This window comes from Tursiops truncatus, chromosome 1, assembly GCF_011762595.2.
Source record: "Tursiops truncatus isolate mTurTru1 chromosome 1, mTurTru1.mat.Y, whole genome shotgun sequence".
Taxonomy (NCBI): domain Eukaryota; kingdom Metazoa; phylum Chordata; class Mammalia; order Artiodactyla; family Delphinidae; genus Tursiops; species Tursiops truncatus.
In genome coordinates, this window is record NC_047034.1 from 183574090 (window position 1) to 183707675 (window position 133586).

Here is a 133586-nt window from a genome sequence, read left to right on the forward strand (position 1 = left end):
AGCACCCTCTCCTGGTCCCCCCACCGTGGGGGTCTCTTCTCCCCTCACTCAGCCGAGCCCACCCTCCCTCACGTGCCCGGCCTCAGCCCAGCTTCCCCTCTGCTTGGTAGCCCACGGCCTCCTGGACTCCACTCAGGCGGCCTCAGCCCCTCAACCCAGCCACTCCAGACGCAGCAGGGGGCCTGCCCAGGTGCCCCTGCTCCTCAGTCAGTGCCTCCCCCTCCCTGTGTCCAGCCCACACCGGCCCACCAGGGTCCCCTTCCCTCAGGCCTCACCTCCACCCCATCCTGGCTCCCCCAGAGGCCCTCCTTGCCCTTAGTACCGCCAGCCCGCTCTCCTCGCAGCCCCTCTTCCCATCCTGTGCTCACAGACACCCGGACGTAGGCTGATACATGTGCAGACGCATACACACATGCACACGTGGCGGGGGCTGCAGCCTGCCCACAAGGCCCGCCATCCCTAAGGAGGCGACCTGGGGTGCAGGCCTCACGGGCCCACCCGGCCAGCCCCTTGCACAACAGTGTGCGCACTCGCCGCTCAGGGTCTCCTCGCCAAAAGCAGCCCCCACCCCAGCACAGGACCCCCTCCTCCATCCAGAGCCACCTAAGAGAGCCTGAAGCCTGCATGCCACCATGAAGCTCAGCGAGGAGCTCCCGGGACAGGAACTGGCCGGGTGGGCGAGCGCAGGGCCAGGCGGGGTTGAGCGCTGTGGTGTTGGTGTGGACAGACGCAAGCACCTCTTGCAAGTGTTCAGACTTTATTTCACGGTGATTGACACAAACACAAATTGGAGTTAGTAACAGAACTTCTGAGGCTCCTGCAGCCTCTGAGCCTGACAGCCTGGCTGGGCTGGGGGAGGGGCTGGGGGAGGGGCTGCCACCCCCGCCAGGACAGGTGAGGGCGGCTGGGGGGACGGGACCAGATGAGACCTAACATTGCAGTTTAAGGCGTCTCTGGCTTTGCAGCCGTCTCTGCCACCCCGCACCTGCCCCTTGGTGTTGCCTAGACGCCCAGCCCGCGCCCGGTCACTCCTGGATAAGGACAACCCCTCCTCACACCACAACTGGACAGCTTTGCTGTGCGGCGTCCTCAGCTGCCCTCGGGCCAGGACAGGAAAGACAACAGCCCTGCCACCCCAGCTGTCAAATAAAATCAGTACATAAAGACTCTGCGGTTGGTGGCCAGGCCTGGACGTGCATCCTCAGGAGGGGATGCTGGCCCCCCCCGGCAGGCAGGCAGTGATGTCCACCACATCACAAGTGGCCCCACGCCCTCTCAGGGCTCCTCGTGGGGCCTTGGGGGGAGGAGGGGGGACACAGCCATGTCCAGGGTGGCTGGGTGGATGGGCAGGGCCAGCTGCGGGCCAGGGTGCCCTGAACAGGCCTGCGCCCGGCCTCTGCTCTCCAGTGCCCTGGGACAGGTGGACTCAGCTGGAGGGAGGGGCACAGCATGGCGTCAACAGTGACATTGTTTCACAGGACTGGCACAGGAGGCCTGGGCTCGGCGGGCCCTGGTGAGGCTGGTCCCGCCCAGCATAGGCAGGGAGGAGGGGCGGCTCAGATGGGAACCCAGAGAGGCCCCGTGGGGCTTGCACAGAGGAAGGGCACCCTAAACCCTACAGTGCCTACCTGCTCTGGGGACACAGGCCTCGCCAGATGGAACATGGGCAATGTATGTATGCGGGGCCTCCGACAGGCTGGGGAACACAGGGGCCAGCACGAGTGGATACTTGGGGAAGGCACAGCCTGAGAGGCCAGGACACGGTGTCCCAAGGCAGAGGGGCACGTCCCAAGGCTGCTGAGTGCGCCAAGCCCTCCATGTGCAGCATTCCTCCCCCAACCCCTTGGAGTCCCTTGGCACCAAGTCTGTCTCTGCAGCGCGCCTGCCTGGACGGGAGGGAGGCCGGGCCAGCAGTCCCTCCGGCTGACACATAGGCAAGAAAATCATATCAAAAAAGCAACAAGTTTACAAAAATAGAAAATAATTACAGCAGGGTGGGTCGTGGCTGCATTGTGGCTCACGGGGCAGGACAGGGCCGAAGGTCCGGCTTGGTGACGGCATCCTCCAGCAGGTTCAGCGGGCGCCGACCCACCACCACATCCCGCAGGCAGCCCACGAAGCCCGTGCCGTAGGCCTTGGGCAGGGCCTGGCCCACAGGCAGCTTCTCTAGGCCACCTGCAGGAAGACAGAGGAAAGGTCACCGGGCTCAGTGACAGGCAGGCCGGACACTGGCGGGCAGAGGGCCCCACTGCATCTGAATGACCAGGTGAGTTACCTGCAGCCCGCCAGTGCCCGGGGGTGACCAGGGGACCAGCAGGCGAGCTCCAGCCTCCTGGCCCCACACCACCCAGGGCACAGCAGGGGCTAAGACAGGAGGGGAGAGGGCCCCACCCCAGCCAGCCCATCTGCTGTCCTGGATAGCACTGACACGGGTGCCACTCTTCGTTGTCAGCTCCAGGGGATGGGACCTGTCCCTCAGAGACCCTTCGCTGTCCCTCCCCTGGCTTCCCCCCCACCAATCACTCACCCAACCACAGGGCTCCATCTGTGTCCAGCTGCGTGGCACCCAGTGGGGAGGAACCAGTCACAGGGGCCTCATTGCCCACCTGAAGGGAGCCTTCCCTCTGTTCCCTGGGGGCGTGGTGGGTGGGGTGAGGCCATCAGGTGGCTCCAGGTCCTGGTCCCTCCATCCCTTTCGCCCCAACACCACACCCTGGGGACCGTCACCAAGTGTCACCCCTGGGGGCCAGGATGGAGTGGCACTGACCCCAGGAGAGCACGAGATGGCCAAGGGCAGGGGGACCTCCTGTGGGTCAAGCTTTGCTGGAGGGGACGGCCAAGGCTCAGACCAGAGGGACATGTCCCCAGCCGGCGTCTGGGTAGAGCGGGGAAACCCCTTTCAGATCAGGGGTTCCCTGGCCATCACTGCTTCTCCTGTACCCTCTCATCCCTCCTCCCGCGCTGGCAGTGACCTCAGGTCGGGCCACCAGCCCTCCTCGCCCTCCTCCCCCTAACAAACTCCTACCCTAGCCACGAGTGGCCAGGCATGCCCTGGCCGGGCAAGTCCAGGCAGCGCCCGCTGCTATTCTCGGTGGCCCCAGGCTCCCTGCTGACCTGTGTGCCCTGACCCGCAACCAGCGGTTGGTGCTGACTGGTACGGTGGAGCGCAGCACCATGGGCTGGGAGCCCAGGTCGTAAGCCAGTTGCAGGCGCCCGTCCACGATGGCCAGTGCGATGTAGTCGGCCCGCTCTGTGGCTTTGCCACTCCACAGCACCAACCCCTGCGTGGCCTCGGTGCGCAGGCTCAGCTCAAAGTAGTTGCTCTGTAGCGCCTTCTCGCTGGTGGGCAGAGGGCTGGTCAGGACCTCTTGGGAGGGTGGTGGGGACGGGGTAGGGGTGGTAGGAAGGTGAGGGGCATGACTACAGAGGCCATGAGGGCTAGTGGTGCCACCGGGGCAGCTGGATGGGCAGCTGGTGGACACCACCAGTGGGACAGATGGGCCGAGAGATGGATGGTGGGAGGTGGGGCCAGACGGGCAATCAGAGGAGTGAGGTGGACAGACACAGGAACAGCTCGGCAGAGAGATGCTCAGAGAGATGGGAAGGCAACAGGCAGACGGCAGGGGCCAGGGGCCGCTGCTCACCTGGGAAGGGCCCTGGAATCCGGAGTTTCAGGGCTTAGATGCAGGAAGAGAGGGAGGCAGGTGAGCAGGGGCACAGACAGGCTGTAGTGTGGGGTGGGGCGGGACCCAGCAGCAGCCCCTCCCCACACCCCGTCTCCACCAGTGGAAGGCAGGCGAAGCAAGCATCCACGGAAGACACACAGGACCCTGGGGTGTCGGCTCCACCCACCACAGAGCCCTGGCCATGACACATGCAACACACATGGGCAGACACAGAGCTGGTAGGCACGGCCCAGGCCAGGTGCAGAGGAAACAGCTGGGGCACGGGCGACACGGAACGAAGACCGAGGGCCCCTGGTCGGGAGAGACCCCCGGATGGCCCCCCGTACACGTGGGTGTGCGCACACATGGGAGCACATGGACTCGTGTGCACACTGAGACACACGTGCTCGTGTATGCACACAGACACGTGGGCACGAATGTGCACGTTTGCAAGTGTGCGCACGCGCGCACGCTGTGCCGGTGCCACGCGGCGAGGGGAGTAGTTGCAGGGGGCATTCCACGCATCTGGGAAGGGGCGGCTCCCCACTTTCAAGCGGGGAAACGGAGCCCCGGCAGCACCAACAGCTCCCCCGAAGCCCCGTCCTCCTCCACTGGGGATGGAAAATTCTGCCCTCGCCCACCCTTGGGGTGTGCTGCCCGGTGGGTGGGGAGCAGAGGATGGTGACAGTGAGGGTGGAGGCGGAGCTACTTACGCTGGGATCTCATTGGTCAGTTCGCTTGGAATCAAAGAGACAGAGACAGTGAGAAGGAAGGAGGGCGGAGGAGGGGCGGAGGTGGGCACAGAGCCGGGGGCCGGAGTGGAGGGTCCCGCAGCTAGCCCTGTGCAGCTGCGCAGACAGGACCAGAGAGCGGAGGGCGGAGGGGCGCCTGGCTCCGGAGGGCACACTACCTCTCCGCCACGGCGTTGAGGTACTCGATGTAGGTCCGTCCGTCAAAGGCCAGCGTGTCCAAGTCCCCGGCCGACTTCTCAATCAGGCCTGAGAGACAGCGGGGTGAGTGCGGTCTCGGGCAGGCTCCCCCCGCCCCGTCCAGCCTTGGCCCTGTGCCAGAAGCGCTCACCCTTCTCGCAGTGCAGCCCTGAGAAGCCCCCAGGACACAGGCACTCGTAGGAGGCCTCCCGAGGGAGACAGGAGGCCCCGTTGAGGCAAGGGTGACCCCCGGCCTGGGTACAAGGGTGGTCTGCAAAGGACGAGACACCCACCGCCCGCACCACGTGCTCCCGGGTCAGCAGCTGGCGGCCGTTCAGGGAGACCTGGGGACGGGAGCGAGAGCCTCTGTCCAGCCTGCCCGGGCGGCCCCCATCCCAGGAGGACAGAAGCCCCTCTGGGATGGGCCCTTCCTCGAGACTGTGCCAGGGCGCCGCCCCCGCCCCACGCACCAGCTGGATAGCACCATCCAGGCCAGAGGACACGGCGGCTGCCCGGGCCAGCTTGCTGAAGTCAGGGGCCCCCCCCACGTAGAGCGGCTCCTTCAGGTTGAGGACGGTGTGCGGCACCTGGGGGGAGGTGCAGCGGGCTGAGGGGTGTGGAGCCCACCCACCGGGCAGGAACAGCTCGAGCCCCAGACCAGGGCCCGCCCGCGGTGATGACCCACCCCGCGCCCTCCAGCCTGCTGGAAGCAGCGTTCATCACAGACACGGCCACACGGGCTTAGTGGGGGCGGAGCTACGCTAGGGGCGGAGGCGGCAGAAGAGGAAGGAGGCAGGATGAGAGGAGACGGTACCTTGCGGGATTTCTGGCATCCGAAGAGCGGAGAGCGGAGAGCGGAGAGCGGAGAGCGGAGAGCGAGCGGGGTGGGGTTGCAGAGCGAGGGCCAGGGAGCAGTGAGAGCAGAGAGGAGACACAGACAGAGGCCCAGGGCAGAGGAGAGAAAACAGTCCAGTGAGCTCAGGCTATGGGGCGGGGCCGCGCGCCTCCCGGGAGGGGGAGGGCGGCGGCGAGCAGGGGGGCAGCCCTGGAGACACTCGCTCAGCTCACCGGGGACTCCCCCAGCACACGGGGCCCATCGTTGACCCGCATGGCTCCTTTGCGTCCGTTTCGCTCCAGAGAGACCCTGGTCCAGGCGCCCAGGGCCACTGGCTCCTTGCTCCTGGAGGGGGGTTGGGGCGCCGTGAGCGCACTGGGCTTCTGCCGGCCTGCCCGGCAGGGGCCTGAGGCCAGCCCCCTGCACCCCGCGCGGCCCACCTGATGACCGCTGCCCCCTTGCCCAAGTCGTAGCGGAACTCCAGGACACGGTCGTGAAGTGCCAGCGACACGAAGTCGCCCTTGCCGTCTGTCTTCTGCCCGTTGTAGAGGAGCAGGCCGCTGGGACCCCGGGCCAGGAACACCACCTCCAGCGCCATCTTCTCCCTGGGGTCACATGAGGGCAGGCAGGGGTGTCTCGATGCCCCCTCACCCCATGGCTGGATGGGGTTGGGGGCCGCTTCCCCTCATCGACCCCTCTGCCCAACTGACCCCAGGTCCCGCTCAAAGGTGTGCAGGCCTTTCAGCTCCAGGTAGGAGAAGCTGCTGAAGTCGGCCAGGAAAGGCTGGCTGTTCTCGCGCTCTGAGACTGCGAGGACAGGAGACGGTCACACAGGGTGCCGGGCCCTGACCCCAGAGCCCCAGAGCCCCCACCGCCCTCCCTGCCCTGAGCACCGCTGTCCCCACCTGTCTGGCAGAGGCTGCCCTCCCGGCCCCGAGGGCACTCGCACTTGGCCTCGCCCCGGGGCAGCACGCGGCAGGGGGCTGCCCCATGGCAGGGGTTCGGCTGACAAGGGTCCTTCTCGTCAGCACAGGTCGGGCCTGGAGGGAGGCATGTTGGGGTCCCGGGAGGCCTGAGTCCCAAGCACAGACACACAAGTCCCCCCAGCACCCGGCCCAGGGCCCGCCCTCACCAAAGCGGCCGGGTAGGCACCGACAGTGGAACATGCCGGCCTCCAGGGCCTGGCACGGGGCCCCGCCAAGGCAGGGGTTAGGCACACAGGGGTGGTCCCCGCACTCGCCCACTCCAGAGCTTCGGGTCGCAGACCCCTGCCAGTCACTCAGCTCCAGCTGCTGGTTGTTGACGTCCAGCAAGCGGATGCAGCCCCTAAGCCCGACACCGACAGAGGTCCGCTCGAGCACCCTGCCACCGAGATGAGAGGGTCAGGGGCCACAGGCCAGAGACCAGAGCTGTCTGTCCTCTCTCACAACCAGCTGTGCCACTGGCGTCCCTCAGTCAGCCGGGGTCGTGAGTCAGGGCTGCTACCCGTCCCCGACCCCTCTTTTGGTCCTCACAAGATGGACAGTCAACCCACAGAATCAGGAGGCGGGTTGGGCTGAGTCAAGGGTCGGGACTGAGGGTCAGGGCCAGCCCAGCCCCTCCCTGGTGATGACACGGCAGCTTGGTCCTCAGCATCAGGACAGAATCAGGATCACGGTCAAGGGCTGGGGCTGAGGCCAGCGTCACAGCCGTGGTCCACACCCACACTTCCAACCCCTTTGCTATCCACAGGGAGCTTGGACCTCCTGGATGCCACCCCAAGAGTCAGGGATCAGGGCCAAGGTCGGGGGTCTGCGGTCGGGGCCACACCACCCTCCTCCATGCTCACACGGAAGCCTGGTCCTCCGGGACGCCACCCACAAAAAGGTCCATGTCCAGGTTGAGACCGTCAGTGCCACTGGGGCTCTGGCCCAGGACAGGGGTCTCACCGTCCACCGAGAGAGTGCCCTGGCGCCAGTGCCGAGACAGCTCCAGGTGATGCCACCGGCCGGGCTGCACGGGCACTGAGCTGGTCAGCACCGCGGGCCCCGAACCTGTGTCGAACCTGGGGGGCGGGAACAGGCGCTTGGGACAGCCAAACGGAGCCAGGACCACGGGCTGGCCCTGCCCTCCAACCCCCACCCTCATCCCTGACCCCCCCAACCGCCCGCCACCCACCTGAGCTGCACGCGGCCCCCCAGCAGCGCCAGTGCCAGGAAGTCCTTGCCCCGGGCATTGCCGTTATACAGCAGCAGACCCTGGGGCTCCAGCGCCCGGAATTCAAGCGCCAGACGCAGGGTGTGGTAGGCACGGAGGGTGGGGAAGGCCAGGAAGGAGTGGCCCCCGAAGGCCGGCACGGAGGGGCGTGGTGCTGCAGGAGACGGAGGGGCAGTGGAGGGCACAGAGGACCCGGCTGCCCGGGCTCTGACTGCCGGTCCGAAACCCCCAACCCTGTCCCCAGCGCTGGGCCAGGGAGTCCAACCGGCCGCTCACCCCAGCCTGGCCCCCCTGCCCGGCCCCCCACTCCCGGCGGCCCGGCCATCCCCAACCTGGCCCCCTCTGCCTCCCTGCCCCTCCCCCGCGTGGATGACCTTACCCTGCTCGCAGACAGCGCCCCCCCTGCCCGCTGTGCAGCGGCAGGTGAAGTCTCCACCTGAGCCCTGGTCCTGGCAGGTCCCCCCGTGGAGGCAGGGCTGGGAGTCACAGGGCCTTGGGGGCTGCAGGATGCCTGGCGGCGAGGGCCGGTGTGCAGGCATACGGCTAGGGGCAGGGGTGGAGGGTTGGCGCGCGGTGAAGGGCACTGTGATCCTGCTGACGGGCCGGCTTGTGTGACTGGGATAGAGGGCCCGAGGGGTCACAGCTGAAGGTGGCAGGTGGGCCACAGTGGTGGCTCTGGCCGTGGCTGCAGCAGGGGTGGCTCCCGTGAAGAACGCAGGAAACCAGTCTGGGGGTAGGGGAAGCTGTCAGGATCCGCAAGGAGCAGGGATCCCAAGCGCAGTGCGCGGCGTGGGGGACGGAGGGTGGGGACAAGCTGTGGCTGGCGGCCGGACCAGGCTCTCACCGAAGTCCATGAACCGCACGTGTTCCTGCAGAGGCCGCCTCACGCCCAGTGACCGGCGCCTGGATGCCTGGATCTGCCGGACCAGGGCCTGGCACACATCGGGTGCCCTGAAGGCTGTGGCTGGTGGAGGAGGGACCCTGAGCATGGTGGAGGCCAGGGCAGCCCCCCACTTCCCGGAGGGCCTGGGGTGGGGGCTCACTGGGGTCGAAGTGCACATCCACGATGGCTCGGACGGAGTCGCCGGGCCCCAAGTCCCGCAGGCGGACACTTCGAAAGTCCTTCTTAAGGTCCGAGTTCCGGAAGAGATCATCCAGCTGCGGGTGGAGAGTGAGTTAGGGCTCCGGGAAGCTGCCCAGGCTGGACTGTTGGGCCCTCCTTCCGCCCCCACAGCGCTTCTCTGGGTCTGTCCTGGGAAAAAGGCCAGTGGCTGGGTAGGGGCTGCCACCCTGGCCACGGCCCCACACTTACCGCGCTCTCGATGCTCCTGGCCGTCTCCCCAAACAGCTCGGACTTGGGGTCGGCCATCTCCGGCGTGTAGAACAGCTCCTGCCCCTCGACCCCCTCGAGCTCCAGCACACCCTGGAACACCTTGGTGGCTGCGGGGGAGGGAGCAGTGAGGTCCTGCCCGGCACCTGCCTGGCCTCTGGGCCAGCCGTGGGCACAGGCCCCAGCAGTGAGCCACGCGGGGTGCAGGGCGGGTGGCGGTTAGTCAGATGGTCATGAGGTTAGTGCGGACCCCGGGGCAGGGCTGGCATCGGTTACCAGACAGACTCCTCGGAGCAGTGCCCCAGGCCGGCTTGCACAGGAAAAACAGGTTAGCCACGGGGTCCTGGGCACCCACGCGTGTGCGGGGGCCGAGAACACACGTTACGTGTGCATGTACTGAACCCCCAAGACCGCTTGCACATGTGTGCTCAAATCAGATCACAAAGCCTGGGTGCCCACCTGCTGGACAGGCCTGCGGCCGGGAGGAGAGACAGCATCTCTGGATGTGTCCAGGCCATTCCACACGCTCCACCCAGGCCCCCGGCCACCCACTCACCAGGACAGTTGGAGCCCTCTGCGTCCAGTGAGGGTGTCTTGCCATCTGAGCAGCAGCCCATAGGCGAGTTGTAGCAGGACGCCCTCTCCATGGGTGGCCCGGGGGTCCCAGCGCTGTCTCTCTCAGGGGGCTCGAGTCCTGGGGAGGTGCCGTCTGAGCCCAGCCCCAGATGCAGCCCTCCTGGGCCCTGCCCCCACGTCCCGGAGCCTGTGCTCACCTCCTGAGCCAGCCGCACTGGCCTCCAAGTCACCACTCAGCTCCTCGTCGCCGCTCCCATCGGCGCTGCCAGATTCGCCAAAGGCAGATGTGGCGAGGCTGGCTGCCGGGGAGGGGGCCGTGGGAGGCATGGTCAGCACAGGCCTTGCAGCGGTCCTGGGGACGCTGGCAGTGGTCCAAGGTTGCGATGCGGGTCGAGCGGTGCTGCTGGGAGCCGGGGGGAGGGCGCCGGGTGGAGGCAGCAGCACCTTGCTCAGGTCAAGCCCTGAGGGGGCCACAGAGGCAGATGTCGGACGGGGGCCGGAAGTGATGTCTTCTGTAAGGAGAGGAGATTCCAGGTGGCGGGGCCGGTGGTCAGAGCAGGGTCAGGCCTTCCTGGTCAGTCTGGGGCAGTGGGTGAGGCCTTACCCTGGCAAGGGCCGAGGCTCTGGATAGAGATGTCCAAGCCCTGGCGGCAGGCGATGGTCCTCAGCTGGCACTCGTCGCCGTAGGTGACTCCATCTGACCCACAGACCTGGGGCACAGGACACGGATGCTGGGGGGAGGCCCCTCCGCACCCCTCCACCCTCCACACTACCCATCCCTCACCTTGGTAGCATTGGCCCCTGGACAGGCGGGTGTTGGGCATACGCAGTGGGCGGAGCCAGCCTCCTCCACGCAGGACGCCCCGAACTCACAAGGCATCTCAGCACAGGTCTTGGGTGCCGGGGAGTCTGGGGCACAGACACGGGAGAGCCCACTGGCTCAGGAAACCCCGTCCCTATGACGGCCTCATCCCCAGCACAGGGGGCCAGGGGCAGTGCCAGGTCTGGCCCTCACCTGTCTCACAGCCAGCAGGGCCCAGGGCACGGCCGTCTGGACACTGCCCGCACCTGGGTCCGGCCACCCCGGGCTTACAGGAACACAGCCCGGTCATCTGTTCACAGTCGTCCCGCACGGCCCCCTGGGGGTCACAGCTGCAGGCTGGGAGGCAGGAGAAGAGGCTGAGACCTGTGTCCGGCTTCCCCGCGGGCTCCAGGGCCTGGCCCAGCCCCTGCCAGGGGGGATGAGGAAAGCAGGGACAGGGTGGGCAGGCAGCAGTGCTCAGCTGGGGACCGATCGTGGGCCCCGTCACTCACGGGTACAGCCACTCCGGCCATCGGTGACAATGCCACGGAAGTTCCAGAAGCCGGGCTCGCAGCGGTCACACTTGAGGCCCCCCACGCCCGGGCGGCAGGAGCACTGGCCTGTGGCCGGTTCACAGGTGCCACCGTAGGAACCGTGGGGGTTGCACTGGCACGAGCCTGCAAGGCCAGGGCAAGGCAGGGTCACCGCAGCTGCGTGGCTCTGCCTGGCTGCGGGTCAGGGCCAGGCTCGGGTACTCACTAGGGCAGCCGGCCAGGCCCACGCCCCGGGCAGCAGTGATGTTGTCCAGGCAGCAGCCGTAGGGGCTCTGAGCGCAGTGCAGGGGAACCGCAGGCAGCAGCGGGGCCAAGGTGGGGGCTGCAGGGAGGGGCAGGGGTTGAGATGCCAGGCAGGGCCAGACGCTCCACCTGGGCACGGCCCCTCTGCCTCAACCGCCCCCGCCCTCACCACTCAGCCCTCCAGATGCCGGCTCCCACCAGGGCCCATGGGTCTGCAGCTCGGGTCACAGGCGGGAACCCCATACCGCACATGAGAACAATGACGTGTCTGCACACCGAGTACCAGCAACATGTGAAACGCCCACAGATCGTGGACGTGAAGCCCCGTGCACACACGTACAACCAGAGCCACACGCTCGGATTAGCAGGCCTCTGCAAGGTGGCACGCACACGTACACCACATTCCCCCGCGCACAGACGCACACAGGAGCGCTTGCGCGCGCACAAAGATACGACGATTGCCGGCCACCATCAGTCTCCTCCCAGAAGAAAGAGTGCCCGGAGGGTGGGCCTCGCTGGTTCCCTGATGCCCCTTGCACACAGTAGGTGCTCAGTGCACACTTGCTGCCTGGCAGGTACACACGTCCACGCACCACAGCTGCACAAACGCGGATATACGCTGACAGCACACACTGCAAACACGATACACGTGTTCACACACGCCCACCACAGCATACACGCAACAACTTCGAACAAGACATGGAGCCCCACAGGCCTCACACCCGTGGGCACACGTACCTTTGAACAGGCACATGTGTGCCCACACACAGCCGGACACGCCCGCACGCCCACTCACCACTGCAGGCTCCCTGGGCCACGACGTACAGCTCTGGCCGCGATTCACACCTGGCCTTCTTCAGCTCACACTCGGTGCGGTAGGTGACCCCGTCCGAGCCGCACACCTGCAGGAAGGGTGTCAGGGCAGGTGTGGGCGGTCACGGCTCCTGCCTCACTGCCCAGTGGGAGTCAGGGGAGGGGGGGCCTCACCGGGCTCCTCAGGACGCTCTGGCAGCTGAAGTCGCAGACGCACGGCCCGTCCTCTGAGTCCTCATCCCAGATGCCGCCTCGCTGCCGGCACAGCTCCTGCCCACACTCACCGTGCTCTCCAGAGCCCGAGCCTCCCGAGCCGCACTCGGCTGTGGGGAGGAGGCCAGGTCATCTCGGGGTCCCGGCCGAGGCTGGCGCCCAGCAGCCCACACCAGCTGGCCCCGAACCTACCCTGCTCACACGGCCCCGCCCGGGCCTCCTCTATCTGCATCTGCTGCTGGCAGGCCGCCTCGCGGAGCTCGCAGGAACTGCGGTAGGTCACGCCGTCGCTGCCACACACGGGGCCGGGCGGAGGGCGCTCGCACCGGGGACACACGCACCGCCCCGCCGAGCACACGGCCCCGAAGGCGCACACTGTGTCTCCGCAGGTCTCTGCAGAAGGCGGGGCCGGGCGGGGGTCAGCTGATACTGGGTGGAGGAGGCACGGGACCACAGCCCGCCGGGCGCCCCCAGCCCCACTCACGGCAGGGTCCAGCCAAGGCCACGGGACCACAGCCCGCCAGGCGCCCCCAGCCCCACTCACGGCAGGGTCCAGCCGAGGCCACGTGCAGGCTGATCTGGCGTGTGCAGGCGTGCACGTGCAGCTCACACTCGCTGGCATACGTGCGCCCGTCAGAGCCACACACGGGCTGGGCCGAGGCCACGCACTCGGAGGGGCACACGCAGCGCCCGGTCTCAGCCTCACACAGGGCTCCAAAGCGGCACTGCCCACAGCGGTCTGGGGAGGACGCTCCATCACCACAGTGGCGAGGGCGGTCACCCCCCAGCTAGACCCACTCACCCACCACTGACCACAGGGTCCTCGGCGAGCCACCCGGATCTCCCGCCCAAGGGCGCAGGCCGTAGCCTCCAGCTCGCACGTGCTGCCGTACGTGACGCCGTCGCTGCCACACACAGGATCGTAGATGCCTGAACACGCTCGCTGACACGCACACTCGGCTTCCCCATTCTTCACAGCACACATCGCCCCGAATGGACACTGCACCCCGCGGCACGGGGACGGGGGCTGGTCTGGGGAGAATGTGGGCACTCAGCAGGGTCCCCACCTGCTCTCCCAGGCGACGCGCAAAGCCCCCAGCCCCACGCAGCAGACCCTTTCCCAGGGTGGGGATGGTGTGGGAAGAGTGGACCAGGAGGAGGGCGGGATGCGCAGGACACAGCAGAGAAAGGGACAGACGCGGACACACGTGGGCAGGGACACAGACTCAGACGGCCCCAGGTCCCGGCGTGAGTGTGGGGTGGGGCTGCCCTCTAGACGCAGGAGCGTCTGGACTGGTCTCAGGGGCTGGTGGGAGGGCCAGCTTTACCAGCCCACCCAGGCCACTGACCCTTGACCACCAGCAGCCCTAGGACACCCATGCGTGGGGGCGGGGGTGCTCTCTCTGTGGGGGGAGGAGTCTGCAACCCAGAGCCACACCCAGGGCCACACGGGGGAGGAGGTGTCTGTCCACTTGCTCTGAGGACCGCAAGGCCAGGCAGCAGCGAGCCACCCCCCCCTGCCGCGCGGGGGGCAGACCTCGGGCTGTGGGCTCCTGGCGGCAGGCGCGGTACCTCATCCTGCCAGCAGGTCAGGCTGGAAGACACAAGAGGTGGACCCAAGAGGGAAGGGAGAGCAGAGGAGAGGAAACAGACGCAGAAAGAGAGACCGGAAAGATGGGCAGACCGGCCGACGGGGACGGAGGTAGAGGTGGGCAGAGCCCCAGTCCACTCAGGACGCGCTGTCTCTGCCCATTCCTGGTCCCTCGAAGCCCGACTGAGACGCTGCCTCTAAGGGGGCTGTGTGTCCCAAGAGTGTGGCACCCGGAGGACTTGAGGGCTGTCGGGCAGGTCCCAGGGAGCCTGCCCACGGACCCCTGCCTCTGCCGCACATCCTCCCAGGTGCTGCAGGCACGTCCCTGACAGATGCCACCTCCCCAGAGCCCGCTGACGGGCAACAGCCCTGCCAAGGCTCCCCAGAGTGACCAGCTGTCGCCCACAAGCCCAGGGAGGAGAAGCATGACTCAGGATGGAGATGGCATGTGATGACAGGCAGCGGGGACTGCCGGCCCAGCCTGCTCGCAGCACGGAGCCCACCCACGGTGCTCACCACACGGGCCCTGGCGTTTGGCGGGGATGCTGCGCTGCTGCTGACACTCGGCCTGCTGGCGCCAGCAGTCATTGTCATATGTGTGCCCGTCGTGGGCGCACACGGGTTTGTAGGCCCCATCGCAGATGACACGGTCGCAGGAACAGCGGGGGCGGCCTCGGCGGGACAGGCACACGGCACTGAACTTGCACGCCTCTGGGCACTGGTCTGGGGGCGCAAGGAGATCAGAAGAGCCAGAGTACCACGCCAGCCCCCACGCTGGGATGTGCAGGGGACCCACGGGCACACGAGGTGATGAGTGGGGACCCATGAGGCATGCAGGGGAGGGTGGGCACAGGCGGGGCCCTGGGTCATGCAGCGTGCCAGGACGGGGCCCTCCCCCAGGAGCCGCCCACCTCGAGGCTGGCACTGGCCAGAGCGCACTTTCTGGAGGAGGAGGCCTCGGGTGGCCCCGGTTCGGCCCATGATGCAGTCGTTACCGTAGGTAACCCCATCATCCCCACACACGGGCGCCTGCCTCGGAGGGCAGCTCTCTGGCCGCGGGAGCATCTCGGGGCGCCGCGTGCGTGGGTCCACACGGCAGATGAGGCTCAGGTCGTTGAGGGCGCCCTGGCAGGGGTCTGGGGGCGGGAAGGCGGAGGTCAGGGCACTGCCGCAGTGTGCACACACTGACTGAGGTCATGCTACACGCGCAGGGGTAGCGCTCACCGCAAGGGCCGTCGAACTTCTTGAACACGTTTTCCTGGTGGGCGCAGGCTTGGCGCAAGAGCTGGCACTCGCTGGGGTAGTCAGTGCCGTCGCTGCCACACACGGGGCCCTCGGGGGCCCCGAGGCACGTGGCAGGGCACAGGCACGTGGCTGTCAGTCCATCTGCGGAGCGCGCACAGGTGCTGCCAAAGCTGCAGGTTACATTGGAGCAGGGGTCCCTGGTCCCTGTGGGCGGAGCAGGGTGGGGTCACACTGGCCGGCGGCCGGCCCTCCGCGCACCCCCTCACCGCAGGCCCCGCCCTCCTCATCCCTCCTCACTCAGGCCCGCTCCAGCCCCGCCCCCGCGCCCCCCCAACTGCAGGCCCCACCCCCGTCACCACAGTCCCCGCCCCTCTGCATCCCCCTCACCAAGGCCCCGCCCCGCACTCACCGCAGGGCCCCCGGCGCAGCAGGCGGATGCGCCTCTGCTGGCTGCACTGCGCCCGCTGCAGCTCGCACTCGTTGCTGTAGGTGGAGGCATCCGAGCCGCACACGGGCGCCACCACGCTGGGGCAGGCGCTCTTCTTGCACACGCAGGAGGCTCGGCCCGGCTCCTCCGCGCTGGGCTCGCAGACGGCGCCGAAGCCACACAGCATTCCTCGGCACGCTGCGGGTGGGGCGGAAGACGCGACGGGGTGGGTAGGGGCCCGGCCCCTGCCGCCTCCAGGCCCACGGTCATCATGCACACAGTCCAACGTCCGCACACCTGCCAGGATCTTGCACGGACGGTCACACATGCACATGCGTGCCCACCCATGTTCGTACTGGCGCTCACAGGAACCCCGGGTGCGCCCATCACAGCCAGGGCCTCGTGCCCTCCCCCTCTCAACAACCTCCCTCCCCCCGCAGAGCCTTCTCTGCCCCCGCCCCCCTCAGCCCCGCAACTGTGGAAGGGGCATTGCATCTGCTCCTGACCCACTCCCCACACAGAGGACAGACAGACAGCCCCCAGGCCGACTCTATCACAGGGAATCAGCATCCCCACCTCAAAATCAAAGCCCCTCTTCCGACTGTGACCTACTCCTCAGAACCCCGGACCGCCCCGCCCCCTCCCTGGGAGCTGCTCCAGTGTCCCCGCCCACACCTGGCCCCTGCCACCTCCCCAGGGACCAGCTCCTCTGCCTTTCATGGACCGGCCTGAGGTCATACAGCTGCAGGACAGGGGGTGGGGTTATCTGAGGTCAGGTCACATGCTCCACCCTCGGCCCAGAACCCAGTGCCCTGCCGGCCCCCACCCCTCTCTTTTCACTTCTTCCCCTTCCTGCTTCTCTGGAGGCCTCCCCTCTCCTCAGGCCTGTCCCCACTTGGGTTCTTGTCTGCCCACTCCCCCACCTTCCACGTCCCCACAGCCAGCCTCCCCCAGGTCCGTGCTCTGCTGTGGCTCGTGGCCTCCCAGCTGCAATCTCTCGCTAGGGCCCCGCGGGTACCCACACACCTCATCCTTCCTCACCTATCCTCCTGGGCCCCCACCTCAGGAAATGTCGCCACCCCCACCCCCTCCCCAGGCCCTGCTGCCCCACCTCACACTCAGCATGACCTCCTCAGGGACCCTAGCACACCGGGCCCTGCGGACCCGACTGTTTTCTTCTTTAAACATTGTAGTTCTCAACTTTGCAGTGTCGCCAGCGCACACGCGCTCACTGAGTTGCAGAGCCGTCAGGACAGGCCCTCCTGGGCACAGTGTCAGGGCAGCGGGCAGGCTGACTCCTCAGGACTCCCACCCAGGGTGACACCCCCATAGGCGGGGCAGGCCCATTACCGGCTGCGGCTGTCTGGATGCAATAAATGTTTAATTGGGTCCACTTATCATTAATAAGTTATGGGGGTCGGGGGGCGCCCCCCATCACCTCCCAGCAGGCTCAGGCAGGGGGGCAGGAGGAAGCAGCCTCAACTCCGAGGGGTCTGGAGCAGCACAGGCAGCTGGCGCTGTCACCATAGCAACAGCCCACCCCAGGCTCCCGCGAGTCTGTCTGGGAATCCCTGCCCCCACCCCCCACGGGCTGAGTGAACGGGGGCTGGAGGCAAGGGCGGGGCCAGCATGGATACCCCAGGCTGAACTCCCTGCAGGACCCCCCCCCCGTCCTCCCCCCACCTCATCTGGGCACCCACGCAGATGCTTCATCAGATCCTGGAGCCAGGCTGCCCCACCTGCATTCACCCGCCAAGTGACGGTGGGCAAGTTACAGCCTCGCCCTACCTCAGCATCTCCTCCAGTGAATGGGGACAATAGAACCTACCCTCCAGGGTTGTTGTGAGGCTAAATGGGCCAATACCTGCAAAGGCTTGGAGAGGCCCAGCACTCCACTCTGGGCCGGGTGGGGGGTCAGCCACTGCGATGACTAGAGCAGTAAGAACTGCTAGCATATGGGGCATCCCTTGTCCTGGTTCAACACTTTGTCTACTCATAGCCCCTCTCCTCACTTTCCGTCTCCCGCGGTCTCCTTCTCTCTCCCCTTAGCACTTCCTCTCACTTTCAGCCCTCACTTGCCCAAGGCCCTGGGGACCCCCAGGCCAAACCCAGGGGCACTTGCCCCGTCTGGCTGGCTGCTCTATCTGGCTTCAATTGGACCTGCTGATCAAGGTCTTTCCCAGGGTCCTGACCCCATGGCCGAGGACCTGGTCACTGCACTGCCCCTCGGGCTCAAGCCTCTCTCTCCCTCTGGTCACCCTGGTCCAGCCGGACACCACCCAAGGTCCTGACCCCTGGGCCAAGGACACCTACTCCTCTATGACCAGTAGGTTCCTCGTCCTCCAAGACTTGCACCCTCATCATGCAGGCTGCCCCTCCTTAGCGCAGGTGGAGCGCCCAGAGACCTGCAAGCTTCCCGGCCCTTGAGCGTCACCTCTGGGGCCCTGCCATGCTTGCCCTCCTGAAGGAGCCTCACTCCTTCCTTGCCCAAGGCTCCCTCACAGTGTGCGATGCCGGAGGCGGTGGTGGCTTTTTATAGCCTCCGCCGGTTGGAGTGGGTATATTTAACTCTCTCCCCAGACCTGGGTAGGTTGGAGGATGGAGCGCGTGCCCTGAGCCCTGCCTGTGACCAAGAATGTGCTGTGTGTGCGCCTGGGAGGGATGACGATGGTCATGTGGGGTAGCTGTCCCGAAATGTGTGATGGGATCCGAGGGCAGGTGCGGGGCCCGTGTGGAAGGCTGTGGGGCGCGCCAATGCATGTGTGAAGGAAAAGAGACACAGCAGGCCTTGGGGCTTGAGGAGAGAAGGCTGAGGACGCTGGGAGAGAGGAAGGTGTTTAAACCCAGCCAGCTCCAGGCCTCTTGTCCACAGCCTATGAGAGGCTCAGTCCTGGGCCCAAACCCCCAGCCCAGTGCAGACCTGCGCCCTCCCATGGCCCATCCCATGTATGGACAGCCCTCTGTGTACTTCTAGGGACCTGGGCCGTGCCTGCCCAGCAGGGGGCCCAGGCACTGAAAGCAGACCTGGGAGCAGCCCCCTCTCCCAAGAGGACCCCAGGCCACCCCTTTCCCCTGCCCTCCGGAGGCACTGACAGCTTCCTCTCTTCCCCGCTCACATTAGCTTAATTACAGCAGCCCCCCAGGGAGGCCGGGCCCCAGCCCACAGAGCAGGTCAAGGAGGCCAGGCCCAGCCTGCTCAGTCCAGGAACAGACCCGCCCATCCCTCCTCAGACAGCTGCTGCTGGTCCTGCTGAGGCCCTCTCCCCGAGCCCCTGGCCCCCCACGCCCTCTGTACACATCTTCTGACCCATCTCTCAACCCGTGGGCTCCAGCACTAAGTCAGTCCCAACTTTGAGGCCAAGGTGGGGCCAGGCCCAGGGACTGCGGACCCCAGGTTCCCTTTGCTGTCCACCACTGTGGACTCCCCAGGAAGGATCCAGGTTCCCTCATCCAGCCTCCTCCTGCTCCAGACACAGCTACATGTCTGATGTACATGCCCCAAGAATGACCCCCTGACCACCAAGAGTGCCACCGCCCCTCCAGGCACAGATTGCCAGGCTCAGTCTGTCACCAATTGAGCCCTCACTCACCATCCGGAGGCGTTGGGGGCACTGGCGTGAAGTGGGTCCCAGGTTTGTCTGGAAAAAAACAAATCTCCAAGTCAGGCAACCCCCGCCCCCACTCCCCAGCCCAAGCCAGTCCTTCCATAGCCTGTCCCATTGTCCAGCCTGGAGGGGTCACCCCTGCCTGCACACATCCCTTCCCTGGCTTTCCTCTGCCCCTCTGGCTGTATCATCATGGTCTGACACCTGTCAGGGAGGCCCAGTGGCAGGGGTGTGGGCAGCCACCTATTCCCGAGATGAGCCCCAGGTCCTGCCAAAGCCCCCATTCCCAGCGTAGCCAGCTGCCCCCAACCCCCCCCCCCAACGAAAGTTGTCTCTGCAGCTCAGGATGTGGGCCGGCCCCTGCCCCCCCCCCAGCCCACAGACAGCCTTCGGGGGGCCCAGGCATCCAGAGAACGACCCAGGTGTTCCCAGAAGATGCAGCGGCCCATCTGAGCCACGTCACAGCTGGTGGCCTCTCTGTGACCCTGCCTGTCCCCTAATCTTTGGTGGCTGAGGCAGGGGACCTCAGCGAGCAGACAGGCAGGGTCACCTGGGCCCAGGAGGCTGCCACACCCACAGACGTACAGTTGTTCAGGAAGAGTAGCACCGCGAAGCCGAGCGTGGCGGTGGCCAGGAGGATCAGGCAGACGTTACAGGGGATCATGAAATATCGCACCAGCAGGGAGAACCCGCGCCGCTGCCGGGGGTCCCGCTCCAGCGGCAGTGGAGGCATGGCCCGGGATCCTCAGCCCCCACTCTTGAGGCGTGCGGGTCCTCACGGGGTGCCCTTGGGCCTCTTCGGTGCCACTCGCCCCATTCTTGGACCCCTGGGCCAGTTGACAGCAGCTATATTCTCAAAGTTCAGCTCCAGTCACAGCTGGGGAGTGGGGGGGCGCCAGGCCCCCTCCACAGCCCTTGAGGCTCATAAAGGGAGGTGTGCAGAATTCTCCCGGAGTAGAAATCCCAAGTTTGGGCTCGGAGGGAGGTGGACGAGGAACCGAGAGCCAGCACCACCCCTGCCGTCCACACCGGCCAGGGCCTGGGCCGGAGGCGCCAGCAGCTCTCCGCGGGGCTCGGGCTTCCCGGAGCCAGCCTCGGGGAGTCCCGCAGCCCCGGATCGTGCCCGCGCGGCCGCCCAGGAGAAGTCGGTCCGAGTGGGAAGGGCGGCGAGCGGCCCCTCGCCCGGGACTCGGCGGGTCCCGGCTGCTCGGTCCCCGGCAGAGGCGGGAGCGGCGACGGCTGCGAGCGGGAGGGGCGAGCGCGCCTCCGGAGAGAGAGAAGAAAGAGCCGGCCGCGGAGGGCCGCGCCCGCTCCCCGCGCCCAGGCCGGGGCCGAGGCGGTGAGTGAGGGGCGAGGGGCGCCGCGGAGGGAGGGCGGGGAGCTGAGACAAAGGAAGACGCCTCCGGGGACCCCAGCGTCCGCTGGGAGTCGCGGCTCGCGCCGCAAGGAGCATCGGGCGGATGAGGACGGGAGGGCGACGGCACAAAAGACAACGCAGAGGCTGCGGGCGCTGGGGGTCGGCTGGGGGCACCGGGGCTGGAAGGGCGCGGCGGCCGGGGAGGGCGCAGAGGTGGGGCGCTGGGGCTGCGGAGGGTGCAGGTCGGGATGGGGGCTGGGGTCGGGGCCGGAGATGAGGGGGAGCGGAGGCTGGCGCTGGAGAGAAGGCACGTGTGAGGTCGGGGTGGGGGGCTGCGGAGTGGGGTCGAGTAGGTGGGCGGGACAGGGTCCCCTCCCGCTCCCACCCGGCTGGGCTGGGCTGGGCTGTGCGTGTGAGCGGCGGCGCGGCGGAGTGTCCGAGGGTCTGTCTGTGTCCCCGCAGGGGGGATCGACCTGCACGAAGGACCCGGTTTCTGGGCTGCGGTCTGCGTGCTACCGCGTGTGCGTGTCAATGTCTCTGCCCCCGCTGGCGCGACCCCGGCACTGTGGGGGTAGCGTCTCCAGGTACATACACACAGATGGGGAGTAGGCTGGGCTCAATTCAGAGGGTGCGCCACCCCTCCCTAGGACCTGACAGCAGCACCTCAAACCATCCGCACACCCCCAACTCGCGTCCGCGAGGTGACAGGATCATGCAAATGAGTCCCATGTAAATGAGCGTTATGCAAATAGTCGCGGGGCTCCAGGTCCAGACCGCAAGCCTGGAGCGCCCCCCAGAGGCCTTCCGGGAACGTCGAGACCCTGACGTCACAGCGGGCCAGGGCGCGCGGCCCACCTGGGACTCCCGTCCTCCCCATCACGTGTGCAGCTGCCTCACAAACATGTCCCTGGAGTCCTCCCACACACACCTCGCTCACTCCCTGCTCGTCAAGCACCTGCCAGCCAGCACCCAGTTCTTCAGGTCCATCTCCTTGGACTCCTTTCAGTCCTGCGCCCAGACACACTAGTACCAAATCCTAACAGGGTCAGCCCACCCTGTCCGGTCCCCAATCATCCACAGCAGGGGTCTTCAAACCTCTTGGAGCCCTGGAACCTGAGGGTCTACTGAAACGTTGCAGGAAAAGTCAATACACAAAGTGGTCCCCCCCACCCCGGGCCGCGATGGACACAGAGTAGCAATCTGTCAGCCCACCTGGAGACCCTGCCCCTGGCTGGCCTCACTGTCTCCTCAGGGGAGCCTCCCACCCCCTCACCTCACCTCACCACACCCTGGCACTGCCCACACCACACTGAGAGTGGCAATGCCCCGGACTTGGAGCACCCAGGGCAGGGTCTGACTTTTTATCTCCTCCGGGCAGAGCTTGGCCCACAGCCCAGAACTTGGTGTGGTGAGCCCAGGCAGTGACACATTTCCCATTTACTTCTCACTGCAGCCCCCAGGACTGCAGTTGGAATCCCTCCACTCAGGGAGGGGCCCACAGACAGTGCCAGGGTTTAAACCACAGACGTACGCACTGAGCACACACCCGCACAGGAGCCCTGTCTGCTGCTGCCACTGCAGCTTGGGACATCATGGGTGGGCCCTGCTGGAGGAGGGGAGGCAAGGGGACCAGAGTGTGGGAGGGGCAAGCCCTGGGATCAGGGGGAGCCCGTGCTGGCAGGGCAGGCCTCCCCCAGGCAGAGACCCTGGACTCTGCCAGCAAATGGGCTGGACTTAGGGCTCACGTGGTGGTGGTGGCGGTGCGCAAGGCCTGTCAGGTCTGGCCTGGGGAAAGGGGACCCGCATGCAGCCCGGTCCCTCCCAGCCTCAGCCCGAGCCTGAGCCCCCACAGGGCTTGGATGCCTTCAGAGAGACAAAGGGCCATTGAGGCCTCAGAGCCAGCTGGGGGAGGGGAGCTCAGGCTACCCGGGCTATTTTGGGATCTTCAGACTCAAAATCATTCAGCCCTGACCAGGCCACGCAGGCTCAGACCCCAGGAACAGAGGGTGCTCCGAGCCAAGAATCGGCCCCCCTCTGGGTTTACACACAGCAACATGCTACTGCTCACATGTGTACACACGCACTCGATGTCCCAGGTCTCACGTACGCAGATACATGTACACCCACTCACTCAAGTCTGCACAGGCACTGGGTGTCACACACTCACCTGCGTGCATACACACTGCACGCCCTCATGCAATGCAAAACTTGCCCCTCAGTCACACAGCACACACTGGGCGTGCCCCCAAGTACACGGTGTGGTTGCGCCCCTCCAGGTGCTTCCCTGAGAAGGAAGATGGGGAATAGAGTCTAGAGAGGATGGGAAGTCCTACCTACTGGCCCCCCGCCGACCCCTTTCTTACGCAGATGACCCCTCCCTCACTCCGGAGGGGCCGGGCCCAGCTCCCCCGGAAAGGAGGGGGTGGGGGTGGGGCGGCACCGCCCTCCCGGCGGCGAGCACACACCGCGCGTGCGCACACACCTTTAATGTCGGGCCTCGCGGCCGGCGGCGCCTCGGCTGGTCCCGCGCAGCGCGCGGTCCGCCTGTCCCCACCGCCGGGACCTCAAGGGTATCCCGCTTGTGTGTGAAGCGCATCGAACAGTCGAGCGCTGGCCGCCAGGCGGCCCGGAGTCACAGGTGTCTGGCCGCCCCGGTGGGGGAGGGGAAGAGGACGGGGCAGGGCGGCCCCTTCCCCCAGCCCCGGCCTCCTGGTGTCTGGTCTCAGGCTACGGCCGTCCCCTCCCCCTCGGCCTCAGCAGACAATGGGCGTTTCACGGCGGGACGTCGCTGCTGGACCCGGGCCCGCCGCTGGGAAGGAGGCGGCGTCCAGCCCGGGCCCCGATCGCCGCCTCAGGTGAGGCCGAGGCCGGGAGGCGCCCAGGTTTGAGTCCGCTGGCTGTGTGCCCACCCACCAGCCCCGCGGGCAGGGCCCACACTCTGCCGGTTAGCCGGCGCCGCCGGGCGGTGGGATTGAGTGAGAGTTTGGGGACGGGGCTCAGCAGGGCCAGCTCGTAGGGTGGCGACCGCTGGCGGCTTGGACGGCAGCTGCGGCCGCTGACCCCTGGCTTCCCTCCTCCCTCATTACTCAGCCTTCACCCTGCCCGGGGCCCAGCCTCCCTCAGCAGCCCGTCTGAGCTCCTCCGGGGGTAGGCGCAGTGCAGGAGGTGTGTCCCGAGTCGGGTCGGATTTCTGCACCCTGGGGGGTTACCCTGTGACAGAGAGAGCACTAGAGGTCGGAGGGTCGGGGGGTGGGGGTGGGGGGGTTATCTGTACAGAGACCCGAAGGATGGGGAGAGGGGTTTGCACCTCCGGACAGAGGCAACTACAGAGGCCCAGGGGAGAACGGGCTCAGGAGGCTGCAGGAGGCCAGGAGGGGCCAGGCTGGTGAGGCCTTAGGGCGACAGGGGCCATGGGCAGGTCCTCCGGCCTGGGGAACGCTGGGAGGAGGGAGCCCAGTCCACGGCCTGGACACCTGCCAAGACATAGACTGAAGCCACCAGGGGGCGCCAGACGAACAGAGGAGGGGGGCGGTAGGCACCTGCAGAAAAGGGGGCCGCGGTGGAGCTGATCCATGCCTTCGGTCCCTCCCCTCCAGGACAGCCCCAAATCCACCTCTTTTGGCCAGGCCCTGCCCATCTCCGGGAGGAAAGAGAAAGCTGGAAGAGCCAGGGTGGCACCCACGTGTGGTCAGTGCCTGGTGAGTGGAGACCCTGTGTCCTGCTGAGGGCCACGCCAGGCAGTGAGGGATGCACAGTCCAGCACAACGGTCTGAGTTGGCGGACGGTGCTTCCTGGAGGTACTGACCGGCTGGATGTCAAGATGAAGAGGAGTGACAGACAGACACACCTACTGGAACCAGAAAGTCAGGGGACAAAGGGGCAGAGAGACCGGCCAGACAGGAGAGAGCCGCAAAGGCGGAAGACCAGGAGATTGCAGACGCAGCCAGGGTGCAGGCGGAGTTTCTCCCGTGGGGGAGGGTGACCGGGACCAGCAGCCAAGGCGCAGCGTCAGGTGGGAAGGCTCCTGCTCAGAGAGGAGGGTCCCCCTCTTCCAGCCCGTGGGCTGTAGCTCTCTGGCCCGCACCACGCCCACAGCTGCCTTGTCCCACCCCGCAGCCAAGCCACAGGGACTGCCTGCTGTTCCCTGCATCTCAGACCTTGTTGTGCTGCCCTTCCTGCCCGGAATACCCTTCCCCCTTGGCCTTCGCTCCTCAACACACAGCCACACCTGGCCTCCTTGGAAAGCCCGTCCAGAACCTCGAAGGGCCCTGTGCAGGTGGCAGCGGCAGCCCTTCCAGCGGCCCTGTGAGGATCTGCTGCTGGGCCGTGGTGGACGGGTGGCTGAGGAAGGAACCCACGGATGGATTCTCAAATGGACCCTAGCGACCCTCACCGCCTCCCCTCCAGGGAGAGAAGTGGACGTACATTGCTCCCCACTGGTGGGTCAGGGACAGGCCACAGTCTGGCCCAGATGCTGTGCTCTTATTTCGCCCTAATGTACACGGGAAGCCCGCGTCTGTGGCCAGAGGGACAGGCTGCCTGCTTCTGCCGGGGCCAGCGCGGGGCGGCCCAGAGGTAGCTGCCAATGGGAGGGGCAGGGAAGCTTCAGGCCCACCTCAGGCCAGAGGCAGACCAGCCTCTCCTGACTTGCCACACCTAACCCCTAACAGTGCCAGACTCAGGGTCTGGCAGGTACGAGATGGGACAGGGAATCCAAGTGGCCCCAGAGACTCTTCCTGTCCCTACCACAGTCCTTCCATCTCTGGCATTGAAAAACCCAGAGGCAGAGCCCACAGGAGGCGGGGCCCAGACCGCGGCCGGGAACGGGGTGGGTGGGAGGAGGGCATAGCTGGACACTGGGGCAGCAGGCAGGAGATGGGAGCCATATGAGGGCAGAGGGCTGGAGCCCTGTTCCCAGGCCCCCAGGGACACAAGCCAAGGTTGCCTGCTACCAGCCTGCTGGCAGAGGACCTGCAGGGTCCCCTCCCCAGGCTGATCCAAGGGTGGCAGGAACCACAGCCCAGCTGGGGTTTCAATCAGAATCGTGTGCCGGTTGGTACACCTGAGGCTGCAGTCACACGTGCACACGTGCAGGCCACACAGCTGTTAACAGCAGGCTGCCTGGGAGGACACAGAGCCGGCCCCTCCCATGCCTCTATGCCCTGGTGGGGAGGGGAGTGGGAGGGGCCATCTTCCCCTTCCCAGGTCCAGCTGTAAGCAGCCCCTGGCAGGGGGCCTTCCTCAGAGGAAGTTCTCAGGATCTGCTCTGGGGGGAGAGGCCCCTTCTAGGGGAGCTTCCCTCCCCACTGGAAACTCCACCAGAGGCCTAGTCACCCCTGCCCGGCTCCCAGCCGCAGCCTGGGACTGGACCGTGATCCCTCCTGAGCCCCAGTGTAGCCCGTGGGGGCACAGTGCCCTCTGATGAGCTGCATCAGTGTCACCAGAGTGCTTGTCACTAGGGTGCTGTCTCATTTCTGAGATCCCTGTTGCTCTTCAATGAGAGGCGGGCACTCTCTGGGACTCTGGGGTGTCAGGGGTTACTGGGGCTATTTCAGTGATTGTGCCTGCAGCCCCCAGCCCGGCTGGGCCTTGGGGGCCTGTGTGGGGAGCCATGGTTCACCTATCTCAATGGTGGGGGGGCGGCTGGGGCCAGCAGAGCAGGACAGGAGACGGAGCCCAGCTTTCATCCCCCCCCCCGCCCCCCGCCCCAGGCCTCTAGGCAAGGGTAGAACTTGTGGGGGGAGGGAGGGCAGTTGGCCTGGAGCCTGCAGGTGGAGGCAAAGGGCTGGGGCAGGTGCAGGGGCAGGAGAGAGGCCTGTTTCTGCAGCTGTTTTCCACCTTCCTGTGGTGATGGGGGTGGGGGCAGGCTTTGCTTCTCAGGGGGCTGGGGAGAATTAACCATTTAGGAAGGAAGCAAAGCAGGCTGGAGGAGGCTGAGCTGGCCTGACTGTAGCAGGGTGATGGTGAGAGTGACCTCTGGCTAGATCCACGGCCCTGAAGTCTCGGCCCACTCCCCTGCTAACCTTACCTGGCAGCCCCATGCCACCCTCTACACTCCCCCCACCTCAGCCTGTAGGACTGGCGGGGCAGGGGGCTGTAGCCCCACACCTGGGCCAGCTAGCCCTGACCAGGTGAATCTAATTTCTCCTCTGTGCACGTGGGTCCCAGCACCCCCAGAGATGCTGTAAGGGCACAGGCAGGCCCCACCGGAATCCACTCTGTCCAGCACCCTGGGGGAGGCCAGTATAGACAGCAGGAGAGGGGAGGACAGTTTCAAAACAACTTTTTTTTTTGCATTTCCAATCTGCAGGGGAGAATGGAGACCAGGGCTGTTCTCTGGGTGTGGAGCGGGGGGATGGGGTGGGGTCTGGAAAAAGCCAAGAGCTGTCTCCACTAGCTCAGTCTGGCGCAGTGAAGGGACTGGATCCAAAGGCCTTTGGTTTCAGGAGCAGCCCCCCACCCAAGCCCCCTGGGGCTGCCCCAGGGAGGACACCAGCCAGCCCACCGTGGGCCCAGGGGAAGACAAAGCCGGCACAGGTCCATTCTAGCGCTGACTATCTACCACGGACCCCCAGGTGGGAAGAGGACAGGCGGGCGGGGTGGGGGGGGCGGTCACACCCCACCTGAGCTGATGCCCCACCCCCGGCTGCTGGAAGGAAGGAGAAAGCCTGGGCGGGCAGCCTCCAGCCTGGGCCTGCCTGGGGGAGGGGCCGAGGGCGCTAGGCGGGTCTGGAGGGGTGGGGTGAGAACCTACAGTCTGGAAGAGGGAAACAGGGACAGGAAGCAGCCACCTCCCACCTCAGGGAGGAATGTGGCGGGAGTAGGACAGGCTCAGAGGACTTGGGGGTACAGAAGCTAAGTGCCAGACAGCAGAGGGAGCCCGCCCAGGAAACTCCCTCTGGACTTCTACCTGCCCCCGCCCTGCTTCAGGGAGAGCCAGTCCCTGTCTGGGGGTGTCTGCAGTCCACATCCAGCTCCGAGGCCATAGCGCCTGCACCAGTGCCAGGCTGGCCCGGGACCCAGCACCTCTCCAGCCTGAGCTACATAGGACTGCCTTCCCAAAGGCCCTAGAAGGCTGGCCTGGCAGGGAGGAAGGGAGGGAGGGTGCTCACTGGAATCTGGCTGGCCAGGCTAGGCCATGGCCGCCAGGACCCCGGGCTTCAGGGCTGGGCAGGGCTGAGCTGGGCCACAGCCAGACTCACCGACCCTGTCCCTGTGCCAGACCTGGAGAGGGCAGACAACACTTCCTTTCTCTGCTCCTGGCTCCTAGTGGGCAGGGAAAGGCCTGGGGAAGGGCCCCAGGCCTGCATCCCTCCTAGGGGCTTCAGGGGGCCCCAGGACCAGTCTTCATAAGGTGGGGGAGGGGAGGGTGGTGGGAGTGTATGGGTGCTGCCCAGACCAGGGCAAAGTGGCTGAAGGCTGGAGGAGATGCCTGCTCAGCTTCCAGCCTGGGCAGGCTCATGGTGCGTGGGCGGCTGGCACTGGAAGAGGCCAGGCCACTTCCCTGACAAAGCAGGGGGCGAGGGGCTCCTTCCTGAAGAGGCTGCTCTGAAGCAGAGCATCGTCTCCCTCACCCACAGGTGGCGCAGAGGGAGGGACACATACCTGTCTCAGTTATGCTCGGAATGTGGCTCCCCAGGCGGAGGATTGGGGAGGAGCTTCCTGGGGGCTGGAGGCTGGGGAAGGGGCCCAGAGCCAGGAAGACCCTGCAGGCCCTGGGGGAGAAACTGAGGAAGGTAGTCCCAGTAGAGCTGGGGCCCAGGTGGGGATGAGCTGGGGGCATCCAGGGAGGTGGGCCTGGCAGGATGTGCCCCTGACCTTCGCGGCTGTGGGCCTTTTGGGGGCCGGGGAGAGGTGTGTTAGAGACAGGGGTCTTGGGTGGTCTTGGGGTCACCTCCACAAATCAGTGGCCTTCACTCTGGGCCCTGTGGGGCAGGGGCAGCTGTGGGCTCCCAGGAACAAAACAGGGTCAGAATCAGACAGGGAGGGGTCATCTTAGTTCAAGCCCTGCCCATCCCTAACCCTAACCCCCCACTAGGGTGAAGCCTTGTCTCCCTGGAGAGCCTGGAGTGGGGTTTGAGGCCCTTATCTCCCACAGAGTGGAAGGCGGGCCCTCCTCCCAGCCGCAACTTGCTGGGGCAGGTGGGGAGAGGACTGTCTCTTCCCCAAGCCCGGCCCCAGCTCCAGGGGGCCTTTTGCCTCAGGCCTTCGGGAGGCTCAAGGGGGAGGCACCCCCATCTAACTGGGGTCCCTGGGATGCACCCACCCTGCCCGCAGCCCCTGCTCCTCAAGGTGCCCCGGTTTGCTTCCAAAGAAGGGATCCGTGTCATGGGCTCAAAACTTCCAGGGCTCCCTGGCCCCTTGCAGTGGACCCCAAGCTTCTCACTCTGGGCCCCTCCCCTTCCTGGGGGCTTCCCCTCCACCCTGGCTCTACCACAAGGCTCCAAGCTACAGTCAAGGCTACTTCCTTTCCTTTTCTCTCCATGAACCTCCTTCCCCAAGACCCTCCTCCTGGCAGGCCCACCCCAGAAGACTCTGGTGGCCTCGGCCCTTTCTGGGTGCTCACCCCATTGCTACACACTGGCCTGTGGGTCCCAGCACCACCCTCCCCCACCGGCCCAACTGGAGCTGGGGGCCTAGCCCGGTCCCTATCCTGGGCAGCCGGCACACAGAAGGTGAAGTCTCGCTGGGAGCTCTCCCTGTGGGCCCTCCTTTCCAGGTGTCCCTCTGCCCAGCCTGATGTATCCGGAACCAGGGCCTGGCCTGGGTAGAGCAGGATCTGGCAAGACGGCAAATCTTGTTCTGCCTGGGGTGGCCCTCCTGCCACATGCCCTCTGACCCCACAGAAGGGCTCAGTTACCGAGTCGTGGACCCTCAGGCTGGACCCGTCCAGCTGCAGAATTAGTGATGTGCCTTCTTGATCTTGCAGAAATGGGGGCTCTCTGTGCCCTGACCCTCTCCTTAGCCCCCAACTCATCTTTCAAAACTGGGCATCACACCCCACAGCCTGCCCCATCTCCATGCCACCCTCCCATCTCTTCCCTAGACCACAAGCTTCCAGAGCAGGGCCAGGGTCTCCAGTCCTCACCTGGTGGGAGGGCCATGCTGGGACCTCCTCAGCTAAGCTGGTGATGCAAGGGACCAGTGACACAGCCCCGCCGGCCTCGCTGTATGACGTTGCAGGCTGGGACCCTGGACACAGCCCCAGGAGCAATGGACTACAGGCCGCGCAGGATGCTACAGGGCTCCCCACTTCAGGTCCTGCCCCTCGCCCTGCACAGTCCACCACCCAGGACCCCGCAAAAGCCAAGCCAGCACCACAGCAGTAAGTTGGGTGGAAGATGGAACTTCCCTGCTGGCCAACAGAGCAAATCAGAGGGACAGGGTCACCTTCCCAGGACAGGAAGTCAAGGACCCTTCCCACTGCCCTGGGAAGAAGCATTCTCTCCTCTCTCCGCCCTCTCCGGTACATCCCTTCCCAGGCAGCCATGAGGGGACAGACAGGATGTGAGGGCGACAGGCAGTTCCTATGTTCTCCCTGCTACGTTCCTCAGCCATGGATCTCAGCCCCCAGCTGGGATTCGCCTGGGCTGAGGTGGGTAGGTGAGCCCTGGTCGTGTGATTCCTGCTCACCTCTCGGAGGCTGGGGTGAGGGAGGGATGCTCTTGGGCCATTCAGAACGGACGCATGGGGAGGGCAGACAAGGAGAGGTTCTGTACCTCTGTGAGGGGATCCCACACCCACTCAAACTCTGGAAGCAGCCCACTCCACATAACTGCCCCTCCCAGAAATGACAGGCCTCTTGGAAAACATGGTGGGGTAGCCCCACCTCCAGCACAACCCTTAAGCCCCACCCCAACGGGTTTGCTCAACATCTGGGCCCTGTCTAAACAGATGTTTGGGCTTCTGCAGAACACAAACAACTGATGTTCATTCACCTGGTCCCAGCCTCTCTCCTAGAACAGGGAACTCCAGGAAGGGGCGTGCAGAACTACGGAGGGGGAGGGGAAGAGAGAGGAGGCCTGTCCCTTTGCAGGGCTGGGACTCGCTTGGCTCCAAGACAAAAAGTGGTGGCATCTCCAGGGCCAGGGTGGGGAGCGCTGCTTATATCAGAGATTGGAGCTGAGACGGCTGGGAAGCCAGGGAGCTGGGACTCAGAAAAGGAGGTTGCACCACGAGATGCCAAGTGCTCTCGCCGCCAGCAAACTCTCTCCTGCCCCCACGGTGCCTCCCCTGCTCTGCCCCTTCACGCACCTTCCACGCAGTGTTCCACCTCCTCCAGGTTCCGCAGGGTGATGCGCATGAGGCTGGAGTTGAGCATCAGCTCATTCTTGTGGGCCGGCCACAGGTACGGCGGGGCTGGGTTCACAAAGAAGATCCTGGTGTCCCCAGTGGACACCTGGTTGTCACAGATGAGGGGATCTCCGAAGCCGCCAATCACCACCTTGTTGCCTCCGTCCAGCAGGCTCTCCTGGGCCACCACATCTTTGCCCTTCAAGTACCGCCAGACCCGAACCTGGGGTGGACACGGGGGGTGCGCAGGTGTCAGTGGTCCTCTTCCCACTGGGGAGGGGTGGCCGCAGAGGCTGACACCTGGGCTTCTTCCTCTCTTCCCACCTCACTTGCTCAGGCCAGATGTCCAGAGTAGATAGACCCAAACCCTGGGCAGATGTGTGGAGATCTTTGGGTCAGCCCCCCAGGAGGAAGCTGCAGGGAGGCACACACACGATGGATGCCACTGCCCACCCGTGTGTGTCACACACTAGGACACCTGGCCTGCAAACAGAAGCAGCCCCCCAACCCCCAGCCACCCCAATTCCAACAACGTCCTTCTCGGCTCAGGCTGGTTACGGGAAGGGGACCCAGCCGGCTGGGGTGCCTGCCTTCCGTGCCCCACTCTCCCTATCGTCCCACCCACTGCTCCGGCCATTCTGTATGGGCAGAGCCAGGAGCAGCTAAGGTGGATGATGAAGTTTCAGGGTGATGAGCTCTGAGCTCAGGGCTCTGGGCCAGCTGGGCTCCATGCAGCCCTGTGGGTGGGCAAAGACACCATGCCCCCCGGCAGGTGAAACGCCCTCCTCCTGCAAGGCTCCTACAGTGCGTGCGGTCAAGGCAGCCTGTGAACCTCAAAATCAAGCCTGGGCAGCACAGGGCAGCCCCACCCTCCCCACTCTGCTCTTGGGGCCCTGAGGGTACCTGCTCTGACAAACCAGGCCCTGGGACGCCCACGGCCTGCTGGGGGTGGGGGGAGGAGGGCTGCAGTCAGAACAGGTGGTCCTAAAGGAAAAGGTCCATGGGGATACGTGCCCATGCATGCTGCACCTGGGAAGACACCCCTTTCCTCGGGAGCTCTGGGGAGCCAGGACTTCCAGAATGGGGAATGAAAGACAATGGTGGCCCGTCCACCTGCCTGCCCCTGCTGGGAGCCTCGGGTCTGAGAAATCTGCAGGGACTCCCTCCACCCTCCAGTGGCCATGGGGAGGTGGGGGAGCCTTGGCCAACTCCCGCCCCCCCACCCCTAGACACACAGTAGGCTCTAGAAGGACGACAGCTAGCAGGGGAGGGCTGGGTGGCTTTCATCGCCTCCCCCCACCCCAGCCACACCCAGGAGCAGCGGGGAGGAAGTCGGGAAAATCCTGCAGGGACTTGGCAAAGTGCCCTGGCGGTGGTGGAGGGGAGGGGGCCCGGCGGGGGATCCCAGCTGTAGCCCGCACAGGCCAGGCTGAAAGAAGCTGCCACCCCTCCCCATCTCCATGGAAGAGGAATGATCCGATTTCTGGTCGGGGAGGTGGTTTTAGGGGCCAGAGGGGGGCAGGGCCCTGGGTCCCTTGAGCCCTCCCTAGGAACAGATTGTGGGAAAAACCCCACTAGACCTATCCCAGGGGGCTCCCAGATCCAACTGAAGGAGAGGCCAGGCAAGTTCTCCCTCCCTGTGGCCGGGGGAGATTCAGGTCTCTCAGGAGCAGGATGGGGCACCTGCCCTGCACCCCGACACTTGAAGCTCAGCAACGGCCCCGCCCACTTCTCTGCTCCGGCCCCCAAACCCATCACTGCAGCATGCCCCACCAGGAGCCCTGGGGTTGGGAGATAAGATGTGCACCCCTCCACTCTCTCCTGACCACCCCTTCTCGCCTCGGGGGGGGGGGGCGACAGCACTGACCACAGGCCAAAACCCCACCTCCACCCCAAGCAGAAAGCGTCACCTCCCCTCGTCCCTGTTCCTTTTCTTTGGCCGGTGGGTAGGGGGTGCGGTAGCGGAACATTCTCCCTCGGGGGAGGCGCACTCGTTTCCCGTAAGGGAGGGGGCTTGGGTTGAAGGGGCAGACACGATCAGGTCTCCGGGGCCTGGGCACCGCGAGGCGGGATGGCAGCGGCACCGCAAGAACTTTCCCTCCAGCGCTCGCGAGTTTTCCCAGACCCGGCGCCCCACGCGGGGGTTGGCGGTCGCCAAGGGAGCGGGCGCGGGCGCTGCGGAGCGTCTGGGGCTCGTTCCCACGGCCCGGGGCGGGGGTCTCAGCGGGGCGGCCGGCGTCGCGATGGCAGGACCTCCGGGCTAGGGGGCCGGGATCGCGGGGGAGAGGCCCCCAACCCAGGCTTCCAGGACGGTCCGAAGGGGGCTCAGGGTCCCGGGGGTCACGCGGGGGCCCACCTTGCACGAGTACGTGTGCTGCACCGGGTCCACGTTGAGGATCTCCTCCACGGTGCCGGTGAGCACCACGTTCGCCTCCTCCTCCCGCCTCTCCAGCGCGCGTTCGGGGCACGTCCCGTCGGCGCCGGGCAGGGCGCGCGCGGCCACCACCAGGAGCAGCAGCAGTGGCTGCAGAGGAGCCTGGCCGGACGGCCGCAGGCTGGCCATGGCGCGGGCGGAGGACGGCGGAAGGCGGCCGGAGCAAGCTCACGGGCCGGGCCGCGCCAGGGACTGGACTGGACAGGACGGGACGCAGCTCCTGGGAGGCGGCGGGAGCGCGGGCGGCGCGGGGGCGGGCCGGGGGCGGGACCGGGGGCAGCACCACCCCCATCCCTCTTCCCCCCCCCCCCCCCCCCCGCCCCGGCCCGCCCGCGCCCGCCCCCGGCCCGCCCGGCGCCCTGCGACCCGCGGCGGCCGCGAACAAAGCGCCGGGACGGCGGCGCCGGGCGGAGGCCTGGCTGGGGGAGGGAGAGGGCCAGTCTGGGTCGGGCCAATGTGGGTGATGGGCCTGGCCCGGCCGAGGGGCGGGGGCAGGGCGGGATCGAGGGTGCTCTCCCTGCTGCGGCGCACCCCCACGGACGCCCCTCCCCCGCCTGCGCGGACGTTCCCCACCCCCGCCAGGAAATGCGGCTGAAATCGGGTTAATGCATAATCTGGAAGCGACGTGACGGGACTTCCAAGGGGCTCCAGGCTGCGCCGGGGCTGGGGCGGCGGGGGCTCCCCGGCCGCGGGGAGGGGCTGCCAGATCCGGGGCCCCGCCGCCCCTCGAGCCCTGCTGGGCTGTGCCCCTCCCCCGGCAGGAGGAACCTGACGGGGGACCCCAGCCCCTCGCTGGAACTGGGGACGGAAGCTCGGCCGGCCCGGGACCCCCCGGCCTGCCGGGACCAATGCGGGCCGGGGGCTGCGGCGATTGGTCGCAACGGAGCGCAGACCCGCCCACCTCCCGGTCCCGGGTCAGCTCCGGCCCCTCTGCAGGGCTGCGGGCTCCCCCTGCTGTCCGAGGCGGCGATTGCGTCTGCGGTGGACGGCCAGCCACGCCCCCTCCCCAGCTCCCCCAAGGCGCTTCTCCAGACATTCCCACAGGGTCCAGGCGGGTAAACCGAGACCCAGAGGGTCCAGATTAGACCCCGACCTAGCTGAAGATGGTGGGGGTGGGGAGGGAGAGGAGATCCCTCTGTCCCTCCAGGGCCGGGTCTGCCGCACATCCCCTCACCCACGCCAGCCACGGACCTCTGAGCTGGAGGCAATGAAGGGTGAGCAGCAGCAGAGGCCCCTCGGGGGACCCTACGTCGCCTAGACCCTGGTGGGGGCGGTTCAAGAAAGGAGGGTGGCACCGAGGGGGTGTGCTTACACTTGTTAAGTTACAGTATGACAAAGAGGTGAGGTTGGGGGCCCAGGAAATTGAGGTTGGAGCCAGGAGCCCTCCCCCCCCACACCTGCATGTCTACACATATTTGTCACAGGCAAGCCAGACCTGGGGGGTCCCCCAGCTCAGATACGGACCCCCACAGACCAGAAAGGGGGCTTCTGGGTCTGCAGCCAAATGCCACTGAAGAGTCTGAAGGCTGAGGACTGAGTGTCCCCAGAGTCATGGACTTTGGCCCAGAGAGGTGTACGTTCTATGCTCCCCCGCACCCCCCCCACCCGTGTCTAAGGCTGACTCAGCCTGGCTCCCGAGTGGCTCATGTGGAAAACTGGCACAGAAAAATGCATCCGGTGTGGAAGTGGCTGTAGTTTTGCCAAATTAGGTGCCCCCTATCTGGGACAAACTCTTCCACGTGGATGGGAGGAACCCCTATCCCAGGTACCCCCTCACCTACTGGCTGTGGCCCCTTCATGAACTGAACCCTGAAGGAGGGCGTATTTGCTGATTCAGCAGCTCGCCCTGATGGTGATGTGAGTGCCCAAGGCCCTGTCACCACTTTTCCCCAGACCAATGCAGGCTGGACAGTGTAGGCTGATGGTTCCTGGAGGGTCAAGAGGCCCCCAGACCCCAGCTGGTGTGGGGAAGCCTCCCTCACAACTGGCCCAGGCAGGCCCTACGGACTCACCGCCTCCAGGGACACTCGCCTTGTGGCCTTTGGGACCTCGCCAGGCCTTCCCCTCCCTGTGCTACCTGCTGACCCAGATGTGAGGAGTGGGGACCAGTTGTGCAGGCAGGGGCTGACCATGGCTCAATGTGAAGACAGCGATAGGCTCCAGCAGATATGCCTCTTTTTATTTCTCTAGAAGTTAATTTCCCAAAGATGTGGGGACACACCTTCAGTTTCTCTGGGGGCAGGCGGAGGTCACCATTTTGATCCCACTAGGCTTGTCCCTTAACTTGGCCACCCTAGCCTGCTGATTCCCCCAGCGACCCTGGGTCCCCTCTTACCACTCCCTCCTCCACCCCTCCCCCAATCTCACCAGAAGGGTGCAGAATGCTGCTACAGAGGGTGCTACAACTGTATTCCTGGTGCTCAGTGGGGCGCCCTCCCCGCGGCCCTCCTGGCCCTGCCCCGCCCCCCCGCAGGCGCAGATTCATGAACACGGTGCACATGGTGGTGAGGCCGTACTCCCCCAGCTGGTGCGCGTCCTCCATGGGCTTCCCCTCGAAGCTCAGCCAGAACTGGTCGGCTTGCACGTGCTCCTTTTGGCACACTTGCAGCTTGAGCTCGGCCACCCTCTGCGTCAGCTGGACCACGTAGGTGCTGCTGCGACCCTTGTTATTCCTCACCAGGATGCTCAGGGGGTCTTTGCAGCTCTGCACCATCAGCAGGACGGTGCTGTCGGGGCCCAGGCCCTGGCAGACCAGGGGCACCCCATCCTGCAGCACCTTGCGAGTGTCCTGGTGGACCAGGAGCTGCTGGAAGGCGGGCACGCCGATCTGCTGGGTGATCTGCTGCTTCAGCTCGGATGACAGCATGGAGTCCCTCAGGGGCACCAGGATCTCCTGGCCCCCGAGCATCTTCACCTTCAGGTTCCTACCCTGTGGGCATCACACAGGCTCAGAGACCCTGGCACCAGTTCTGGGAGCACTGCACGCGTGACACTGGCAGTGGGGCAAGCTGCTAGACCCCGTGATGCTGCCCCCTCCTCTCCAGCCTCCCCTCCCACCAGGAGGGGGACGCCAGGTGCTGGAGAGTGCATGCGGGCATTTCTAGAAGAATAGTCACCACCCACAACCATCATGTTGCCTCCCTTCACCTGCTAAGACGCCCCCCTGTGCTGATCCCAAGGGATCTCAGGGTTGCCCACTGGGCAGAACCCACCTCTGAGGACCCAGACCCTGCTGTCAGAAGGAGCCCTGTCCCTCCCCTCACGCTTAAGAACCTGGGGGTTCTGAGCAGCTCTGCCTGCCTTGCACATGTAGGTGTTCCGCCCCTGGGAGATGCCACCGGGGGAGGGGTACGAGCCCACCTGCCCCACTTGTCTAACCCGCCTCACCATGGCTGTGGGCCCTGGCGCCAGGTCCTCTGCAAGCACTGGTTGGCTGCCTCTCCGCTCTCAGCTCTTCTCCAGCCGTGGCAGCTCAGCCTTTTTAAAGCCTGAGCAACCACGTCAGAGGGCGGTGTCGGGGAGCCAGCCACACAGTAGCCGAATTCAGCTTCAGTTTCGGTTTCCTTTTCCCGAGGCGGGCCCTGGAGTGAATAGCAGAAACAAAACAGAATGACAATGACAAGAAACTGAGGCAGGGGTGGGCTGGGGCTTTCCACCTGGCCAGCGGGGCCTGGGGACTGTGACAGCATCCCGCCTCCAGGGGTGTGTGTTCAGAAACCCCCTGCATGTCCAACACCTCGGGTCCTTTGCAAGACGCACACACATCATAACATGAGCGAACAATTGGAAACTTTCACTTTCCATTTACCGATCTGCAAAATTAGTAAACTCGGAAATCATTGCCAGGGTTAATTCAGAAATAACATAAAATAGTGACAATCTAAACTACCCAGAGATAACCTCCATTTGTTTATGACAATATTTGTTCAGATTGTTTTTTAATTAATCAATCAATCAATCAATCAATCAATTAATGGCTGCTTGGGTCTTCGTTGTTGTGCACGGGCTTTCTCTAGTTGCAGTGGGGGGGGGGCTACTCTTTGTTGCTGTGCGTAGGCTTCTCATTGCAGTGGCTTCTCTTGTTGCGGAGCACGGGCTCTAGGCGTGCGGGCTAGTTGCGGCATGCAGGCTTAGTTGCTCCGCGACACGTGGGATCTTCCCGGACCAGGGGTTGAACCCGCGTCCCCTGCATTGGCAGGCGGATTCTTAACCACTGCGCCACCACGGAAGTCCCTGTTCTCATTGTTTCAATGAAAGATATGTATCTTATTTTCTACAAAAATGAACTCCTGGACACTATTGACAAAGTGAAAAAAAAAACTATACACAAAATGGTAGAAAATATTTGCAAATCACATGTCCGATAAGGGTCTAGTATCCATAATATATAAGGAACTTTTACAACTCAACAACAAAAAGATAAACAACTCAGTTAAAAGTTGGGCAAAAGACTTAAATAGACATTTTAAAATAGAAAATATATAAATGGCCAACAACCACATGAAAAGATGGTCAACATCATTGGTCACTAGGGAAATGCACATTAAAACCACAGTGAGGGACTTCCCTGGTGGTGCGGTGGTTAAGAATCCACCTGCCAATGCAGGGGACACGGGTTCAAGCCCTGGTCCGGGAAGATCCCACATGCCGCGGAGCAACTAAGCCCGTGTGCCACAACTACTGAGCCTGTGCTCTAGAGCCCGTGAGCCACAACTGCTGAGCCTGCATGCCACAACTACTGAAGCCTGTGCGCCTAGAGCCCGTGCTCCGCAACAAGAGAAGCCACTGCAATAGAAGCCCCCTCACCGCAACGAAGAGTAGCCCCTGCTCGCCGCAACTAGAGAAAGCCTACGCGCAGCAACCAAGACCCAACACAGCCAAAGATAAATAAATAAATAAATAAATTTATTAAAAAAAAAAAAACACAGTGAGATACTATGTCCCACCTGTTAGCACAACTATAATAATTAAAAAGGGAATAATAACAAGTGTTGGTGAAGATGTAGAAAAAATGGAACTCTCATACATTGCTGATGGGAATGTGAAATGGTGAAGTCACTGTGGAAAACAGTCTAGTCATTCCTCAAAAGGTTAAACAGAATTTTCACGTGACCCAGCAATTCCACTCCTAGGGATATGCTCGAGAGAACTCCAAACAGGTGTTCAGAGAAATGCTTGCACACAAATGTTAACAGTAGCTCTATTCACAGGAGATGAATGGTAGAAACTGGGGGAGCAAACACCATCAGCACGTGGATGCATAGACAAAGTGTGGTCCATCCTTGTAATGGAATATTAGCCATAAAAAGGAATGAAGCACTGACGCAGGCTACAATGTGAATGAACCTTGAAAACATGATGCTCAGTGAAAGAAGCCAGACACAAAAAGTCACATATTGTGTGATTCTACTGATACGAAATGTCCACAAGGGACTTCCCTGGTGGTGCAGTGGTTAAGAATCCACCTGCCAATGCGGGGGACATGGGGTTGAGCCCTGTTCCGCGGAAGACCCCACATGCCGAGGGGCAACTAAGCCCGTGTGCCACAACTACTGAGCCCACGTGCCTAGAGCCAGTGCTCCGCAACAAGAGGAGCCACCACAATGAGAAGCCCGCGCACCGCAACAAAGAGCAGCCCCCGCGCACTGCAACTAGAGAAAGCCTGCACGCAGCAACAACGACCCAACGCAGCCAAAAAAAAAGTTAAAGAAGAAAATAATTAGGGCTTCCCTGGTGGTGCAGTGGTTGAGAGTCCGCCTGCCGATGCAGGGGACACGGGTTCGTGTCCCGGTCCGGGAAGATCCCACGTGCCGCGGAGCGGCTGGGCCGGTGAGCCATGGCCGCTGACCCTGCGCGTCCGGAGCCTGTGCTCCGCAACAGGAGAGGCCGCAACAGTGACAGGCCCGTGTACCACAAAAAAAAAAAAAAAAAAGTGATTGCCAGGGGCTGGGGGCCAGGGGGCATGGGGAGTGACTGCTTCATGGAGACAAGGCCTCCTTTGGGAATGATAAAATGTTTTGGAACTAGATAGAGGTGATGGTTGTACTAAATATACTAAATGCCATTGAATTATATACCTTAAAATGGTTAAGTATGTTACATGAACTTCACCTCAATAAAAAAGAAAACTGAAAAAAAAGAAACCCTCATGCTACTCTCACCATTTTCTAAAGTGCTTCATTCACAAGTATCTCACAAACATTTTTCCATATGAATAGATGGTTTTACGCAAGTTGTTTTCATGGCTGTATATGTTGCCCATAGTATAATGAGTCCATCATAGAATACAGTGTAAGTTAGTTAACCAGTCCCATATTGTTGAATATGTAGGTTATTCCCAAGTTTTTACTATCACAAACAGCATATCACAGGCATATGTTAGCTAAAAGTAAAAATAAATACTTAGGGAATTCCCTGGTGGTCCACTGGTTAGTACTTCAGGCTTCCACTGCAGGGGGCATGGGTTCAGTCCCTGGTCAGGGAATTAAGATCTCACATGCTGCATGGCACAGCGAAAATAAATAAGTAAGTAAATAAATAAAATTAAAATAAATACTTAAAAATAAATACTTTAAAATACATTAAAAATCAAATAAATAAGGCTTCCCTGGTGGCGCAGTGGTTGAGAGTCCGCCTGCCGATGCAGGGAACACGGGTTCGTGCCCCGGTCCAGGAGGATCCCACATGCCGCGGAGCGGCTGGGCCCGTGAGCCATGGCCGCTGAGCCTGCGCGTCCGGAGCCTGTGCTCCGCAACGGGAGAGGCCACAACAGTGAGAGGCCCGCGTACCGCAAAAAAAAAAAAAAAAAAAATCAAATAAATAAAAAATTAAATAAGTAAAAGACTGGAAAAAAACAAATTGTTTTGCATATGAATTAATCATTCCACCTCCCCTCCCCCAAAATAATCTCATATGGCACCAAAGTTGTTAACATGCACAAAAGTTTAAAAACTTGTTTCTTTATATTATTTTAAGTTTCTATCTCGACGCAGTCCTTGCATAAATAATATTAGTATTATAAAAAGAAAACCAGAAACATAACAAAGAATACAGAATGTGAAAATCTCTCAATCTCCTTCAGATGACCATTATTTTGTTTTTGTTTTTGTTTTTGGCCATGCGGTGCGGCATGCGGGATCTTAGTTTCCTGACCAGGGATCGAACCCATGCCCCCTGCATTGGGAGCTAGGAGTCTTAACCACTGGACCGCTAGGGAGGTCCCCAGATGACCATTATTAAACATGGCAAAGAGACAACAATTTAAAATTTTTAAAAAGAAATTAAAAATTTAAAAAGAGAAAACAAAAACATGGCATACGTCTCCTAATTTCTTAATACTGACATACAGTAATAGAGTCTTTATTTTCTTTTAGTTACTTCATTGAATGTCACCTGCTTTTTTTTTTTTTTTTTTTTTGCGGTACACGGGCCTCTCACTGCTGTGGCCGCTCCTGTTGCAGAGCACAGGCTCCGGACGCGCAGGCTCAGTGGCCATGGCTCAGGGGCCATGGCTCAGGGGCCCATCCACAGTATGGGATCTTCCCGGACCGGGGCACGAACCCGTGTCCCCTGCATTGCAGGCGGACTCTCAACCACTGCGCCACCAGGGAAGCCCTGTCACCTGCTTTTGACAAGAGGAACTAAACACAAAGGCTTTAGGCAGACAAAGTGATAGCACCTGGAAGCACGTGTCTCCCTGTCTTGGTGGCTTTTAAGTCACCACAAACTGGTGGCTTAAAACAACAGAAATGGATTCCCTCAGAGTTCTACAGAGCAGAGGTCTGAAATCCAGGGGGACTAAATGACCAGGGTTGTCAGCCTGGTTAAAAATAATCTGATTTTATGTGGCTTACAGAAGACACGAATCATCTGAAATATAAGGATATGGGAAACTGAAAGTAAAAGGATGAAAATAAACCTACCAGGTAAATGTTAACTAAAAGGAAGCCAATGTGGCTACATTAACAATTTTATTAACAGATTAACAAAGAAATCTTACTGTAAGGAACGGCACCAAGAAACAGAGGAGAGCTTAAGCAAGCTGTATTTGGGAACGCTCCCGGGCGAGGTTCACTGATCCGAGTGAAAGGGGCCAGGGAAGTCGCGCCCGGGCGAGGGTTTGGGCAGAATTTATAGGGGAAGAAGGGAAAGGGGTGTGGTGAATCTGGGAGGGCGCAGGGTATTCCTTATTTGGTGGTCTTTTCGGGTATCCTGGGGGACCGCTAGTCCCGCCCCTCGAAAGGCGGGAAGGCTGGGCCGGGTGGAAAGTCCCCAGGTCAGTTCCTGGAACCGGGTGGTCCTGAAAGTCTCCAGGTCAGTTTCTGGAACTGGGTGGTCTGGAAAGTTTCGGTCTGATGCAACCTGTGAGTCTGATTGCGTTCCCCTGCCTCGGGCCAGTCAAAGCATTATTAGATACAGAAGGTTGCATAGCAATATAAGGTTGAGTTCATTGGTAAAAAAAAAGATTTTAAATTTGTATGCACCTAATAACATGACCACAAAATATATAAATTCTAGTCACAAACCTGCCTGAATATCCTATTTATGAAATTACAACAGCCACTTATAAAGGGGTCTTTGGTTAATATTTGGTTTCATTTACAAACTACCTTAAACTTCCTTAAACCTTTAAGACAGTATCTATATCATGTTTAACACACTTGCTTTTATTTTTAAGCCCTTCAATGATCAAACAGCAGCAGTAACAGCAAAAAACCCTCCCAAGAAGTTCACAGTCCTCACCACGTACACCTGTGCACCCTGGTCCAGGGCACAGTCACCTCTCGCCCAGGCTACTGCGTATACATCCCAGTGGTCATGCGGGAGACGGGACCTGAGAGAAAGGTATGGGGATGTGGAGGGAGGAGGCAGGACCCCAGGCGACGCTGTTGGAACAGCAGCCGAAGGGCGTTGGACCTTCCGCCTCAGGCTCCAGCCCCGACCTGGCCCCTGTGGGCGGGGCTTCCGGTGGGTGGGGCCTCCAGGGTGGGTGGGAAACTGAGAGCTACAGTCAACACCCAGCACCTGGGATCCGGAGCTTAGTTATTGACGCTACACCAGGACACCCCATGGAGGCGAGGAAGTCCAGAAAGTTGGAGGCTCATCCGTGTGGATTTTGAAATCACCAGAAACTGTGACAGGAGTGTCTGGAGAAGGTGACAGGGAACCAGGAGTAAACCCTTCAGGAAGGTTTCGGTCGACTGTAGTCTGTGTGGTCTGTTAAGAAAGGGGTGGTCTGTTAATAAGGTGAGGTTTCAAAGCTGGAGCTTTTTTGGTGAAGAAGACACCGGTCTGGACGCGCCAAGCAGGAAGGACAGGGAAGCTCACCTCTCCCCAGGAGCGCCGGCCCAAGGAGAGTGGAGAGAAAAGCAGCACCCACGGGGGCCCACAGGGAGGCAGCGTGCCAGGCAGATAGGGGTTGGAAGGAGATTCTGTCACCACCCAGAAGTTGGGGGACATGGCTCCCCAAATGTGGAGAGGTGTCAACGCGCAATTCAGGAGAAAGATGTTGACGGCGCCCAGATCACGGGGAAGGTACCGTCACGCACTGGGTGTTGGGAGGATGCTCCCACTACCTGGCATCAGGTGGCCGAGGGAAGGTACGTTGGTCTCATGACCTGTAAGGGTGGAAGACGCCCCCTCAGTCACAGGGGTGGGGACTGCCCTTGAACCTCAAGGCTTGTTGTCAGCATCCTGGTGCTCCTGGCTTCTGCCTGGGTCCTGGCTATTTGCTTCCCTCATCTCTAGCCTGAAGGCTGGATTCCTCCAGCCCTGGCCTCTGCCACTTTATCATCACAGCGACCAACTCCCGTGCTGCAGGAGAGGACCTGCAATGGTTCTAGCCTGGTTACTTGGCAACTCTGGTCCCGGCTGCCTGGGTCCACAGGCCGTTGCCTCTTGGCAGAAGAGGAAGGAACAGGAGGGTAAGGGGTGCCGGAGGGCGTGGTCTGTGATGTCTCTGATGTTCTGGGGCTCATATGCCTGTGGAATGCTGAGGGGCAGAGTGGGAATGCAGGTGCCACCCCCATGTTGGAGGTTGGGAAGGACGTGTTCACAGATCGCACGTGGCAGACCCCCAAGGGACACTGTCTGAATGATGTTGTGTGGAACGCTGTCACGGTAGGCAGAGGACCATCCCTCCCCCCACAACCCAAGGCTGGAGCCCAGTGTCTGGCCTGGGAAATACACCCGTCTTTCCACACAGACTCCCCCACTGACTTTCCTGCCTCAGCCCCCTGCTCCCCAAACCCGGTGGCCACCAGTGGGCCCTGGAGATGCCCCTGGGACCACCAGCCAACGGGGGCTTGGCCCACTCAAGCCTGGATCTAGGAAGACAAATAGTTGGCCTTTGATGGCTTGCAAAAATCAACTCAAATCGTCAGCTGGACACAGCCAGGGCTGCAGGCTCCGGCGCATCGCTTCCTGCCGGAGAAAAGGAGGAACAAGATGGGGAGTGGGGTGGGGGAGGGGAGGGGCGGAGGAACAGATCCAGGGCTTGGGCCATCTTAGTTATACCAGTTACTACTGTTGTGTAACAAATGACCCCCAAAGGTCACAGTAACAACTGTCCTGTTCTGTGAATCAAGAATTGGAACAAAGCACCCAGGAGCAGCTGGGAAGGCATGAGGTGGGGGCTCTGAAGCAGCAGGTTGGGATCACCTGTCCAGCAGCTGAGATTTCTGGGCTCCTGGCTCAATGGCCTCCCCTTGGGAGCCTCTCCATGGGGCCAGTTTGGGCTTCCTCACAGAGGGGCAAACGGGTTCCAAGAGCGGGTTTCCCAAGACAGCAAGGTGAACGTGTGTGGCATTTTTAAGGTCCAGCCTCAGAATTCACATCTCACCCCTGCCCCTGTCTTTGCTGGTCGATGTCATCACAAAATCTCACCAAGGTGCACCATAAGGGTATTTGGAGTGGGAGCTGTTGTTGTAGCCATCTTTGGAAAATGCAATATTCCACAGTATTCCTCAGCACTATTTCCCAACTGCAGCCCAGGACTCTCCCTCCTTGCCCAGAGCAAGGGAGCCCCTACGACCCCCAGGAGACCCGGTGGCCCTACCAGAGATCCAAGCCCAGATGTAAAAGGCGGGGTGGGGGGACGGCCAGAGGTAGGAGGGCCCAGAGACATGACCACACAGACGGTGTGGGTGACCACCCCAGGGAAACTCACTTTGTTCTGGGCTAGTGAAGTCTCCTTGTTGGGGCTGGGGCTGGGAGGCCAAGACACAGGCCCCTGGAGACCCTGGGTGGGGCGGGGGCGTCTCAGAGGGCAGAGGGTGCAGGAGGGCGCATGGCCGAGGCGAGTCCAGGTGGCTCCCCCCTGCCTGCGTCTGCTCCCCCAGGCAGAAACAACTGAAGCTGGCATGCACTGCGTGTTTTCAGAACAGGAGCTCATTCATCTTCCCAGCAACCCAGGGATAAATGAAAAGATAGCCCAGTTTACAGGTGAGGAAACAGGCACGGAGGGTAAGCGAACCCGTCTAACCACTAGCAGGTAAAGCATGGTCAAACATGGCTCCTCGAGCCTCTCCTTGCGGTCTGAAACCCCTGCCTGTGTGGTCTCCTGGGGGTGGGGGGCCGAGCCCACCCAGACCGGGTCCCAGCGCCCCGCCTGCCGGCCTGGGGTTCCGCCGACGCTTCCCAGCGGGGCACTCGCGGGCTTTCTCTCCTGCGCGCAGCCCGCCGGGGGGGATGGGGGCGGGGTGGGGACTCCAGGACCCCCGCGGCCTCATCCCCCTCAGGGCTGGTCCCAGCCACCCCGGCGCCGTGGCAGTCAGCGCTCCCAGGGCTTTGTGCTCTGGGTGGGTCCCCACCGCCCGCTCCTGCCCGACGCCCGCGGCTTCCCAACGCTCCCCGCCCCACACGCTCCTCCTCCGGGGCTGCGCCTCTGGGGCCTGGCCTCGGGGGCGACAGCCCACAGACACACCCAGTGTAGCCGCCTCCCGCCCCGCCCCGGGCGCCCCCGCAGACCGCTGAGAGGTCGGTTTCGCGCCGGGGGTGGGATTGGGGGGTTCCAGAGAGCGAGGCTAGGGCCAGACTAGGTTGGCCTCAGAAAGGAGAAAAGGCGTCTACACCGTGACCCCGGGCTGGGACCCCGGGAACTGGTGTTGGGTAAGGGGCCAGCCGGCGACCCCACCCACTAGGTACGCCTAGGACCGAGGTGACCCTTCCGAGCTGCCAGTCGGCCCACTCCGCTGCTCCGAAAAGCCCAGCACGACTCTCCCAGGCCCCGCGCCCACCTGCCCCTGCCCCTCCTCCCTCGGGCCTGTGGTCCCTTTCCACCCTGGGCATGACACTTCCTCTCCGGACCTTGCAGATCTGCCTTCTTTCCTGGAACCCACCGCAAAGAAGCCGTCCGGACCACCCAGTCGAAAGAGGGGTTTCCTCTCCCCCAGCAACCTACCCATTTCTTTCTGTCTCTGGCAACTGCGACATAACATTGCTTGTTTGCCGTCGCCCCCCGCGTCGGATTAGAACCCGCGAGACGCTTCCTCAGCCCCAAGGGCAGGCCGGGTCTACCGTGGGCCTCAGGAGACATCTGTGCGATGCCGACAAGACGGCCGCCAGGCCACAGTGGGCTGGAACCCTCAGTACTCAGAAGACCAGAGTGCTGGCGCAAGGGAATTCAGAATGAAAACATCAAACGCGAAAATAAGCTTAGCCCTCTTTTTTCCCCACAACGCCACTTTGAACTAAAAAACAAAATTTTAACAAGTGTCCCTCATTTTTTGTGAGCCCTACTTTGCTGGTGCTTGGCTCACTGTTGGGTAATCTGGAAGAGAGTGACATCACCAGCGACCATGACATCACCCCATCTGGCTTGTGTCATCATCGACCTTAACCCTGAGACGTCACCAGCGTGACCAGTGACACCTTACATTCTGTTCCATGACGTCATCCTGCCTGACTGATGACGTCACTCCGCCCGCCTTGTGGCATCACGTTCACTGGTCCCGTGATGCCACTCTGCCTGTCTACGACCTTGGCCGGCCAGCCTGTCTCCTGCCCAGTGGCTGGTGTTCCACGTCCACTGTGTCACGGGCCTCGTGCAGGTGCTGCAGCCGGCGGGGGTCAGATTCGCAGGCCGCGCGGAGGCCCGAGGGCCCGGCTGGGTCCGCGGAGAGCAGAGGCGTGCGGGCCGAGGCTCGCCGGCTCCTCGGGGGCGCCTCACCCGGTTCCCCTCGCGAGTTCTCCTTTCAGATTTCCCGCGGCCCCAGCTCGCCCGGAAGGTGAGCCTCGCGCCTCCGCCCTCCCGGAGAGGTCCCCTCCCGGCGCACCGCTCGGAACGGGGGAGCGGGCGCGGCGACTTCCCCGCCTCGGCCCGGCGCCGCCAGAGGCGGGCGCGGGCGGGGTGCCCCGGCTCGCCTTTGTCGCCCGCGGGGTCGGTGGGCCGGGAGCGGACGCGTGACTGACAGCCGGCGGGGGCTGCGGCCGGGGGCGGGCTGCCCGGCGCCGGCGGCTCATTGGCTGGCGCGAGTGTGGGAAAGAACGCGGAGCCGGATTCACACGCCCCGCGGCGGCGCTTCCTTAAATAGCCAGGCGGCTGGCAGCGCGCGCTCGGTCCCGGAGCCTGGAACCCGCGGGAGAGGGGCTCGGGAAGCCGTGCGTCCGGCCCGCCCTCGGCCCCGCGCGGCGCGGGGGCGCACCATGCCTGCCGACACCCCGGGGAAGCTGAGGGCCTCGCCGCGGGCGGGAGCGCCGGCCGGTGCCCGCCGGACCCCGGACCAGCCCCGGAGCGCGGCCGAGCACCGGAAGGTGGGGACCCGGCCGGACGCGGTTGGCAGGAGCGGGGGGGAGAGGGGAGCTGACGCCCGGGGGACTCAGCCGCTGCCGGCCCCGCAGTCCTCCAAGCCCGTCATGGAGAAGCGGCGCCGAGCGCGCATCAACGAGAGCCTCGCTCAGCTCCAGAGCCTCCTCCTGGACGCCCTCAGGAAAGAGGTGAGTCGGGGGCGGGAGGGCGAGATCGGGGAGCCTGGAATCCCGGCTCTCCTGGGCTGCCAGCCGCCCACACCGGCCCCGCCCCCAGAGCTCCCGCCGCTCGAAGCTGGAGAAGGCGGACATCCTGGAGCTGACCGTGAAGCACCTGCAGAGCCTGCGGCGCGTGCAGGTGACAGGTGAGCGCGGGCGTCGGCGGCGAGGGCTCTGGGGCCGGAGCCGCCGCCACCGCGGGCCCCGACCGCCTGTCCCCTGCCGCCCCCGCAGCCGCCCTCCGCGCCGACCCGGCAGTCCTGGGCAAGTACCGCGCCGGCTTCCACGAGTGTCTGGCCGAGGTGAATCGCTTCCTGGCTGGCTGCGAGGGCGTCCCGGCCGACGTGCGGTCCCGTCTGCTCGGCCATCTGGCGACCTGCCTGGCCCGGCTGGGGCCCTTGCGCCGCCCGCTTCCACCGGCCCCCGCCGCCGAAGTTCTGGCGCCCGCGGTTTACGCGGGCCGCTCGCCGCCGCCAGCCTTCGACGGCCCCTGCCCCTTGCCGCGCTCCAGGGCGGTCTTGGCGCCGCCCTTCCTGCCGGGCCGGACGGGGGAGCCCCTCGCCGCCCCCGGAGCCGCGGCTCAGGGCCGGGGCGCACCCTGGAGGCCGTGGCTGCGGTGAGGTCGCGGCCCCAGAACCCGCTGAGACTGTGCCAGAAAATATTTATTTCCAGAGGCCGCGTCGGGAGCTTTGTTTTGTCGTCTTCGTGAAGGGTCCAGTCCGGCAGAGGCCCGGCAGCGGGGTCGGCTGATGTCTTCGCGCGAGCGGGCAGGGCGGGCCGCGGGGGTTCTGCTCCCACCTGGGCCCGCAGGTGCCCGGCGCGGACGTTCGGCCGGCCTTGCGTTTGCCTGTATCTAACTGCACTGGAGCCGCGACCCGCCTTGGAGTGGGGGGGAGGGTGTGTGAGAGGTCCCTCGGGAGGCTCAGGCAGGACGGGGCCAGTCATCACTTTTTCCAGAATGTCTCTCCGTGCTGGGAAGCGGTCCCGCAGCATCACTGGGCATGTTGTTTCCCACTCTCACTCGCGAGGACCCTGGAAGGTGGAGACATGTATTTTCACACTGTTGTCTTGGTGCTGAGCTGTGGTGAGGGCTGACTGTCCCTGAAGCTTCGGTTCTGGCCTGTTCCACCTCCTGCCTTCTTGTGGCTGAGCACAAAGCTGCCTGTGCCCACCCGTGCGTTGAGCCTGCCCCAGGCCAGTGTCTGCCCGGGAGAGGGCTGCCAGCAGGAGCGGGCATCTGAGTCCCAGGGGCAGGGAACGGGGGCCAGCCCGACAAAGGGCACTTGGTGCTGGGGCTCTTCTCCTGCCAGAGCCCAGCCCTGCTGTGTGCCCCATCCTGCCCTGAGAGGGGAGGTACCCCTTCAGTACAAAGGAACTGGCGTTGGTCCGGCCTACGCATCCGTCCTGAGCACCGGCTGTGTGTTCATCCTACAATACAGCGATCCTAGGCGGCGTTGGGCATGGCCCCCCACCCCCGACCCCGAGAGTCGCTGTCCTGTGGTCCCAGGCCTCCCCAGGCTGCTGCTGGGGGCTGTGCTCCGGGTGCGGTGAGGGGGTGGTCCAAGGCACGCAGCTGGGACTGCAGTGTCTCATCCTGAGCCCTGCTGAGGCTGAGGCAAGATCTGTTTCCCAACCACAGCCAAGTTCACCTGATGGTTGTTGGCCGCCTGCCTGGCCAAGGACCATCGCGGAGGAGGAGGGTGAATCACTGCCGGGGCTGGCCTGCCCCTCCTCCAGTGGCCCCATCAGCTCCCGTGTCCGTGTCATGCGCAGGGTTCACCTGCCCTCCTGGACTCAGCCGTGCACACCCGGCAGGGCCTGCCACGTCCCACCAAGCCAGTTCCTCCCCGGCCTCTAGCTGCCTGGCGCGTCTTCCTGAGTGTCCAGGGCCCAGGCCAGTGGTCCTGGACAGTTGCAGCCATGCAGGCCAGGTGCCGCACCCTCTGCACACAGGCCCTGGGGAGGCTGGGAGAGCCGGGTCTCCAGCAGGACTGTGGGGGAGTTGCTCCTGACCAGCCTGGGAGGCCCTCCCAGCAGGAGAATTGTAGAGGGTCCATTTCAGAAGCCAGAAGTTCAGCTTGGCTGGGGGAGGGGAACTGCTCAGGGAGGGCCTCAGTGCAGGAGGGGTGGGCCGGGGTGGGGGGGTGGGGGTTGCTTTGGGATATGAAGCTGGGTGGGTGGGTTCGTGGGTAGGGGGAGCACCCCACCTGGTGGCCAGAGAGAGAAGGGCTGCCTGGGAAGGTCACCTGGAACTTGGGTCATCACACTCTCCCTTCTTCAGGGAGAGGGTGGCGACAGCGCCAGACCAGACCCCCCCCACCTCCGTCCCAGGGCCTTGCCCCCTCCCTTACTTCCACAACTTTTTTTTTTTTTTTTTTGCGGTACACGGCCTCTCACTGTTGTGGCCTCTCCCGTGGCCATGGCTCACGGGCCCAGCCGCTCTGTGGCATGTGGGATCTTCCCGGACCGGGGCACGAACCCGCATCCCCTGCATCGGCAGGTGGACTCTCATCCGCTGCGCCACCAGGGAAGCCCATCCCTTACTTCCTTACTTCCTGCTCCTGGCCATCTGTTCTCAAGACGCTATTGCCAAAGGGATCTTTGTGCCGAGCACCCTGTTAGCCCTCCAGGGACCTCTCAGGCTCAGAGGGAACCACACTGTTCCTCAGACAGGCAAGCTCCTCCCGTCTCTATCCCTTTGTACTCACCCCCGCCCCGCCCCATTCTCTCCCCACTTTCCCACCTGAGGCAGCCACCCCAGGCTCCGAGGGCTCTGGAGGCCAGGGCCGTGTCTGTGTCACTCACTCCTGTCCCCAGCACCTGCCTGGAACAGGAAGACGCTCAGGTCGGGCTCAGGCCATGCAGACCTCGTTAATTAGCTTGGATGAAGGAGGAGCCAGGAGGTTTGCGGAGGGTGTCGCCCTTGGTTAGATTAGGGGGGTGTGAGGGAGCACAGCGGGGGCTGAGGCTGGGCCCCTCCCCAGGCCACCCCTCCGCAGTATCCTTGTCTGTGGGAGGAGGCCACACCCCTCTCCCCACTCAGCCTGGACACCTGCGCCATCCGCAGAGAGCTGGGTTGGGGGGGGGTCTCCCCCTCACACCAGGGGCTCTTCCTACTGCCACCCTCCCCCCTCCTCCGCCCGTTTCCTGCCCCCTCCCATGCCTCACAGGGGCTCTGGGTAATTCCTCTGTCCCCCTCCACCCCTTGGGCTTGGCTTTTGTCTTGCAGGCCTTTCCTGCAGAATAATAGAGGAAGCATCTTCTCCGGTGGCTGTGTTGGGGATGTGTGGGAGGAATCAGAACTTCCTCCTCCTGGGGGGAGGGTGTGGCCAGAAGGCCTGCTGATCATTTCTCCTCCACTGGCAGGTGGAGCCTCATTCATCTGTGGCCTCCTTCCAGCCCAGTTGGACCCTGGCAGGGACCAAGGGTCAATAAATGGTTGCTGAATTCATGTGCAAGGTCAGGTGATCTGCCTGCCTCTGTGGGTGTCTCAGCCCTGTGGAGCCCTGTGACGCTGGGCTCCTCTGTCTCGCCTGTGGGGTCAGGGCTTGGGGACCAGACAATGACAGCAAGTCATAGGTGTTTGAAATATGGAGAAAGAATTAGTCCTCATGGTGACAGAAGTCCTCCTGGCCAGGCCCATGAAACTCCAGTCACTTGGGAATTTGGGGTGGGGCAGGGCCTGGGGCTGCTTGGAGCCCTGGCTTGTGAGAGGTGAGGCCTTAGCACCCCCACCAGAACTCCTGCGGTTGCCCGAGTGTCTCTAGGCCCCAGCAGCCTCTTCCTCTCCCCTGGCACGCACTGGCATGCCCTGGCTCCAGGGCCTGCTCCCTTTTCCCGAGGAAGAAGCTGAGCCCAGAGGGTCCTGCAGCTGTGCCTGGCTCCTCTCTGCTCCATGGAGCCCTGGGGGGCATACCCATCCTAGGATGCACCCTTGGGCAAGGAAGGAGGCCCCCAAGAGCCCCCACCTGGTATTTAGCCTTGTGAATGTACTGAGGTTGACCTGCGTGACCAGTAAGGTCCTGTAGAAGACGAGGTTGCAGGGGCATCCTGGCCTACCTCTTTGTCTCATATTCTCCACTCTGAGGGAGGCCAGCTGTTCTTTGCTATGGAGAGGCCAACAGAGTGTGGTGTTTAGAAGCAGATCCTCCAGCCCTGTCGAGCCTTCAGATGAGACCCCAGCCACTGCCGGCATCTCAAGGGCAACCCTGAGAGACTGAGAGCCAGAATCACCCAGCTGAGCAGCTCCTTGACTCCTATCCCTCAGAAACTGTGCGACATAATAAACGTCTGTTGTTTTAAACTGCTGAATTGTAGGTTAATTTGTCATGCAGCTATAAATAACAATAATGTTTTATGTAAAATTAAAATAAATATAAATAACAATAGCAATAAACAACTAATGTGCCCACCGCCACCCAGGGCCACCACCACGTGCCCACTTGATGGGGTTGTGGAAGAGGTCAGGCGGGGCGGGACCCGGAAACAGCCGTTGAAGCTGTGAAGAGCAGAGTGGGTTGGCCTGATGTCTGCCGGGAAGTCGCTTCCCCGTGAGCTCCAGCTGGGGGTGCAGGGACAGCCGAGGCCCATCCCTGTGGCTTCTGGGCAGGGCAGGGGCCCATTCTGTTCTGGTAACTGACAGGGCATGGCGTAGGGGATTCATGGGCCCCAGACTTCAGACAAGGACAGGTGCGGGAGATGCTCCGTGCTGAGACCCACAGAACCCAGCCTGCCCCAGGGCCACACTGGCCTGCCCTCAATGGGCACCTCAGCCCTTTTTGCAGCCTGGTATCTATGGTGACCAAGAAGCAGCTGGCTGCTCTGCTTCAAAGGTGTCTCTTCCTGGTGGACTGCCTGACCCTGACACCCATCTGGTGGCTTTGGGCTCCCGCTTCAGAGAAGGAATCCCCATGTCTGTGTGGGGAGGTGGGGGCCCACTTCCTGCCTTCCCATCCTTACCCACGAGTGGGCCAGAGGCCACGCCCTTCCCCTCGCCCATGGTCCCCCCAGCACCCCTTGCCTTGTCTAGCACAGTGGGGTAGGGCTCAGCAGCTCTGGGTGTGGGGAGGCAACTCTGTCCTCTCCTGGTCCCTACGCCCACCCCCCAACATATGAGCTGACCACGGCCTGGGCCATACACGCACATGCAGGGGCCGGGGGCTGGCCAAGCTCCAGCCGGAGCATCCCCAGCTCCTGGCCCTCCTTTTTCATGGCCTCTCAAGGCCCCAGGCCTGTGGGGCCCTGGGCTTGGGCTTCCGCTGCCAGCCTAAGGTCAGAAAAGTGTTAGGCAAGACCTGGCCAAGCTTCTTCCTCTACTTGGATCAGGAGACCGGCTCTGGACGAAATGCCAGGTGGGACAGGGCATCACCTGGCTGTGTGTACATGGGACTTTCTTCTCTCTGTGTCCCTAGGAGTTTGCTTTGTTGAATTAAGAGGTGAGGGTAACATCCCAGGACTGAGCTGACCGGTCTACCCACTTGGAGTCTGCAATCTTTGGTCGGACTTTTCCAGAGCAGAGACCAGGTCCAATGGACTAAATGTTTGTGTCCACAACCCTTACTTCCTACCCCCCTTCCCTGCTAATTCATATGTTGAAACCTGCCCCCCAAGGTGGTGGCCTTAAGAGGGGCCTCTGGGAGGGGATGGGGTCATGGAATGAGATTAGTGCCCTTACAGAGGGACGAGACGGGAGAGCTTTCGCCCACTCTGTCGGCCATGTGAGGACACAGCCGGAAGGCAGGCTTCGCGCCTGGAAGAGGTCCTCACGGGAACCTGCCTGTGCTGCTACCAGCCTCTGGGTCCATGATGAATACATTTCTTTCTTTTCTTTTTTTTTAATAAATTTATTTGTTTTTATTTGGGGCTGCATCAGGTCTTCGTTGCTGCGTGTGTGGGCTTTCTCTAGTTGCCGCGAGCGGGGGCTACTCTTCATTGCGGTGCACAGGCTTCTCATTGTCGTGTCTTCTCTCGTTGCAGAGCACAGTCTCTAGGCACGTGGGCTTCAGTAGTTGTGGCTCGCGGGCTCTAGAGCGCAGGCTCAGTAGTTGTGGCTCACGGGCTTCAGTAGTTGTGGCTCGTGGGCTCTAGAGCGCAGGCTCAGTAGTTGGGGCGCACGTGCTTAGTTGCTCCGCGGCATGTGGGTGCTTCCTGGACCAGGGCTCGAACCCGTGTCCCCTGCATTGGCAGGTGGATTCTTAACCACTGAGCCACCAGGGAAGCCCAGGGACTCTATTCTTTAAGAAGTTACATTGCTGGCATCAGAAGAAAAAACTTGATCTTTCCGATGGAACAGGCGCCCCCCCTTGGAGGAGCTCCGGTTCGCGTGTGATGCAGATGCACATGGCGGGTCAGGGAAGGAGGAGGCGCAAACAAACACACGGAGAGAATCTTATGTTTAATTTTCTCTTGTCCTGCCGTAAAATATGGGGTTTTTTTGGCCCGTGCTGCAAGGCTTGCAGGATCTTAGTTCCCCGACCAGGGATCGAACCCGGGCCCCAGCAGTGAGAGTGCCGAGTCTAACCACTGGACCGCCAGGGAATTCCCAAAATATAAATTTTATTTCATCAAGTGTCCCAGTCCCAAAGGGTGCCTAGAGCTCGGTGGCTGTGCTGACAGGGCCCGCAGCTGTGACCGGTGCAGCTGTGATGCTGCTGCAGGTTTCTCAGACGTAGCTGAGAAACTTGGTGACCTAGTGGTTAGGATTCCGAGCTTTCACTGCCATGGCGTGGAACAGTGATGTGGCCTTGAGGGAAGTCGGGAGGAGGGAAGGGGAAAGGGAGACAGTTACCACTTGTTCCTGGAGCACACCTGCCTCTGGGCTCTCAGTAACCAGCCCACCAGAACTAGTCTCCACCTGGGCAGGTAACTGAGGAGAACAAACGCACAGAGCCAGAGACCCACCATCTCATGGTCAGGACACAGTCAATAAATCGAGTCGGACACAGAGGCCTCTCAGAGCCGGCCAGGGCCCTCCCCACAGAGACTCAGGCCTCTTCAGTCTGCTCTGTGTTTGGAGTACCTGCAGGTCCACACCCTGCCCCCACATTCCACGCGGGGTGCCTGTGCAGGACAGCCTCGACCTCCCCACCAGTGGTTCAGGGATGCGCCTGACACAGTCCAGGACTGAACCCTACCTCTGCTGTCACTGTGACCTTGCATGTTGTCACTGTGTGTCACAAAATCTCAAGTGTAAAACGGGATTAGTAATAGTACCTGCCTGTGGAGCTGGGTGATTGAGAGGATTAAATAAAATAAATAATCTGCATTATGACAGCTTCCAGCCAAGACTGAGTAGCAGGGACCAGATTTACCCTTCTGTCTAAAACAATTAAAAAACTGGTTAAAATATATGAAACTGCAGCATGAAAAAGAGTGGTCCCTGGGCTTCCCTGGTGGCACAGTGGTTAAGAATCCACCTGCCGGGGCTTCCCTGGTGGTGCAGTGGTTGGGAATCTGCCTGCCAATGCAGGGGACACGGGTTCGAGCCCTGGTCCGGGAAGATCCCACATGCCGCGGAGCAGCTGAGCCCGTGAGCCACAACTACTGAGTCTGCGCGTCTGGAGCCTGTGCTCCGCAACGGGAGAGGCCGTGACAGTGAGAGGCCCATGCACCGCGATGAAGAGTGGCCCCCTCTTGCCGCAATTGGAGAAAGCCCTCGCACAGAAACGAAGACCCAACACAGCCAAAATAAATTTTAAAAAAAACAAACAAAGAAAGAAAAAAAGAATCCACCTGCCAATGCAGGGGACACGGGTTTGAGCCCTGGTCCGGGAAGATCCCACATGCCACGGAGCAACTAAACCCGTGCTCCACAACTACTGAGTCTGCGCTCTAAAGCCCGTGAGCCACAACTACTGAAGCCCGCGAGCCACAACTACTGAAGCCCGCGAGCCACAACTACTGAAGCCCACGTGCCTAGAGCCCGTGCTCCGCAACAAGAGAAGCCACCGCAATGAGAAGGTGTGCACCGCCTGCACACCTCAACGAAGAGTAGCCCCCGCTCGCCGTAACTGGAGAAAGCCCACGCGCAGAAACAAAGACCAAACACAGCCAAAAATACATGTTAAAAAAAAAAAAAAAAGCCCAGCTCTTTAACAAAAAGGAAAAAATGGTCCCTGAGAAGTGGAAAAGAAATGAAGTGAGCCCTACACTGCCCCAGCTGACTGCTTGCAGACGGTTTCCAGGCCACGGTGCAGGGCAGGAAGCCAGGGAGACTCCCTGAGCTAGGGAGGTGGAGCTGACAGTCCGGGGCGCCAATGCAGCTGGAGTTCACAGGACAGGGTGTCAGAAGGAAGAGAGGTGGTGCCAGAGACAGAACTCCAGAGAGCTGCAGGGGTTCCCTCTCAGACCTGATTAGAACATCCTTGTGCGGAAACTCCTCCAGGCCAGGGAAAGGACCACCCAAAGAATTAGGTGGCAACCCCTGAGTTCACACAGGGCCAGACACAGTTCCAGTCTCCACTAGCCAGAATGGAAACGTCATAACTACAGGGCGGGTGGCAGAGTGCCCAGCAGGGTCTTGTCCAACAGTGAGGAATGATCAGCATAGGTTAGGCACTGCTCTAGGCCTGCCCAACAAAGTTTACAAACAAGACCCGAAGGGGTCAAACTGCTTCCAAGTAACAGCCACGCCCAGAACAGAGCTCAGGAATGTTTGTAGTAGCATAAATATACCCAGCACCCAACAGGTTAAAATTCACAATGTCTGGCATCCAGTAAAAGTTTACCAGGCATGCAGAGAAGCAGGAAGATCTGACCCATAATGAGAACGTTCGATCAATTGAAAGCACACTAGAAATGTCACAGGTGATAGACAAGGACATTAAAACAGTTGTTATAGCTGCTCTTCACATGACTGAGAAGCTAGAAGAAAGACTGAATGTCTTGGAGACATTGAAGGTACAAAAACCCCAATTGAACTTTTGCAAAATTATGATGTCTGATGTAAGAAATACATTGGGTGGGAGTAATGCAGACTAGAGATTAGACATTGAAGAGAAAACTATTAGTAAACTGCAAACATAAAAATAAAAACTATTGAAAATAAAACAGAGATTTAGAAAGTGGGGACTGGGGGAAAAAAGAGCATTAGTGAACTGTGGTCAACGTCAAGGGCCTGACATACATGTAATTGGTGTCTCAGAGGAGGGGGGAAGGTGAGAAACATTTGCAGAAATAATGACTGGAAGTTTTACAATCTTTTTTTTTTTTTTTTTTTTGCGGTACGCGGGCCTCTCACTGCTGTGGCCTCTCCGGTTGCGGAGCACAGGCTCCAGATGCACAGGCTCAGTGGCCATGGCTCACGGGCCCAGCCGCTCCGCGGCATGTGGGATCTTCCAGGACCAGGGCACGAACCCGTGTCCCCCGCATCAGCAGGCAGACTTTTAACCACTGTGCCACCAGGGAAGCCCTACAATCTTGACATAAATGATAAACCCACAGATCCAAGAAGCTCAAGGAAACTCAAGCGCAAGAAGTTTGCTTATTTATTTATTTATTTTTATTTATTTACTTGGTTGCCCCGGGTCTTAGTTGCAGCAGGTGGGCCCCTTAGTTGCAGCTTGTGAGCTCCTTAGTTGCATCTCGCTGGCTCCTTAGTTGTGGCATGTGAACTCTTAGTTGCGGCATGCATGTGGGATCTAGTTCCCAGGGATTGAACCCAGGCACCCTGCATTGGGAGCACAGAGTCTTAACCACTGCGCCACCAGGGAAGTCCCAAGCACGAGAAGTTTGAAGAAAATTGCATCAAGGAACATCATAATCAAATTGCTAAAACACAGCAATAAAAAAATGATTTCTGCTCTCACAACTTCTAGTCAGAGGTGTGGGCACAATGAAGATGAAGATTCACCAAACAAGCTCTATACGTTGGTTACCTGTGTACCTGTCACCACTTTCAAAAATCTACAGACAGTTAATGTGGATGAGAACTATCTGCTGATTGTCCAGTAAAATTATAGAACTGCCAAAACAAAAACAAAACCAAAGCCAACAAACAAAAAGCAAAAGGTGTGGGAAGTTCTAGCCAGGCCAACTAGGCAAGAAAATGAAATAAAATGCATCCATATTGGAAAAAAGAGGTAAAACTATCTATGTTCAAATGACATGATCTTATATAGAGAGAATTCCATGGAATGCACTAAGAAAAACTGTTAGAACTAATGAATGAGTTAAGCAAGGTTGCAGGGTACAAGATCAATATTTTAAAATCAGTTATATTTCTATACGTTTTCAACAAACAATCTGAAAATGAAATAAGAAATCTATTCAATTTATAATAACATCAAAAAGACTAAAACATTTATGAATAAATTTAATAAAGGAAGTACAAAACTTATACTTTGAAAACTATACAATATTGTTGAAAGAAATTGAAGAAGACCTAAATAAATGGAAAGATATTCCACATTCGTGGATTGGAAGATTTAACATTGTTAAGGTGACAGTACTTCCCAAATTGATCTATAGATTCAACACAATCTCTTCAAAGTTCCAGTTAACATGTTTGCAGAAATTGACAAGCTGCTCCCAAAATTCATATGGAAATCCAAGGGACCCAGAATATCCAAAACAATCTTGAAAAAGAACAAAGTTGGAGGACTCAAACTTCCTGATTCCAAAAGTTACTACAAAGCTACAATAATCAAGACAGTGTGGTACCAGCATGAGGTTGAACATATTGATTGATGGAATAGAATTCAGAGTTCAGAAAGAAGCCTTCACTTTTAGTCACTTGGTTTTCAACCAGGATGCCAAGACAATCCAGTAGAAGAAAGAACAGTCTCTTCAACAAATTGTGCTGGGACATCTGAATATCCATATGCAAAAGAATGAAGTTGAACCCCTTCCTCACACCATACAGAAAAATTAACTAAAAATGGATGATACACATAAGTGTAAGAGCTAAAACTATAAAACACTTAGAAGAAAATCTAGGAGTAGTTCTTCAGGACCTTGGGTCAGGAAGGACCTGAAGTCAGGTCCAGAAGACAAAGCCTTCTTGGATATGTTTCCAAAAGCAAAAGTGACAAAAGGTTAAAAAAAAAAAAAGATAAATTGGACTTCATAAAAATTAAAACTTTTGGCTTCAAAGGAGATTATCGAAAAAGTGAAAGACACATAGAATGGGAGAAAATATTTGCAAAACATATTGACAAGAGGTTTGTATTTAAAATGTATAAATAACTCTCTCAACTCAATAATAAGACAACCCAACTAAAAAATTGGAGAAAAATCTTAATAGACATTTCTCCAAAGATATATAAATGGCCAATAAACACACGAAAAGATGCCTGACATCATCAACCATCAGGGAAATTTAAATCAAACCACAATGAGATACCACTTCATACCCCCTAGGGTAGCTATAATTAAAAAGACAGATGGTAAAAAGTATTGGTGAGCTTGTGGAGAAATTGGAGCACTTATACATTGTTCATAGGAATGCAAAATGGTGCAGCCACTTTAGAAAACTGTTTGGAAGTTCCTCAAAAGGTTAAATGTAGAATTACCATGTGACCCAGCAATTCCACTCCTAGGTACATACTCAAGAGAAATGAAAACATGTCTACACAAAAATGTGTGCATAAATGTTCACAGCAGCATTATTCATAATAGCCAAGAAGTGGAAATAACCCAAATTCCATCAACTGATGAATGGATAAATTTAAAAATGGGCTAGGGAACTTCTGTGGCAGTCAAGTGGTTAAGACACCCTGCTTTCACTGCGGGGGATGTGGGTTCAAACCCTGGTTGGAGAACTAAAATCCCACATGCTGCTCGGCATGGCCGAAAAGATAAATAAGTAATACATACATACGATTTATTTACATAGCTTATTATTTGCATATCTTACATACACACACACACATAAAATGTGCTATACCCATACAATGGAATATTCTTTGGCAACAAAAAGGAATGAAGTACTGACACATGCTATGACATGGATGGACCTTGAAAAGATTATGCCAGGTGAAAGAAGCCAGACCCAAAAGGCCACATATCGTGTGAGTCCATTTACATGAAATGTCCACAACAGGCAAATTGGTACAAAGTAGATTAGTGGTTGCCCATGGCTGGGGTGGAGGTCCAGGGGAATGGGGAATGACTACATATGGGGGTACGGGGTATCCTTGTGGGGTGATGAAAATGTTCTAAATTTGTTTATATTGATGGTTGCACAACGCTGACTATACTAAAAACTATTTAATTTAAATGGGTGAATTGTATGGGGTGTAAATTATATATCAATAAAACTGTTAACCCCTTCTCTATAAAAACAGCAGTAAAGAGAAGGTTTTAAGAGCCTCTGGAAAAAAAGACATGATATATACAGAGGAACAAGGACAAACAATGGCTGGTTTCTTGTTAGAAACAATGCGTGTGAGGAGACAGTGGAACTACGTCTTTACTGAAAGTAGAAACTATCAACCTAGAATTCTAGAAACAGAACCACCCATACCTATATGGTCAGCTGACTTTCAACAAAGGTGCTAAGACAATTCAGTGGAGAAAGAAGAGTCTTTTCAACAAATGGTATAGGTACTATTGGATATCCATACAAAAATAAAATAATCTGGAACCATGTCTTTACACCATATACACAAATTAACTCAAAATGGATCATAGACCTAAATGCAAAACCTAAAACTAAAAAAAACTTCTTGGAGAAAATTTAGAAAATCTTTGGGATCTTTGGTTAGGCGAAGATTTCTTACATACAACCAAAAGAACAATCCATGAGAGAAAAATGGATAAAAAATGGATAAATTGGAATTCATCAAAATTAAGAACTTCTGCCCTTCAAAAGACATTGTTCAGAAAATGAAAGATGAGCCACAGACTAGAAGGAAATAATTTCATATCACGTAACTGATGAAGAACTTATGTAAAGAATATATAAAGAACTCTTAAGACTCAACAATAAGAAAACAAGTAACCCAATGACGAAAATGGGCAGATTTGATCAGTTATTTCATGGAAGAAGATATATGGATGCATTTATTTATTTAAAATTTTTTTATTTAAAATTTAAATTTTTATTTAAATTTTTAAATTTAAATTTAAAAAAATTTAAATTTTTATTTAAATTTAAATATTTATTAAAAAATTTTTTGCCACGCGGCTTGTGGGATCTCAGTTCCCCGACCAGGGATCAAACCCAGGCCCTCGGCAGTGAAGGCGCCAAGTCCTAACCACTAGACCACCAGGGAATTTCCTGGATGCATTTAAACACACGAAAAGATGCTCAACTTTAGTCATTAAGGAAATGCAAATTAAAACCACAATGAGGGACTTCCCTGGTGGCACAGCGGTGAAGACTCCACACTCCCAATGCAGGGGGCCCGGGTTCAATCTCTGGTCAGGGAACTAGATCCCATATGCATGCTGCAACTAAGAGTTCACATGCCACAACTAGGGAGCTGGTGAGCCGCAACTAAGGAGCCCACCTACCACAACTAAGACCTGGCACAACCAAAAAAATAAATAAAATTAAAAAATAAAATAAAGGGGCTTCCCTGGTGGTGCAGTGGTTGAGAGTCCGCCTGCCGATGCAGGGGACGCGGGTTCATGCCCTGGTCCGGGAAGATCCCGCGTGCCGTGGAGCGGCTGGGCCCGTGAGCCATGGCCGCTGGGCCTGTGCGTCCGGAGCCTGTGCTCCGCAACGGGAGAGGCCACAGCAGTGAGAGGCCCGCGTACCGCAAAAAAATAAATAAATAAAATAAAATAAAATACCCTCTTTAATAATCGTTTAAAAAAAAAGCAAGCAAAAAAACAAAAAACAAGAAAACTCCACAATGAGACAGTACTAACCATTTACTAGAATGGTAAAGTTAAAAAGTCTGACCAGGGCTTTGCTGGTGGCGCAGTGATTGAGGATCTGCCTGCCAATGCAGGGGACACGGGTTCGAGCCCTGGTCTGGGAAGATCCCGTATGCCGCGGAGCAATTGGGCCCGTGAGGCACAACTACTGAGCCTGCGCGTCTGGAGCCTGTGCTCCGCAACAAGAGAGGCCGCAATAGTGAGAGGCCCGCACACTGCGATGAAGAGTGGCCCCCGCTTGCCACAACTAGAGAAAGTCCTCGCACAGACATTAAGACCCAACACAGCCATAAATAAATAAATAAATTTAAATCATATGGGCTTCTAAGAAGACCTCTGCTTAAAAAAAAAAAAAAAAAGGTCTGACCAGACCTAGTGCTGGTGTGGACACGGAGCAACTGGAACTCTCAGGAACTCCTGGTGGGGATGAAAAAATGGTAACCACGCCGGAAAACAGTTTACCCAAGAGAAATGCAAGCACGTGTTCACACAAAGACTTAAACACAAATGTTTATAACATAGCCCCAAATGTCCATCAACAGGTGAATGGATAAACAAATCTTGGCATGTCCAACAATGGGACACTACTTATTAATTATAAAAATAACTATTGGCATACACAGTGGCATAGACGAATCTCAAAATAATTATGCTCAGTGACAGAAGACAGTCATACTGCACTCTTTTGTACTATACCAACGAGTGCCTACTGTATGATCCCATCTACATGAAGTTCTGGACGGTGCCACCCAACTGCAGTGACAGAAGGGAAGGAAGGCCCACGTGGCTGCCTGGGCAGAAGGCGGCGTCAGAAAGGGCACAGGAACCCTTGGGATGATGGGAGTGTGGTGATGGCTTCCCGGGTGACTACACATGTCAAAACTTAGCTAACTTTACACTTTAAATATGTGGAGTTTATCATATTAAATTATACATCAGTAAACTATTAAAAAATGAAAAGTAAAAAGCCTGTAATCTATGTAAAGCATTTAAGACTGCCGGGCGTGTAATAGCTGCTCGTTGAAAGTCGGCTCTTATTTTTGAGGGCTTATGTCTCAGGGTCAAGGGCTCAAAGCGGGCTAAGTGGCTTCGGGAAGGGGCCCTGGCGCCCCCAAACACACCGCCCTCGCAGAGCCAGGCGCCGACGGCTCTGCTCTGCCAACTTCCGGTGGAGCCTGCTCGCCCGCTGGTGGCTTCCGGCGGTACCGCAGGCCGCGTGCCCGGCAACGCCACTCCCCGGCGGCTCCTCCAGCCCGTCCGTCTGCACCCGCTCACGAGCCTCCACAGAGACTTAAGGCCCCCAGCGCGGAGCTGGGTCAGAAGCGCGCAGATGCCCGTGTGCTCCAGAGCCCTTCCCACGAGGAGGCCCATGATTGGGGGGCGAGGAGAGAGAGGGGACGCCTCGGGTAACTCCAGCCACAGCTGCTCTTCAGAAGGAACCAGGTACACCGCGCCCTCCCCACAGCCTCCCCTCGGGTCCTGTACTGCCTTCTTCCAGGGCAGCCATGGCAACTGTAGAAAAGCCCCTGCCCCAAACCCTCCAAGCTTCCTCTGTCTGGGAAGTCCATGGGGGGGCTCTGCTGCTGTGGCTCTGTAGACAGACAGACACACACGTGTGCGCCACGGAGTCGTGATGTGACGCTGGGCCAACTGGTGTCCACACAGAAACAAAAAGGTGTGACAGGACCCCCATCACCCACCATCCACGAAAATCAGTACCATGTGGGTTGTAGTCCCAGTGAGAAAGGTAAAACGATGAAGTTCTAAAAACGTGGAAGGACATGGTGAAATCTTCATGACTTTTTGGGGCAGGCAAAGAGTTCTGTAAAAAGACAGAAGCAGGGCTTCCCTGGTGGCTCAGTGGTTAAGAATCCACCTGCCAGTGCAGAGCACACGGGTTCGAGCCCTGGTCCCGGAAGATCCCACATGCCGTGGAGCAACTGGGACCACGAGCCACAACTACTGAGCCTGCGCTCTAGAGCCCGTGCTCCGCAACAAGAGAAGCCACCGCAATGAGAAGCCCGCGCACCGCAACGAAGAGTAGCCCCCGCTCGCCACAACTAGAGAAAAGCCCGCGCGCAGCAACAAAGACCCAACGCGGCCAAGAATAATTAATTAATTAATAAAAAAAGACAGAAACAGTGATAAGCATAAAGAAAATTGTTGATAATTTGGACTATGTTAAAATTTAAAACTTCTGTTCATCAAAAGGCACTGTTAAGAGATTGAAAAGTTGAGATGGGGGGGAGATATTCATAGTACAAATATTCAAAACAGAATCTTTACCCAGAATGGGTAACAAACTCCTACAGATCAATAAGAAAAAGGCATAGAAAAGAGGCAGAAGCACTGAAGAGACACACATCTTCACAAAGGAAGATGCCAGTGGGGACTTCCTTGGTGGTCCAGCGGTTAAGACTCTGCGCTCCCAATGCAGGGGTCCAGGGGTTCGATCCCTGGTCAGGGAACTAGATCCCACACGCTGCAACGAAGATCCTGACTGCCACAACTAAAGACCTGGTGCAGCCAAATAAATATTTAAAAAGAAGATGACAATGGCCAGTAACTTCATTCTTAAGGAAAGTGCTGCGCCAGGCGGTGACAGGCCGTAGGCAGTGTGGGCGCAGACACACTGGAGCAAGGGCACAGCCATCCCGGAAAACTGTTGGGCAGTGTCCTCTAGAGCTGGACAAACACCTCTGACCCCACAACTCTCCAAGACCGCCAAAAGAAATGTTCCAGAATGTTCATAGCATCACTGGGAATAGCTGCAAACTGGAAATGACCCAAATCTCCATCCACAGGAAAGCGATGCACGGATCACACGTGGACCACCCTCAGCGGCGAAGTTGACCAACACAGCCTTAGCCACCGAGTCCAGAGCCTGAGGAGGACCGGGGAAGAGGACTGTGGGATTAGAAGGCAGAGAGCATGGGTACTGGTCTCTGCCCCATTCCAGCACAGAGTGCCTGAACCTGGAAATTTCCTGCTGAGAGCACAGGAGCATCTTTTGTTCTAATGAGGCTCCTGTGGGGGCTGCTCACCGGAAAGACCAAGCCTGATGAGAAGCGTGGAACTTTCAGCCCCGCCCCCATCCTCTTGAGAAAGGAGAGGGGCTGAAAATGGGGTTAAATCGATCATGGCTGTGTGAAGAAGCCTCCACAAAATCCCGAGCGCTGGAGGTGGGTGGAGCTGCGTCCACGCTCCTTCCCACGAAGCCCTGCCCATCTCCCAACCTGGACCCTCATCTGCATCCTTCATCCTACCCTTTTATAATGAACTGGTGAGCGTTAGTGAATGTCTCCCTGAGTTCTCTGGCAAATTAATTTAATCCAAGGGGCAATGGGTCGTGGGAAGCTCACATCTGTAGCCAAGTCGGACAGAAGTGGTGGGTGACCTGGGGACCTGCTCCTTGCCATTGGCGTCTGAAGTTGGGGGCAGTCTGTGGGACTGAGCCCCTAAGCATCTCCAGATATTATCAGAATTGAGTTAACCTGTCAGACACGCCGCTAGTGTCACCGAATTGCCTGGCGTGGGACACCCCCCCCCCCCCACACACTTTTGGCGACCAGTAAAGGAGACTCACAGGAGAGACATAGGAGGGAAACCTGGGTTTTCCCAACACACAGAGGCAGCGAGGAGAGACCCCAGACCAGGCTTGCCCACCCAGGGTGGCCGAGAACATCACCCGACCTCGCTCTTCCGGGGTGACTCGGCCTCCTCCACTCGAAGCCTCGGCTGTCGTGGTCCCCACCTGCCCAGTCTCAATCCCCTGGACCCTCCTCAGAGGCCACCCTCCTCTCCACTCTAGGTCCTTCTTAAGATGTGTTGCTGTCAGAAATGATCCTATTTACCTGTTAGTTTCAATGTTTGCTGTCCAACCCCCCTACTCCCTCCTCTGTCCCCAGCGGGAGGGGTGTGTGTCACAATGACCAGGCTGGGGATCGGCAACACCAGCCTCGAGGGCAGGATGGCTCTGAGCAGGGCCTTTGGGGCCCAACTCTGCCACTTACTAGCTGTGTGGCTATGGACAACTCACTCACCCTCTCTGTGCCTTACCAAGCTCAACTGTGAAGGAGGATCCTCCTGGCATCCCTCTCAGGATGGACACATTTTGGAAAAGTGCTCAGGGCACTGGGCAGGGTGATGCCTGTAAGGGGCTGTTCTCAGAGGCCATGCCTCCTGCCCGGCTCCTCCTGGTGACCTGCAGGTGGCAGCGCCAGACCCCTGTTCCTGGAGAGAGAGACTGCACTGCCACCCCCGCCTTGGGCCCCGCTTGCAGGAGCCTAGGTCGGGAGAGGTGCTGGTCTTGGGGGGCTGCCGGCAGGTGAGGTGACAGGAGGAGTGGGGAGGGCTGAGTTTTCACAGTGGGCGGGGCCCCTTGAAGAGGAAAGGGCAGCCTTCGGCCAGGACGGGCAGCAGGGTAGCCTTCAGCTTAGGAAAGGGAGGGCCTGTGGGCCTGACTGCTGGTCAGCGTTCTCTAACTGGCATCTGCCCTGACCAGGAAGGCGTCCCTCACGTAGCTGGCAGCCCCTCAAATGCCATCTATTTGTGGCCTGTACCCTGCCGCCTGGCAGGAGACATGTGACTGCGGAGCTGTGGTATTTTGGGCAATGGGGGTGGGGCCTGCGTGGCGAGCCCTGCACCATGCTGCTCTGGGACAGGCAGCTTGGATGCCCAGCTCCGCTGCCCCGGCTGGCTGTGGGGTCCCAGGTACAGTACTGTCAGCCCCTCATTCCCACCCTAAGGGGTCCCAAGGCAGACAGCCCCCACTGGGACCTCCCCTAGGACCAGAGGGGAGGACGAGGTGCAGCGGGGTCAGGAAGCCGCAGTGCCCTGGTCTCAAGGCACCTCCATCTCAGGACTTGCCTGGCCAGAGTGACCTCCCACCGCCCTGGGTCCAGTGGCAGCTGACCAAGGCCCAAAGGGCAGCCCCCTGCAGGGGGCTGAGAGGTTAGGGGGTGTCAGCCAGGTAGGGTTGCCTTAGTTCACTGAGACGCGGGGAGGGGACCTCTGCCGGCTGGGCAGATCTGGTCAGGGGCACAGACACTGAGGATGGCCCCGGGGGGGCTGGTGGGAATCAGGAGGCTCATTTCTGTTGTGGGACCTCCTGCCCAGGCAGGGGCAGAGCCAGGCTCGCCCTGATGACCCCTGAGAGGGCTCTGGCCAGCACTAGCTTGACCTTGGTAAGCTCAGAGGAAGCCCAGCAGTCTGTCCCAGCCAAGGCCGGTGGAAGGTCATCACCAAAGACTGGTCACCTGCTGGACACTGCGGCTCCTCTGAGGCATGTTGGGATAGTCCGGCGCTGACTGTCGCCCAGGTAAACTGAGCCCTGGTGGGTGGTCCTTGAAATGGGCTTTGGTATATAGAGTTGGCCTCGGTACCAACACCTCTGCAGGAAAGCTGGAGGCTGACCCAGCTGGACAGAAAATGCATAACGTTGTGGAGGAAAGCTCCTCCTGGGGATGAAAACTCAAACATGAGGAAGCCTATTCTTTAGTGAACTTCACTAACCTGAATGCAGGACTGCAGCAATACGTCACTGTAACGTTATCATTTGCAGTCAGTTTGGGAGCACGGAAGGTGGGTTTCGGATGTTCTAGCTCCAGGAAGCCATGAGGTTTGAGATCAGCACAGCTTCCCTCTGGATTCTGTTTGTTCTGCTTTCTTTCAGGACGGAGATGGAGTGCTGGCCCCTGAGGCAGGGAGCAGCCAGGGGGCAGGTGGGGTGTGGGCAGTGTGTGCCGGCCAGGGCCCCGGGCCTGGGCCCATGAAGAGCCTGGTCTGTGGTTCACGTGCCTCTGCTGACCCAGAATGGAGAGCTTCCAGTGCAGCGTCCAGCTGAGCGGCCAGGACCGGGTTGAGTTTTCAGCCGCTGCCGCAGAGTGTGGCCTCCCGCGGGCCGGCCTGGCCTCTGGGCATGAGCTCTTGTCCAGTGACACTGACCAAAGGGACAGCAGTGGCAGCAGCCCCCCAGGGCCCCTGCCCCTTCCTGAGGGGCAGCTGGCTCCCAGGGGGAGTGACCGGCCTGGCTCTGAGGGGGAGAAGGTACCCGCCCGGCAGCTGGTCAGCAGGTCTTGGTGTGAGCCCGTGCTGGCCCCGGAGGCCGGTCAGCAGACGCCCAGCGTGTCCGTGCGGCCAGAAGTTCAGCCGTCCCTCAGCCCTGGTGCTGCCCCTCTGGTCCAGGGCTCATCCCTCCCGGGGCCAGTGTCTTCCAGAGGCGAGAGGGAGAGGCTTCTGCAGGGGGCAGCCCCCCGGGGTCTTGCCCCTACTCTCACGGGTGAGCCCGCTCGGAGCCCCGATTCCACCGGCTGCAGCGCTGCCCCCCAGAGGCCCCCTGGCAGCCCTGGAGCCCCGCTGCGCAGCCCCAGCCAAAAGAAGAGGCGGGCTGCAGGCACCAAGGCGGGTGGGCGCTTGGGTGACCCAGGCCCTGCTCCCACCCAGCTGGGCTCCCTACTGCTCACTGAGGCCGGGGCCGAGGACGGCCTTGGCCTGGCTGGGTCCAGGGGGAAGGGCCTCCGGGTGGGGACCACACGGCAGACAGCAGGAGCTGGGCAGATCGAGCTGGGGCCAGAGTCTCCAGAAGCCCCTGAGCAGGTGGCCAGGCGAGGGCCAGGTGTGGATCTGTCTACATCTGTCCCTACCACTGAGCAGGGTACAGACCTAATCGGAACGACCCTCAGAACTGAGCCACGCACTACATCCACGCTTGACCTGGAGGCTTCTGCAGGTGTCACAATGGCTAACCCAGACGTGGCTTTGTCCACACCCACCTCCGAGCCTCAGCCCGATGAGCCTCTGTCTACACCTGCCTCCGAGCCTAGACTGGATGTGGACCTGCTTGTGCCAGGTCCAGGGGTCCAGCTGGAGGTGGGTTCATCTACGCCTGTCTCGAAGGCTATTCCCCGTACAGCTCTGCCTCACCTGGTTTCTGAGGCTGGGTCTGATGTGGGTGTGTCTACACCTGCTCCCATCCCCGAGGCTGGGCCTGACGTGGCAGAGCTGGAGGTTGCCCCAGTGGCCAAGCTGGGTTTGAGCCCTATTCGGTCTCCAGAGGGGGGCCGACAGAAGCTCAGAGGGGAGCCCTCAGCAGGTGCCCCTGGACACCGCACTGGGGAGCCCCCGCTAGGCCCTATCCAAGCCCCCAAGAAGAAGAAAGTGCGATTCTCCATGGCTGTGCCCAGCCCCGAGGAGCCAGGGTCAGGAGAGGCCTCAGGCCCAGCCTTCCCAGCCACAGCCCCCAGGACAGCAGCTGGGGGCCGCAGGGCATCTGGAGCCTGGGACACTGTGGCAGTTGGGCCCCGGACCCCCCAGCCTCGGATCCCGAAGCACCTGCCTCCCCCTGCCCCCTCTGCCTCAGCGGGGCCTGGGCGCAGCTGCTCCTTTGCGGTGACCCTCCCAGAAGCCTATGAGTTCTTCCTTTGTGACACCATCAAGGAAGAGGATGAAGACATTGAGGAGGAAGCAGAGGCTAGCCAGGCTCTGGCCGAAGTCCAGTGGCCGGACATGTGCGAGTTCTTCTTCCAAGATGGCCAAACCCAGAGGTCGAGGCACCAGGAAGGCCACTCCCAGGCCCCACCCCTCCAGGCTGAGCCTCTGCCGGCCCCTCCACCAGGAGATCCCACACCCATCTCCATCCCCGAGGCCTACGAACACTTCCTCGGGGAGGACGTGTCAGGGGGCATGCTGGGGCCGGCTGTGCTTCTCCAGATGCAGGCCACGGAGCCCCCCAGGTCAGTCCCCTGGGACGTGGGGACCGGCACCCCACCAGGGCCCAGCCCAGACTCAGCGAAGCAGCTTGCCCCGGCCATCAGGCAAGCAGGTGTGTGTTGCGGGGACCCCATGGCCTGTCCAGGACCTGGGTACACACTGTCCAGGGAGTTGGGCCAAGAGGGCCACTGGGGAGGGGCAAGCCAGGACCCTGGGTTGCGAGCTGGTGGGGGCCCTCAGGGATGATCTGGGCAGGAAGGACCAGCTCCTGGCCACCCCAGGACCCGGTCCAGGTGGGGCAGCCCCAGTCGAGCAGGGCTTTGGCTCCACACTGACTGTCGCCCTGTGTTCAGGCCCAGGTAACAGCAGTGCCTGCCCCCAGCCTGTAGCAGGCAGGCGTTGGGGCAGCTCCAGCTCAGGCCATGCCGCCTGCCAGAGCAGGCTCGCATTCCCCCTGGACGGTATTTTACAAACCAGGAAACGGTGCCCCAGACGTACTCGCCCAAGTCAGCCTGACTCAACTATGCCACACGCTATCCTGTATCACGGGGAGGATGTGACTCAAGACAGACATGTCTCAGGACAGACATGGCCAGGAGAGACATGTCCCAGGGCAGGTGCGTCTGAGTGGGACAACGGCAGGAGCTCAGGACATGCTTCTCTTTCCTAGGGGTACCCGGGGGTCCCCTCACCTCGTTTACCTTCAGCCAGAATGACATGTGCCTGGTGTTTGTAGCCTTCGCTACCTGGGCTGTGAGAACATCAGACCTGCATGCCCCAGATGCCTGGAAAACAGGTTTGTGGGCCCGGGGGGCGGGGGTCTGGTGTCTAGAAGCCAAAGGGAGGGGCAGTGGTAGTGTCCCAGCTGCTGGGCCAGCAGGGGTGAGGGGCACATGGGGAGGCGCAGGTGTCTCTCCTGACGGGTCTCCTGCGTTGCTGACCCACTCTCGCCCCGCTGGCCTCCTCCCATCCTTTGAGAACCCCGCCGTGTGGATGGAGGGTGGGGACCGGGCCGGAATGGAGCCGGCACTCAGGAGGTCTTGTACTTCTCTTGCAGTTCTGCTGGCCAACATCGGCACCATCTCCGCCATCCGGTACTTCCGCTGGCAGGTGGGGCGGGGCCGCCGCAGCCCCAGCTCCTAAGACCCAGGCTCCGCCCAGGAAGACGCAGGATGAGGAAATGTCCACAGGTGCTCAGGATGAGGTGCTGCCCTCAGGCCTCGCCCTTTGACCCTTGCGTTCTGCGGCGTCTAGGAAGGAGCCTGCGTCCTTGGTCCTGGCTCTCTTGGACTCCACCCGAGGGTCCAGCCAGTGGCCGAGGCCGAGGCTGTGTTCCACACTTGGGAGTGGGGAGATTCTGGAAGGCTGGGAGGGTAGGCCAAGCAGGGAGCTGGGCGTTAGTAAGGTGCCAGATTAGCAACAAAAAACACAAGGTGTCCATCGAAACTGGAGTAGTTTGAGACCTACTTATACTAAGGAATTATTTGTGGTTTATCTGAAGCCAGAGTTAACTGGAGTCCTAATCCTATGTGGTTATCCTGTTGGAGGGAGGGGCATGATGGGGCTTCAGAGCAGCAGCGAGGCCCCAGCTGGAGATCTGGGCAGAGGGCCTTGAGGCTGGGGGCTGGCGTCCCAGGGACCCTCTGCCCTGTTTATAAGTGGGCTGGGCCGCTGGAGGCCTCTGAGGCCTCTCTAACCCCTGAACCCCAGGGGTCTGTGGTCAAGGCCTCCTCGGCTCCCGCCCGAGATGCTGAGCAGGTACCCAGAGGGGCCCTGCAGGCTGGGGGTCTGTAGGGCAGAGCCTGGAGCCCCTCCTCTGGGGAGCCCTGGAGGAGGTGCAGAGGCAGAAGGCAAGGGTATCAGGTGGAGGGACGGGACACCTGGGTTCGCCCAGAGCTGACAGGAGCCGGAGGTGACACAGGAAGGTGGACAGGGTGCGGGCAGTAGTGGAGCAAGGGGGCTGCCAGACTAGGCGCTGGGGGGGCGTCCAGCTACGAGGCAGCACATACAGGGTCCCCAGGACGCAGGAGACTCCTGCTGCTCAGGACAGAACGCGTGGACACACGGCACCAATAAAATCTCTTTCTTTCTTGTTTAGTCTCTTGCCGGTTTCTCCCGACCTTCACGCTCACACGCGCCCAGGCCACCTTCCTGCCTCCTGCTTGTGATGTCTCAGACCCTGTGCCCTCTGGCCTCACATACTCTGACTCTCGCTAACTGACTTTCTCAGCCCTCTGACCTTTACACCTGTGCCATCCCCCCCTCTCCCAGCTGAAGCCCCTACCCCGAGTCCCCTCCCTCATTCCTTCCCTGAGAGGCAGGCCGAGGTTTGGCCCCTCTGGGCGTCCAGTCACCTTGGCCAAGGTGTCCTGAGGATGAGGCCCTCCTGACCCCTCAAGAGCCCAGGGTAACTCAGGGTTCTGGAGGCCCCCTCCACCTGCTGGGGTCAGACCCTGACTCGATACTGGGTGCCTGTGGCCCCACTAAAAAGCCCCAGGTCCTGCTTCAGCCCCTCCTGCAGGGTCGATGCAGGCAGGTGGTCCCGAGAAGCAGCCTCGTGGTGGCCATCAGATCCACTGCACGAGCCCGCCTTCAGCCTCAGCTGCTCCTCGAGGCCACCGCTGGTGGGAAGGTGACAGAGCTTTGTCCCGGGCACTGTTGGAGCTCCTTGGGGGGCGGCCGTCTGGTGGGGAGGGCAGAGGTGCATGTGCTTTCAGGAAGCAACACCCAGAGCTTTCCCAGGAAGAGGCAGGGCCCTCACTCACCTGGGGGAGGTGGCGGGGGCTCGGGCGCAACTTCCCTCGCAGGAGAGACCTGGGGACCCCAACGACAAGTCTGAGGGATGGGCCCTCGGACCGGCTTGGCGGCCAGCTCAGGGACCTGCCGGACCCCACCCCCACCTTTCCTCTTGCCCCCACCCCCTTACTGCCGCTGCTCCCGTCCTTGGTCTCCGCCCATCCTCCCTTCCCCCGTTTCCGTCTCTCCTGCTCCCTCAGGGTCCCAGGAGGCCCCATGCGGTCTCCTCTCCACCCCCGGCTGCAGAACCCCTTGCCCGGGGTGGGGGCTGCTACTCACAAACTGAGGGGAGCCTGGGGGCCGGGACCCCCGGCCCTTGATGGACCCGCGATGCCGCTGAGAGGCTCGGGCCTGCGGGACTCCCTTCTCGGAGAGCAAGTGGGGGCCGGAGAATCCAGAGCTGGGGTCAGAGACAGGCACGGACACGGGGCCAAAGGGGAATGGGCTCGAGGGCTCAGGTCCGAGTGAGCTCTGCATCGCACTGAGGAACTGTCAGGAGAGCGTTGGTGACTGAGGCCCTGGGCTGGGACCTCCGTGCAGCTGAGGGGCCCCTGCCCCAGAAACCCCCTTAGCTTCCCGTGGCAGCCTGAGCAGATCTCAGGTTTCAGGCACCCTCTCAACCTCAGGCTGTGGCCACGTCCAGCTCTTTCTGTCACCCAGCAGGGGACTGACCTTGTCCAGGTCCTGGATGTCTGTGACCCTGCGGCGGGAAGTGGCAGGTGGTGTGTAGGGGTCAGCGTAGAGCGGGGAGTGCGGTGTCTCCAGAGAATGGTCTGGGGCCTCAGGGCCATCCTCCAGCCTCAACTACAGGCAAGAAACAGGACAGAACCGCTGGAGCTGGAAGTGTCCAAGCCCTCCCTTCTCTGTGCAAGAAGCCTCTGGGTGGCTCCAGGACCGAGGAGGCCGGGGAGATGGAGGGCGGGAGGGAGAGCCATGCCTGGAGCCGGGGTCAGCGTGCTGGGCCCACCTTGGTCAGGTCCAGGTGCAGTGGGGTGGCTGGGCCGGGCCCCTCGCCCTGGGCCTTGCTCCTGGGTGATCGGTTGCTGCCGGCCCGTCTCAGCTTTGCCTTGTGCCCACCGACGCTGGTGCAGCCAGGGCTGGCTTGCTCCTGTGGGGACCAAGGGCCTTCCAGAATGTTCCCCGGGGCCCTCTCCCACATACCCCTCTGAGACTACACAGAGCCCCTCCGGTCTGAGTCCCCTCCCCTGAAGAACTAGGGCCCTACTTGCAGTGGTGTCCCCAACACAAACTCGCCGCAGTGTCCCCCGCCCCCTTCCTCTGCCCGTTTCCCCCCAGATACTCACTGGTGCGGGCCGGGCAGGGCAGCCTCCAGTGGACTCAGGCGTGGAGTGGCTGGTATGGTTGGAGGCGTGTGCTGGGCACCCCGAGTCCCAGCTGGTCCGTCCGTCAGAGGAGAGTGAGCCTCGGCCACTGCCCACAGCCTGGGCAGCCGGCGGTGGGTAAGGGTGAGCCGGATGGCAGGGCCCCTCCCCCCACCGCCCCGGGCCCAGGCCCACCCTCCTGTTTCACCGCTGCCCAGCGGCACCTCCCCTGCTGACTCCTCACCTGTGGGGGCACCCGCAGCCCCGGGAAGCTCTCGGGGCCGGGCAGTGGGGAGGTCCTGTCCCCGCGGCAGGCCGACTGCAGGCAGAGCAGCCAGTGGCCATAATCCTCGTAGCTGGCGCACACCACACGGATGGTGTTGATGAGACGGCCTGGCACACAGATGCCGTGAGGGGGCCTGGCGGGCAGGGTGCCCCCTGCAAAGCCCCGGTGCAGAGCTGGGTGCGCGCTAGGCTCACACCCTCTCTCCCAGGCCTGGCCTCTGCCCACCTTCGATCAGGAAAGAGCGGATCTGTTTCTCCGTCTCGTTCAGGTTGATGTGGATGGCGCTGAGCGGGAGCTCCCCCTGCGGGGCATCCAGGGGGGACGAGGCCTTAGTTAGGGGGAGCAACCCTTGTGCCCACTGCCCCGTCTCGTCCTCCCGAGCTGGGTGGGCACTCGGACGCCGGGCAGAGGGCAAGGCAGGTCCAAGGCCGACACCCCGTGGGAGGCCAGGCACTCCCCGTCTGTCCTTGGGGGGTGCCTTCACCCCCGGTCTCCAGGTGGGGCCTTCGCCAGCCAGTGGCCGACACAGGACTGGTCGGGGACTGGTCCCCTGGGCTACCCGCTAAGATGGGGGTGGGTGGGAAGGGATTACGAGGAAGCCCTCTGTGTGTTTCTCAGTGACTGAAAGCCATGATCACCCCCAGAGTAGAATGTAGTACCCTGATGCACATGACACTCGCTCTGGCCCCGAAGGCCCTTCACACCCACGCCCGGGCCCACACGTGCACACGCACACGCATAGGCCTCAGGCACCAGGAAGATGCCTGCTCAGAGGTATAGGCCCCTTTTAGGGGCACTAGGGGCCCCCACACCACCCACCCCAGGTGATGGGTCTGCTGGTGCCTGAGGACCCTCTAGGATGACACGGGATGCTGAGGCAGGGCGCCCACCTTCCTTGCCCACGTCAGGCTAAGACCAGACTGACCAGGGCAGCGGGCTGGGTGGGTGGGGCCAGTGCTATCTGTCCCAACAGGCCCCGAAATACAGGTTCCTCCTGAGCTGCTGCCCCCTCCCACCCCCACGCAGAGGGTGCGTCCCTGGGGCGGGTCCACAGTGGGGAGGGACCCACCTTAAAGCAAAGCCCATCTGCTTCCTCGGAGAATATGGCCAGGGAGGTTGGGTACAGGACCAGGAGCCGGTCCCACTGCTCCTGTGAGGGGCCACAGAGCAGAGTAGGGGCTCCACCGGCACACACCCAGGGCCCCCACCTGCCGCCTGCACCCCTCCCCCGCCTCCTCCACCTCTGCGCCCCCCACCCACCTGTGAGGGCAGATGCTGCAGCTTGACCCTCGAGGCGCAGATGGCGGTGCCCACCACCTGGAGCCCTGATGCCGTCCGCAGCGGGGTCAGCCTGCGCTGCAGAGTCCAGGGGAGCTCGCTCTCAGGGGGGCCCTGGGAGAGGGGGGTCAAGGGCAGGAGGAGAGTGGGGATGGAAAGGGGCGTGGGGTTCCCAGCACTGACCTGCGGCGGTGCTGGGTGGCGGCGCGGCACCCCTCCCACGAGGGCTATCTGCTTCTCCAGGTGGTAGAGCCAGCGGCCCAGCTCGGCCTGGCTGGGGCAGAGCACGAGAAGGGGGGCGGGCAGCGGGCCTGGGGAGAGGGGCAGAGTAGGCTAGGCCAGCGGCCACAAGAAAGGCTCCTCAAGGGTTGGGGGGAGCCACTGATGACCACACGCACAGCTCTGGAGGCCCCGACCCACTGCCCTCCGCCCCAGCCCGGCAGACGCATGTGTGCCCATCGGAGGAAAGGCCAGGACCCCTCAACGTGCTCCGAGCCCCGCCCGGGTCCTGGGGCCGGTCGACGGCCAGGTTCACTGAGCAGCCTTAGTGCTCTCGCCCTCCTGGGGGCCAGGTCAGCACAGGCAGCACCCCCGTGCCCCTGCGCACCTGTGATCTGGAAGGCATGCTCTCTGGATCCCTCGAGCGGGCAGACACTCAGCTCCATCAGTGGTAACAGCCCCTGCCAGAGCACAGCGGGAGGGAAGGGCTGGGGGACTGGGCCCAGCAGGACTGGGCCGCGTGCCCCCCAAGGGGCTGCTCTCTCCCTCTCCCCCAGCTCCTCCGCTGCCCATGTCCCCTCACCTGGAAAGTGAGTCCTTCGGAACCATGGGCCTGGAAGTAGAGGTGGGAGGGGAAGAGCTCCAGGTAGCAGTCGCTGATGTCCTGGGGGAGAGTGGGGCCAGGGTCTGAGGGCTGGGGGCAGGCCCCGGGGTGGCCCTCAAGCATGCCCCTCCCGGCCCGGCCCCCACCTGGCTGTGCTGGAAACGCAGCTGGACCTTGGTGTAGTGCACAACCGTGCCCAGGCTCCTCACGGGCGCCCTCCGCTGCCCTGCCTTGAACACACTCAGGAAAGGCTGCTCCAGGTTTTCTTGCTGGCTCTCCAGGCTCGGGATGCTCTGGGGTGGGGGCAGAGCTCAGGCGAGGGGGCCTGACCAGCGGCCAGCAGCCCTGGCCCCCAGTCTCACAATACACAGGTTAAGAAGGCGCACGCAGCATCACACGTGTGTACAGAACCCTGTCCACACTCACAGCCTCTTCACATGCAAACAACGCAGCACACACACACAGACACACACACACACAGACACACACACACACACACACACACACACACACACACACACACAGCCTCCATGCTGGTCACAGAACTCTGTGCGCTAGTCTTGGAGTCGTCGAGGTTTCAGTTCAATGCAGATACAACCTTAGCTTCGTTATTTCCTAACCGTGTTCCCTCATTTTGGTTATTCAACCTCCCAAGACTTGTTGGTCAGAAGGGTTTTCAGGTGTCCAGGTGAGACGATACTCGAATCCCTCCCACACCTCAGGGTTGGCTACTAACATTTTAGAACTTGGTTCTACCAAGAAAGAGGGGGGCTGATTTGTAGTATTTGCCAATTTCCCTGGTGTAAGTACTCCCGTTACAGCCCATTTCAAGCCACCAGCACACTGCCACCCGCGCCCAATCTCCCTCTCAGCGGAGGCCAAGGTCCTGACAATGACCAAGGGGTCCTCTCCGCTCACATCAGGCACGTGCCTGTCTCAGGAGCTCGGCCTTGCTGCCCCCTCTGCCTGGACCACTCAGCTCGGACCACTCAGCCCAGCCCCTTCTCACCCCATCCAGAGCCTGGCTCAGACCCCCTTCTCTGTGAGCCCCTGTCCGGGTGCCCTTCCAACATTTTAGCCTCACTGACCCCCGCGCATTGGTCCTCCTGTACGTTTCTGCTCAGCGCTGGCCATGTCTGGCTTACTCTGTCTTTTACTTCTTTGTTTTATCACGTGGCTCGGTCATGGGGTGAGAACGGTACGAGAATGGGGCCCGTTGCTGGGCCAGGGCCTAGGACGGGCCTGGAGTGTGCTGGGGGCTCCATGTCTGTCTGCTGAAGACAGGGAGGGTGAGCGCCCACCAACAGCTGACCCTGGCACACAGAGACTCCTCTATAAACAGGGGCTTGACTGTCAGAATGGAGTCAGATTGGGACGGGCGCCGAACTGGGGCTGGAGGGGCTGAGGTCTGGGATCAGGGCGTGCTGGGGAGCTGGCAGGGGCTGCTGCGCCCTGACCAAGCTGAGGCACCCCTTGGGCAAGCCCAGGAATGTGAACAGACAGACTCACAGCTTGCTGGCGTCCCTGCCTTTGGGTGGGGCCTCCTGCACCCACACCCAGTGCGGGGAATGATGCCGGACGGGACCCATGCAAAACAGGCCACAGCGCAGGAAGGGCCACGCAGCTGGCCCTGTGGCCTGGGCTCAGCCCTGGGGCCGTGGCTGGGCAGGCTCTCGTGTGGGTGTAGAACCCACACCCGGGCAGGGCTCGCGGAGCGCTGGCTCCTCCCCCGGCCCCACTCCCAGAGGTTCAGCAAGCCGGGTCCCCTCTCCAGCTGCCATGTCCCGGCCCAGGCGGGGCCTGGACAGAGGGGGCTGTGGTGTGAGACGCGGCCACACCGAGGGATGCCGCCTGGGACTTGTCGGAAGTGCTCTGTCCACTTCTCTGAGGCAGCCTGGTCTCTGAAGCCAGCACTTGGCCACAGGGAGCCCAGGACACCCCAGGGAGGAGGAGAGGGGACAGCCCGACTGGGACACTTGGGAAGCTGGCTTGGGAGCCCACACCAGCTGTTGTGAGGACCGAGGGGCGCAGGGCAGCTGTGTCTGGGGCAAGGACCTGGGGGGTCACTTCCCTCACACCCCAGGGCCTCTGCACACAGCAGAGCCTTGCCCCGCCCCTTGCCATGCTGGGTTAAAGGGCGGGTGTCTCTCCCCCTCGGCCAGCTGGGCAGGGGCTTGGCGGTGGCGTTCAGCTCGGGGTGGCCTGCCGTGCGCTTGGGAGCCATGTCCCTGTGGCAGGGCCTGGGGGCGGGGCGCAGGGGCTGCTGTGGGATGAGGCAGCGGTGGACACCGAAGGGACACCCCTTGGAGAAACCGGGGCCGAGGGTAGGGGGGAGGCCGGCTCACTGTGCACCCGAAGCCCCTAACTCCCGGAGTGACAGGGGGGCGTGGCGGTTCGTGGCCCTGTCACCAGCCTGACACCCGTGCCCACACGACAGCAGCCAAGACACGCGTGCTCGTCCAGCTCCAACCCAGACACGCTGTCCTGGGCCCGGGCCCGGGGCGGGGGGCGGACACCGGGGCCCCCAGGCAGGGCTGGCACGTGGCGAGGCGTGGAGGCCCCGCCCCACCGCCCCACTGACTCAGGGCCGGGCCTCAGTTTCACTCTGCTCAGACTTTCGGCCGATGAGCTTCCCAGGGCAGGGCTGCACCTACTTCCTCCCTGTGCCGTGGACTTGACTCCCCTGGTCCGACGGGGAAGACTCCGGGCCCAGCACAGGCAGGACACACACGCGCGGTCACACGCAGACCACCACTGCCACGCCCCCTCGAGCCAGGGCTCACTGGCCGGCTGCTCACCGTTCCAGGGATGAAGCGGAAGATCTTGTCGGCAGTGGTGTCCCCATCCGGACTGGCCTCGGTGCCAAACAGGCCGACCAGCTTCCGGGCGCCGTCCTCTCTGGGAACAAGGGAAGGGGTGCTCACAGCCTGGCCCCCGAGGCAGATTGAGGGAGATCCTGTGACCGAGTGGCCGCGGCTGTACCCTGCCCCGCCTCACCTATTTCCCTTCAGCGAGGGCTTTCTGGAAAAGGAGGCTCGGAGCCTCCTAGGGGCCTGAGGGACACAGTGGCTGTTCCCCATGGGCAGCGGTGGCAGCCGGCCCGAGTAGAGCAGGTCGACAGGTCTGGGTCCCTCTGTCCCGAGCCTCCTGCCCCACCTCCTGGGGCGGGGCTCTGGGGCAGCCTGCCCTGTACCCAAGGGCCGGGGAGGCGGAGCCTTTCTGGGAGGGACCTGGCCCCCACCTGAGGCTGAGCTGAGCCTTTCAGTTCCCTGCCCGGGGTCCTCCACACACGCCAGCCAGCGGGGGGCAGGGAAGGCTCCCCTCCTCTCACCGCCCAGTGAAGAGTCCCCAGTCTGTACAGGAGGGGGCCCACAGGCCAGACTGTGATTGCATCAGACTGGGGGTGCCTAGAGCTGGAGCTCCGTGAGCCCAGGCGTCCCCTTCCAGACCTCCCCACCGTGTGAGCACACATCCTGTTTCCAGCGAAATGCCTGTTGCTGAGTCACCAGTGACTGCAGGGGGCTGTGTGCTGACTCTCAGCTGCTGAAGCAGGAATTTGCAACTGGGTCAGGGGAAGCCAGGACCCTCCCGCAGCCTCCTCTCTTGCCTCAGTCCAATCCTCACCCCAGATCAAGGTCAGGGTCCCCAAGGCTTAACCAGAATCCAGGAGGGAGGTCATGACCCTCCCAGGTGCGCCTGGGACAGCCACGGTGAGGGGGAATGCCACGCATAGCCAGGAGTTAACGCACCGCACCGGCCACCACAGCCCTGCCCCTGGATGTGATGGTGCGGCCTCCAAGCCCCCAGGTGCCAACACAGCATCTCGGCCCAGCCGCATAGCCACCCCAGGCCCTCCTGGTCACCCCAGGCGGGACCCTGGAAGACAGAGATGGACACTCAGCCACAGGCCCGCAGAGCCCAGGAAATGTGTTTATTGTTCAAGGGGCTCATATTGCTGTATGCGGCCTGCGGTGCACGTGTGCCCAGCTCAGTGCAGGATCCAGAAATGACACCACAGCCACGGGAAGGAAGCCCGATTCGTGCCCGCCCCCGCCGGGAGTGTGCCTGGCTGGGCGAGGCAAGGAGGTGTGCACAGCTCAGGCTGGGGGTCTGCACCTGCTCAGAAAGTCCCCCCCCATAAGTGCTCTGCATCACCCCTCGGTCCCTCCAGGTCTAGAGAGTCCAAGTTGGCCCCTTACCCACGGGCAACGCCAGTGTCCACCCTGTCGCTCCCCAGTGCCCCTAGCACGGTGGGAGGACACCCAGGAGGGCAGCTTGGTCCCAGAGACAGGACACTTTAAAAGTAAACGGAGAGACTGGCAGCTGCAGCCTGCTCACCACCAGTCAATAAATAAACGAGTGAATAAATAAACGGCACACACAAACAAACACCGAGGAAGGAACACAGAAAGCCGCGGCCTAGACGCGCGGAGACTGGACAGACGGCCCCGGACGTTCCTGGTGGGGGCCGAGCCCCGCCTCACGCGCAGGGGAGGCAGGCGCTGGGCCCAGGGGGCTTAAGGCACGTGGGAGGCCGCGGGCGGGTCTCTGCGCAGCCGCACCACGGGTCAGAGGCTGGTGGACGACACGGACAGCGTGGGCGAAGAGGGCGGCGGGAAGTTGAGCAGCTCGAGCACTGCCACGCCCACGCTGCTGCGCCGCGTGAACATGCAGGACGCGGCCACCCACTTGTTGGTCCTCGGGTTGTACTTCTCAATGGAGTTGAGGCTGGAACTGCCATCGTTGCCCCCTACGGCGTACAGCCAGCCATCCATGGACACCAGGTCGTGTGTGCTCCTGCCGGCAGGGCGGACAGGGAGAGGTAAGGGGCGAGGCTGGGGGTGAGGAGGGCGCAGGGCCGGGTCTGGGGCGGTAGACACCTGAGGAGCCTCAGGGGGCGGGGCCTTGGGAGGTATCATGGGGGCGGGACGGATGGGAGGGGGAAATGAGCCGGTGAGGCGGGGCCTTGGCATGATGGGGGCGGAGCCTTGGAGCAGTGGGGGCGGGGCCCTGGAGGGAGAGACCTGGGAAGGAGGTGGGGGCACACGCCGCGCAGGGGTGAGAGCCTGGGACACATCTGTCGGGGTCGGGGGTGCAGACCGCTGTGGTGGTGACAGGTGTGGGGGCCAGCACACCTTCGGATGTTCATGGGCGCCACACTCTCCCAGGCACCCGCCTTGGGGCTGTATCTCTCCACAGAGTTGAGGCAGCTGGTGCCGTCATTGCCACCAGCCACGTAGAGGGCCCCCTCCAGCACCGCCACACCCGCGGAGCTGCGCCGGCTCAGCATGGAGGCCACGGGCGTCCAGGAGCTCACCTGCGGTGGAGGGACGGGCTGGGGGCAGACCCACTACCAGCCTCCCTCCGTCTCCACGTGCAGGACTCTAGTCCAGGGTGGGATGTCTGTGGGACAGGGTGGACGTAAAGGGATGACCCTCCGGGGGATGGGGGTGGCCAGAGAGTGATGGCCCGAAGTAGCTCTGGGGAGGGGAATGTGTGATTGGGGTGTTTCGCACCTGGGGCTCATACTTCTCCACGGTGGCCAGGTGTGACGAGCTGTCATAACCGCCCACGGCATACAGGTTCCCATCTGCAGAGAGTCAACACACCCATGGTGCACCTGCTGTGTGCGGGGGTCCCTGGGGTGGGAGCTATGCAAAGCAGTCACCCACCGAGCATGGCCACGCGCACATATCGCCTCCGGGTGCTCATGGCGGCGATCGACGTCCATGTTCCCGTCAGGGGGTCGTAGCGCTCGGCACTGTAGACACCAGGACGGCTGCTGACCTTGAGCAGTGGCAGAAAGGCAGTCCCGGCCCCACGACCTGCCCTCCCCCGAGGAATGACTAAAATTCTGTGCTAGGCAGTCACGGAGGCTGACCCCAGAGTCCCACTGGAGCAGGAAGCAGGGCCTGCTGGGTGGACACAGGCCACAGGCTACCTGGATAATGCTGGGCGAGTGTCCACCTGGGCCCAGCCCCTGGCCTGGTGGGAAGGATGCCAGAGAGGAAAGAAGGGGCCACTGGGCTAGCCAGGTCACAGGGGACCCTGGTGACCTGACTCAGGCAGGGTCCCCCTTGGTTCCCCTCAGGCAGGACCTCTGCGGTCCTGGTGCAGCCACACCTGCTAAGCCAACCCTGAAAGGCCACCCGGCCCTGACCCCAGCCACTACCTGTTGAGGCAAGAGGCCCCATCGTAGCCACCGGCTGCATACAGGAGCCCGTGCAGGGCAGCCACACCCAGGCAGCTGCGCCTTGTGCCCATGGACACCTCAGGCTGCCAGGTGTTGGTCACGGGGTCGTAGGACTCTACGGTGGCCAGGTCTGAAGTCCCATCGTAGCTAGGGGAGGGGTTCGCTGCCGGTCAGGGTTGGCCCAGTGGGCACATGCCAAGCCCCTGACCCGAGCCCAGCCCCCGCTCTTACCCGCCCACGGCATACAGCCGGTTCCCGACTGCCGCCACGCCCACCCGGGCCCGGCGCGCGGACATCGAGGCCACCACATGCCAGCGGTCAGCGCGTGTGTCGTACGCTTCACAGTCGCCGTGGATGGCGAACAGGCTCCCGCCACCTAGGCAGGGGGAGGTGATGGGGCAGGACGAGGGGCCAGGGGCACAGCGGGCTAGGGGGCTCTAGCACAGCCCGAGGCTGAGGGCCTGGAGGCTCCGAGGGCAAGTGGGGCCAGTGACTGGTGAGCAGGTCACACCGCGGTGGATGCAAGAGCAGGTGTGGGGTGAGCGCAGGGTGGCCTCGGCACGGGGTGGGGGGGCTTGTGCTGGGCTTGTGGGTAGGGACACAGGGCGTAGGGCAGGGATGGGGGACCGGACGGGACGGGTGGGCGTACCCACAGCGAAGAGCACAGGGCCAGCGCCCTCACAGCGCCGGGGCCGGGTGCGGCTGCTGCCCAGGACGCCCCTCTGCTCGGGCAGCAGGTGGAACTTGAGGGCCTCAATGAGTAGGTCCTTGCAGTCTGGGTGGTGCCGCACCAGGCTCTCGGCGTCCACGTGGCCCAGCAGGAAGTCCCGGCTCAGCAGGGGCAGGCGTACACACTTCATCAGCTGGGGTGTGGTAGCACGCCTGCTATGGTCGGGCCTGCTCATGTGTCCTGGACCCTCCTCAAGACACATGCCTGCATCACCCCTGTGGGAACTCTGGACACAGAAGGGCCCAGGCACGCCTGATCCTCAGTCACTGCATCCCCTCCCACGCACCGCAGGCCCCCCAGCGCCTGGCCTCACCCGAGGAACGTGCTGCCTCCGGGTATCCACGTCGTGCTTGACCCAACTCAGGACGGCACGGTAGACGTCCTCCTCTGAAGGCACGTTCAGGCTGTCGCTAGAAACCAGTTCCAGCACCTGGGGGTGGGGACCCTCAGACCTGAGATCTGGGGAGGGGCTTGGGGACCCATGGAGCCCTGAAGGTGCCTGGGAGGGAGAGTCCAAGGGGGCCCAGTGTTCCTATGAGGAAGACCCAAGCAGGGTCAGGAGTCACAGACCCAGTTCCCAGGGGCCTAGCTCCAGAGCAGTCCTGGGAGTACGGAACCAGGCACGGGAGACTGTGGGCAGGTGTGTAATCAGAAGAGGAGAGTGTCAGGTATCAATGGTGATAGCTTGTGTGGGGTTAGAAAATGGGGGTGGGGGGTTCCCAGGGGGATGGGTGGCGGGGTTGGAACGTCAGTCAGAGACTGGAGATAAAGACTAAGGGGCAAAAGACCAGGTCTTATGGGCCCAGATGATGGGGGCCGGGGGGCCAAGGCTGGTACTGGAGTCTGGCAATTGGGTCAGGGTTGGGGTCCGAGTCAAGGTCCAGGCTGTGCTCCAGCTGCCACGTTACCTGCTTCAGCGGCAACAGCATGAACTCCTCAGTCTTGGCCACGTCCACGAAGTGCTGCAGCACGTACCTGTGTGCCGCCTTGAGCAGGTCACTGCACGAGTGTGTGTCGGCGAAGCCCCGGATGCCCAGACAGTTGGAGGGGTCGAGCTGACTCAGCAGGAACTTGCAGCAGGCATCACGGACCCCATTCAGCTGCAGAAGGCTGGCGGCCGGGAGCAGAGTCTATGGGGCAAGGTGGGAGAGAGGGCCAGGGGAGCAGGGACAGAGAAATGGACGTGAGGACTGAAGGGGTGGCAGCAGTACAGGGGATGCTGGGGGCGTGGGGAGAGCAGAGGCACAAGCACGATAGCGGTACAGGACATGAGAGGTGAGGCAACCTCACCTGCACGTTGCCTTCCCCCACCACGATCTCGGCCGTGTACGCAAACTGCACCAGCTGGTCCAAGGCCTGAGGGTCAATATCGTGCAGCGTCACATGCGTCTGACGGCTCTCACTCATCTCATCTGTGGGGACAGCAGGTCAGGCTGGTCCCCACCTTGGAAGAGCTGCAGAGTCCCCCAAGTGCCCGGACCCGATGGGGCAGTACTTGCTTGTGAACATGGCGTGGAAGTAGGGGCTGCAGGAGGCCAGCACCACCTTGTGTGCCCGGATCTCCTTAGCAGCCACGTGCAAGACGATGTCACACAGGAGGCCGCGCTGCCGCATGCGGCTCATGGCCACGAAGGCATCGTGGTAGTGCCGCTTGGAGTTGTGGGATACGGTGTGGCCCTCGCGGCTCAGCAGCTGCACTGCACCCTCCATGGGGCCCGTGGGCCGGGCCTGCCGGGGCCGGGCACGCTCTGCCTCGGGGCTGTAGGTGGGCAGTGCCTGGTCACGGTGTGCTCTGCAGGGAGCTGCTCACCCACCCCTGAGACCCTGGGCAGGGCCTGGGCACCCAGGAGGCCACCCGCCCCCAGCAGCCCGAATCAGGTTTCCATCAAGGACCCACTCCCCTCGGGACCTCCCCTGCTCTCCAGGCGCTACCGCACTCTGCTCCCTCGCATCCAGGGAGCCCAACTAGACTCTGCTCCAACCTGCTACCAGAGTGAGGTCGGATCCCACGGCAGACCCCGGTCCGTCATTGAACCTGTACATCTTCCTCTGCCGCGACCCCTGCTCAAATCAAGCACCACACTTCCCTCCGCCCGGGGGCCTCCGTGAAGAACCCGGCTCTCTAGACCCTCCTCGCGACTAGGCTCTCTGTCCATCGCTGGCAACCCTTCCCGTGCCCCCATCAGAGTCCGGTGTTCTCGGCACGGGCAGGGCATGAGGGAAGTGCACGAGGTGAAACCGGTCCGTACTGACCGGTGGCTCTGAAGCAGACCCCTACACCGATCAGCAAGTGTGACCTCTCTTGACCGCCAACCCCCCATCATTCAGACAGGCCGCCCGAGTCTTTGAACGGCGCAGCCGGCATTCAAGGGCGGTGGGAGGGGACAGAGCCTCCGGGAGCAGACTCCTCGGGACGCCCTGCCCCGCGCCGAATGTATGCGCGGGTAACGCAGGGGACCTGGACCCTCCGCGGTAGGGCCGAGCCTGCGGGGCACGAGGTCGCCCCCTCCCGGCAGCCTGCCAGGGTCGGCGCGCCCCTCCCTCCCTCCCTCCTTCCCCCCTCCTCCTCGGCCCTGGCCAGTCACGGTCCCCAGGCCCCCGGCCCACTCACGCTGCCGGCTGCGGCGGCGGCGGCGGCGCCTCGGGCGCGGGCCCCGGGCTGCCGTGCTCTGGACTTTGCGTCCTGCCGGCCGGGCGCTCGCTGCGCGGCTGCATGGGTTCGGCCGCCGGCCCGCCGCCGATCCGCGGAGGACGCTCGGACAAGCGGACGCCGAACGGCTGGAGGGCTGCTCGGCGGTGGCGGCAGGCTCTGCGTTCCTCGCTCCCGCCGCTTGCCCGCAGCCGCTGTTTCTCGGCGCCGCCCGCTCCGCCTCCCGCGCTCCCCCGAGGTTTCGGGGGCGCCGCGTAGCGCGCGAATCCTCCCAATGTTTCGGCGCTCCGCCCGCCTCCTCCTCCAGGAAGCCCCCCGGGCCCCGCCCGCCGCCTATCCCCAAGAAACCTCCTGGACCTTCCGCCCGCCTCAACTCGTTCAAGAAGCACCCCTCTCCCCTTTCGGGGCCCCGCATCTCCTGGGGGGCCGAATGGCCCCACGTGATGCCCCTGGGACCTGAGCCAGCCGGGGGCCGCGTCTGCCCTCCTCTCTCCAACCCCACGCAGGCCACTTTGCCGTCTGGCCTTGATCTGGACGCTGGCTGCAGAGCGGGAGAGGGGGTGGGGTGCACGCCCTGGGCGCTGTGGGGTCCCCTGTCTTGGGATCTGGCTGTCCAGGCCCGCGGACCTCCGCCATTAGGACGAGTGGGGGGAGGGGAGGGCATAGGTTGGCTTCCCCACCTCCTTCCTTCCCCAAGGCAACCTTCCAGCCTCCGGGCCTTTGCACCTGCAGGCTGTTCCACAGATAGGGCAGAGCAAAAGTGGCTGTCCCCGCCGGGGCCGGCCTGGGTACTTAGGCAGATGTGTTCGTAGCTGAATTCCCAGTAGAGGACTCGCTGGACTGAAATATCAGCCATCCTCTTTCAGGGAGATTTGGCCAACCTGGTTTCAGTAACAGTGCTCGGGTCTGTCCGCTGTCTCACCCCTCTGGCTCCCCCAGCGCGGGTGCTATGGGGCTGTCCAGTGAAGTGGAAACGGCTCTCATCGTTCTGATCCTCATCAGAGTGTCATTTATCAATTCCCAAACAGCTCATCTATAGCATCACCATTTCTATTTTCGTCTGTTTTTTCTACTAAAGATTGTTGGCTTTTTATTATTGATTTCTAAGAGCTCTTTGTATAGAAGTCCTCTCTGACACATGTTTCCCCCCATGCATTTTTTCCGTGGTCAATGCATTGACATCCTCACAGGCACGTGTTCACGGAACCCATGGAGGGGGCGGGGGGGGGGTGTGCTGTGGGCTGGGCTGGGCGACGGTGACCCGGCCCGGCCCTCCCCCAGGTCGGTGTCGTTACTAGTGCCTTTTTTGGTAAACGTCACAGATTTGTGAGCGGAATGGCGGGATTCCGCCCTACGCAGTCCTGCCGGGTGCTGGAGCTCCGCAGTCTGTCCCGCAGCGGAAACGAGCGGGAGCCGTGACTGAACCAGGCCTGCGCAGGGAGCTTTCATCCCGCGTTCCACCCTGGGAGGCCGAGCGCCTCCCGCCCAAAAAGAGATCCGAACGCGCCCTCCCGCCTGGATGCCGCCGCAGCCAAGGTTGGAGAACCTTAAAGCCACCTGGCGGGGCGCGGCGGGGCGGGGCCAGGGGCGGGGTTGCCTGCAGGAAGTGCGCCTGGCGCAAGGCCTGCTGGGGCCGGAAGTGGGGCGCACGCTACGGGCCTGCAGTTATGGCGGCGGCGTGGACCCGCAAGCGGTGAGTTGAGGCTCCGATCAGGCCTCCCGGCGGTCGCTTGCACCCAGAGAGGCTTCTCTTGCACCTCTCTGTGTTCCTGGGGCGGCCGGGCTGGGGCACATCGGGCTGGCGGGGAGTCATGACTCCAACGGCATGGCCCGCAGGCGCCTGGCGGAGCTGACGGTGGACGAGTTCCTGGCCTCGGGCTTTGATTCCGAGTCCGACTCGGAGCCCGAAGGAGCCCCAGAGGCGGAGACGCGGGCGGCGCGCGGAGCGACCCGGAGCCCGGACGGGCCAGGTGGGAGTCCCTTGGCCAGGTGAGTGGAGCGTCTTCTACGGGCCGTGTGTAAGCAGAACCCACTTAACCGTCCTGGCCCGCCCCACCGGAAGGGTGCTGACCACTCCTGGGGCCTCAGGACTGAGGCCTAGGGACCTCTGATCTCTCCCCCAGACCTTTCGATTTGTTTATTCTTCCGTCCGGTATTTACGGAGTGACTGCTCTGTGCCAAGTCATCCCGGTGTTGGGAAACGCTGGAGAATAGTATTCATTTTTGGTCCAGGAGAGCTTACTCGGCCTTGGATAAACTACAGCGTGTAGGGCGGTGGAAGAAATAAGTGCTGCAGACAGGAAGGAAAAGCAGAAGGAGCTGGAGGAATAGGGAGCATAGGTGGGAGCTTCTGCGGCAGCGTTAGGTGGAGTGGATAAGGCCGTTTTATGAAACCTGAGGGAGTAAATTGCAGCAGTAGGGGAAGAATGTCTGGGTGTTTTAGGCATTAGGAACAGCAAAGGTCTTGAGTTGGGAGTGAGCCTTACGCAGAGTTCAGCATGGCTGTGGCAGGAATGCGAGGAGAGTAGTAGGAGGTGAAGCTGGAGAGACGGTGATGGGGCTGGATCTCGTAGACCGTTTATATGGCGTCTTAGTACAGTTAGAAATTATCCTAGGGTTTTGAGTAGTGAAGTAACGTCGCGTGACATGTAACAGGATGGGTCCCTCCGGTTGCTGTGCTGAGAGCAGGTTGTAAGGGGCTGGAGTGGACAAGTGAATTGAGAGATGATGCTGGTTTGAGAGGAGTCGTGAGACTTTTGGAAGTATTGATGATGAGATCTCGTGGCAGAGTGCGCGCTGGGTGTGAGAGACAGAGAGGGTTTACCTTTCACGTGAGTACCTGGAAAGGGGGAGTTAGCGACAGCTGAGGTAGAGCAGCGTGTGGGCAGAGTAAGTTCTGCCCAAGCTGCAAGTTGAACTGCCCAAGCTGCAAGTTCAGCGTTGTTTTGAAACACGCCTTGGGTTTGAAACACGTGTGCAGAGGCTGCCGGACGTGTGAGTCCGGAGTTTGGGGGAGAGAGAGATCTGCTGAAAACTTGCTCTCTGGAAAGCTCCCTGCCTTGGTTGTTAGCAGCTGCTGTGGAGGGAGCAGACGAAGCCTCATAGGTTCTCTGAGGAGGACAGGAAGGCTGATCCCCCCTCCCCCCTTGGCCTTGGCTGTGCCAGCCGGTCAGACTTGATGACCCCACCTTCTCAGCCGGCGTAAGGGCCGTGCGTCTGAGCACAAGGACCAGCTCTCTCGACTGAAGGACAAAGACCCTGAGTTCTACGAGTTCCTGCAGGAGAATGACCAGAGCCTGCTGAACTTTAGTGATTCGGACAGCTCTGAGGGCGAGGAGGAGCAGCTCCACTCCCTGCCCGACGCGCTAGAGGTGAGAGCCTGTGCACAGCTGGGTGGGGGCGGGGGCGTGTTTGTGGCCTCTGCATCTGGTCCAGTGGGGCCCTCTGTGTCTGGTGCAGGAGGCGAGCGAGGAGGAAGATGAGGAGGACGGGGCCCCCAGAGGGCCTATGGGGAGGAGGAGGGGCTCTGCCTCTGTGACGCTCGCCACGGTTGAGAGATGGACGCAGGCGGCGAAGGTGAGAAGTGGCCTGGGGTGGGCCGCTGACCCCGCCCCAGCTCCCGTCCCCCTGCTTTCTTTCACTTACCTGGGGCAGTGCAGGTGGGAGGAGCCCCCTCTGATCCCGTTCAGCACGAGAGAGAATCTCGCAGTTTTCTCTGCATGCTAGGAGGGCTCAGGACTGCATTCTCTCCTTCAGTCAGAGACTAGGGCCTCTGCCTTCTCCTTTCCTCTTTTTTTCTCCAGGGCTCTCTGAAGTCCACTGTGGGCAGGACATAGTCTCTGTGCCTTTGCTCGCTGGTGGAGCCAGGGCCCTTCTGAGGGCCTTGCAGTGGTTTCTGCGGGGAAAAGAAAGGCCGGAAAGGGAGGACTCCAGATACCACTTGGAGCTAGCCATTGTTTAGATTCAGGCTCCTCCGCCCCTCCCTCATGGCCCTTCCAGGAGGATGCTGGACTCTTTCTGTTCCTTGCACATGGCTCCGTAACGCTGCTCCCACCTCTGCTCTTGGTCTGAGGATGTGGCCGAGGATGCCTTCCTCTCATAGAGCAGATTCCTGGAGCCCCAGCTAGCTGAGTGCTCCTCCAACATTCTGGGTCCTTCTGCCCTTTTAGCAGCACCTCACTCCAAAGCTATTCCACGAAGTTGTGCAGGCGTTTCGAGCAGCCGTGGCCACCGCCCAAGGAGAACAGGAAGGCACTGAGACCAGCAAGTTCCAGGTCACGGACAGTGCTGGTGAGCTGGGGTGAGGGGACCAGGGATACAGTCTCTGTGTTCCATTTTCTGTCCTGAGAGTGGCATCTCTGGTTCCCTCGTTGCAGTGTTCAACGCTCTGGTCACTTTCTGCATCAGAGATCTCTTTGGCTGTCTCCAGGAGCTGCTCTTTAGAAAAGCCCCGAAGGACAGTAGCAGGTAAGAGGGAGGAGGATGGCATGGGGCGGCATGGTCGGGCCCTGCACTGGGGAAGGCAGGGGCTCTGGGACCTAGGGGCCCATTCTAGGCCTAGCTGGCACAGAGGGATGTGGAGGACAGAGCCAGGCTCTTTGTGGGGCTCTTGGGAGAGGCTGGACACTCAGGGCCCTATGGGGGTAGCCCTGTCCTTCCTCCTTCCTGCCCAGAATTCCTCAAGGGCCACAGAGTGTGTGCTGGGCTTTGCTCCCCTGGCTTTCCTGGTCAGGATTCTCTCTTTTCTCTTTGGACAAGTCAAGTCTTGTCCGCTCTCCTTGCTCTTTGGCTGGTGCGAGTGTGTGTGTCTAGGCAGGGGCCCCATCCATGCTGGCTCGAGGACCTTGACTTCCGTGTGAGAGGTCAGTTGAGCGAAGGCCCTGGAAGGTTTCCAGAGGGGGCGGAGCAGCAGCCCGCATTTGGCAGCTTGCGGGCTCCACTGGGGCTCCCAGGAGCTTGCGGCCACGTGACCCGGAGGCAGGAAAGGCTTGGAGGGTCACACTCACCCCGACACTGCTCAGAGGGAGAAGGAAGCTCCAGGGAGAGGTCCGTCGGGACCACCTGGCGGGGGAGGAGGAAGAGGCCGGGACTCGGGGCTGGGAGTACCTGGGCCTGGGGGCATGGTCGGGGCTGGACTGATGCGGCCGCGTAGGGGTGGCTGCCTGAGGGGGCAGGGCAGCTGGCTGCTGGCGAGAGTGGAGGGCCACAGGCAGTGAGTGAGTGGGCAGCAAAGAGGCAGCGCTCAGTGGTGCTGGCGTTGGCTGGGTGCGCGCTTCCGTGGGGGCCGCTGCAGTGGGGAGAGCGGTCACCATGGAGGACAGCGGGCTTGGGAGGAAGCGGCAGCGCGGCCTGGGTCGTGGCTCCAGGTGCCCAGCAGCCGGCCTCAGCCCATGGGGAGGCTAACAGGGGCCCCTGTCCTTGGTTCTTTTGCACACGTTAGCAGAGTTAACAGACACTTAACGTGCTGAGTTCTGCAAGTGTTGAGAGGCGATGCCTTTGAGAAACCTCCTAGGCACCAGTCACTGCTGCTGAAATTAAGGTGTAAATGACTTGGTCTCTGTAAAGCGTATGTGGCCCGGGGAGTTCCCCGGTGGTCCAGTGGTTAGGATTCGGTGCTTTCACTGCCGTGGCCCGGATTCAGTCCCTGGTCGGGGAACTGAGATCCCATAAGCCGCAAGGCTAACAACAACGACAAAACTGTACGTGGCCCGAAGGAAGACAGCTTGTTGTGCTGGTTGGCGATGCCTGGGTCAGACCTGGGACTGCGGAGTGTGGGTGCCTGAGAGGTGTGGGGAGCTGGAGGCCAGGGGTCTGTCTGGGGGCTCTGGGGGAAGTGGCTGGCCCTGGGCTCAGACAGGAAGGATGGTCAGCCCTCTGGTCGGGTGGGGTGGCCTGTGGGGGGCTTGGGGCTTGGTGGTACTCCTCCTTAGGTGTAGCTGTGGGCCATCCTTGAGAGAGTCCTGGTGTGTCTCTCGCGTCTATCCAGCTGGAAAGGTCCCTGAACTCATGGGAAAGATGGGGGGCGGGGTGTCTCACCACAGGGCCCATGTGCCCTTGCGTCCTGGACACTGTGTGTGTCCTGGATGGGACGTGGCTTGGGGCACACCCCTGCCTCCTGGTGGCCTCCTGGTGCCCTCCTTGTGGCCTCGTGTCTGAGCTGGAGGGCGCGGTCTCCCTGCAGGGTGCGGCAGCCATCCAGCAGCCCGCTGTGGGGGAAGCTCCGGCTAGACATCAAGGCTTACCTGAGCTCCGTCACACAGGTGCAGTCCTGGGGGGCGGGGCCTGCCGGGTCACATGGGGGCCTGGCCGCATCCACCGGTCCAATCCTTCCTCGTATCCCGGGCCTCGCTGACCTCTCCTGCTTCCCCAGCTGGTGGCCTGTGTGGCAGAGACGACAGTAGCGGCGGCCGTCCTCCAGCACGTCAGCAGCTCCGTGCCCTACTACCTGACCTTCCCCAAGCAGTGCCGCATGCTGCTCAAGGTGTGTTGGCCTCAGGGCAGCCCAGCTGCCGGCTGGAGTGCAGGGGGCATCTGTGCCACCCCATGGGGTTCTGTTTTTGGGGCACACTCGAGGCAGCACAGCCCAGTCACGCGAGGACGGGCTCCCCTGGGGGGCGGGGGGCAGCTTTCTGGCACCCACGTGCATACATGCGCTGGACAGCAGAGGTCAGTTTTCACCATACGGCCTTCAGGAGGGGTGACGTGCTTTGGTTTCGCTCCTCCCCGATTGAGCCCTAACTCGGGGAGTTCCCCGGGGAGGGTGCTGTGGGAAGGACTGTCTCTGGCCGGGCTCGGGGTGGGGGGTGGGGGGCCCGGGGCAGGCGGTGACAACTCGCCTCCACAGAGGATGGTGGTCCTGTGGGGCACGGGTGAGGAGACGCTGCGTGTGCTGGCCTTCCTGGTGCTCGTCAAGGTCTGCCGGCACAAGAAGGACGTCTTCCTGAGCCCCGTCCTCAAGGTAGCGGTGCCCCCGGCTCTTCCGTTAGGGTCCGGGTTGAAAGTCTTGATCTGAGGGCTGGGCAGGCTGCCTTTGTGGTCGGTGTTCCTCGCGGGTGCTGTGACCCTGGGCAGACCCAGGTCCTCGTCATGGCTTTCTCCAAGAGAAGTGGGGGACGGGATGGCGTGGGGACAGGAGCCGTTGGTCCCCCTGGGGCTCCACGTGGAGTGGCCTGCACAGCTCTCCCCTCAGTGGACGAGGACATCAGACGTGGAGAAGGACGGGGACCCTGCTGCCTGGCTCTAAGCCTGGGGTGGCCTGCCCTGCACAGAATCCTCTAGAAGCGCCCTGCATCAGCCTGGCGGGCAGCTGGGGCTTCTCTGCCTCCTTCCCTTCTGGTCCGTCCACGGCCCTTGCCCTTCCGCACGGTTATTCATGCTGCAGCTCCCTCCTTCCTGGGTGTCTAGGCCTCCCCGTAAGACCCTTCCCCTCGGCACTGCAGACTCTGCCCGGGGCCGGTGGGCTGAGCAGCAGTGGGGCCTCGAGAAGCAGGGCCGTGCGGCGGGGGGGGGGTCTGCGGCACACGTGGCTGGGCCGTGGTTCCTGCTGAGGCGAGCTCTGAGGGAAAGGCCCGGGTGTCTGCAGGGGGCTTGGAGCTGGGTGGTGGGGGCATGCGGCCCTGGGAGCTCAGAGGTGGCTCTGACTAAGGTGTTTCCGGCAGCAAATGTACATCACGTACGTGAGGAACTGCAGGTTCACCTCCCCCAGCACCCTGCCCCTCGTCAACTTCATGCAGCGGACTCTGACAGAGCTGCTGGCCCTGGATGCAGGCGTCGCCTATCAGCACGCATTCCTCTACATCCGCCAGCTCGCCATCCACCTGCGCAATGCCATGACCACGCGCAAGAAGGTGGGTGGGGGCGGGGCCCGACCCACTGCGGGGGTGGGGGCCTGGCCTCCTGCGAGAGGCAGCTCAGCCACTTGGCGGCAGGCGCCAGGGCCCTTGCTGGCGGGGGCTGTGGCATAGGTGCAGGGGACCCCTTCACCTGGGCAGGGCTGACCGGGGGGACTGCGCTCTGCCCAGGAGACGCGCCAGTCCGTGTACAGCTGGCAGTTCGTCCACTGCCTCCACCTGTGGGGCCGCGCCCTCAGCACCATCTGCCCCAGTGAAGCTCTGCAGCCGTTGATCTACCCCCTGTCCCAGGTTGTCATCGGTTGCATCAAGTGAGTCGCGGCTGGGGGGTTGCCCCGAGGGCCGAAGGAGGTGGGGCCAGGGCTACACAGGGAGAAGGTTACAGGAGGCTGTCCTGGAGGTCAGGGTAGGGTCAGGGTTGTTCACAGAGGGTCTGGCCAGTGCCCCTGGCAGCTGGGGCCTCCAGGTGTGGTGTCTGTGACTTGGCAGCACCTGAGGAAGGTCTGGGCTGAGGCTGTCCGTGGCCTTGTCCCCGGTATCCCAGAATCGTCAGCTGGGCCTCTTGGTTGCCTGTGACCTGGTACCTTAGTCCAGGATGCCGCACACACGTGCATTCTGGGGACGCGGGGTAGAGGGGACTGTGTGCAGTTTGAAGGCATTTGGGGTTATCTGCCTGGACGTCTTGGACAGAGCAGGTTTGGAGTGACGAGGCACGGCTGGGCTTGGTTTGCCTATGAATATCGTGCTGGTCTGCGGCGGCAGACACGGGCGGAGCCACATGTGGCCAGCAGAGGGCATCCTTGTTCTCCTGAAGGGAGAAGAAAGAACAGTTTTGCTGTCTCACGTGTTAAAATGAAATTGAGTTGCTAGCCAGGTGGGGTGGGGTGCCCGCCCCGGTAACTGAGCAAGGAGGCAGGTCCTTAGAACTGCGACTTCGGTGGGGGCCTTCTGTCCTGCTTTTATCTGTCTGAGGCTGGTGTGGCTGCTGACCCTGCCGGGGAGGAGCCCCTCCTGAGGTTGGAGCCCAGTGGGTGGGGAGAGTTCAGAGGCAGCGGGGCCAGGCAGGTGAGGCTGGTTTGGGGGTGTCTGAGTCTGGGGTCTCTGCTCACTCCCGCCTTCCCACATCCCCAGGCTGGTCCCCACGGCCCGCTTCTACCCGCTGCGCATGCACTGCGTGCGCACCCTGACACTGCTCTCGGAGAGCACAGGCACCTTCATCCCGGTGCTGCCCTTCATCCTTGAGGTGAGCAGGTGCTCGAGGTGGGGCGGAGGGTGCGGGAGGGAAGACGCCTCCTGCCGCATGTGGCCCGACGACTCCTCAACTCGGTGCAGCTCTCCTGAGTGCTGGCTCTTTGCCCATAGCACACGGGTTGTGAGGGTGTTAACTGTGTGCGGTGCCTGCCCGATAGGCAAGAGTGGCACCGCAGGTGAGTACAGCTGCTCTGCTGGGCTGGCCCGAGGGCGCTGATTTTAAGGCACAGACTTGGGTCGATCTGGGTGTTTCCCCAAGATTAGAGTGAGCGGCGGAGCTGGGCTGAAAGCCCCGTCTGATTCCAAAGCTGTGTTCCCTTTGCTGCCTCTGTGCGTGTGTATCCGTGTGTATACGTGTGCACGTAGCTTAGGTAGGGAGAGGCTTCAGTCCAAAGGCTAGAGGTCCACTAGGGCCGGGACCAGGCTGTGGGGATGCGATCGTGGGTGAGGAAATTGCAGTGATGGTGACCCTGTGCAGGAGGGACCCTTCTTTGTCTCCAGACACTGGTTCTCATGTTTTTCTGGCCCGGTTTCAGGAGGGGGACAGCAGCAGTGTGTAAGGGTGTGGCCTGGTCCTGCCCCATTGACCAGGGCCCTGCTCTAGGGCAGAGGGACTCCCTTGGGGACCAGAGATCTGGAGCTGTGCGGGGAGGGGCTGGTGTCTGTGAGGCCGGGGGGCTGGCACTGTGTCTGGCCACTTGTCCTTGGTCTCAAGATGGGTGTCCAGAGACCCAGGGTACTGGGGTGGGCAGGCTAGGCTGACGGGTCCTTGGGGCAGATTTTCCAGCAGGTCGACTTCAACAGGAGGCCGGGGCGCATGAGCTCCAGGCCCATCAACTTTGCTGTGATCCTGAAGCTGTCCAAGGTCAACCTGCAGGAGAAGGCGTACCGGGTGAGCCCAGCCTCCAAAGGGGTCCGGGAACGCCCTGGGCGGGGTCACGGCAGGATGTCACGGGGCACCGAGGTCAGCGTGCGGGGTGACTGGAGGTAGACGAGTGTGGATGGGAGAAGGCCCGCTACCCTCCAGGCTTGAACCTTGTGGGCCTCCCGGGGCTGGGTAGCCTGATGAGCCTGAGCCCGAGTGTGGCTCCGAGGTCTGAGCTCCCCTCTGCCCTGACGCTGTCCGCTCCCTCGCTGCCTCAGGATGGCCTGGTGGAGCAGCTGTACGACCTCAGCCTGGAGTACCTGCACGGTCAGGCCCACAGCATTGCATTCCCCGAGCTGGCGCTGCCCGCTGTCTTGCAGGTGTGTGCCCGCTGCCCCCCGCCCGAGTCCCTCCGTGGGCCCAACCCCTCAGCAGACCAGACCGCCTCCTGACGGGCTGGCGCCCCTCGCGTGGGGCCAGAGCAGGGCAGCCCTGTCACAGCCGCACAGGGCCAGTGGCAGGGCCTGGTCAGCTTGGGGTCTCTGTGCTGGCATCACCTGGCAGCTGGGTCCCCGGGGCCGTGGTGTTGGGGTACATGCCTGGGAGCCTGAGGAGGGCGCTGGCCCGGGTGCGTCAGGAGGACCCCAGGACCTGTCAGCCCCGCTCTAGCGTGCTACAGCCCAGGGCCTGGACCAGCCGTGAGGGCTCCTGGGGGTGTTGGGGCTCAGCAGGCTGCACCGGCCCCCGGCTCTGGGTCGGGCTGGTCTCACTGCATGCTTTCCCAGGTGCTCCTGGGCCGGGTGAGGAGGTAGGAGACGTTAGGGGGTCACAGGAAGCCCTGGCCGCCCACCTCAGCTTTTCTTCAGGTGACATTCGGGGTGGGATGGGGGGGGGGGGTCTTTCCTCTCAGAAGCCCCTTGGAGATCCGTTTACTTTCAGCCTAGGTTTCTCATTTCAGGGAGGCCTGTGCCCGTCTGGCCCTGGTAGTGAGTGGGGCAGGGTTGCTCAGACATAGGTGTGTGTGCGTCGTCCTCTCTCTGAGTCTTGGGGATCATGGTCTAGAAGAGGGTCAACAAACGTTTTTGGTAAAAAGTCAGATGGTAGATATTTTAGGTTTTGCAATCACGGGGTTTCTCAATCCTCTCAACTTGCCCGCAGAAGTGCAAAAAAATTCACAGAAATGCAGGAACGAATGAGTGTGCCGTGTGCCAGCACGACTTTACTTAGACAGGCAGCAGGCGGGACGTGGCCTGGAGGGTGGATCCATCCTGCCCCTGCCCACCCCTCTGCCTGGCCCACGGGGTTGGTGGTCATCCTCCCGTCAGCCCTTCGACCCCCACAGGTCCCTAAGGGCTGGGCCATAGAGTCACCCAGCCCCCCCGCCCCCCCACACACTTGCACTGGGGCTCCCCCCAACCTCAGGTGTGTCCCCCAGGGCTCTGAGACACACGAACCCATGACCCGCCCCCGCCTGCCTGTGGTCACCGCTTGCAGGGTGCAGAGTAGCCTTGTGCCTGGGGCTAGGCTGAGCCCCCCTTCTTCTGCAGCTGAAATCCTTCCTCCGGGAGTGCAAGGTGGCCAACTACTGCCGTCAGGTGCGCCAGCTGCTCGAGAAGGTGCAGGAGAACGCAGAACACATCCGCAGGCTCCGCCAGAGGGTCTCCTTCGGCGTGTCCGACCAGCGTGCAGTGGTCAGCTGGGGGCTGGTGCCGGGGCCCGGGGGCCACTGGTCAGTGTGTGGCTGAGGTCTGGGGCTTTGCCCGGGGTGGGACATGACCCTGGATCTCCCTGCACAGGATGCCTGGGAGAAGCGAACCCGGGAGGAGGGGACCCCGCTCACGAAGTACTACAGCCAGTGGCGGAAGCTGAGGGACCGTGAGATCCAGCTGGAGATCAGTGGCAAAGAGCGGGTATGGTGGTGGTGGGTTGTTGGGGATGTGGGCACGGCTGGGAGGATGTCAGCAGCGGTCGGTGGCTGCTGCCCCCAGCCACCCTAGCTGCACCGTGTGCTGGCGCTGCCGATGCTCTGATGAGGCGGATGGCGGGCAGAACCGGGGAGAGTCTGGGGGCTTCTCCCATGACCCTCAGGTGGAGAGGCCCCAGGGCTGTGGCTTTTGGAGGAGTGAGTGCTGGGCTGACCTTGTCACCTAGGCCAGCCTGTGGACACCAGAAGGGCCAGCAGGGAGGTACAGGAAGAGCTCTAGCTCTGTCTTTGGGTCTGGGCCTGATCGGTGGGTACGTGACGCTGTGACCTGAGGGGACAGCTTCGTGCCAAGCGGCCTGACTGTCTGCATCCCTGTCCTGGTGTCAGCATGGGCAGGCCATCTGTTCCGGGAGTGATGGCTGAAAATTAGGGAAGGAGCATGGTTGGAGCTTGCAGCTTTGATGTCACTTAGCGGCCTCCTCACTGGCCTGGTAGGGCGGCTGTCCAGGGAGCCTACCCAGTGATGCCGACCAAGTGTCCCAAAAGTGGCCAAGCGGGGTCCTTGCATGGGGGTGGGGGCTGGAGGCTAGAGGAGGGCCTCACGGGGTAGGAGGGTGCAGGACTGGGTCTGGAATGTGAGTCGGGCTTGGGCTTGGGCTGTGGTTTGGGCTGTGGCCAGTGGGCAGGCAGCCCTGAGAGCCCACCCTCACCTGCAGCTCTGGGTCCCTGTCCTTCCAGCTGGAAGATTTGAACTTCCCAGAGGTAAAGCGCCGCAAGGTGGCGGACAGGAAGAGTGAGGACAGAGCAGAATTCAAGGACCTCTTTGATCTGGACGTCGCTGAGGACGTCGACGCCGAGGACGCCGACGCCGCCCCCGACTTCCCAGAGAGAGGTGGGGCCCCCAGGCCTTGTGTCACCCCCTCCCACCACCACCTTTCAGGGCAGTTCTGGGTCCTCTCCCACTTGAACAGAGGAGACCTAAGGGAAAGTGGGGTCCAGGGCTGTGCCCCGGCCCCCGTCCTGCCTTAGCTGCCCCTCTGTGCGTTTGCTGGTGGGTCCACCCCCATGGGCTCTTGTGCTTGGTCCCCAGGGACGCCTGGGTCCCCAAGAGCTTGGCAGAGGGTGGAGGAAGTCAGCGGCTCAGAGGGTAAGTGGTTCCTGAGAGCGTGGGGTGCCGTGGTTTTTGAGCCCATCTGTCTGGGGACCGAGACTGTCATGGGGGATCCGGTGGGTGGGCAGGGCCATCGGCTCTAAGCTGGGCCCACGCCCTCCCCCCCTCCCCCACACACTGGGCCAGCTGCTCCATCCCCGCTGGCTCTGGCCCCCAGCAACAGCAGCAGCGATAAATTAATTAGTGCTGTGATTAATTAGTGATGAGTAACCTCCCAGGCTGGCTTCTTCCTGATAAAGCAGAATTTATGTAGCTGTGCGCTCTCCCTGCAGATGGAAACCCAGACACAGAGGCGGGGCCGGACCCCCAGGAGCCGTGGCGGCTGGCCCAGGGGCCGGAGGATGAGCTGCAGGATCTAGAGCTCTCCGAGGACGAGGACGACTGAGGGCTGCCCGCCTGGAGCCTTGTGGGGGGCTGCTGCATGGCGTTCCCAACCTCACTAGGCAGCCAGGTGTGCTGCTTCCCGGCTGCGGCGAGCCGAGGCCCTGGGGTCTCCGCCCACGCAGGGCGTAGACGGTGGATAGGGCTTTATTTTTACAACATAAGAGACCGGAAAGGACCAAGTGCTGTTCCAAGTCTTGGAGTGGCGGCCATAAACCACCGTGGGGCTGGCCTCCTGCCGCAGCTTATGGTGGCGGGTGAGACGCGCCTACCCCGCGAAGGTGCCGACCTGGAGTGGGGCTCTGCCCGGCGTTGGCACACGGCCAACGCTGCAGGGCCTGGGGTGCGCCTGCGCCTTCTCCATCTCTGCTTTGTCCGCAGCCACCCAGCGTGCAGCACCCCCGCCCCATGCCTGGGTTCAGTCCCCACGCGGTCTGCACCAGGCCCTGCAGGCACCCGCAGAGAGTCTTTGGAAACTCATTCTTTTCCTCTTAAATCATGTGTTTTCGTTTTAAAAATTGTGTTTTTGCATCCAAAACCGAAAGGAGGATAAGCTGTGGGGTTGGGGGCCTTTGCTGGGGAGCAGCCGGCAGTGAAGGATGGGGGGTCTGACACCAGCTCAGCACAGAGGCTGGGAGGGGTCCGTGGGCCCTGGGAGCAGAGCCATGGTTCCGTTCTCCTGCTTGGGTGAGGCTCGGCTGGCAGGGGGCTGCGCACCCCCATAGGGCGAGGGGGCCGGTGCTGGGGACAGGGGCTGCTCCCCTGAGTTGAGCTCCCTCTCGGGAGCCCGCAGTGTTGGTGGCTGCAGCGGCAGAGCCACGGGGAAGCTGGCCATGTAGAAGACTCGGCCCAGGCGCTTGGCCACCTGTGGAGAGACGGGCCTGGATGGGGCCTGCGGGGCTGCCACCGTACAGCCACACGCAGAGCCTCAGTGCTGCCCCTCCGTTGTCTGGAGACCACTGCCCCCAGCAGGCGCTCACCTGGGCCCGGATCTTGAGAGCAGGCCCCAGCTTCAGCCCCATGGTGGTCAGGAGATGTTCCTCTGTCAGCAGGGGCAGGGTCTCCCCGTCAATCCCCTGTTCTCTGAAGACCTGGGGGTGGGGGGCACAGTGTCAGGGCATGAGTGCCAGAGCCGTGCGTCCTGGGGTGGCCTCAAAGCTCTCCAGAGGAAGCGGAGCCAAGAGGAGCGGCTGGCGCAGTTGCAGGAAGAAGCGTCAGATGAAAGTCTCCTGTGTGTTAGGCACGTGTCCCACCTTGGAGGCGGAAGCACTGACAGCACGCACTGACTGGGGGCACTGGTGCATACCCCACCCCCGCCGTCTTTGAGGAGAAACTTGGGGTGGGAAGCAGCACTGGGTAGCGGGGGTGCTCAGACCATCCTGGGCAGGTCCCCTCACCGGTGCATATTCTCCGCAGCCGGACAGGCCGCCCACAAAGCTGCAGACGTCGTCCACTGTCCACTTGCTGACATCCTCGGGCGCTGTGGCCCCCTCCCCATCCATGAAGAGGCCCCCCGTGGCGCCTGGGTTGGGGGTAGAGTGTTACTAGGACTCTGGCCAGCTCTTTCCTATGCTCCCACCCCGGTCTGCTGACCTTTGCTCGCCCTAATTGTTCAGAAATGTTGGACTGATGACGGAAAGGGATCTTTCTCCCGGTGGACGCCCTCCCTGAGACCCTGGGTGGGGGATGGGGGACGGTCTCCTTCCACCCCATGGAGGGATCTCAAGGCATGGCGGGGGTGCCCACCTGTGTGGAAGTAGGGGCTGACCGTGTAAGGCAAGCCCAGGGGCAGTGGAGGGGGCAGCATGGACCCTGAGGCAAGCCCCTTCCCCTCAGAGCTGGCCCCTCCAGTTGGGCCCTGGCCCCCAGCAGCCACCATCTCGGGGTCCTCTCCGTCTGAGTCCTTGGGGGGCTCATCTTCAGAACCGTCTTGTGCCCAGAGCCCAGCCCCTGTGGTCTCCTTGGGCTCACTGGGCCGGGCTGAGGCAGGGCTGGGGCCCCCCTTCCGAGGAGCTCGGCGGGCAGGCTCCTGGGGCGGGGTGGGGGGACCGGGGCCCGGGGGTCCCTGGGGAGGCAGGGCCAGCAGGGGCGCAGAGCTGTGTCTCAGCACCAGCATAGCCCCGCGCCGCTGCAGCTCCTCGGCACCGTCGGGTGGGCGCAGGGCGGCCTCGGGTGCCAGCAGCTGCGGCCGGTGCGCGCTCTCCAGCTCCTTCTGGCGCAGCAGCTCTGCTGACATCTCCAGCCTGGCCGTGGAGACAGACCGCAGAGTATCAGCCAGCTCGGCAGTGACACTTCCCGCCCCGCCGCCCCACCCCCCGGTGAAGCACCTACCGGGCCAGGTTCTGCTTCCGCAGGAGCTCCTGCTGCCGGGCGAGCATCTCCGCCTGGGCAGGGGGCAGGAAGCCGTAGCCTGGTGGGAAGGGGACAGACCACGAGGCCGGGTGGCCGAGTGGTCCAGGGCCACCCAAGCCCGCCCTGGTCTGTCCTTGGCTTCCATAGGGGGAGGGGCGGGTTCGCCGGGAGCACTGATGGACACGCGGTCTGTGACAGACGAACCCGGCTGGCCCCGCACCAACAGCCCCACCCCACCCCCCAACCTCCGGGGCACAGAATCGCGCACCAGCCTACTCCTCACCTGGGGTCTGGCACAGTGCCGAGGGCACCCCCAAAAAGGGGGGCCTGAGGTGGGGGCCCAGGGCGATGTGGGGGGCATTCTGGGGCGACAGCAAGGGGGGGCGGCTGCGACAACTCCCTGTGGACAGCAGGGTGGTGAGCCGCGCGAGCCGCAGCCTCGGGCCCCCTCCCCGCGCGCCCCCTTCTTCCCGGAACTGCCGCCCCCCGCCCCCGCTCCGGCTGCCTCTGCTAATTGCCGGCCCTGCGGGCGGTCGATGTGCGCCCGCCGCGGCTCGGGTCGCCTCCGCCCCCGCTGGCGGCGCCAATTAATCTCGGCGGCGGCGCGGAGGCGCTGGCCCGGCGGGCGGCGGCGACTGTGGCGGTAATTACCGCGCTGGGGCCCCCGCCCCCGCGGCCCCTGCCCCTAGCCGACCCTGCGCGGACGCGGCGCAGTTAGCCGCGGTCCGGGAGGCGGCGGCTGCAGCCAGAAACTCGCGGGCGCGGGCGCGAGGGCGGCCTCCCGGCGGGAGGGGCGGGGAGCCTCCGAAGTCCTTCCGCCCCAGCCCCCTCCTGGGGTATTCCGGCCCCTACAAGCCCCGGAGGCCTCGCCTGTGCTGCTAGCGGCTCCGGTGTCTGAATCGGTACTGCTGGGGGGCTCTCCCCGCCCCCAGCTCTCCTCCGACTTTGGGGTTCCCAGACCTTGCACTGCCCCCCCTCCTCTGTCTCAAGCCCCCTCACCTACCTGTTGGGGGAGCAAAGCCCTCAGCTGTCTCAGGGGCACCTGGATTCAGCGGGCCCCACAGCTGCTCCGTGGAAACACACCCCACCCAGAGAGATGGTCACCCCCACACATTCTACCCCAGAAGTGTTCTGGGCCTCTGCCCGGCTGCCACCAACCGAGGCCCGAGCACAGTGCCCGGTTCACTCAGGACCCTGCGGCTGTACAGCGGCGAAGGGGAAGTGCGGGCTGTGGACCTCACATGCAGAAAGCAGGGGATAGGTCTGCCAACCGCAGCTCTGTAGCCCCGAAACAAGCACAGGGAATGTAGGGGTCTCTCTGAAACGCAGGCACCCCGATACCTCTCTGAGAAGGACGGGGCGCCAGCTGGGGCGGTGACGTCTCGGTGCTGAGCCAGGCCCTGCTTCCGACGCTGACCTGCTGTGGATGAGGGCAGGTGGACTTCCAGGCCGCTGGGGCTCCTCGCGGCTGCCGCTGCCACCTCCTGCCGGACCCTCAGGAGATCTGAGGAGGGGGCAGCAGCAGCAGTGACCCAGAGGCCAGCCCCCACCAGGCCCTCATGTCCCCCACACCCTGTAGTACACTGGCCAAGGACACGCAGACCCGGAGCACATTCTCCCACCGACCCTGCTGGTTCGTCACCGGGACAGAAAGACGAGCAGAAGGCCATGGGGCAGGGCCGACACCAGACATCCCAGCGCAAGGCCCGCTGGTGGCACCCACCGGTCTTGGGAGGGGGGCCAAGTGGGCATTTGTAAGGGATATGGGGATGTCAGAAACAAGAAAGTGGTTGGGATGGAGAGAGGGAAAGGTCTCACGCGGGGGAGTCTGGTGGTGCAGGAACCAGAGTTGAGACTGCCGAGAGCAAGGCTGCAGAGCCCGTGAGGGGAGGGGTCGTGCAAAGGCCCCACAGTGAGGGCAGTGGGACCTGTCCAGGAGTTGGGGCGGGTCTCCAACCCCCTCCTAGGTAACACCCGGGCCCACTGTGCGGTCTACGCACTCTGCTCCCCACCCCTGGCCCTCTGTCCTGTTCAGGGCCGGACCTCACAGTCCCCCCCCGTAGCCCCCCCACTGTGCAGGCTCCGCCGCCACCGCCTGTTTATAAATTAATTACCCGAAAAGCGGAGGTGGGTCCTGCCCGGGGCCGGGTGCCAGGCCGCAGAGCCCAGCCGGCGCGGCCGCCCGCATCGATCCCGATCCCGGCAGGGCCCCGCGCCCCCGCCCGCCCGCGGCCTGGGTTATTTACCGTCGGCTCTGGGCGGGGGCCTGATTGACAGCCCGACTCCGCGCCGCTCCCCGCGGCCATCGCCCCTCCCCCGCGCAGGCCGGCGGAGCCGGCCCCAGGCAGGGCAGGGAAAGCAATTAAAAAGGAAGATTTTTAAATTATTAACATTTGGTGAATTATTCAGGCTCTCGGTGCCTGACTGCCCTGGGGGACAGTGCCTGTGTAAGGAGAGGAAATCCGGCCCCGTTTTCCCAGCACCCTCTCACCCAGTTCCAGCCAGAAAAGGCAAGCCCCCGGCCCCAGCCCCCGGACTGGGGTCTGCAAAGCCCGGGTGCAGCTGGACAGGGTGCTGGACTGTGCCCTCGCGGTGGCAGGGGGGCTTCCAAGCGTCCCATCTGGGAGCCGGGTGGGATGGGCATGGCGCCTCTGTCCGGAGCGCCTTCTGAGCACTGGTGAAGGCCGAGCGGCCAAACCTGAACCGTCGCCCATCCTGCTTCTGGACGTACGTCCACAGTGGACTTTCAGGGGCTGACTGCTGCCCCGCTCTTGGCCTCCCCGAGGAGGGGCCTGGCACTCGCCAGACGGAGCCGTCCAGACCAGGGGCCACGGGGCCCTGCGTGCGCTGGGCCTGGGGAAACCCCCACCTCCCACTCTCGCGTGGGCTCCCGAGACTTAGCTTCCTCATCTGTGAAGTGACAGTGGCCATTCGAGGCCCAGCTGGGAGAGTCTGTGGGAGACCTGTTGTGGGGGGACTCCCCCAGATCCACCCAAACAAGCGCTGCTTGGGCAGGGGGAGGAGGAGGTGGGCCTCATTGCCCACCTACAAGGGTTTTCGAGGTTTGAGGGGCCGAAAGACCTGCATGCAATCCCAGCCTTGGTGTCAGCAGCCAGAGACCCCAGGGCCTCTTTGCAGGGTGAGCAGAGACCTCTCGGGACAGGGAGAGTCCGGTGCACGTGGTGGGCTCTCATGCTGGGGAGGGGCTACATACCGTGGCCGGGGAGGCCCAGGTGGTAGAGACGCTGAGGGTCCTCAAAGGTGCCGGCCTCACTCAGGGCGGACACCAGCCGGCGGTAATGGTCCTCGGGGGCCATGCCGGGCCCTAGTTCCGGAAGCAATGGACCCTCTGTGTTGGGCAAGCACAGGAGAGGGGGTCTTCCCCTTCAGATACAGCCGAGGGGGAGAGGCAAGGGGCTCCCCTCTTAGAAACTGCTGCTGTGCTGACCCTGCCCTGCAGAGGGTCCGGGCTGTCCCCCTTCCTCTCCAGTGCCTGTGCCTCCACCCCCCGGGGGTCGGGCTCACACCTTGAGGGGACTTGCTTCGGGCTTTCTTCTCCGAAGGGCAGTCACCGCTGATGTGGGGGGAGCGACCCAGCCTCTTGCCCAACAGGTCACCTGGGAGAGGGCAGAGTGAACCCCGCCCTGCCTCTCAGGGCTCGTAGGGGCCAGGGCGGGAACAGCTCAGGCCCACCCCAATACCGGCCTCAGTCCCGGCCCAGCTCCAGCTCAGCCTGGAACCACACCCCTCATTCCTCAGGGGTGCCTGTGGGTCCTGGCCAGGTTAAAGCCGTGCCCAGCCTGGGGTCCCTCATGTGGGGCTGGGACAGGGCGAGGGCCTGGGACGGTCCAGACCCTGGGCTCTGGACTGTGTGTGCATAGATACGATGGGAGATCCACAGCTACGGCCTCAGGTAGCAACTCGGGACCCCACAGGTGCCATGCTGCCCGCACCAGCCAGACTAGTCTCCTCTGCAGGGTAAGGAGCCTTCCTCAGCACCCTGATTTGACTGGAAACCAACCTCTCCTCCTAGGGTACGGGTGAGGACCGGCAGTGCAGAGTCCCGTGCCAGGGTACCCAAAGCTCTTCCTAGAGGCCACAGACCCCGGCACACCTGCCACACCCATTCTTCCTGGGCCCCTGCCCCCAGGCCACATCCCTCACTGCCCCCAGAAAGCCCGAGCCACCACCCTGGCCTGGCCTGTCACACACATGCCCACCTGCCCGGCTGGGCTAAGCCCCCAAGGGCACCCCAAGCAGCCTCACCCACTGCGTACAGCCGCTCACGTGGCCCAAGCCCCGCCCCAGCCCCACCCCCATCCTGAAGTCCTCTCTCAGGTCCCACATCCAAGCCATACTCATCCATCCCGGCCCCTGCACCCAGACGCCAGGCCCCCTCCCGAGCCCAAGGCCTGGGAGGTTTCTGTGGAACAGCTCAGCAATTGGCTCGGTCTCCTGGACCCACCACAGTTACCTACCCTAACCCACCACAGTGCTGGCCTCCCGTCCAGACCCCGTGCTCCTGGCCCCCTCTCCATCCTCACGGGGCTCTGGGTGGGTGAGGGGCCCGCCTTCTCCTTATTCCTTTAATCTGTCATTTTTATCAGGTGGGGAAGTGCGTGCAGATCAATCTGCACTTTACAGCTGACAGAATGGTGCTAATAACTTATTGATCTCGGCTACCTCCTGCCACTGGCCGGGGCCCAGGGGCCTAGCCCCAGGCCTTGCACCGGGAGGGACGAGGGACCGCCCAGACGAAGGGTCCTACCTCAGTGACCTAGCAGGATGGGTGGGGGGGTGCTCAACCTGCACAAGGCCCCTCGGGAAGCCAAAGGGTCTCCGGCCAGCAGGGCTGCCGCGTCCAGCTGTGCCAGACGGGAAGGTGGGTCTGGGCTGGGTCCACACCTGCTGCCCGAACCCCACCCTGTATGCACGCCTCCTGGACCCAGAGAACGACCCAGGGCTCTCACCTCCCTGCGATCTGTTTCCCATTTTCCATGCTGGGGGTGGGGCTCCTCTCTGCCTGGGAGAGGTGCTGGGGAGCACCTGACTGTGGGGGGGACCCACAGTGAGAACCAGGCCCATGGCCGCAGGGGGCTCCTGCCGTGGGGGTCTGGGGCTCACCAGGCCCTCATGAGGCCACATCTACTCACAGGCACACCCGGGGCAGCCAGAAGCAGACACACACACGGTCGCCAGAGGTCTGCAGGGCCGCCCCAAGCCCTCTCCTCCCGACCCTTCCCGCCCGGGTAAGAACAGGACTGACACGTGCTGCTGGGGCTGAGAAGGTGAGGGCGGGCGAAGGCCTCCACCCAGGGGCCGGCCGCAGGACGTGGGAGCCGCTGAGAAGTGGAGTCCCGAGAGGAGGGCAGGGCTCGGGCGAAACCTGGACACACGTGGTGCCTCATGCAGACCACGTGGGACCCCCGAAGTGCTCATATGCGGGCCTTGCACCTGAGCACAAAGAGTGAGGGCACCCTGACACACGCGTGTCACACGGGCGTGAGTGGATACCCAGGCCTCTGGCCGGGTCCGGGGCGCACACGCGCACTCAGGCCACGCACCATGGGGAGGACTCCACGTGTGCAGGCAGCAGGGGGCCTGGCGGCTCAGAATATCTCAACCACTGTGGGGCTCCGGAGGCTCCCCCGATTGATGGGGCAATTCGATTTTATCAGCCGCCTGCTCCGCCCCCAACACGGCTCCAGAAGCAGCACTCCCCCAGAGGCCTACCTAGGCACAGGCACACCTGGAGGCCCTGGTGGGGGTACTCAGGTGTCCCAGGACGGTGGACCATCCCCTGCCCAGCCTTCCTGAGAGCTGCAGCCACTGCTGGGAACTTCGCGGGTTTGCCCTGGTCCATAGGGCAGCAAGGGACCCCTGCCACCTCCTCTCAGCACCCCCCCACACCTTCAGCCACAGCTCAGCCATGCCGCACAGTCTCTGCAGTGGTGCCTCGTGGGTCCCCAAGTTGTCCCTCCCTCTGAGCTCCTGCTGTCACCAAGAGCCGCCCCTCCTCAGGGACAGAGCTCCTGGGCCAGCACACTCCTGCCCCACCCCTGCAGAGGTCCAGGCCCCAGTCCCCCTTCTCTCAGGGCGTGGCCCCCTTCCCTCTCGGGGCCCCTCGCTCTGTGGGGTCGGTGGGTACTCCGCGCGTGCAGAGCGTGTCCCTGCCCATCCGGGAGCCACTCCCAGGTGTGCACCTCGGAGCCTCCGTGAGGCCTGCACTCCCTGACTGTCCTGCCTTCCGCTGCCCCTGGGGCCTCCGCCGCTCCAAGCCCCCTGCAGCAGCAGCCACGGTGGAGCCACCGCCTCCGCCTTCTGTCTGCACGGCTGGCCGGGATTAACACAATTACCATCACACAGAGCCCCGGGGGACAGCCGGCCTCGCCCCCTCCCGCCGCCTCCGCTGGCCTCCCTGGCTGCCCGCCAAGGCTGCTGGGGGCGGTGGCGGCACCCAGAGCCGACGGGCAGAGACGCAGGGAGGGCCGTGGGGCGGCCATGCTCTCGCTGAGCTGCCCTGGCTCCGGCAGCCCCGTCCTCATCCCCCGCCACCCCCCCACCCCCGGCACTGCCCTGGCCCCTCACCTGCGGCTCCCAGGCCGACCTCCACGCTGCCTCTCTGGAATTCACAGCGGCTCTGATGCTCGGGCATAACGAGGTGGCGGCTGCGACGCAGGCTGGATATGAGGGTGGGGAGGTCGCTGTCCTGGCTGCAGCGAAGCAGATGGGGAAGGTGAGACCCGGTGGGGCTCCTGACTGAGCTCGCGTGTGAGCGCTGTGAGCATCTCCATTCCCTGGTGGGTGTGGGCTCTCACCCTGACCCACGCAGGCGCCACCTGGGCCCACCAGCTCCTGCCGAGTGTCGGCTGGACGTGGAGGCCTTGCCCTCAGACCCCACTGCTGCTCCCAGGGAGGGTCTGTCTGGAGTGCAGGGCTGGCCCTGTCCTGCAGTGCTCTCTCCAGAGAGACCGGCCACGGTGTCCCTGCCTCCTGCCTCGGGGGGCCTGCTCCTGGGGTGTAGGCTGCCAGAGGGGCCCAGCACTCATTCCTGTGCACGTGCTAAACTTGCAGTCACCCATGGACTCTCGATTTCTTCAAATAAGGAAACCGAGGTTGAGAGCAATGTCTGCAGCCAATGAGGTGTGCGCGTGTCCAGGGACACACAGGGGCGCACGCACACTCACCAAGGCCTGCAGACACACACAGACAGACGCGCACCGCGGTCCCCGGTGTGCCCGTGCTCAGGACACTCTGTCCTCTCCAGGGTTCCCCGCCAAGAACCCTGGGATGAACACAAATTTAACTTTGTTCCCTCATTTCTCTTACTGTCAAATCAGCTCAATGCCTGTATCACAGAACCCCAGAGAAAAGAGGGAGGGAATGGTCCCCCAACCCGTTTGCTCTTGGGGCTCTGAGAGCATCTCCTTTAGCACAGGGAAGGGCCACTCGCCACCTTGCAGATGCAGCCAGGAGTGGCAGGAAGTTGGGATACGACAGAAGAGGAGCAGGGACGGACCCCAGCCCGCCCTGTGACACCCCAGCGCTCCCTCCCCAGCACCCTCGCTCCCCAGCCCACCCTGTGACTCGCCAGCGCTCCCTCCCCAGCACCCTTGCTCCCCAGCCCACCTGTAACGGAGCAGCCTCCTGTCTGGGCCACTGCAAGGGGGGCCTCCACTGAGTGACCTGGGAACCAACCCTAAACCTCATTAAATAGCCCCCAGCACCCCTCCCCCCAGCCTGGGTGGCTGGAGCACGCTAATCCAGAGCTGGCCCCTAAGCAGATCAGTTTCAGCTCCGAAGCCTCCAGGGCTGGGCTCTAGAGCCTCTGGGAGACCCTGATGCAGGCTCTCTCCCACCCCCAACCTCCTTTCCCTGGAGGCGAGAAGGCCCCCGCCGCCGTGCAAACAAGAGGGCAGGTGGGGTGGGAATAAGTACTTTATGGGATTAATTGGCAGCAATCCTCACCCCCTCTATCATCCTCATCAATGCGGGGGCGGGGCGGGGTGGGGGGGGTGGAAGAGAGAAGTGCTGTCCTCAGCACCAGGGAGGGGCGGCGGGTGCCTAGTGGCGAGGCTGCTGCTGCCACGGAGCTCTCCCTTGAGGGGACCCCCTTCTGGTGTCCCTAGGACTCCGGCAGGAGGGGGACCAACTCCCCAGAGACTGAGGAGTAGGGTCAGGCCCCATCAGTTTGCTCCCCATGAATCCTCAGTCGAGAGCCCCACGCAGGGACTGGGTCTGCCCCCGTCACCACCACCGTGGCCAACAGTGCTTTCACTCGTTGGTCATTCAGGCACGGGAGGTGCTGCAGCCCCAGGGAGGTGAAGCCTAGTGGGAAACAGGCCACAGTCCACCCACCAAACCCCTGCTCCCTGCCTTGGGGGTCTGCCCCATGGGCCCCAGGAAACCTGTGTGGTCACTCCGTCGTTCACTTTACATAAAGCCTGGTGTCATTCACGCCAGGCTTTATATAAAGAACCGTGAACAAATTTTGTACACGCCAGCCTGAACATGTGTGAACCCTCAGATCCCGTCTCCCCGTGAGGGGCCCTCGGGTTCCTCCAGTGCCTGCTGTGCTGTCCAGCCCTTGTCCACCTCCGGGCCAGCTCAGGGGCCTCGGGAGGGCAGGGGCCACATCTCCTGCCTGCTGCCCAGGATGCAGGGGGCCTAATGGGGAGCTCCAACCAGGCAGGTGGTTCACTGCAGTCATGCAGACAGAGGGACGGGGACGAATGGACCGACGGATGGAACCGATGGACAGACAGACAGATGAAGATCGATGGATGAAGTCAGATGACCAGACAGACGGAGGTGGACAGACAGACATGGACAGGCGCTACTGGACCGACAGAAAGGATGGCAACAGCAGACAAACAGATGGACAGAGCCTGAAGTACAGACAGCAGACTAGAGACAGAAAGACACATGGACAGGGCCAAAAGGAGCCAGGAAGAGACAAAGACAGAGCCGGGGTGGGGGCAGTGTGAGGCTGCTGGGCCGTGTGCTTGCCAGCCCTCCCTGGCCAGACGCCGGGGTGTGCAGTGGGGGACTGGCGGGGGGGCCGATGGGCTGTAAGTCCTCTTAGCTGAGCCCCTCAGTCTCCCCTCTGGCAAAGTCCAGAAAATCAGCCCTGCTGCTCTGAGCGCCTGTGCCAGGCCGAAGGAGCACCCTCACACTGGGGCCTGGCCTCTTGCTAGGGGCTCCCTGCGTCTGGACACCTGGGCCCTCTCCCACATCCCATGGCCAGGTGGGGTGAGCAGGGGCTACAGGCAGCGGAGGAGCAGCCTGGGATTTCCCTACAGGCTTCGCTGACAAACTTATCATGTAGCTTCCCAAGTAAAAGGCTCATAAAACGTCGTCAATGTTCATGACGGTTCATAAAAATGATCAGTTGAGTGGGCAACTTCAAAATGAGGTGGAGATAAGTTTAAAGATGTTTTCATTGTAATTTGGCTCCAGGACCCAGACATTCTCAGAAATGTAAATAATAACACATCCGGGACTTCCCTGGTGGCACAGTGGTTAAGAATCCGCCTGCCAACGCAGGAGACACGGGTTCGAGCCCTGGTCCGGGAAGATTCCGCATGCCGCGGAGCAACTGAGCCCGTGCACCACAACTACTGAGCCTGCGCTCTAGAGCCCGCGAGCCACAACTACTGAAGCCCGCGTGCCTAGAGCCCGTGCTCTGCAACAAGAAGCCACCGCAATGAGAAACCCATGCACCGCAACAAAGAGTAGTCCCCGCTCGCCACAACTAGAGAAAGCCTGCGCGCAGCAACGAAGACCCAACGCAAAAATAAATAAATAAATAAATAAATAATAACACATCTGGCACAAAGCCAGGCAGCAAGTGGGGCCACTCAGTGCTGGACGCCCACTGCCTGCTCGGTTGGGCCCTTCCTGGGCCTTCCCTGGAAGCGCTGGGCCAAGACTTGACCCCACTGAGCAGACATCACAGGCACCACAGCCTGGGCTCTGCCCACAGACTGTCCACCCCTGCCCTTCTGAAACGGGGGACTTGGGTCTCCCCAACACGCCCCAGCCTCCTCATCAGGTTCCCTCATTTTTATCTCCTTACTACATCTTGGATTGGCAGCCCCCTCAGCCTCTCTGCTTCCACCATGCCTGGATCACCATGGACTGGAGCAAACCCCCAACCTGCTGGGCGGGGCCTCCAGCAGGACCTTGTCAAAACATACACTGGTTACTCCCCTGCTCAAGAACTTTCAGTGGCTCCCCACTGCCTGAAGGACAATGCCAACAGTCCCAGCATCTAAGGCCCTTTAGCATCCAGTTGAGCCAGGCCTACCAGCTTCCCCTCCTCCCTTCTCACATCCCCTTCCCTCCCTCCTCCATGTCTTTGCAGACATCCCCTTTCCCTAGTGAACTCCTATGCATCCTTCAAGACCCCACTCACACATCACCATTCTCACATCCCAGTGGTTCTCTGGGAGGGTGGGAGGGGCTGGTCATGGCCTTAGCTCTGGGCAGATGGGTTTCAATGTGCGAGGGGGAGCGCACTTTGGCTTCAGGGTTGGGCAGTCCAGCACCCACGGCCGTGCTGCTGTCACAGCCTAGGCACAAGTCAACGGACAGACGACGGACTAAGGAGAGGAGGAGGGGAGGGAAGCTGGAGAGACTGAGAAGCAGACCCAGGGGACGTGGAGCAAGAAGGCTCTGTCCTGCGCATGCACAGCATGTGGGGGCAGCCTGGCCCCAGCCTGGCCCTACCTGCAGGACGTCTCTCGGAAGGAGATGTTCACATCCCAGTGGGTGTGGACTCTGCAAAGAGAGAAGCAGAGGGTCAGCGTGGCCTCCAGGACTCGGCACGGGGACAGCAGGACGTGTGTGTGTGTGTGTGTGTGGGGGGGGGGGGCACACCCTGTGTCTGCCCTGGAGCGCCAGCCTCAAGGGAACTGGGCTGGCTCAGAGCACCCTCAACAGGCCGGCGGCTGCCGCCAGGACAGGCTCACGGGGCAGAAGCCAGCTCCTGGCCTCACCAGACAGAGGAATCGGGAAGGGCAGAATTGAGAGCCCGAGTCTCTGCTTCTTGTTGCAGTGGAACCAGAGCAGCCCCCACGCTGTGCTGGGGGTGGGGCTGTGGCTTCCTCTGCACGTGTCACTTGTGTGACTGAACCCAACTTCCTAGTTGCTAGAGCTGCTCCGGGCAGGGAATGAGCCCCATGGCCACTGTCGGCTCCAGTGGTGGCCCCTGGGTCCCGGCTGCTGCCAACCTGCCTCCTGAAAGCGACCATCACACAGCGGAGGCAGGCGAGGGCAAGAAAGGAAGCAGCTCTGCCCTGTGCCCACGCTCTCATCCCAGCAGCACCCCTGAAAAGGCCCTCGGGCTGATGGAGGGCAGTGGGAGGCCCACGTGGTGCTTCACCTTAGCACGGGTAGGAGTGGGGGCGGCAGGGGGTGTGTGTCTCGGGTGGCCCGGACGGTTAGGGTTAGGGTAGGAGAAACTGGAACATGTTAAAAGACCAAGCAAGGGGCTTCCCTGGTGGCGCGGTGGTTGAGAGTCCACCTGCCGATGCAGGGAACACGGGTTCGTGCCCCCGTCTGGGAGGATCCCACATGCCGCGGAGCGGCTGGGCCCATGAGCCATGGCCGTTGAGCCTGCGCATCCGGAGCCTGTGCTCCGCAGCGGGAGAGGCCACAACAGTGAGAGGCCCGTGTACCGCAAAAAAAAAAAACAACAGACCAAGCAGGAAGAGAAAGGGCCTAAAATTCTGGGGATGCACAAGACACGCCGGACAGACAGATGATGGACCTACAGATGGATGGAAGGATGGAAAAAGGGGTGAGTGGACAGAGGGAGGGGCCTCTGTCAGGAGGGGAGAAGGTGGGAGGTCAGGAAGGGTAGCCTCAAGCCTGGGAGGGACAGTAGGAGCCGGGGGGAGTGGCCCCTCTGGTGAGAGCGAGCGTGGGGCCCGCCCAGCTCCCCTTTCCCCGCCTGGCTGCGGTGCCGCCAGACCCTCCTCCTGGAGACGCCTTCCTTCCTCACACCCAGTGGCTCCGGGCCTCCCGGCCAACTACCCTCCGTGGCCTGCTCTGGCCGTGACCGCTGGTGATGCCCGCTCCCCGGCGATGCCACCGAGTCCTGGCCCGACACTCGGCCCCCAGGCGGGGGCAAGGTGGGCTCGCAGCCATCCTGTGGCATGTCCCCGGGGGTCCAGGTTCTGTTTCAGCCGTGGCAGCTATCAGCGTCCACGGAGACACAGCAAGCTAAACTGGGGCCCTATCCCCAGGGCAAAGGCCCCCCACCCGAAGCCTGATGTGGCCTTCCGCTGCCTGGAGACCCCAGTTCTGCCACCTGCCAGAGCCCGCGTGCCCTCCCACCCTGGCCCTTGAAGCACCTTCTTTTCATGATACGGACATGCGGGTCGTCCTCCTGCTTCAAGCCCAGCCGCTGCCCACAGGCCGGGCCACTCCTGTCACTGTCACTACTGGCTGAGAAGCTGGGGGTCAGCTCCTTCTTCAGGACACGGGCAGGGGGCAAGGCAACTGTCCTCTTGTCTGCCAGCCGCCCCCGGTTCTGGACAGGGAGTGGGGAGAGGAAGGTTAGGACAAACCGGGTCGCTCAGCTTCCTGGGTGCCTACAGCAGAGGGGCCTCCAGCCTCCAGGACCGTCACAACCGGCCAGAGGCCAAGACAAGAGCAGGGGGGCAAGGCCTCCACCAGGAACCCCTGAAGAGACTGCCTTCCACTCCACCCTGGGGGGCTGGGGTGTGGCAGTGCCTTGTCGGGGCTCCACACTCGGCCCAGGCCCCTCCACAGGCACTCGCCTGCTGGAGACCAGCGCGGCTTTCCCAGCTCCAGGGAGCGCAGAGGGGCCGCGAGTACCCGCGGGACGCTGTGGGTCCTGTCACCGTTCAACGTGCAGTTACCTCTGCCTGCATGTCTGCCTGGCAACCCCCCTCACACTCTGCGTGAACCCCCCACCCATGCCAAGCCCACCTTCTGATTAGTGCCAAATGGAGCCCAGCTCAGGGGGAGCTGAAGCTGGCCCCTGGCAAATTGCAGGTCTTTGGTTCACAGGTCACCTGGCAGCTGAGACCCTTTGTCCCACGGGCCCTGGGGGGGGCTCTGCCCCCTGGGTTAGGAACTAAAAGATTCGGAGTTTTTCAACGAGGCGCACCTGTCCCGGCCCTGCGACCGCCACGTGAGTGGGGAGCAGGGGCACACGTGCAGGGCCCCCACAGAGGCGCTCAGAGCCCACGCACAGCCGGTGGCTCGTGCTCGGGCCCGCACGGTATGGTACCTGCCAGTGCCTGCAGGCGCTGCCACCCTAGGGAAAAAAAGTTCCTATTGTCTGGTGGGCAGGGGGCTCTTTCTTATTTAATAACAGGTGACTGGTTCAGGGAGGTGGCAGGGGCCTGGGGCTTACCTAATTCTCTTTCATCTTTTCAGTGACCGAGGCCTCCTAGGACCCCACCCTCCTGTTGCTAGGACAACGTGTCCCCGCCACACGCAGGACACACGCAGGAGCTTGGGGAAGAAGGTGTCCAGGGGGCTCTCGCCCCTCCCCGCACAGCATCGCCCTGGATCTGAAGGGCCGCGGTGTACAGCCACCACAGTGCTACCCTCCAGAGGAAAGGTTCTCTTCAGACCCAGACCACCCTCACCTCCACACGACCCGTCCCAGCCCCAGATTTGGGCAGTGCCCCTGACAGGCTCTGGGAGCCAGTCTCTGCCACACCTGCCCTCACACATCCACCCAGGAGGCCCCCCCATGGTCGGCTCTGCAGCACACACTCAGCAAGATGGACTGGGCAGTGCTGGGGACGGGTGGCGTGGGGGGGAAGGAGCCGGGGTAGGCCTGCAAGACGAGGGGGCCCGGCCTTGGCTCGGTGCTACACCAGCGACAGCAGAGCTCGGGCGAGGCGGGGTGGCGGCGGGGAGGGGGTGACTGCCCATCTGGGCCCCGAGCCTCTTCAGGCCAGGCTCTGGGGGAAGGGTTCCCAACAGCCCTGACCTGTCAGGAGTGTGCTCAGCTGCAAAGGCCCCTCGGCTCTGCCCTTCTCTAGCCTGCTGTAGCCCAAGCAAAAGGACCTCCTCTCCTGCCTTTCCGCTTTAATTAAGCTGTTCTCTTAAGAAAAAAGTAAATGCATTTCTCTCTGCTTCTCATCTGTGGGACAAGGAAGAGGAGAGGGAAACAGAGCAGTAAGGCTGCCACGTGGGGTGCGGCCAGACCAGCTAGGGTGGCCTGGGATGGCCCCAGGGTGGGGGGCCAGGATGGGCAGCCCTGCTGACCCTGGCCAAGGACAGGGAACTCACATGCCTCCCCCACACACACCAGAGACCTCAGCTGCTCACCCCTGCTCAGCACAGAGATTTCAGAACTGGGTGCTAAGCCCCTGCCCCAGCCACGCACTGGCTCCTCAGACAGCGAGGGTGGGTGTGTGGAGGCCGGCTGCGTGAGCCCGGCGCCGTGTGCACACCCATATTCTGTGACCGTGCGGTGTGCACACACCTGTGGGCCTGGCCACGGGCAGTAGGGGAAAACAGTCTCTCTGTGGAAAAGGTGGGGCCTGGAAAGACAAGGGGGTCCATGAGACTCCTTCCTTCCTAAGGGAGGGGTGCAGGGATGGGCCTGGGAGGGACCGGGCTCAGAAGAGGCAGGCCCAGGTCTGAGCCATCCCTCATGCAGGGCAGGGACCTGGGAGCCCCTGACAGGCAGGCAGCCCTGCAAGCAATGTCCTAGAGGGGGCTGATGCTGTGCTCAGGCCACCTGCCCACCCCCCTCCTACGGGAGACCTTCAAAAGGGGATGATGGGAGAGGCAGGGCTCCTCTCACCCGGGCAGAAAACCCAGACCAGCCTGGAGGGTGTCCTCTTGGGCACCAGCTGCTTGAGAAGGGGAGCAAGAGCTCAGCCTCCTGCCCCAGGCAGGTATGGTGGCAGCGGGCAAAGGTGGGCTGCCTGTGTACATGCTCTGTCTGGGGGGCTCTGTGGGCGGGCATGCCTGTGAGTATGGCGAGCTCATGCCAGACAGTGTGTGGGGTGGGCACGTGGGGAGGTTCAGCTGCGTCCTCTTCCCCTGCCCAACTTGTGTGTCTTTACAGGACTGCGTGTGGCTTCCTAGCTTGCCCACCCCCAGGGCCCACGAGGAATCCAGGACATCCCCTCCCCCACCCTACCGCCAGTCCAAAGTAAACAAGCTGAGGGCGGCCTGCAGGGTCCTCTCAGGCCTTCCTGGCAGCGGGGCTACCGAGTGGTGCCAGGAGCCATGGCCCTAATGGGCTCTCCCCCAGGGGCTCGAACTGTCCCCCTCAAGGAGAAATTTCCTTTTCAGGTTCGCCCTCCAACCACTGCTGCCTGGAGGGCGTGCGACGGGGAAGGCAGTGCTTCAGGGCAGGCACAGGCCCCGCCTCTCTTGCTCCCCTAGGCTAGTGAGGGGCCAAGAGACGTCTACACTGGGTTGGAGGCCCCACACCAGCTCCCAGCTGCAGTTCTCTTGACACCCAAGGCCCACACCGCACCTCCTGTGCCCCAAGCTGGGTTGTATCCCCGGACACTCCTGGACATCTAGGACCTTGCCCTGTAGGGCTCCAGCCCTGGGCACCCAGAGATGCACGTCACTCACATCCAAGCCTGTGGCCACCCCAGAATGTACATCCAGGCCAGCCGACACTGTCACACTGTCACATCCCAGAACAAGCATTCCCTTAGGACTGGCCCCTCTCCCAGGCTGGGCCAGCTGACATGGTGACCCCCTCCCAACCTGTGACAAGGCAAAGTCCCCAAGCCCCAGTCAGGTGACACTGTCCAGGGAGGAATCCTTCACACCGTGGGCTGTCCCCAGGACCTCAGGAGAAGCAGCTCCCAGACTCCCAAGGAGAGGTTCCAGGATAGGCAGGACCCTGCCCTGCATCAAGGGGGTGAGGGCTCTGGTGCCCCGGGATTCCCACCCAAAGTCATCTCCTCTCTTAGTCCCTGGGGGCTCCCTCCTGCCCATCGGCAGGGTTGAAGTTAGGACTGATCCTAGAAAATACAGGCACAAGCTCCGCGGCGGAGAAACAAGACCCCGAAGCCCCAACTTTTCTCCCGCATCTCACCACCGGGGAGGATATTCGACAGCCTGGACAGTCGCAGATCGGAGGATGCACCTGCAGGATCCCCTTGGACATAAGCGTCTTCAGACTTTTCCCTGCGAGGAGAGCCGAGGCAGGACCAGTGAGGGAGCGGGGCGGGCACAGGTGGGGCCGGGCACGCGGGCACGCTTCCGGGGCGCTGTCAGGGTCAAGGCCAGGTTCCCTCCCACCACGACTATGAACACCCGCCTCCGTCCAACTTCCGAACCCTCCGCCAGGCCTCGCGGCTCACCCTACCCTCGCGGACGCCGCGGGGATCTGCAGAGCTCAGAAACTCAAGATCCGGTGAGCGCCCCCCCTTGACGGAGGGCGGCCTTCTCCCCTCCCCCTGCGCCACTCCTCCCGCGCTCCACGCTCTCCAAGCCGGTCCTCCGGAACCCGGAGCCGGGCGGAGGAGGGTCGGGCCCGGCGCAGGTGAGCGGCGCGGTCGGGACCCGGGACTGCGCTTGACCTCGTGGAGCCGTGAGCCCCAAAGTCGACGAGCGTGACCGGGCCCCTAACTTTCTAACCACCCCCTACCCCCGGCCTGGCGCTCACCCCGCCTCCCCCACCGCATGCCCGCTCTGGCGCCCGCACGTCGCGCCCTCGGAGCCAGACTCCTGCGGGAGCCCAAGCGGCTGCTCCCAGCCCCGCCGCCGCTCGGCTCCGCGCGCGCTCCCGCCCCGACGCGCGCCCCCGCGCCCCCCACCTGCCTGCGCCACCCCTGCACCTTGCCTTTCGCTTTACCAGCGCGCGTCCGCACCCGGCCGCCTCACGTGTGCCCCTCCACTCCCGCCAGAACCGGTGGCTCCTCGACCCCGCAGGGGAGTACCCCGCCCAGTCGGCCTCCCGCCCGCTCTCCCGAGTTCCCGTAAACTTCCCCGTGAGCCTCAGGCCCAGGAATCCCGCAAAGACCTTCCGGACGGAAGGAGCCGCCGGCTCGTGCGGCCAGCGCTGCGGGGACCGCGGAGGCCGAGGGCGCTCTGCCTGGGTCCACCGAGGCGACCGTGCTTGGGGGAAGGGGGCGTCTCTGCGGTGGCCCCGGAGTCGCAGCGCCCTCTCTAGGCAGAGATGGAGTCTCCCAGGTGTCAGGACGAGGGGGGTCCGGACCCACGGGTCCTCGGGGAGCAGAGGGGAGGGACCGGAGAGGCCCGCGCCCCCACGGCGGCCGCACCTTTGTGGCGGATGCTGCGCTTCCAGTCCTTGGCCGTCTCGCGGCCGCTGACGAACTGGAACTCGTTGGGTGTGAGCCACTCGCCGCGGTGGCGGATGGACGGACCCTTGCTGCCCTGGCAGAGTTTGCGCACGTAGAGCAGCGCGCGGTTGGCGCCGCACTCCACCTCGATGCACGGCTCGCCGTTGTCCAGCAGCGGCTGGAAATCCGGTGCCGCGGCCGCAGTGGCTGAGAAGCGCTCGAGGGCCAGAGGGTCTCTGGGCAGGTGAAGGTGCGGGGCGGCCTCGTGCAGGCTCAGGTAGGCGCGCGGGGCGCGGAGAGGCGGGGGCAAGAGCGCCTCGTAGCCCGCGGTCGCGGCTGGTAGCGAGGCAGCCGGGGGCAGGGCGGCCGCGGCGGGCAGTGGCGCCAGGTAGCCGGGCAGCGGCGGCAGTGGCAGCGCGGCCAGGGTCGGGTGGAAGGTGGCCAGAGCCAGGGCGAGGTCTTCGCGGCCGGGTAGCTCCTTCTTGACCGCCGGCATGGTGGGCGGGTGGTCCTGCAGCCTGGCTCTCCGCAGCCGGCCCAACTAGTTCCGGCCCGGGCTGGAGTTGGGTCTCGAGGGCGGGGGCCTGGGGGGCTCCTGGCCGCGCACCCGTCCTCGCCGCTACTGCGCCCCAGCCGGGCCACCTCGGACCGCTGCCCGGCCGGCTGGCGGGGCCTCTGCTGCCTGAGACATGGTGCTGCCGGAGCTGTATCGATCCCCGATCGACCTGCCCAGCGCCGCAGCTCCAGGACCCTGGGGCTCCACAGGGCGCTGGGCCACCTGCGCCCGCGCCCCCCGGGGCGGCCCCGCGCCCGGTTTGCTGCTGCGCCCGCCGGGCCGAGCCGGGCAGTGAGGAGGTGTGGAGCCTCCGGCCGCGTGCCCCGCCCCGCCGGAGGGTCCCAGGCCCCCGCCCCGCCGTCCCAGCCGCGCACCCGCGTACTCCAGCGCGCGCCCGCCTGGCGGGGACTTGGGAGACTCGCGCCGCCGCCGCCGCCGCCGCCGCCGCCGCCGCCGCCGCCACAACTTGGCCCATTTAAACGGCCCCGGCGCGGCGGGCGGGCGGCACGGGCTCCAGCAGGGGGTGCGTGACGGCCGACTGGGCTCACGGGGGGGACCCGACGGGCCCCGGCTGCACCCTCTGCCCTATTCCCGAGTGGGAGAGAACAGGAGGAAAGGAGACTGGTGTGTGTGGGGGGGGATGGGGGTGGTGCGGGGGACGGATGCCAGCGAGAGGCGGCGCGCATGGACCGCGCCAGGTGCTGAGGGAGTCACTGTTTGGGCGCCCCAGCCGGAGTCCTGGACTCTGGCTCCTTGCGAAGGAGCGGATCCGGGATCGGAATCGCCGCTTGCCTGGCGGGGGTGTGTGTGAGCCGGCAGCTCTGGGTAGGTGGTGGGCATCAGTGGGGAGGGCATGGGTGGTCTCCTCTGCTCTACAGGGTGTGCGCTGTGTGGCCTCGGCAAAGGTGTTGGGGAGGGTTCGTGGTGTGTGAATAACAACGATAACAGTTCCATCAACCATTGCCCCCTCACCATTTTGGACAAGCTAGAGAGTAGCCTCTGATCCCAAGCCAGCTCCCAGACCCCTGCCCGTGCCCCTCTGAGATGCACCTGGTAGGGCACCCATGTGGGCATCTTCCTGACCAGGCTTGGGCGGGGGATAGGGGGGCTGCTGAGCTGGGTCATAGGAGTGCTTGCACCTTCTGCAAGGGAGGGGCTGGGAGTGAGGGAACAATCCCCCTCAGCCCCTCCTACCAGACGCCAGCACCACCTGGGCATGTGGCCACTGCCGGAGACCACGCTGCTTTCGTGTGCTAATGCGTGCTGCCCACCTCATCCTCAGCTAAGGTACCAGCCAGCCCCAAGACCAACCTGGGGAGTGAGGTCTGGGCTCAGACCAGGCATGTGTCTGGGACCCTCTGCCCCTTTACTCCTTGTATCTCTGTCTGTGGGAGTTTAAGGGGCAGGTGGGAAGATGGGTGTGAATGTGAGTGACCCCCTCCTTACTTCACCACCCTTGGCCCCATTGCCCTCTCTGTAACCTGGACACCTGCACATACCTGACCCCAGGAGTGAGAGCTAGGGAGCTCCCCCCACACCCAGCCTCTGTAGCCTGTGTCTTGCTCTCAGGTGCGATGCCTCCATGTCAAATGGATGCAGGAGGCTGTCCTCGCCTGAGAGCCAAGGCCCGTGGAGGAGCCTTCTTGTTAATCTGTGGTCATAGCTCAGTGTGGAGAGGCCATCAGGGCTCAGCTGGAGGCCAAGTGGGCCTGTGTGCCCACTGCTTGGCCACAGCCCTGACCCTGCTGCCAAAAGACAGCCTCCACCCATCTCTTCTAATGTTTGCCTGCACCTGTCTGTTGAGCCTTAGGCCTCCTAACCCCTGACCTTCACACTGCGGTTTGGGGAGGGGAGGTTGGCAAAGCACATCTCTAGATGTGAGAAGATACCAGGCAGCTGTCAGGCCAGGCCTCTCCTCTGTCCTGAGCCTGAGGAGGGGGGCCTCCCGTCCCTTCTGCTGGACCACCCCTCACTCACCCCTGGCCTCTTTCATCACACACTGGCCCACAATGGTTAAGAGTGCCATGGGGGCCCCAACTCTGGCTTTCAGGGGAGGGGTCCAGCTGGCAAGGTGTGGGGGCTGACCTAGCTCACCCAGCCTAACCTCCACGCCACCATCTGGCTCCAGCCCTCTTTGGAGGACCAGGATTCCCTCCTGAAAAGACCGTGACTGGGCCCAGAGCTCTCTGCAGGACGCTCTCTCCTTCTGGGGCCACTCCCTGACTCCAAGGACACCTCCCTCCAGGGGCTGTCGGGGTCTTGGCTGACCAGGGCAGTTCACCCCCCACACACATGTTGCCCCCTGTTCTTGGGAAATAGAGCCCTCTGCCCACGGGGCTCAGAGTGACATTCCCACGCTGACGGGACCAGGCATCCTCACCCCTGGACATTATACTCTTCGCAGGAGCATCTGCTCACTTCCTCCCGCCTGTCCAGGTCTGGCACCTGAGCCCGCACGTTCCTCTGTACTCCGCAGACTGGAACCAGAGGGAAGAGGGACAGAATTTTGGCGCTGGGATCACCGTTGCTTGGCCCTCAGGCCCGCAGGCCCCGCGGAGAACACAGGTCGGGTCGGTGGCTGCAGCCCCTCCTCCGGCCGGCGGAGCTCCGCCCCTGGCCGCCCGCCGGCATCCGCGGCGCCATCGCTGCTCGCGGTCCCCCCGCGCGGGGCCCTCCGCCGCCCCGGCTGCCGCCGCCGCCGGCCGCCGCCGCCGCCGGCCCGCCGCCGCCGCCGCCGCCGCCGCCAGGGAGGGAGAGGGGGTCATAAATAACCCGCGGGGCGGCGCGGCCGGCGGTGCAGACGGTGACCCGAGACGTCCCCGGGGAGCACGGGGGCGGCCCACAGACCCTGCTGCCCCCAGCCCAGGCTCGGCCAGCCTTGACCGCCCCTCTGGCGCTGCCCGGCCTGCCCAGAGCTGGTGGTCCCTCCCATCCTGGAGTGCCCGCCTACCTCCTCGCCAGACCGCACCCTTGGAGCCCCCTTCTCATCCATTTGTTCACCAATCAATCATTTATTGAGCACCAGATGTGGTAAAACCCCAGGAAGAGAAACCCAGAGGTGGGGTTGGAAGAAGAGAGATGCAGAGGAAAGCAGTGTGTCCCTGAGGCCACAGTTGCAGGGCCGGGCCTGCCCCCCTCAGCCTCCATTTTCCTGTGCTCAGCCCGGGTGCCTGAAAGGCTGGGAGCGTGCAGGCCGAGACCTGCCCAGACACAGGAAGGCATGCAGGGACGGATCACAGGGGCCCCACAGGTGTGGGCACAGTGCACACACACATGCCCACACAGCACCCGCGGCAACCAACACATGCATGCCTTCTCAAAGCACACAGACAGCAGCCCACACGTGTGCTCACACCCACACACATGCACAGCAGCTCCCAAAGCTGCTCGCACAGGACAGGTGCAGAGGCACAGATGCTGACATCCTAGCCACAAACATGCACAGACAGTGTGTGTGCTAACTGAACATGGCAGCCAAGATCGAAGACACCACCAAGACCTGTGCACAAAACACACATAGACACACGGGCCTGCAGCGTGAATGCCAGAGCGATAGAGTTGTCATGTCCAAGACAGCTTGTCTGGTGCAAGGGTCTTGTGTGTAGCACTGTTCCACCAGGAAGGGTTAGCCTGGGAGGTCAGAGGTTTGTGGCACTTTAGCTGGGGCTCCATCAGACACCCCTGCGAGAGTGGTCAGAGCCTCCAGGAATGTGTCTGTTCTTGGATCCAGGTCAGACACAGGAGGGGCTGCCCTGCTGGGACATGCCTTGCTTTTGGCCAACTGTGAGCTGGCTGCAGGCCATGCCACCTCTCCCTCAGGAAATGAGGTGTTTCTGAGGCTGGTCTGTTCCCTGACCTTAACTTATGCCATTTAAAGAAGCAAAGAGTTAGGGCCTAGTGTCCAGACTTGGGGCACCCACAGGGCACACATTGTCGGTTACATATGCCATGATAGTCACAGGCTATGTTACACATGCTGACATATACACACCTTCTCAGACAGATGCAGTGACCCCAGACACGAGCAGTGACACACATGTGCTCGACACACCACAGGGTGCACTGGGTACACTGACGTCAGCACAGAGGAAGCTGTTGTCTGCTCACATGGGTGGGACTCTTGGCTGCCACTGGCTCTGCATGCCTGGTCCCTCCCTAGGAGTGAAAATACCCCCTTACTGGCATCACTGGGGGCAGAGAGCAGGCTCTGCCTCAGGGCAGCCTGCTCGGTGCTGTGGCCCTGCCTGGGCGTGAGCTGTGCTGGAGAGGCTGAAGTAGGCGGTGGAGAGAGCAGACCCTGCAGTGGCCTGAGACTTGGGTCCTCCTGGCCGGCCACTGTGTGACATAGCCCCCTCTGCCCTTATCGTGACCTTGGTTTCCCCATCTGAAAGTGAGAGAGGGCCTCAAAACCTGTGGGGTCCCCTTTGGCTTGGAGCAGAGCAGTCAGGGTGAAATGGGCCGTACAGTGAGGGCGCCTGGCATACCCTACATGCTTCCTCTATAAATGGTCTCAGGATGCAGAAGCTGGAGGGCTCCCCACAAAAGTGCGGCCAAGCAAAGGGAAGGAATAGAGTCCTCCAGGGCCCCCAGAGACACCACTGTGCCGTCCTCAGCCACAGGGCACCAGTCAGGGACCCTGGGGGCAGCAGGAGGGGGCTGTGGAAGAGTGAGCTCAGGCGGGCTCTCTGCCAGGCCACTGGTGCAAGTTGCAGAAGAGAGGACATCCAGGCAGGGACCCTCGAGGCCGAGGGAAGCTGGAGCTGAGGTGCTGGTTGGCGGCGGAAGTCACTGCCCCCAGGCCCAGCTCTGAAAGGCTCCCAGGCTGTGCAGGGAGTCCAGGCTGGCCCAGCAGTGACCATTTATATGTTGGACTTCCTGCCGAATGTGAGCTCCCTGCGAGCAGGGCTTTGGTGTGTCCTCCGACACACTCACGTGTCAGTGTTTGAGGACTGCCCGCAGGGACTGCACCAGCGCAGCCCCTCCCGGCCCAGCCTGGCCTCATCTCTTCCCCCAGCACCTGCCCGCTGAGCTTCTGCCCAGGCAAGACTCTGAATACCCTCCTGTCCGAGAAGCTTCTTAAGAAGTTGGCCACAGGCATCCTCTTCACCAGAGCAAGAGAGAAGACTCAGGAGCCTGGGAGACCCTCCCGGCAGGGGTCAGGGTGGGCACCCTTGATTGTTGGCAGGTGTTGCCCACACTGAGGGGGGAGATCAGAGTCCAGGGACAGGTGTGGTGGCCTGTTCCGAGGTCCCTGCCGGTGACCTGGGGGTGGCACAGAGGCCCCATGATGGATCCCACCCAGCAGCAGCGGGCAAGGGCTTGCACCTGCTCCTGCGTGAAGAAGCAGATGCAGACCTTGGAGGGGTCTCCGAGATACTGCACCCCTGGTACAGGCTGTGGCTACCTGAGGCCTCCTGACCTCATGTTCCTCCCACAAAGTGCCTTCTCTGTGCTACATGGAGGGGTCACGAGCATGTGACAAGGTCTCTGGGGCCTTAGAGGGCAGAACTCAGGCACAGGGGAAGCAGAGTGGAACCTCAAAATAAAGAAAAACAGCCAGTTACCTGGAAATGGCCTCCACTCTGTCCTGGGTAATGAGCTCCTTGTTAAGAAGCAGCCCTGGAGAGCCTGACACAGATGGTGGGGATGCAGCGGCGCAGGTGCAGGTCCCAGCACACACGTAGAGCTCCTCACATGGGCACTTGCCCTTGTGCCAGTGTGGCCTGGGTACACGTAGCACGTGACACAGAATAGCAAAGTGCACATGGGCACACAACACAATGGGACCATGCACGTGGGTGTACAACGCAGAACATCACCCCCGCCCCCCTGCACACAGGTGCCCACCTCACGTCCATTAAGTGCGGCCAGGGCTGTTGAAGAACATCACGTAAACCGCAGCTGCACCCCAACAATTTACAGGGCTTCACCGTATAGTTGGCTGTATATTTTAGGAACTCACCCACCTGTGCTCTGCACCTGCCTGCAGCAGGAGGAGGGGTGGGTGGTCTGAGTCTCTTGAACACAGTCCCGCCCACAGGGTCACCTGGAGGGCCAACGGTCACTTTGTCAGCACTGATTTGTCCGTCAGGGATTTTCAGAAGAGGAAAGCTGAGGTGGACAGTGAGTTTTACTGTTTATCCTCACAACTCTGGCCCAGCCTGGCCTTCTGAGGTCACGGACTTAGACGGACCCCATCCAAGGCCAAGTCTTGGACTCCCATTGCCAACGATCCTATCCCTCCAGGGCAGGTTGAGTCAGTGACGTCCTTGTGGGGCGCCTTGATGTCTTTGTGGGCGCTGTTTGGGTGTGACCTGCTGAGCTCTCCACGAGGCCATCCAGTCCTCTGTGCTGATGTCTGGGGTGTCACAATGGGCAGCCCTGGGATGCGCACGCCCCTGGAGTTATGCACGGCGCCCAGAAGTGGGTTGGCTGGAGGGTACAGCTTCGTACTAGCTGAGACCCTGAGTGGAGCCCGTGTGCAGAGGCCAGACCAGACCTACCACAGACATGGGAGGGCAGCAGCTCCACGCCTGTGTCCAAGGCCACAACCTGACACTTTTCCCAGGGCACTTAACAAAGTCCCAGGTTGGCACTGGGGGCTTCCCGCCTGCAGACTGGGGAACTGGGAAGACTGCTCAGAGGCCACTGAGAAGTGGGAGGAGAAGAGGCAGTTGGCAGGGCTGGGGCTGGTTTGAGGTATTTGCACCTCTCTATAGAGGAGTGCAGGCATCTCCAAGTGTGGGGTTCTCCTGTGCTGCCAGGTCAGAGGAGCCCAACTTTTGATGCTCTGTGTACATGCAGATGCCAACAGACTCTCCTGCCAGAACAGACAGGTCATTCGCCTGGACTCGGTGGCACTGTCAAAATCTGAGAGTTTGCCCCATGTCAGCAGTTGAGTAATTTTGTGTCTGAGATCCAGTGGGAATGTGTGGGTTCCTGAGCCCCTGAGTCCTCAGAGATGTGACAGGTGATTGAAAACTGGTAAAGGGGGACTTCCCTGGTGGTCCCGTGGGGAAGACTCTGTGCTCCCAATGCAGGGGGCCCGGGTTCGGTCTCTGGTCGGGGAACTAGATCCCTCAAGCATGCCGCGACTAAGAGTTTGCATGCTGCAACTAAGAAGCCTGCATGCCACAACTAAACATGCCGCAGCGAAGATCCCGTGAGCCGCACCTAGGACCTGGTGCAGCCAAAATAAATAAATAAATATTTTTTTAAAAAGAACAAAAAACCCAAAAAACTGGTAAAGGGCAAACCTAGGACTTGGGCTGCGTCATCCCACCTTCAGCCAGGAACACGGCCCTCAGCAAACTTGTCAGCTTCTGCTCCGGGCTGACGTTCTGCTTCCCGTTTCTGCCGCAGGCTGGCCTTGACACATTGGGGTTTTTCTTATTGCTTTTAGCTGGTGAATGTATATTAGATGAGCTCCGCTCGTGGGCGCATGCCCCGAGACCCTCCTCTCAGATCAGCCTCCCATTCTCTCACTCCTCATTCCTTCCTTCCCGATCCTTCTGCTTCACCCACTCCTTAAACATGGGCTGGCTGGCTGGCTGGATGGGTGGATGATGGATGGATGGATGCGTATATGAGTGGATGGGTGGATGGCTGATGGAGGGATGGATGGATGCGTACATGAGTGGATGGGTGGATGGCTGATGGAGGGATGGGTGGATGGGTGGATGGCTGATGGAGGGATGGGTGGATGGGCGGGTGATTGAGTGGATGATGGTTGGGTGGGTTCCGCCCTAGGCGCTCTTCTCTTTCTTGTGTACTTCTGTGGTTTCCTTTATAGATTATGACCCCAGATCTAGCTTCAGTCCAGATACTAAAGAGTCTACAGCTCACCATATGTGTCCACTTCACAGTCCCTGGAGCCCCTTTCCCACCACTGTGTTGTCATCACCGTCTGGCTTTCAGTCACCCAGAGACCACCCTAGACTCCTCCCCGTTAGCCGAGTGGCAAGCCTCATCTGTGCTCCCGCCTAGATCCCTCTCCCTCCTGGTGACCTACCTGGCCCCTCTCACCCATCATTATTTCCATGACACCCCAGACTCCGCCCCAGCTTGTCCGGCGCCTGATGGGCACGTCTGGCCACACTGCTCTCCGGGCTGCTCGGGGAACAGCCCAGGCTGCCTGCACTCCAGGCCCTGCCTCTGCTCCAGGGCCCAGCTTTTGGTCTCCCTGCCCTCCCTCAATGTCAGAGCACAGCTGAGTGGTTTCCTCTGCCCAGGAGCCCCACGTCCCAATACTACCACTCTGTAGCCACCCAGGGTCCCATTCCGACTTGCATACCACCTTTTGCCTTTGTGGGCCACCTCCTCCATTAAAGACGAATATAATCCATGCTAGATTCATTATTCACTATTATTATATTCTTTTTTCCTTCTGACTTTAAATGAAATTAAAATAAAAATGTTTTTGTGATCCTTAAAAGTACCAGGGGTCCAGGTGCTATACCCTCTGTGCCTGGTGGTGACATCGGCCCTGCTACTCCCTACTCACCTTCAAGACCCGCGGCAGCATCCCCTCCTCCAAAAGCCTCCCAGGATCACCCTCCTCCCCTGTTAGGGCCCCGCTGTGTCCAGACCAGCAGCACGTACCCTAGTCCCACAGGTTTCCTGCTGTGCTGCCAGAGCCGTGGGCAGGCCCGGGTGCTCAGAGGTGCTCCAACCAAACGGAGCCCAGGGTGGGTGAGGAGCAGGGTGCTGGTGGCTTACAAGGGTCAGGTGGTGCCCCCTTGGGGGTGCTGATTTGGGTGGCTTCAATGAGAGGTGGTGCTGGCAGCCTGGTCCAGAAGCTGGTCCAGAAGTGCTAGGAGCAGGGGAAGGGAGTGTTGGCAGAGACTGAGGTTTTTTTTTTTTAATATGTATTTATTTATTTGGCTGCATTGGGTCTTACTTGCAGCAGGCAGGCTCTTCGTTGTGGCATGTAGGATCTTTTGCTGTGGTATGCAGGCTTCTCTCTAGTTGTGGCGTGCGGGCGCTAGAGTGCACGGGCTTAGTTGCCCCATGGCATATGGGATCTTAGTTCCCCAACCAGGTATTGAACCTGCGTCCCCTGCATTGGAAGGCGGATTCTTAACCACTGGACAACCAGGGAAGTCCCGAGACTGAGTTCTTGAAGAAGAACCTGGCCTTCAGGGAGGGGCAGGCAAGGTCAGCAGACATCACCCCCAATTCTGGGTGGGCAGTAGGAGCCCAGGTACACGGTGGCCCATAGATGCCAAGACCTCCCCATGTCCATCTCTGGGGATCCCGGCGGGATGCACCTGCACCTGCAGACAGAGCTGTGCCAGGCCACCATATCTCTGGAGCTGGGGCCTGAACGCCCTCCCTCTGGGCCCCTCCTCCAGCCCTTTGGCCCTCAGGATGCCCAGGCAGGTCCAGCTGCCTCCCCCACCCCTGAACCCCACTCTGGCTCTGTCCAGGCTCACAAAGCCCCACCACGGGGAGAGGCAGACACCGACCCAGGCCTAGGCGCACATGGGGTCTCCCTCTTGACCTTCCGGTGCCTAGCCTGGGGGTCCAGCAGTGGCTGCTCATTCTGCTGCCGTGGGGATAGGGGTCTAGGAGATGCCTGTGTCCCTGGGGTCTGCCCATGACAACAGGAGGAACCATCAGGCCCCTCTGAACAGCGCGGGAGGATTCCAGAGACCTCCGTCCCCCACCCCACCTCCCCTGCCTGCAGCACTGAGGCCAAGACTAATAAAACCCCCAGCCTCACAGGAGACAGCTCTATCTTGTTGATCGGAAGTCTGCCAGCCCAGTTTATGATGGAACAGAAGCTCTCCACATCTGAGTTTATGTGCTGCAGTATAACGAGGGGTCAATGAGATTAAAAGTGGGCTCGCGAGAGGACCGTGGACAGCTCACTCGTCAGCGCTGCCGCAGAAAGCCTCCAGCAGCCCCTGCACCCGGGGAGCGGCAGGGCAGGAACAGGAAGGGCAGGAGAGAGAGCAGCCCAGGAGGCAGGCGACGCCACCGCCGGGTGGGGGGGCGGCGCGGGGGGCGGCAGGAGAAGCTGACGCAGTGCGGCGCAGGGCTGGGGCCAGAGGCGGCGAGGCTGGCCTGGAGCAGGGACCTGGGGAGTAGGAGGACAGGGGGCGCAGAGGGGCTCCCTTAGGGCCAGGGGAAGGCCCTGGCCCTGAGAACAGGTAGCAGAGGGCCCTACGGTGGGTTGAAGGACAGAGTTCTGACCCTGGCCCGGGACCCATTGTCTGAGGAGGTTTCGGTGGGCGTGCTGCAGCTCAGGCCCCCCTCCCTGCCCCCTCCGCAACCCGCTCTGTCAATACCCCCTTGGAGTCCTGGGTGAGGGTGAGGGTGAGGGAGGGGTGTCCTCTGGCCAGGTGGGGGCCTGGGCACTGGCCCGCGTGAGGCTGGCTTTGGAGCTCAGGCTAGACCCTGACTTCAGAATTTATACAAATAAACAAAATGAAAAGTGCTGGCAGCACTGATCTGATTACAGAGTCATTCATTCTCTGGTCGTTAATAATTTGTGCAATAAAGGATCGCGGCCGCTCGGGGAGCAGAAGGCTGTGGCCCAGCCTTCCCTCGGCGCCTGGGCCGCGGGAGCTGGAAACATAAATTATTAGTTTCTTATCGCTCAGCCCGCCATCGCTCATGCTGCCAGGGGCCTGGCAGGAGCCGGCGGCAGTCCCCCCGCCTGCCTGGGCCTGGCTCTCAGCTGCTGCTTGCTGTGGAGACTCTGGGGGGCCCCTCATCCTCCCTCCCTTAATGGCGGGACCCCTGGAGCCTCGGCCTTGGCTTAGAGTCTGCGGCTGGTGCCAAGGCCGACTCTGGAGCAGGCGGGGCTGTGGGGTTTCGCTCTTGTGCTCTGGACCTCAACACAGCGCCCCTCCCCCCGCCCCCGCCGGCGAAGCCCCATCACTGGAGGTTGCTGAAGCGGCCTCCCACGCCTGGCCCCTGGTACTTGCCGGGTCAGTGCCGAGGTCACCATCACCAGCACAACAGAGGCCCCCACACCCCTCCCCACAATGCCCCACCCAGGGCGAAGGAAGGATCGGTGTCTGGGTTTGTGTGGCCTCTTCCAGGTGCGTCTGTGGTGCCTCCCTGGGTGGGACGCAGCGCAGGCACCTGTCCCAGGTGTGCGTACCTGCAGGCATGGCACTCACCCCCTGGCTCATCCTGTCCTCCTGTGTCCAGCACTGGGCTCCTGGTCAGGCAGGCGGGCTGCGAGAAAACAGTCTAGATCCGTGGTTGGTCTGACGGAAGTGCCCTGAGCCGCGGCGGGGTGGAGCCAGGGGAGGGGGGTGGCCCGGGGCTGTCCCCTGGGCTGTGCGTCTGTGCCCCCAGGTGGAGCTACTGAAGTGCACAGACGTGGGGGCTGAACGCCGAGGCCACAGACCCCAGCGTGCTCCAGCCTGAGTGGTGGTTAAGGCAATTATGGTAATTACAGAATTACAGAAATGAGCACCCTCAGACCGGGCTCCCACCCCCAAGCTGAGGAGGCCGAGGCTGAGGCCAGGTTGAAGTTGGGGTGGGGGCTCTGGGCTCCAGCCGTCCCGGACGGAGAATGTGGCAGGATCAGACGCAGGCACCGACACCTCTCTCCTGCCAGCTAATGTTGGATCTGAACGCTGATGGGCTTCCCTGTCCCGGCTTGCTTACCCTAAGCCTACCTTGAACCCGCCAGGTTGGCAAGACCTGGGGGTCAGTGGTGTGCAGCGCAGAGTGCCCAAGGCCACATGCCCGGGCCGCTGCACCCCCCACTTACTGGCTGCATGGCCCTGGGACAAACTTCACCCTCTCTGAGCCTGAATCTGTAAAAAGGGAGTAAGAATTAAACAAGATGAAAGTATATGCCTTGAGCACCTAGTCTGTGCCAGGCATCCCAGGCCTGTGTGGGGCGGGGTACGTGTGCCGCCGGCCTCCGCAGGGTCTGGCTCTGAGCCCCACCCCACAGCAGCATTCATTTTTGCTCCAGACACATTCAGTGTGTCCTCTGGCCTCGCGAACACCTGGATGCGGTTGTAGGAAAAGTTTCCATGTCCTGGAGCACCCGTGCTTTCATCCCAGTTGTTGCTGGGCTGTATCCTCCTGCCTCCGTGCGTGCCTCTTGGTTTTTGGTTGGGTAATCAGGACTGTGAGTTTTGTTGGGAGCTGAATATTTTCATAAACATCCTTGCACTTTGCTCCGGACACCAGGAAGTTACTTGGTAGCAGTTTGGTCCCTTCAGGTCTTGCTTTTAAGCTTTGCTGGGAGAACCAGAGCAGCCTTTAGTCTTGGGCCGATTCTGTCCCATTTTACTGTGGCAAGACCCACTTGATCCTCTGCCCCATTTTCAGGTCTTCTGGCCCGGCTGTTGGAACGAGCCCGCACTTTTCACAGCCCGTGTGAACTCTGGACCCGACTCCCTTTAACCTTCTTGGTGGGTCTCTCCTGGCCTCTGGCACGATCCTCACACGCACGGGCTGATCCGTGCTCTGCAGACTCTGGGGCTCTCTCCTCTCTGTGCTGCGAACTCTTGCCGCCTCGGCTTTCCGGGCCTCCCAGCTCCGTGTCTCCCCGCCGGGGCATCCCTGAGCCCGCCTGGGTCCCCTGCCTGCGCCACAGCTGGAGACCCCGGAGGCAGCGCGCTGGGGGACCCGAGGGCTCACCCCGAGGGCTCACCCCAAGGCCTCATCCCGATGCTTCAGCGTCATGGTTCCCCGTCCCTTGACATCTGATGTGCTGTCTCGAGGGCCACTGTTTCCTGTATTTTGCCTGGTGTTTGAGTTGTTCTGGCAGGAGAGTAGGCCTGGTTGCTCTGTCTTGTCAGAGTGCCTGTCCCACGAGCTCACAAGTTGCCCCATACCTGGTACAGGGCCAGGCATAGAGGAGGCTCTCAGCAGGTATTTTCGTTTTTTCTTTCAAAGAATATTTATTTGGCTGCGCCGGGTCTTAGTTGTGGTACATGGGATCCTCGTTTCTGTGTGCGGGATCTTCCTTGTGGCATGCGGGATCTAGTTCCCCGACCAGGGATCGAACCTGGGCCCCCTGCATTGGGAGCACGGAGTCTTAGCCATGGCGCCGCCAGGGAAGTCCCTCAGCAGGCGTTTTCTGGGCCCCACGGTCTGCCTCACAGCAGACTCTCAGCCCCATCACTTGCCAGTTCACCACAGCCTGGTAAAGGCGGGACATCCTGAACTCCATCCCAGGGAGGGGGCGTCAGAGGGGGCTCCATGGTCAAGGGCCTGGAAGACGTGCTCTCTGCAGCACCCCAGCATGTCCTCTGTTGGCCACTTCCACCTCCAGGCCCTTAGGCCCATCCCTGCTGCCCAGGGCGGCTGGTGGCTTTACTATGGGGACCAGGGGCGCATGGGAGCAGGGAGCGAGGGCCACGGCACATTAGAGGCGAAAGTGCTCCCCATGCATGCAGCAGCGAGAGCTGGGACGGAGTCTGAGTCCACTCTGGGGAGAGCCCAGTGGGCCCGGGACCGGGGTTCCATCCATCAGTGGGGAAAGCTTTGTCATCAGTGCCCCGCTGACAGTCACTGGGAGAAGAAATTTAATCTTGGAAAGCCCCTGGTTCGTCTTATCTCCTGCAAGTACACTCTGTAGACTGTGTGAGCAGCAGCCTCGGTCATGGACACAGACATGTCACACACGGGACACAGGCAGGGCTGGCGGCATCAGGCTTTGGCTTGGAGTGGACACTGTCTGAAACAGAGGTGGGTTCAGATCTCAGCCTGTCACTGCCCAGGGGCTCCAAGGACAGGGTGCTGCTGACATGGGGCGCTCGCGGAGGATTCTCTAGGGCTGGCCCTCTGGCCACAGAAGCAGCCTGGGGCATGGTACCCAGAGGAGGCAGACGTCTGACCTGCAGGCAGACCTGGGCCTTGGCCCCTAGCTCTGCAGGTGGATGGGCTCTTCCTGAGCAGGGTGGGGATGGTGGACAAAGCGGAGGGGAAGTGAGGGTGTCATCCGTATGAATCTTGGTCTTGAACTGCGCTATGTTTCTTCTGTTTGTGGGGCGGGTGAGACCCACAGGCTTCAAGGAGCCAGGCATTCTTTAAGTGGCAGGTAAAACTTTCCCAGAGAGAGCCTGGGAAAAGGGCCTAGTTCAAAATGCCACCCACCTTCAACACAGCCAGCAGCAAGCTAGAGCCTCCGGGAACCCCAAGTCAGAGGCCGATGTGGGGAGGGTGCTGCTTCGACGCAGCCCTAGGGGAGCTTGAAGCCCAGTGCTCGTTTGGGAGGCGCTGTCCTCAGAGTCGGTGGCTTTGGGAAGCTCAGTGCCTGAGCAGCACAGATGCCACAGACCCCGCCCAGCCGTTTCTTCCAGCCCCGGGCTGGATCTCAGGTGGGAACCCCCCTCCACCGCCCCCGCCACTTGCCCCGCACTTGCCCCCTGTTAGAGGCTCAGGCCTCCCTTGCCGGGCAGCCCCCCTAGGCCCCTGCTGTTGCCCCGCTGGCCTCTCTGGTGCTGCTTGGAGCGTTCAGCCTGTCATTTCCCGACTCATTAACTCCACGGCCCCACTGCCAGAAGGACAAGCACACAGTTATCGTTTCTCCGTGATTTGTTCAACTAGCACTGAGCCTGCCTCTGCGCCAGGCACAGTGTTGCACACCTGGGACAAGGTGGGCGGCTCACACGGTCCCTCCTTCCTGGTGTGGGAGCTGGAGAAGAGGCTCCGACCCACCTCCTGGACTGGGCAGACCCACCTCTCAGAGCCCGTGCAGGACGCAACCCAGGAGCTGCGGGATCCCCCGCATCCCAGAACAGCACTTTGACGCCAGTCCCCTCCATCTGCTCCCTACTCATCTTTTGATGCCGATTTCAAACGCCACTTCCTCCATGAAACCTTCTGGATCTCTCCAGTTAGATGAGGACATTGTCCCTTGAGCTTGTGAGCATGTGTTCCTGCATTTCCAGAACTCAGGCTCTGACTTGCATAGGAATCCAATATTCCCACCTGAACTGGGGGCCCCAGAGGGGTCTCCTCTCTGTTCTGGGGGCAGCTGGCACTCAGGAGGCCTTGGAAATAAATATGTGTCATAATGACTCAGCATTTCACAAGCTTCACAAGCATAATCTCAGGTGCCTTTAGAGCATCTATGAGGTAGATGCTCTTTTTACCTCCTGTTACAGGTGACAGCTGGCAGGTGGCAGAATAGCCTTGTGGCCACATCCTCTGTGCTTTAATCAAACAAGCCCTCAGCTGCTCTGGGCCAAGGCTTGCTCCTGAGCTCATCACTTTGATTATTCATTACCCCCTTAATTATCAGCTAAGGACTTCTCAGGGATTCCTGGGCTAAAAGCAGAAGAAAGCAGGGGAGC

The 133586-nt window shown here is 62.1% G+C and overlaps 8 protein-coding genes across 31 annotated transcripts; 3 read left to right on the forward strand and 5 right to left on the reverse strand.

Annotated features, from left to right (window-relative positions):
- Positions 1-740: 740 nt before the first annotated feature.
- On the reverse strand, positions 741-33338 carry AGRN (agrin). 10 transcript variants are annotated; one of them, XM_073798084.1, is made up of 38 exons: positions 33031-33336; positions 30636-30897; positions 19010-19057; positions 15402-15617; positions 14972-15196; positions 14659-14883; positions 14264-14470; positions 12970-13188; positions 12641-12895; positions 12349-12549; positions 12118-12266; positions 11927-12032; positions 11093-11209; positions 10846-11010; positions 10547-10690; positions 10316-10440; positions 10136-10241; positions 9729-10043; positions 9512-9649; positions 8938-9065; positions 8669-8783; positions 8470-8589; positions 8005-8352; positions 7587-7779; positions 7258-7473; positions 6562-6791; positions 6335-6469; positions 6140-6236; positions 5870-6034; positions 5663-5774; positions 5065-5181; positions 4746-4938; positions 4576-4663; positions 3115-3339; positions 2768-2875; positions 2528-2631; positions 1989-2175; positions 741-1139 (listed from the first exon to the last, which is right to left on the reverse strand). In XM_073798084.1, the coding sequence occupies exons 1-37, from the start codon at positions 33235-33237 to the stop codon at positions 2018-2020; spliced, it is 6282 nt and encodes a 2093-aa protein (XP_073654185.1). In that variant the 5' UTR covers positions 33238-33336; the 3' UTR covers positions 741-1139; positions 1989-2017. The 10 variants fall into 10 exon arrangements, 8 of the variants coding, with proteins under 8 accessions (XP_073654185.1, XP_073654189.1, XP_073654179.1 ...); XM_073798088.1 differs by having other exon boundaries at positions 741-2175; positions 9729-9992; XM_073798078.1 differs by having other exon boundaries at positions 741-2175.
- Positions 33339-35266: 1928 nt separating this feature from the next.
- On the reverse strand, positions 35267-36648 carry ISG15 (ISG15 ubiquitin like modifier). Its single transcript, XM_033846349.2, has 2 exons — positions 36496-36648; positions 35267-36037 (listed from the first exon to the last, which is right to left on the reverse strand). The coding sequence occupies exons 1-2, from the start codon at positions 36496-36498 to the stop codon at positions 35402-35404; spliced, it is 639 nt and encodes a 212-aa protein (XP_033702240.1). The 5' UTR covers positions 36499-36648; the 3' UTR covers positions 35267-35401.
- A 7758-nt stretch (positions 36649-44406) lies between these two features.
- On the forward strand, positions 44407-49204 carry HES4 (hes family bHLH transcription factor 4). Of its 4 annotated transcripts, XM_019934027.3 has the most exons (5): positions 44652-46334; positions 46641-46860; positions 46948-47043; positions 47132-47219; positions 47308-49204. In XM_019934027.3, exons 1-5 carry the CDS (start codon positions 45994-45996, stop codon positions 47691-47693), a joined length of 1131 nt encoding a protein of 376 aa, XP_019789586.1. In that variant the 5' UTR covers positions 44652-45993; the 3' UTR covers positions 47694-49204. The 4 variants fall into 4 exon arrangements, with proteins under 4 accessions (XP_073654256.1, XP_019789586.1, XP_019789585.1 ...); XM_073798155.1 differs by adding an exon at positions 44407-44550 and having other exon boundaries at positions 45422-46334; positions 46641-47219; XM_019934026.3 differs by having other exon boundaries at positions 46641-47043.
- A 4068-nt stretch (positions 49205-53272) lies between these two features.
- PERM1 (PPARGC1 and ESRR induced regulator, muscle 1) lies at positions 53273-70531 on the forward strand. 3 transcript variants are annotated; one of them, XM_073798107.1, is made up of 3 exons: positions 53273-65610; positions 66572-68719; positions 69278-70531. In XM_073798107.1, exons 2-3 carry the CDS (start codon positions 66712-66714, stop codon positions 69748-69750), a joined length of 2481 nt encoding a protein of 826 aa, XP_073654208.1. In that variant the 5' UTR covers positions 53273-65610; positions 66572-66711; the 3' UTR covers positions 69751-70531. The 3 variants fall into 3 exon arrangements, with proteins under 3 accessions (XP_073654208.1, XP_033702254.1, XP_033702263.1); XM_033846372.2 differs by having other exon boundaries at positions 53280-68719; positions 69278-69403; positions 69665-70531; XM_033846363.2 differs by having other exon boundaries at positions 53273-68719.
- A 144-nt stretch (positions 70532-70675) lies between these two features.
- On the reverse strand, positions 70676-78244 carry PLEKHN1 (pleckstrin homology domain containing N1). 3 transcript variants are annotated; one of them, XM_033846441.2, is made up of 16 exons: positions 78110-78244; positions 77911-78010; positions 75259-75405; positions 75092-75172; positions 74897-74969; positions 74473-74600; positions 74272-74367; positions 74081-74161; positions 73237-73312; positions 72970-73118; positions 72708-72845; positions 72371-72511; positions 72076-72207; positions 71683-71892; positions 71373-71421; positions 70676-71290 (listed from the first exon to the last, which is right to left on the reverse strand). In XM_033846441.2, exons 1-16 carry the CDS (start codon positions 78190-78192, stop codon positions 71175-71177), a joined length of 1800 nt encoding a protein of 599 aa, XP_033702332.1. In that variant the 5' UTR covers positions 78193-78244; the 3' UTR covers positions 70676-71174. The 3 variants fall into 3 exon arrangements, with proteins under 3 accessions (XP_033702332.1, XP_033702331.1, XP_033702330.1); XM_033846440.2 differs by having other exon boundaries at positions 74272-74403; XM_033846439.2 differs by having other exon boundaries at positions 74272-74600.
- A 608-nt stretch (positions 78245-78852) lies between these two features.
- Positions 78853-84949, reverse strand: KLHL17 (kelch like family member 17). 6 transcript variants are annotated; one of them, XM_073798122.1, is made up of 13 exons: positions 84647-84945; positions 83535-83794; positions 83326-83447; positions 82944-83165; positions 82349-82465; positions 81955-82261; positions 81537-81681; positions 81285-81452; positions 80785-80873; positions 80629-80702; positions 80248-80429; positions 79802-79909; positions 78853-78988 (listed from the first exon to the last, which is right to left on the reverse strand). In XM_073798122.1, the coding sequence occupies exons 1-13, from the start codon at positions 84748-84750 to the stop codon at positions 78853-78855; spliced, it is 2034 nt and encodes a 677-aa protein (XP_073654223.1). In that variant the 5' UTR covers positions 84751-84945. The 6 variants fall into 6 exon arrangements, with proteins under 6 accessions (XP_073654223.1, XP_033702298.1, XP_033702325.1 ...); XM_033846407.2 differs by lacking the exon at positions 78853-78988 and having other exon boundaries at positions 79022-79909; positions 81955-82168; positions 84647-84943; XM_033846434.2 differs by lacking the exons at positions 78853-78988; positions 80248-80429 and having other exon boundaries at positions 79804-79909; positions 80785-80937; positions 84647-84949.
- Positions 84950-86261: 1312 nt separating this feature from the next.
- On the forward strand, positions 86262-98645 carry NOC2L (NOC2 like nucleolar associated transcriptional repressor). Of its 3 annotated transcripts, none has more exons than XM_033846380.2 (19): positions 86262-86378; positions 86522-86674; positions 87882-88056; positions 88145-88261; positions 88855-88975; positions 89062-89152; positions 90867-90945; positions 91056-91166; positions 91530-91643; positions 92344-92532; positions 92707-92846; positions 93667-93778; positions 94565-94678; positions 94930-95031; positions 96199-96342; positions 96448-96561; positions 97314-97467; positions 97666-97722; positions 98019-98645. In XM_033846380.2, the coding sequence occupies exons 1-19, from the start codon at positions 86353-86355 to the stop codon at positions 98129-98131; spliced, it is 2226 nt and encodes a 741-aa protein (XP_033702271.1). In that variant the 5' UTR covers positions 86262-86352; the 3' UTR covers positions 98132-98645. The 3 variants fall into 3 exon arrangements, with proteins under 3 accessions (XP_033702271.1, XP_033702276.1, XP_033702284.1); XM_033846385.2 differs by having other exon boundaries at positions 88858-88975; XM_033846393.2 differs by lacking the exon at positions 97666-97722.
- A 79-nt stretch (positions 98646-98724) lies between these two features.
- Positions 98725-118367, reverse strand: SAMD11 (sterile alpha motif domain containing 11). Its single transcript, XM_073798100.1, is given in 15 exon segments — positions 98725-98992; positions 99108-99218; positions 99525-99649; positions 99874-100370; positions 100459-100537; positions 100763-100862; positions 100864-100879; positions 101821-101983; positions 103694-103828; positions 104007-104096; positions 107068-107192; positions 111211-111261; positions 112839-113017; positions 116540-116631; positions 117729-118367. Coding segments are annotated over 15 exon segments (2526 nt in total). The 5' UTR covers positions 118246-118367; the 3' UTR covers positions 98725-98746.
- Positions 118368-133586: the final 15219 nt, after the last annotated feature.

Bases quoted from the DNA above. Each gene is read 5' to 3' on its own strand.
- AGRN (XM_073798084.1), bottom strand. From the start codon at position 33,237: ATGGCCAGCCTGCGGCCGTCCGGCCAGGCTCCTCTGCAGCCACTGCTG. The intron at 19,058-30,635 runs GTGCGTGAAGGG...GTTTTTTTCCAG, and splicing joins GGTGGAACACTGCGTGGAAG to ACAAACCTGGGACCCACTTC. The intron at 2,632-2,767 runs GTCAGTGCCACT...CCACGCCCCCAG, and splicing joins CCATCTCGTGCTCTCCTGGG to GGAACAGAGGGAAGGCTCCC.
- HES4 (XM_073798155.1), top strand. From the start codon at position 45,994: ATGACGTCATCCTGCCTGACTGATGACGTCACTCCGCCCGCCTTGTGG. The intron at 46,335-46,640 runs GTGAGCCTCGCG...TTCCTTAAATAG, and splicing joins GGCCCCAGCTCGCCCGGAAG to CCAGGCGGCTGGCAGCGCGC. The intron at 47,220-47,307 runs GTGAGCGCGGGC...CCGCCCCCGCAG, and splicing joins GCGGCGCGTGCAGGTGACAG to CCGCCCTCCGCGCCGACCCG.
- PERM1 (XM_033846363.2), top strand. From the start codon at position 66,712: ATGGAGAGCTTCCAGTGCAGCGTCCAGCTGAGCGGCCAGGACCGGGTT. The intron at 68,720-69,277 runs GTGTGTGTTGCG...TCTCTTTCCTAG, and splicing joins CCCGGCCATCAGGCAAGCAG to GGGTACCCGGGGGTCCCCTC.
- PLEKHN1 (XM_033846439.2), bottom strand. From the start codon at position 78,192: ATGGGGAACAGCCACTGTGTCCCTCAGGCCCCTAGGAGGCTCCGAGCC. The intron at 72,846-72,969 runs GTGAGGAGTCAG...CCGGCTGCCCAG, and splicing joins GGCTGCGGGTGCCCCCACAG to GCTGTGGGCAGTGGCCGAGG. The intron at 71,291-71,372 runs GTGAGTGAGGGC...CCTCCCCACCAG, and splicing joins GCCCCCGCCACCTCCCCCAG to ACGGCCGCCCCCCAAGGAGC.
- KLHL17 (XM_073798122.1), bottom strand. From the start codon at position 84,750: ATGCAGCCGCGCAGCGAGCGCCCGGCCGGCAGGACGCAAAGTCCAGAG. The intron at 81,682-81,954 runs GTACGCCCACCC...CCCCCTGCCTAG, and splicing joins CCCTGTGCTCTTCGCTGTGG to GTGGCGGGAGCCTGTTCGCC. The intron at 78,989-79,801 runs GTGGGTGGCCGC...TCTGTCTTCCAG, and splicing joins TACAACCCGAGGACCAACAA to GGTCCCGCCTGGGGTGACCA.
- NOC2L (XM_033846380.2), top strand. From the start codon at position 86,353: ATGGCGGCGGCGTGGACCCGCAAGCG. The intron at 91,167-91,529 runs GTGTGTTGGCCT...TCGCCTCCACAG, and splicing joins AGTGCCGCATGCTGCTCAAG to AGGATGGTGGTCCTGTGGGG. The intron at 97,723-98,018 runs GTAAGTGGTTCC...CTCTCCCTGCAG, and splicing joins GGAAGTCAGCGGCTCAGAGG to ATGGAAACCCAGACACAGAG.